The sequence below is a fragment of the Eptesicus fuscus genome, chromosome 5 (assembly GCF_027574615.1).
Source record: "Eptesicus fuscus isolate TK198812 chromosome 5, DD_ASM_mEF_20220401, whole genome shotgun sequence".
NCBI lineage: Eukaryota > Metazoa > Chordata > Mammalia > Chiroptera > Vespertilionidae > Eptesicus > Eptesicus fuscus.
Window position 1 is genome coordinate 368,446 of NC_072477.1, and position 117,142 is coordinate 485,587.

Genomic DNA, 117,142 nt, shown 5'->3' on the forward strand with positions numbered 1-117,142 from the left:
GCTCCAAGGGAGACCCCGCACCAGGCGGGACCCCGAAAGAGGCAGCGGGAGGTCAGGCTCCGAGCCTGGGGTCCCGGGCCGCTCTCTGTCCCTGTGGGGCTCCCCAGGGCAGGCCAGACGGGGACAGGACAGGCCGGCTCCGCCTCACGGGGCGGAAGGGGCTGGCTTGGCCGGACACGCAGAACCACAGGAGCCGGCCCTGCAGGCCCCACGCCTGGTCCTCCCAGGCCTCACACTCCTAAGACCACACCACACACTGCCCCTCGCGCTCTCCGGCCCTGCCGTCTCCCCAAGCGGCTCCCACTGACCCCACGGCCCCTCCCCGGCGCCCTGCACTCCCCAGTCCCCCTGCCGCGTGGCTGACTCCCAGGCTGGGGCACCCGCCTGCTCCCCACTTGGGCGCCCGCAGCCCACGCTGCTGCCGGGAGGGGTCGAAGGAAGGGCCAGGCCCAGGACGGGGTAGCCATGGCCTGGCCCCTGCACCAGAGGGCCGTGACCCCAGAGGCCGCTGGCTGCGGAGTAGGGGGTCCCCACGCCCGGCCGCGTGGCTCGGCGGTGGAGCAGCAACCTATGACCCAGGAGGTCACGGTTCGCGTCCCCCTCGGGACACATGCCCGGGCTGCAGGCTCCACCCCGGGCTGCAGGCGGCCGGTCGATGATTTTCTCTCTCCCCCTCTCCCTTCCTCTCTGAAATCAATAAAAACATAAAAATAAAAAAAGAGCAGGCGGCTCCCAGAGGTCAGACCCCGCTGGCAGTGAGTGTGGGGGTGCAGGGGGTGCAGGGGGTGCAGGGGGTGCAGGGGTGACGTTGCCACCTGCCCATGGGGGCCCTGTGACCTTCGGCCACACCCTGAACCGCTGCTGGAGGAAAGGCTCCAGGGGACCCCTCCGTGCCCCAGCTCCAGCCCTCTGAGTGGTTGGCACAGACCCTCAGGGGTCAGGGGTCAGGGGTCAGGGGTCAGGGGCCTGGGCCATGCCATGGGGAAGTGCCCCGCTCCGCCATGCTCCGCGCCACCTGAGATGCGTCACCCCTCCCAGGCACCATGCAGGCACCCAGCCAGGCGACAGCCCCCCAGAGGCTATCGGGCCCCCCTGGGTCTGACCGGCCTCCAGGTCACACCACAGCGCAGGGGCCCTGGCGGAGGCCAGGTGAGATCTCAAGTGGGCATCAGTGCCCTGTCCTCCCTGTCCCTCCGGGGTGCCTGGGCCCGGGCCGCTGTGGGCGCCAGGGCGTCTGCACCAGGGCCAGGCTCCGTGCTCCTGGCCTAAGGCTGCAGGGCCCAGTCTGGGGGCCCTCGGGCACCGCAGATGAAACGGGCTTGGAGACACTTCTGGGCCTGAGAGGCGGGGCAGGGACAAGGGCCCCGCATCCTGGGGGTGGGTCTGGGTCAGCCTTAGGGTGCCCCTGGGGATGGGGACAGTTGAGATTGGAGGGCTCTCTGGGATGGCGGCAATGGCCCCCCACCCCCGAGGAGCCTCCCCCCAGCCCCCCAGCATCACTCTCTCACACACACCCCCTCCCCCTCCCCAGGACGCAAACAGGCGGCACGTGAGACTTTGGGTACAAAACTGTAAACATGAGTCTTTAAAATGACAGAGGCCTCTTGGCCCCCAACTCTGAGCCAGAGGCCCCCAGGAGGGACCCCAGGGACCAGACCTCCCTCCCCTCTGTCTTCCCTCCCCTCCCAGGCCCGGCGGCAGGCAGGAGAGGGCCTTCCCCTCCGCACACCCGCTGCTCTGGGGCTGAGGTCCGGGGTCCGAGGGGTCCCTGAGATGAAAGAGCAGCTGCAGGCCAGGCACTCCCAGCACCCGGCCCCGTGGGGAGCCCGCCCCACCCCTTCCATGCAAACCGCACACCCCACCAGCCAATGTCTCCGCGCCACCCCCCCCCCCCCCGCGCGGGTGTCTGGGGGGGGGGGGGGGGCGGGCGGGCAGGCCCTGTCACGTGTCCAGAGCGTCGCGCGGGGGCGAGGGCGCGCGGGGGCGGCCCGGCGGGCCGTGCAGCGGCGGGGGGGGCGGCCCCGAGTTGCGCCGCTGCGAGGGCGGCGGCGGCTGCAGCTCCAGGGCGAGCGCGGGCGGCGGGAAGTCGCGCACCTGGCGGCGGTACTCGAGGAAGGTGCAGGCCTTGGTGGCGAGCGCCACCACGTTCTTGCCGACGAAGATGGCCGAGACGCGGCTGTCCCGGGAGAGCGCCAGGCTGGCGGCGCGCGCCAGCACGGCCACCACGTTGACGGTGGCGAGGCTGAGCACGGGGTAGAGCATCATCTTCTGCGGCGCGATGTGCTCGCCCTGCATGCTGACCTCGCTGAGCGCCACGCACGGCAGCACGAGCAGCAGCATGTAGCAGTAGAAGAAGGTGAGGCCCTCGGCCCACAGCGGCAGCCCGGTGCGCGGCGGCTCCCACAGGCCGGCCTGCATGTCCAGCAGGTCCAGCAGGTCCAGCGCCACCCAGAAGAGGCGGCCGCGCAGGTCCTCGCGCTTGCGGAAGGTGCGCACGTACTCCATGCGGTCGAGCGCCACGAGCAGCAGGAAGAGGCCGGGCACGCACACGGACAGCAGCAGCGTCAGCGCCTTGCGCGCCACCGGGTCCCCCGCGCCGCGCCGCGCCGCCTTGTAGTTCTGGAAGATGAAGTAGAGCTTGATCTCCAGCACGAAGATGTAGAGGAACCAGAGGATCATGGCGTAGCCGCGCTTGGCCGTGCGCACCTCGGCGCCCACCCACACGGCCACGTAGCGCAGCACCAGCAGGAAGCACACGTCGCCCACCAGCACGATGATGCACACGCCGATCTTGCGCGGGCCCTGGTTCTGCTGCACCAGGTAGGCGTCCATGACCGCCATGCTGCCCACGATCACCAGCGTGGTCAGGCACACGTGCCGCCGGTCCGGGGGCGGCAGCACCATGGTGGGCCGCGGGGACCCGGGCCTGGGGGCGCGCGGCGAGGCCCGGCGGCGGCGGCGGCGGCGCTCAGCCCGCGGGCATGGCGCCGCGGGGCCCGTCCAGCCGCCCCGAGGGCGCCACGGCTCCCGGCCCGCGAGCTCGGAACCTGGGGAGACCAGAGAGGAAAGGTCAGAGCGCGGCGCAGCGGCCTCCCGCCTCCCGCGCCCTCGGTGGCTCGCGCGCGCCCCTGCGCGTCCCGGGCCGGAGGCGGCCGCGGGGCCCCCAGGGGGCGCTGCAGCCCCAGCGGAGACCCGCGCTCTCCTTCCCGCCTCCGCCCGCAGAGAAACGGAACGGAAGTGGCTTCTCCACGCCGCGTGCGCGCGCGTCCCCCGGGCCCCGTGGTTCATCCCGGCTGAGCCCACGCCGCCCTCCCTCCCTCCCTCCGGCTCTGGCGGCCTAGGCCCCACGCCTGAGGCCGTTCCCGCGGGGACCCGGGCGCCCTCTCTGCCCGCGCCGGGCGGGCCTGCGCCCTTGGGGAGTGGGGAGGCGGGGAGGCCCAGGCCCCATCCTGAGAGCCGGGTTTCTGATCCAGGACAGAGGCGTCCAAGTACGGAGGGTTCCATCCCACAAGCCTCCCTGCCCGGCCGACTGGTCTCCCGGGCCCACCCTCCACGGCATGGGGACCGTTCTCTCCGCTGCTCCCACCGCGGCTCGCGCAGCCGGGGAGGCTGGCGCCCTGGCCGCGTCTGTCTCCTGCCCTGGCACCTGCCCTGCCCCCGGCCAGCACCCCCGCGGCCTGCGCACTGTGGAGCGGCCCCCTGCGCTCCCGCCCCTGCACCTTCACGCGAGACTCCGGCAGCCCCCCAGGCTGTGCCAACCTGGACCCGGTTGGGGTCCGCAGCCCGGGGCCTCCCACGCCCCGGGCACCAGTTGCTGTGGCTGCGCCGGTCAGAGTCCCACCCGGGCTGAGGGTCGCACCCCTGGGCCGGCTCAGTCCCGGGGGGCCCGGAGGCCCGCACGCCCTCACCCACCCGGCGTCACTCACTTCCCGCCAGGCCCCTCCCCCCTCCGCTCCACGGCCCGGCCCAGGGCGCTGTTTGCTGTCGTGTCTGGACCTGAAACGGAACGCCACCCTGTCCTGCCGGGAGCAAGTGCAGGGCCTGCTGCGATGACCACGCGGCCCTCACTGATGGGGGGCCGCCCCCCGGACCCCACCACTCAGCTCACCCCTGCAGTAGAGGGTGCCGCTGCCTCCCCGGTGCCATGCGCCCCCGCTCCCCACCCAGACACACCCCCTCCGCTCACCCCACTGGGCGGACGAGCTCGGCCAGGGAGCCCCCACAGGCACCCGGACCTCCTCTGGCTGCGGCGGCGGCCCGGGCATTTCCTCCCGCAGCTCCGCGGGGCCAACGAGCCAGAGCGGCACCCCCCCCCCCCCCGCTCCCGCACGGCTGACCCCGGCCCCGCATCCACTCCCCCGCGGTCACTCCAAACCCGAGCGGGACCCCATCCCCAGGCGAGCGCACGGAGCCGCCCGGTCCCTGCGCGCACAGCCCAGAAGGGCCTGCACCCCCTCGGCAGCTGGCCCGGCCCTCCCGCCCTCCCGCCCCGGCCGCCGGGCCGCCGGGTCCCACACGCCCTCCGCCCCGAACTCACAGGCGGCCTCGGCCCCGCGCTCTGCTCCCCAGAACCAGCCTCTGTGCCCACGACGGGGGAGGAGGGGGCACCAGGGCTGCCCCCGCGACAGCCCCCACCAGGCCGAGGTCCGAGGAGGGCCGGGCGGCTCCCGCAGGCTGCGCCTCGCTGCTGCGCCCAGGCCTCCCGCCCGCGCCGCCCCTGCAGCCGGCAGCGCGCGCCCGGCCCCCGCCCCGCTCCACGGACGCAGCCGCCCGCCGGCCCCGCACCTACCCGCCCCCGGCCAGATGCTGCGCCCTGCGGGCCCCGAGCCCCCGCCTGGCCCAGGCCGCCTCCTCCGCGGTCCGCTCCGCGGCGGCCCCCGACCCCGCCCGAGGCCCCGCCCCGCGCCCCACGAGCCCGGCCGCCCGCGGGGATGGGGTCCGGCGCCGTTGCCACGGCGACAGCACTGCGCGGCGGCGGCGCGGGCGGCACCGGGGAGCCGGACACCCCCAGGTCCTCCCACCCTCCTCACCCGCAGCCGAGAGACGGCCGGCGGGGGCGCCCTGAAATCCCGCAGCAGCCCCAGCCCAGACCGCCCGCGGTGACCCCCCCTCGCCCGCCCGCGTCAGCAGGCCTGTGGGACCCCGTCCGTGGGGGCCGGGCTGACCGCTGAGCAGGGGGCCCGCGGGGGCTCGGTGACCCATCCCATTGGGTTGTGCATTGAGGTCCGCGGTCCGTCCGGTCGGAGTGACACCTGCTGTGCGCTGCCAGGAAGGGCTCTGTCGTGGGGACATCGTGGCCCGGACAGACGTGCCCACGCCCTGCCCCCCACCTGTGCGCGGGCCTCTGTGGAGATACTGTTGACTCGAACAGCGCAGTTCCCCGTAAAGGAAGCATTTTTAAAATCCCTTTTTATTTATTTCAGAGAGGAAGGGAGAGGGAGAGAGAGAGAGACATCCATGATGAGAGAGAATCCCTGACCGGCTGCCTCCTGCCCGCCCCACACTGGGATCCAGCCGCAACCCCGGCCTGGGCCCTGACCACGCATGGAACCCTGACCTCCTGGCTCACAGGTCCGCGCTCCACCGCGGAGCCGCTCCGGCCGGGCGATGCCCGCTGTGCTTCAGTGTGTTCCTGTGTTTCGTTCCTTTCGATGCTGTGACACACGGAAGTTTTCCCCGCCTTTGGGTTGCTCGTGTGCAGCAATGCAGTGGTTTCTGCGTGGGCACCTGTGTCCTGCAGCTCCCTGAGCGCATTTCCTCGTCCTAATACCGAGCTGCGTGGGTCCTCACCGTGTCCTCCAAACACATGGAGGCCCTGTGGTCTGCAAACACATGTTCCATGTCTTCCTGGCGCCTAATCGCCCTGCGGGACCCTCCAGTTCCGGGTCCAACAGGAGTGGAGAGGGAGCCCTGCCTTGTGCTGGTCTCGGGGGGCGGCTCTGAGTGCGGCACCGCCCAGCCTGCAGGGAGCTGTGGAGAGGGGCAGAGACCTCTCAACGGGTGGGGGAGCGCCCCGTCCGGTCCTGGCTGGTGAGGGCCGGCAGTTAACTTTAGCTAAAGTAGCCGGGCCAGTGCGCCCACCCAGGAACCAGGAGGTCAGGGTTCGATTCCCCGTCAGGGGCACGTGCCCAGGTTGCAGGCTCGATCCCCAGTAGGGGGCGTGTAGGAGGCAGCCGATCCATGATTCTCTCTCATCATTGATGTTTCTCTCCCTTCCTCTCTGAAATCAATAGAAACATATTTTTATTTTTTTATATATATATATTTTTTTATAATATACTTTATTGATTTTTTACAGAGAGGAAGGGAGAGGGATAAAGAGCTAGAAACATCGATGAGAGAGAAACATCGACCAGCTGCCTCCTGCACGCCCCCCACTGGGGATGTGCCCTCAACCAAGGTACATGCCCTTGACCGGAATTGAACCTGGGACCTTTCAGTCCGCAGGCCGACGCTCTATCCACTGAGCCAAACCGGTTTCGGCTAGAAACATATTTTTAAAAATGAAGGTGAGCCCTGACCGGTGTGGCTCAGTGGATAGAGCGTCGGCCTGCGGACTGAAAGGTCCCAGGTTCGATTTCGGCCAAGGGCATGTACCTTGGTTGAGGGCACATCCCCAGTGGGGGGTGTGCAGGAGGCGGCTGATCGATGTTTCTTTCTCGTCGATGTTTCTGACTCTCTCTCCCTCTCCCTCTCTGTAAAAAAGCAATAAAATATATTTTAAAAAAATAAAGGTGATTCAACAGAGAAACAGCAGTATTTTCACCAATTAACATCTAAATGCAAAAAAAAAAAAAATAATAAATCTCCAACCTAAGGATTAACTGCGCCACTGGAGCATCATGGGAAATGTCTCTGTGCGAGGACGGCAGACCAGTCACAGAGTGGGAGGCGGCGTGTGCAGATCACACGCTGGACCAAAGACGCACGGAATACATTTAAAACTCTGGGAACGGACACTTCCCCGAAAGAGGATGGCAGGTCAGCGTGAGGAGATGGTCGACTTAGGGAAATGCAGCTCACTGATGCCACACCTCCACACACCCCTTACAACGCTGAGTCCGTGGCTGTCGGAGGTTCTGGGTACACGGGGTCCAGAGTGAGTGGTAGGTTTAAGCCCAAACGCGAGAGCGACTCCGCTACGTCCAAACCCATAGACGTGTCCGTCGGAAGACGAATGCAGCCTATTTCCACAAGACATTTAACACAAGGACACAGACTAATGTTTCTCCCCACCCCCCCCACCTTCCACCCTGACCTTCCACCCTCTCCAAAAAATCAAAGGGGAAATATCCCTGGGTGAAGATTAACAACAACAACAACAAAAAGGAAGAGCCCTAACTGGCGTGGCTCAGTGGACAGAGCGTCCGCCTGCGGCTGAAGGGTCCTGGGTTCGATTCCGGTCAAGGGCATGTACCTCCGTTGCAGGCTCCTCCCCGGCCCGGGCCCTGGTCAGGGCTCCTGCAGGAGGCAGCCCATCGATGTGTTTCTCTCACGTCCCTGTTTCTCTCTGTCTTCCCCTCTCTCTCCCACTCTCCCTAAAATTCAATGGAAAAACAGCCTCGGGTGAGGATTAACAACAACAAACAAAAAATAAATAAATAAATAAAGGTGATTAAATATTTTTTTAAAATCCTTGGGTGAGGATTAACCAAAACAAACACACAAACAAACAAACAAATAAATAAATAAATAAATGGAAGAGTCCCAACTGGCGTGGCTCAGTGGTTGAGCGTCCGCCTGTGGACTGAAGGGTCCTGGGTTCGATTCCGGTCAAGGGCACATGCCCGGGTTCCTGGCTCCATCCCCAGTGGGGGGCGTGCAGGAGGCAGCCGATCCATGATTCTCTCTCATCATGGATGTTTCTATCTCCCTTTCCCTTCCTCTGTGAAATCAATAAAAATGTTTAATTTAAAAAAAAAAGAAAAGAAAAGACTGCGGAACCTTCCAGAAGGAAGGGGACCAGGGGGAGGGGCACCAAGTGAGCACACGGCCGGGCTGGGCCGGGGAGCCCTGACCGTCCCCAGGGCGTGGGGCTGGGGCCTGTGGTCAGAGGGGCCACGGTGGTCATTGGCCGGCTCAGGCGGCCGAGCTGAGGTCACAGGAGAAACCCGTGACTTGGGGGCCCTCGGGGTGAGGGTGCCGCGGCCTGCCTGCAGCTTCTTCTCGGAGGGCGAGGGTCCGTGCAGATCCGCAGGAGCAGACGCCTGCTGCGTGTGTATCACACGGGTGAACATGTCACATACGTGTCACGAGTGGTGGGGAGGGGATGAAACGTGAATGTCCCCCGAGGACGCTGGACGCTGTGGGAACTTGTGCAACTTTATTTGCAATTATAATTATTTTTATTAATTTCTTTGCTAATCCTCACCCGAGATTTTTTCCATTGATTTTTTTTTTAAGAAAGAGCAGAGCCCTGGCTGGTTTGGCTCAGGGGATAGAACGTGGGACTGAAGGGTGTTGTGGGCTCGATCCCCAGTGAGGGGCGTGCAGGAGGCAGCCGACCCATGATTCTCTCTCATCGTTGATGTTTCTATCTCTCTCTCCCTCTCCCTTCCTCTCTGAATCAATAAAAATATAAATAAAAAAAAAGAGAGTGGAAGGGCGGGAGAGAGATACACACACCCTCCCACACACACCCTGACCGGGGCCAGGCATCACACCCCAACCCAGGTGTATGCCCTTCAGTGCTCGGGCCAGGGCTGCAGCTATTTTTGAAAGAACATTTTTAACCCATAAATACAATTCTTCACATTGAGATTAAAGGGAAAGCACGAATAGATGCGGAAGAGGCACTAAGGGAATCCAGTGGCTGCTCACGACGTATTACAAAAGGGCCCTCGGAGGAGGGGCAGTGTCTCGGTCGGGGGAAGAGGAGGTGGGCAGGTGCCCGCGGCCACGACAGGTCACCCGAGTGTGAGTGACAGGCCACCCAGGAAGGGCGGGTGTGCGTAGGCGGTGCTGGGACCCGGCTCCTTGTCCCGAGAAACACGACCCCCCGGAACCCCAGCTGCAGGGGAGCCCCCAGCGGACGGAGACCAGAGGGCAGAGGGAAGGCAGGAGCCTGTGACCGGGACAGGAGGGTGTCCTTAAGAAAACGGTACCCGCCTGGCCGGGTTGCCCGGTGGTTAGAGCATCGGCCCGTGAACCGAAGGGTCTTGGGTTCGATTCCCCTTCAAGGGCACGCAGGGCTGCAGGTCTGTCCTCCAGTCCTGGCGGGGGCGTGTGCAGGAGGCAACCCTCTCTCTCCTCCCCTCCCTCCCTTCTTCTCTCTAAAATCAATGGGGAAATATCCTCAGCTGAGGATTAACAAATCAAAAAAAAGAAGAAAAAGTTAATTGTGAAAAACGATGCAAAATAGCAGTGAGCTCGATTAAAACAAACCTCAATTTCTGTTCACCAGGGAAACCACAAGCACATTTTTAACCAGAGGACAGAGCGGGGGCTTTCGTAACGTGCAAACCGACGAGAGATTCGTATCTTGGCTTCTCCGCGTCCTGCAGAGCCACGTGAAGAGACCGCAGGCCGGGCTCGTGGGCACAGGATGTGGGGGGGCAGTTTGCAGAGAGGAAGCCCACAGAGCGAGGCGAGCTCCGGTGTGGGGACCGGAGACCCCCCGTAAACCGGGACGGCTCGGCACCACTCACCTGTGACAGGTGGGGAACACGGAGGGAGGGGTGCGGCCCAGACGCGGGGGCCGGCAGGTGCCCTCGGTCTGCTCCTGCGTGGACACCCCGCGCCCCGCACCCATGGGGCCTCGAGGGAGGAGCCGGCGGGGCAGGGACCGGCCGTGCACACAGCTTCATCGCGACCCTCAGGGGGAGGAAACAGAGAGGGAGACACCAACACCTCAGCAGTTAGGGCCCCCGTTCCCAAAGTGTGTGCCAAGGCACCCCAGGGTGCCACAGGGCCTGCTCAGGCACTTCGAGGCGTTTTGGATTTTCGAGGGAAACACCCCAGTACTGGCCGTGCTAGGTGCCTCCGAGTGATTGGACCGAGTGCCGAGGCTCGATCCCGGGTCGCCCTGCCACGCTGTTGCAGCAGCCGCGGTGGCCCAGACGGGCGAGGCTGGGTGGCCGGGCGGCAGCGTCCAGGCCGGCGCTCTGCTCGTCAGGAAGGGCGGCGTCGGGGGTTAGGGTTTTGCTGTTTTTCCCCAGTATGCGGCTGTTGTGGCTTTGTTTTTGGCTTTCTCTCTGAACTGCTACCAGGTCGTTAGGACCTAACACTCAGCTGTCTGGCTCTGTCAACAGCTGTTAGGTGTCCCCTTGGCCGAGGGCACTGGGGACATTGCCGAGCGGCCACGAGGCCGTGGAAGAGTGTGGGAGCCGCTGAGGTGGACAGTGCCAGCCCGAGACCTCAGACCACCGCCTGGCCCCGCCCCGCCCCGCCCCCCCACATACACACACACACCAGCATCTCTGGGCACCACCGTGGTCCCCATCGCATGCACACCCGGCTCTTGATCCAGGCATCTGTCCCCAAACGGGAAAGGGGAACCCGTGCACCCCACGGAGCGGCACCCCTCACAGCAGCGGAGACGCGGGCACGCCCCGTGGGCACGAGCCAGGGGCGAAGCGAACTGGCCCATCCACACGATGAATGTCCTCGGCCTTGTCAGTTCTTGCTAATCCTCATCCAAGGGTACTTTCCCGTGGATTTTGAGAGAGAGGGAGAGACAGAGAGAGAGAAACATCGACTGGCTGCCTCCAGGGGCGGGATGGAGACTACAACTGGGGCACGTGCCCTTGACTGGAATCGAACCTGCGCCCCTTCCGTCGGCAGGCCGGTGCTCTATCCACTGAGCCAAGCCGGCGAGGGCATTGCTCAGCCTGTAAAGGGGCAGCGAGGCCCGGCAGGCGTGGCTCAGTGGTGGTGCGTTGACCTATGAACCAGGAGGTCAGAGTTCGATTCCCGGTCAGGGCACTTGCCCGGGTAGCAGGCTCCATCACCAGCAAGAGGCGTGCAGGGGGCAGCCGATCCATGATTCTCCCTCCGAGATCAATAAAAATAAAAAATGTTTAAAAAGGGACAGACGTGTCATGCGGGTGGAATAAGCCAGACACAGGACGGGCACTGGCCAGCCCGCACAGGGCCCTGGAGGAGCCACGCCGTGGACAGACGGTAGGTGGTGGGGCCGAGCTGGGGGAGGGGGAGTAACGGGCAGAGGCTCAGTCTGGGGAGAAGGGAAAGCTCTGGATGTTGGGGTTCACTCCATCAGGGGCCCGGGCTCCGCACAAGCCCAGTGCGCCCACCCCTCGGTTCCGGCGCCATCAGGGCACCGTCCCTGACCCTGGTTGCCCCTGGTTACGGGAGGTAAACATTTTGACTCCGTTATCTCACTTCCTGTTTCTTCTCCAAGGTGCCCGCGCCGGGATTGTGCTCATTTTGTGTTTTGTTTGCTTGTTTTTCGCGGTGATTCAATTCCACATCCTCCCCACCAATTCCGTCAGCTACAGACGCCACGAACAAGCCCTCCGCTCCGGCGGGTCTGCGCTCTGTGGCCTTTGAAAAGCAGAGCCTCCTGGTGAGGGTCCCATTTCTCTGGCCTCAGGAAGCCACTCCTCACAGACTAGGCCTCTTCCTGCGGGTCCCAGGTGCAGCCCTCACATTCCCAGCAGACCAGTCCCCACCCGTGCTGGCCTCGGCTGGCTGGTGGGGCAGGGTGCGGGCCCTGGGGGAGGGGGTACAGCTGTCAGCTCTGGGGCGGTGGGCAGGGTGTCAGCTCTGGGGCGGTGGGCAGGGTGCAGGCCCTGGCGTCAGGCCTGTGAACTGTCAGGTCACAGCAGGGGGCGGAGGTTGCCGGGAGCAATGCGGTCACGTGAGCCCTTAGACGTGGGGGAGGCGGGAGTCAGAAACGGCAGCCTGTCCCCACACAGAAACGACCCTGCCACCTCCCACCGGGTGTCAGCGTGGGGAGACCTCAGAGCCGCAGGGCCCTGGGCTCCGGTCACTGAGCCCTCGGAGGAGCCGGTGCTGTGGGGACCGCGTCCCGGGGCCAGGTCTCTCGCGGGCCTCGCGACCGGTCAGCCACGAAAGCCACAGGACACAGGTGCGCTGACGGAGTGTATTAACCACAGACACAGGTGCGCTGACCGAGTGTATTAACCAGGTCGGCTGAGAGGTGAGGCCCGTCACAGTGACTTGGGTTTGGGTCCCTAGAAGCCAAGGTCGCGTGGGCCAGGCCGTCCTGGCCGATGGCCGAACCCACAAGGCAGGGTCTCCAGGTGAGAAGGGTCCTGCCCTGGGGTCAGGATGGCTCAGGGCACAGTGACCTCACACCGTCGGGTGCGGGCGGAGGGTCAGGGCGGTGTGCCAGGGCCACGGCTGAGCCAGCAGGGATGCCGAGACCTGAGAGGGGCTGGGGGGGGGGGGGGTGCTGAGGGATCAGAGGGAGGGATCCAGGCCAGGAGGGTGGGCACAGGCCCAGGCGCTCCCTGGGGTCCAGCCCCCAAAGGACAAGACCAGGGGGGGGGGCTCCTGAAAGGCCCTGCTGGCCACCCCTGGTCCGGGCAGCATCACCCCCACCCCACCCCCACTCCCCACCCCCAGCAGGCAGGAGAAGCTGATGAGAGACTGGCCGGGGGGGGGGGGGGCGCCCAGAGACCCAGGGGCTAGGAGTGGCCTTGGCCCTGAGCTGGCCAGTGGCTGCAGCAGGAGGTGGCCCACCCCCGGCCCGGCACCTGCCCAGCAGCAGGTGGGGATTTGGGATTCCTCTGCCGTGGGAAGTGGGGGGCCTGCTGAGGGGACAGGGCCGAGGCGCCTGCGTCTCCTGGGAGGGGGCACGTCCCCTGCACACAGATGGCTCTTTGTCAGGGCCCAGCCCCATCCGCCCAGCAGCCTCGGGCACAAAGCCCCCTCTGTCCAGGGTGGCCTTCCCCTCACCCGGGCCCTGCCCCGCCCCGGCTCCCACGCGCCCCCGCAGACACCAGGCGCAGGCCCGGCCCAGGATGAGGGACAGCGGACAGCCGGGGGGCGCCCAGGGCACTGCCCGCCCCCACGGCCCTGGCACCACCCGGGCCCCAGGCCACACCGGTCGCTCCAACGCCCGGCTCCGCTGGCCCCGCTGCCCAGGGTCCCTCCCACTCCTGTCCCCAGACAGGGACCTGGAGGGGGGCAGAGGGACGGCCGTTAGCTGGGCCCTGCAGGGAGGTCTCCGCACGCACTTCTGAGTCCTCGCTCGACCCACAAAGCCCACGGCCACCGCTCCGGACGTGCCTGACCCGAGGGGGTGCCCATGCCGCTCCCACTACCGGTGGCCGAGGGGCTGAGCTCTGTCTAAGCAGGGACGGGCCAGGGCCCGGAGCCCAGGGTGCTGCTTCTAGGGGACCCTACGGGCACCCCGCGTGGACTCTGCCCGCGAAGGCCAGGCCCAGCCACAGGAGCCCTCAGCGTCTGGGCGGCGGGATCCAGAGGAGGCCGGGCAGGGCTCCCGCCAGCCTGGCCAGCTGCTGCCGGCACTGCGCCTGGAGCCGGTGCAGCGTCGCCTCCAGGCAGGCCTCCCGGCTCCTCAGCGCCCCGATCGCCTCAGCAGCCCGCAGGCCCGGGCCCCCCGGCCCCCCAGCCTCAGTCCTCACCAGCCGGGGGGCTCCGTGGGGCTGGGCCCGGCCCCCGCCTCGCTCCCAGGCCCGCCGCAGGGCCGTCAGCTCCCGGCACACGGCCTCCCGCGCGGCCTGCCGAGCCGCGCTCCACTCCGGCCCCTGGCCTCCGACCTGCAACGGGAGAAGCCGGTGACACGGGAGCCACGAGCAGCCACAGGCCCCGGGACACTGGCTCCAGGGCCCCTCGCGCTCACTGGGCCTGGCACGCCCCCACGGCCTGACCCCACGGCTCCCAGGAAGCAAGGCCAACCCCCCACCGGCTCTGTGTCGCCTCCCAGTCCCGATTCCAGGCGGGGAGCGGGGCATGGGACTGGACCGAGGGGCACGGGACTGAGGGTACAGCCGCCTGAGGCCACCCATGTCCCCAGGGAACCCCCTGACCCCGACCCCCGGGGTTCCCAACAGGCAAGTATCAGGGGCCCTGAGCCGGGACAAGTGCCAGCCTTTCCTTGTACAAAACCCCCTGCAGCCCTGGCCATGTGGCTCCGTGGTTAGAGCGTCGGCCTGCGGACTGAAGGATCACAGTCAAGGGCACGTGCCTGGGTTGCAGGCTCCATCCCCAGTGGGGGGCGTGCAGGAGGCAGCCAATTGGTGATTCTCTCATCACTGATGTTTCTCTCTCTCTCTCTCCCTCTCCCTTGCTCTCTGAAATCAATAAAAATATGTTTAAAAAAAAGACAAAACCCTGCAGCCGTCAGCTGTCACCGCCTTGTGTGTGTGTGTGGGGGGGGGGGGGGGTTTGGGGACCTGAACAGCAGCAAGACGACCAGGCCCGCGAGCCGCGCCCTCCAGGCCCCGCTGAAGGCTTTGTGGGAAGCCACGCCCACAGTCCCCGGCGCTTCAGGTGCCGCCTCGCCCTGCCCAGCAGCAGGTAAACGGGCCCCGGGGGTGGGAGCTGGCAGGACAGAGACTGGGGAGCACCCTCCTTCTCCGCTGGAGTCTGACCCATGAGCACACCAGCCAACTCCGGGGAACCCCACGTGGTCGGTGACCGCGTGCCGGCAGCCCTGCGCCCTCGCCCTGCGCCCTCGCCCTGGCCGCCCTCGCCCTGCGCCCTGCGCCCGCGCCCTGCGCCCTGCGCCCGCGCCCTCGCCCTGCACCCTCGCCCTGCGCCCTCGCCCTGCGCCCTCGCCCTGCGCCCTCGCCCTGACCGCCCTCGCCCGGCCCCCTCGCCCTGCACCCTCGCCCTGCACCCTCGCCCTGCGCCCTCGCCCTGCGCCCTCACCCTGGCCGCCCTCGCCCTGGCCGCCCTCGCCCTGCGCCCTCGCCCTGGCCGCCCTCGCCCTGCGCCCTCGCCCTGCGCCCTCACCCTGGCCTCCCTCGCCCTGCGCCCTCACCCTGCGCCCTCGCCCTGCGCCCTCGTCCTGGCCGCCCTCACCCTGCGCCCTCACCCTGCGCCCTCGCCCTGCACCCTCGCCCTGCGCCCTCGCCCTGCCCCCTCACCCTGGCCGCCCAGGCCGCCCGCCGGGCGCCCACTGCGGCCTGGAGCTCCTCCTGCAGGGCCTGCAGCTCCCACGCCACCGGGTCCCACGCCTCGGTCCTGCGCCCGCGCCCTCCGAGACTGGGCGGAATCGCGGGCTGCGAGGCCTCCGGGGGGCAGGCCCCCAGGACCGTGTCCTGCAGAGGGAGACGCGAGTGAGGGCGGCACCGGCCTTGGCTTCACACGCACAGCCCAGCCCAGCCCAGCCCCCAGCCGGGGGGATGGAACCCAGTGGTCTGCCAAGTGGGCAGGTGGACGTCGGCCTCCCTCAGAGCTGGCAGTGAGGGGACCACGGGGCACGTGGAAGGAGCCCCGGACACAGCACCGCGGGCCTGGCTGGCGTGTGGCCTCCCACTCCCCACGCCCTGGGTGGCTGTGGTTCAGACCAGGGAGGGAGGGAGGGAAGGAGGGAGGGGGGAGGGAGGGGGAGGGAGGGGGGAGGGAGGAGGAGGGAAGGAGGGAGGGACGGAGGGAAGGAGAAAGGGAGGGAAGGAGGGAGGGAAGGAGAAAGGGACGGAGGGAAGGAAGGAGGGAAGGAGGGGAGGAAGGAGGGAAGGAGAAAGGGAGGGAAGAAGACAGGGAGGGAGGGAAGGGGGGAGGGAAGGAGGGAAGGAGGGAGGGAGGGAGGGAGGGAGGGAGGGGGAGGGGGGAGGCGGGGTCGCAGGGTCCTGACCATCCACTGCCAGAAGACCAGCTCCCGCCGCCGCCACTCCAGCGCAGCCTCTAGGCGGGCGTTCTCGCTCTCCAGCCTCCGCAGCAGCTGCAGCGCAAACCAGAGAGGCCGAGTCAGAGCCCCCAGGCGTCCCCCGCACCAGGCCGCGGTGCCACCACCACCAGCTGGGACACGGTGGTCTCCCTCGGCGCCAGCACCTCCTGGCCCCGCCCGTCGGCCACCTGCGCACACACAGCCGGCCGGCCGCAGTCCTGCCCCGCCTGCCCGCCCGCTGGATGGCCAGGGTGGGAGGGGCCAGAGGACCTGCCGTCCTCACACCAGCAGAGGCCGAGCTTGGAGGACCTGAACGGGTCCCTCCCACCGCACCCACCAGCCCCTACCTGCCGGCCGCCCTCCGGGTCCCTGAGCAGCTCCGTCTCGGCAGCAGACAGGTGGCCAAGGCTGCGGTCGCTGTGGCAGCCACGGGTGAACGTGTGGATCTGGAAGAGCAGCAGAGCCAGGCTGAGCGGGCCCTTCAGCGCTGGCAGATGAGGGGACGCAGGGCGCCGAGGGCTGTCCTCAGCCGCGGGGGACGGCACAGGCCCCGAGCCTGCAGAGGGAGGGCCCTGAGCAGCTCCCGCCACAGCCTCCTCATCCCACCCAGCTCCGGGGACAGTGGGGTGCAGAGGGCACCTCTGCTTCCTTCCCCCCTCCGTTCGCCAAGTGCCCGGACCGTGTGGTGAGAACGGCCTGTGGACAGGCTCAGCGGTCCCGTGGGGCCGATGGCGGGACACGGAGAGCCTGCCTGGGCCTGGGGGCAGAGAGGGCTCCGCAGCCAGGCGAGGCCTGAAGGTGGCACGCAGGTTAACAGGTGGCCGTGCCCCGAGCTGCAGGAGTGGCTGGAGCGAGGCCAGGCAAGAGGGAGTGAGGGGTCCCAGACCCCTCAGCCCAGACCCGGCACTGGACCTGCGGGGGGGGCACCTGTGCCCACTGGCTGAGCCCGATGAGCCTTCTAGAACCGACAGGAGCTGCCCACTGCCCAGCCGCCCACACCCAGGATGCAGCGAGAGGAGGAGGTGCCCAGGCCCAGAGCCCGTCCCATTGCTCGGTGACGCCGAACCTGAGGCTTCTGGGGACCTCTGTGGACAGAAAGGCCAAGCCCAATGGCTCCCGGCCCCACTGGCTCCCTGTCCCAGCCATGCCCGGCTCCACCCGCCCTCGGTCACCCTGGAGCACCTGGAGCCCTAGGCTCAGGCTCCCGGGCAGCGGCCAACCAGTGAGCCCCCAGCCAGGCCTGGGAGGTCCTCATGCAGCCAAAGGCCGAGCCCCCCACCCACGCAGCGCCTGGAGGGACAGGCCACGGGCAGGGGGAGGCGCCCACGTGGACAGTCCTCCGGGCCCTACCTTGCCCAGGAGCGCGCACTGCTCCTGCTGACTGGCCATCAGGTTTCGCCACCGAAATCGCAGCTTTCCCATCAGCCACTGCAGGTGGCGCGCGTCCACAGGGCCGTCCGCTTCCACCCGCGGGGCAGGCAGGCCAGGACTGGCCATGGCCCCACACTGGAGAGGGGGCAAAGGTCAGGGCCAGAGGGGAAAGAGAAAGGAGGCCCCGGAGACTGAGAGCCAGCCGTGGGGTCCCCAGGTGCCAGGGTCTGGGGGCACACACCCTGCCCTGGAGGAGCGGGGAGGGGCGGGCCCAGGGGCCAGGACAGGGAGCCAGTGCAGGTGCGGGCCGCACCCCAGGTCTGGGCCACGGGTGCGACGGGCTCACCCTCACCCCACTCTCACCTCAAACACAGGCATCTCGTCGCCCAGCCGCACGCGGGTCTGGGCCAGCAGCCGCTCGAGCAGGGGCTCGCGGGCCAGGAGCCAGGAGAGGGCCAGGAGCAGCTCGCGGCTGCCCTGGGAGCCGTCGTCGGGGAGCCGCGCCAGCCCGAGCCGGGGGTAGCCCTGGGCGAGCAGCGCCGCCTTCACCCAGCGGGCCTGGGCCTCTGCGGGCAGAAGGCCAGCTCCGGGGGCCGCCCACTGCAGGCGACAGCACCCGGCCCCTAAGGGACCCCCCCCTCCACGACTCCCAAAATCAGGCCCTGGAGGGGTGGGGGGCCCTGGAGGGGTGGGGCTTAACCTGGATGAAGTGGGAGGGGCGGGGCTTATGGGTGGGAGGGGCCAAGTCTAGGAGGCGGGACTAAGTGAGACTGATGGGGCGGGGCTTGCGAGGGTGGGCGGGGCCAGAGCCTAAGGGGCGGGAAAGCCCCCGAAAGCGGGTCCTACCTAGACGGGGCTTACACGGGAGGGGCGCGGGCAGATCCTCTGGGGGAGTGTCCTGGGGGCGTGGTTTACCGTAGTGGGCGGGGCCAGTGGTGCCGAGCCCACCGGGCGGGGCTGGGGGCGGGGCTTACCCAGGGCGCGCGGGGCCGGTGCGCCGTCAGCCCGCGGCAGCGAGAGCACGCGGAAGAGCAGCCGCCAGAGTGCGGGCGCCTGCGGGGACGGAGGGAGGCGGTCAGCAGGCCCGCCCGGGGCCCCACCGGGCCCGGCCGCCTGCCCGCGGGCCTCACCGCTTCCGGACGGTCGAACTTGGCGCGGCGGAAGATCTCGGGGCTGGGCCCGGCGGGCAGCGTGCGGCTCAGCGCGGCGATGGCCTCAGGCAGAGCCCCAGCCGCGTCCGCCAGGTCCCCCCGGCGCCGCCGCCGCCCCATGCAGCCGGCACGGGCCTCGAACGACCGCGCTCCGCCGCCGGCGGGGGCCCGCGTCCAATCCCCGCGCCGGTGCCGCCTCTGCCGCTCCCGCGCCCAATCCCCGCGCGGGCCTCGCCACGCCCCCGGCCCCGGCCAATGAGCGGTGCCGCCGGGGGTGAGCGCCGTCCGGCCGGCCCGCTGCGGAGGCCCTTCCGGCCCAGCCTGAGCCAATCGGCGTTCACAGCTCCCGGTCCGCTCGGTGCGGCCCAATAGCGGCCGCACCCGGCTGCGCTGGTCCAGACCCCGCCCCTCGCCCGGCCGCCGCCCGAGGGTCCGTGGCCGCGCTCGGCACCCCGGCCGCCGCGAGGGTCGCGCAAAGGGCAGCACCGACCTCCGCGACGCCCTCTCTGGCCTGACCGCCAGGGGCGCTCGGGCCCCGCAGCGCGCACCGGGACCGGGTTGCGGGGGACCAAGACCGGGCCCTGGGTCCGCCACCCCTCTCCCCCGACAGCCCAGCCCCGCCGCGCTCTCGGGGCCGGGGGGTAAGGGCTCCGCCGGGAGGCCAGAGACCCCCCCAAAACCCACATGTACAGACTTCCCGACCCGGGCCGTTGTGTCCGGCCAGCCCACCCCAGCGCCCCTCTGTCCCTCCCGCCGCCGGAGTCTATGAAGGAGCCTTGGAGAGCGGGCGGGCGGCTCTGCAGGTTTGCCCGCCGGTGCCAGTGCCGGAGCCTGGGAACTGTGCACAGACACGGAAGTCACGGTGGCTTTGTCCGCCGACAGCCCCACACGAAACAGGCCGGGCTGCCGGCTGGGGGGCCACCGGGAGGCAGTGGCGGCGTCTGTGCACGGTCAGCTGTCCAAAACGCGCGTGTGCAGAGGCAGAAAGCGGGTAGCTGAGGCCTGGAGGGCCCGCCCGGGGCTGGGCACGAGGGGACTTTTGTGGGTGATCTGACTGGTCTGGAATGGACGGTGGCTGCGGAAGTCTGTGAATGGTTACAAACCATCGAATGTGTCCAGGTGCCCTTTGTGGCATGTAAATCATCCCTCAAAGCTGTAAAGAAGACAGCGTGGGGAGGAGGGAGAGGGGGGGAGAGAGGAGAAGGAAGTCACTCTTGACCCCAGCCCTCCCCAGCCCCAGCCACACCCACAGAAAGTGCAGACACGCCTGACCTCATCTTCCTCCTCGTCCTCCCCTTTGCTCGCCTGCCTGTCAGGGCACTACCGGCTCTTCACCCCGTGACCCCATAACTGACCCCCTCCTCCCCCCAGCCTGCACCTCAGGTGCCCTGGGACCCCCACGCCCCGCTGCACACCACAGCCCCCTGTACCAGCTCAGGGCGTGCTGCCTGCTCTGGCCCCACCATCCGCCTCCTCCCAGGTCCAGCTTCAGCTCAGGCTGAGACCAGCACAGGCGTCCATCCTGGCCCTGCCTCCTCCTCCACAGCAGCCCAGGCCTGGCCGACCCGCTCTCCCTCAGGCCAGCTCCCTTCACACTCACCCCAAGCTGCCCCCAGAGTGGGGGGATCCCTGCTGCCACCCAGCGCTGCGTGTCCCGTCAGCTCGGGGCACTTCCCTGTGCACCTGCGCCCTCTGTCCCCAGCCCAGCCCTGTCCGCTGAGAACCTAGCCTCAAGCCGCCCCAGCCATCTGCTCGGTGCCAGCTCCCACCTCCTGGAATTCAGGGAATCACTCGCTCTTCCTTCTTTTTTTCCCTGAGGTCCTCACCCAAGAACATTTTTTGTTGTTAACCCTCATCCAAGGATATTTTTTCATTGGTTTTTAGAGAGAGTGGGAGAGAGAGGGAAAGACAGAAACACATCGATTGGTTGCCTCCTGCACACGCCCCGACCAGGGCCCAGGCTGGGGAGGAGCCTGCAACGGAGGTCCGTGCCCTTGACCAGAATCCAACTCCGGACCTTTGGGTCACAGGCCGATGCTCTAACCATTGAGCAACCCGGCTAGAACCCAAGGCTATATTTTTACGGATTTTCAGAGGGACGGGGAGAAAAACATCTATCAGTTGCCTCCCATACGTGCCCCGACAGGATGGAACCCACAACCTAGGCAGATGCCCTGGGTGGGAATCAAACCCGAAACCTCTGGATGTAGGGAACAACGCTCCGTCCAACCGAGCTGCTGGCCAGGGCAAATCTCGTCTGTCTCTGTCTCACCCACACTGCAAGCCGCCCCTCAGCCCCGCCCCACCCCGGCACCCCCAGCCTGCCCGGCCACCACCCTGTCCGGCCAGGCCTGCAGGAGCCCCACCAAGGCCTGGGGCGGTGCAGGGGCCGCTGCCGCTGAGGTCACCCCCCTGGCTCTTTCCTCAGCAGAGACCCGGGAGGGGTGGCGGCTACGGGCCGAAGGGGGAGTGGCGGGGGGTGGGGAGGGACATGGGGAGGGCTCTGGGGTTGGCCAAGTCCGCAGCTGCAGCGATCTGACATGGGAGTTTCCGGAAAGCCCCCATCATCACTGCACAGCCTGTCCTCAAGTGCCCCCTTCAGGCAGCGGGCCACGGGGGAGTCCCCTGGCACAAGGTGGGGGCCATGAGGGGCAGTGGTGTCCAGGGGCGTGAGATGGGGTGAGGATGGGAACAGGGTTGGGGCAGCAAGAAGTGGGGAGGGCGGGCGAGGACACCCCACCACAGCTCCCCAAAGCTCAAAACCGGAACCAGCATGAGCTCAGCTGACTCACCCTGCACAGCCCTCCCACCCCTGCCCCCGGGGCCTGCTGCTCCCCTGACCTGTGGGCTGACCAGCGCCTTCCCCTAGCCCAGCGGTCGGCAAGCTCATTTGTCAACAGAGCCAAATATCAACAGTACAACGATTGAAATTCCTTTGGAGAGCCGAAAACCGACTTCTGCGCATGGGCCACGAAGTTTCAATCGCACTGTACGTGGTATTTTGTGGAAGAGCCACACTCAAGGGGCCAAAGAGCCGCATGAGCCGCAGTTTGCCGACCACTGCCCTAGTCCAATGGGGCTGGGGCACTTTTGGCCTTAGAGCTGGAGAGCTGAGCCCCATGGGGTGTCCAGGGTGGCCAGCCCCTTCCCTGCAGAGGGGGCTGCAGCCGGCAGTGGCCCCCACAGGGCCCTAGGGCACAGGGTGCGGCGTCAGGACCCGCTCCCCTCGACCACTCCCAACAACAGGCACAGGAGGCGGGTCTTCCCAGCGCTGGGTTTATTGAGGGCGTGGGGTCTGCGGAGCGCCCCCCGGAGTTACGGCCGGGCATCAGCCTGGACGGCAGCAGTGCAGGTCCGGGGGTGGGGTCCCCACAACCTGCGGAGAGACAGGGACAGAGGTAGGTGCCGGCTTCCCTCCGGACGGGGCGGGCTGGGGGTGAGGGCCGTCCTGAGGGCTAGCTGGTCTGGGGATCAGGGTGGGGGTGTACCTGGGTCTACTTGAAGGTGTGACTCTCAGCGCCTCCTCGACCAAAGCCTGCAAAGAAAACAGCATGCACGTGAGAGGTGGCCAGAGGCCGGGGGCTGGGTTCTGCCCTGGGGGGCCGGGTCAGGCCTGGGGGGCCGGTCAGGCCTGGGGGACTGGGTCCTGCCCTGGGGGGCCGGGTCAGGCCTGGGGGGCCGGGTCAGGCCTTGGGGGCTGGGTCCTGCCCTGGGGGGCCGGGTCAGGCGTGGGGGGCTGGGTCAGGCCTGGGGGGCCGGGTCAGGCGTGGGGGGCCGGGTCAGGCGTGGGGGGCCGGGTCAGGCGTGGGGGGCCGGGTCAGGCCTGGGGGGCCGGGTGAGGCGTTGGGGGCCGGATCAGGTGTGGGGGGCTGGGTCCTGCCCTGGGGGGCCCGGTCAGGCCTGGGGGACTGGGTCAGGCCTGGGGGGCCGGGTCAGGCCTGGGGGGCCGGGTCAGGCCTGGGGGGCCGGGTCAGGCGTGGGGGGCTGGGTGAGGCGTGGGGGGCATACCTTTGGGTCCGAACATGGCGGCGTAGCAGGGATGGTTGCAGTAGGGCTTGCCTTCGTGCTGCAGAGAGAGGCCATGAGGGTCTGTACACCCCCACCCCACCCCACCCCACCCCTGCTGCCCCTCAGGCCCCGCCTACCTCGGCATGGCCCCCCGAGGTCAGAGTCTTCCCGCACTTCTCACACTTGAGGCAGGGCCGGTGCCAGTCCTTCCCCAGGGACGTCACCCGCTCCGCTGCAGAGAGGTACAGACAGGCCCCCCTGAGACGCGGCTCCGGGGACCCAGGGCACACCCCTTCTCTCGCTCCCCTCGGCCCAGGGGCCCACCCAAAGTCTCCCACGGCCTTTGTGTGTGTTGTTTGTTTTTAAATGCTTTTATTGATTTCAGAGAGGAAGGGAGAGGGGAGAGAGAGAGAGAAACATCAATGATCAGAATTATTGATCAGCTGCCTCCTGCACGCCCCCATTGGGGATTGAGCCCGAAGCCCGGGCGTGTGCCCCTGACCGGAACCGAACCGGGACCCTTCAGTCCGCAGGCCGATGCTCTATCCACTGAGCCACACCAGCCAGGGCTCCGATGGCCTTTGGCCCTCCGGTCCCGGGTCAGTCCAGCCGAGTGGATGGGAGGGCCTGGCCCTGGGCTGAGGGCGGCGGGGTCAGGAGGCCCCTGTCCGGCTGAGCCCTCAGACTCTGCACCCGCCCGGGGTGGGGCCCGCAGGGCGCCCTCTGCGCGGCCCGGCGCGGCCCGGGCGCCGCTTCCCACTTCCTCCTGCGCCTCTCGAGGGTGGGACCGGCGGGGGGCGGGCGGGCGGGACCGCAGCGCCTGGGACAGCGCCCGGGGCGCCGGTTTCCGGGTCTGTTTTCACTCAGCGCTGGGCGGGGAGGGGCGGCCGGACCCCGCGATCCTTCCGGCTCCCCGACCCGTTGGGGTCCCCGCCCAGGCTGCGCCCCGGAGGAGGAGGCGGGAGAAACCCAGACCTAAAGATGGGGAGACCCAGAGGCGGGGGGACGGAGGGTCCCCCCACGCGGGGGTCCCGATTGCACACCGGGCGGCCGCGGACGGGGCTGCAGCGTCTGCTCCCCGGGCGGTTTCCGGGGTCCCAGGCGCCCCCACCCCTGAGCGGCCTGACCAGGTCGCCCCCGTCCAGGCTTCCGCGGGCGGCTCGGGGCGCCTGGGCACGGGGGGGGGGGGCAGGGGGCCGGGGGCGGGGGGCTCACCGAAGTACACCTCCTTCGCGCACTTGGGGCACCTGGACTTGGGGGGCGGGGGGCGGGGGGCGGGGGGCTCACCGAAGTACACCTCCTTCGCGCACTTGGGGCACTTGGGCATGGCGGCGGCGGCGGCGGCGGCGGGAACGGAGAGGCGCGCTGGACTGGGTGGGACCCGCGGGGCGCTCGCCTTTCAGGGAACCCGGGACCCCGCCTCTTGGAGGTCCGCCCCTCGGGCCCCGCCCCCCCATCCTGGGACCGGACCCGAGGACCTCGGCTCCACATCGGGAGGTGGAGAAAGGTCAGCTGGGGTCCACCCCCGCCTCCGGGCAGGCGCCGGGCCCGGGGACCGCTAGGCCCGGGTGCGCGGAGGCCGCGGGGACTCACGGAGCGGGGGGGGGGCGACTCCGGGGCCCCAGCCCCGCCCCTTGCCCAGGGCTGTGGGGTCGCCGAGTCCAGGATGTGCCCACGGGGCTCCCCAGAGGCAGGAGGGCGCCCCCGCCCCGGAGCCCCAGGAGCGGGCGGGAGCGGGGAGGGGGGGCCCCCCCGCCTGTGAGATGCGAACAGGTGCGGCCCCGCCCGCACCCTTCCCGGCGCCCTGCGGGCTGGGAACCACCGGGGGAGTCCGCCGGGAGCCCCCCAAGACCCCCCGCCCAGGCCCTCACCACACCGGGCGGCCCCTCCGCGGGGCATCCCAGCGCTGTGCGCCCCGACACCCACCCCTGGGAGACCCAGCGGGCGCAGGGGACGTCCCATTAGGATTCCGAAAAGGGAACTGCAGAGGCCTGGCCCCTCCTTCAGGGAGACTGCACGGCTGGGGCCGGCGCTGGGGGTGCGCGGTGGGCGCCCCACCTAGGCTGTCTCCAGGGTCCAGCCCGCAGGGGGGGGGGGCCTCTTCTCTGGGGAAGTGCCTAGGGGCGGTGCCGTCCAAGTTCGCTGGCCCACGCCTCCCTCCCGGTGCCAGGCAGAGACAGAGACCTCGGGACCCACCCGCCCAGGGAATGGGGTGGGTCCAGGGGCTGGTGCTGGGAGGGGGCTGCCCCAGTGGGAGGGTGCAGGTGGAGACAGGGGGACCCTCCCTGAAAATCTTAACCCCCCTCCCTCCTGGGCGCTCGCTCAGGCCCTCCCTCTCTGCGCTGGGGAAGGGGCTGCCCCATCCCCGCGCCCAAGCGCCCCCGGCCCCGCCACACCCAGGTTCTGGCCTTCACCAGGCCCCTCCCGCCCGCCCGGCTTTTCCTGCCCCCGGGCCAGCTTGTGTGAGGGTGGGAGCTCCCAGGTTCATGGGTGATGGAGGCCACACCTCAGAGTCTTCTGTCTGTGAGGGCGCCGCACTAGACCCCATGCCCCCATGGCCTGCACCCCCACCTCTCTGCTGGCTCCCTCCTCCCCGGGACCCCCTCTCTGAGGCCACACTTCTGCCCCCACTGGGGCTCTGCCAGCCCCGGGTCCTGGAGCCCCTCAGTGGCTGGCTGTCCACTGCCCTCGGGAGTGGGGTGCATGCTCTGCACTGGGGGGACCCCCAGTCTCCCGCCCGCCCACCCGCCCTGGCCTGCTCCTGTCGCCGGCGCTGGGGCACCTCCCTGTGGCTCCTGAGCGAAGGCACCGGCCAGCCGCTCGAGCTCCCGCGACCCTCCGTGTGGCCCAGGCAGCGGCCGGGGGGCAGGGTGGGCCTGACTCCCTCACCTCCTGGCTCCAGACCCCAGAGCAGCAGGAGGAGGCGGCGGCCAGTGGTAATGGGGGGGGGGGGGCTTCGGTCCCAGGCCCCACACTGCACACACCACCTGCAGGTCCCAGGCAGCTGCCCCTCTGGGTGGGCCAGGGGGCTCCCTCCAGAGGCTCAGCCAGTGACGGGGCGCGGACTGGCACGGCCCTGTGTGTGTGTGTGTGTGTGTGTGTATATGTGTATGTGCGTGTGTATGTGTATGTGTGTGTGCGTGTGTGTCCTCACCTGTGGGCATACCTGTGTGGGGGGAGCATGGGCTCCTCTCAGACCACTCAGTTTCCCATATTTCTGCCCACACTCCCCACACCCCCACACCCCCACACCCCAGCTCAGGGCAGGGGGGCAGAGCACCAGCGTCCATCCTCCCTCCCCTCCTCCCACTGCAACTCCAACCTCGCCCTGTGTGGGAGCCCCCCCTGAAAACCTGGGTGATGAGTCCTGCTGTTATTGCCCGTTGCCATGGTCACAGGCGGGAAACAGGGAGAAGGGGGAGGGGAGGGGAGGAGGGCCATGGGCCTCGCCCTCTGGTTGGTAGCAGCGTGGTTTTTCCAACACTGGATTCTCACACACGTACACACACTCAGGGACACACACACACTCAGGGACACACACACACACACACACACTCATTCAGGGACACACACGAGCCCTCCCAAAGCTTCAGCCACAGGCTGGTGTGCCCCTCCAATTCCCCTGATCCCCCAACCTGTCCCGCCTGCCCATGGAGTGGGGACCCCATACCAGCTCCCGGGGACCAGGGGTGGACAGCCCCCGCCTCCCCCAAACTCCATGCCCGTCTGAGGCTTGGCCTCTCAGCACCCCTAAACCTGGGCCCCACCAGGGGCAAGGCCTCCTGCTTGCATCAGGGCAACCGCCCAGGATGCCGTGGGGCGCGGTGCTGACCCGGTCCTTCTGGCTCAGGACCAGGGGCCAGTTCAGGGCCTTGTCAGGCCCTCCACTCTTTTGTGGGTGCTGTTGGCACGTGCTTCAGGAACAAAGGGAAGAACTGAACCCCCTCACATACCCCAAGGTGCAGCCCTCAACCTCCCCGCCCCCCCCCCCCCCGTGCTCCCAGCACGGGCAGCCGGCCCCAGGGCCTCGTGTGCAGCATGAAGGACAGCGTGGCCAGGACAGGACACTGAGCGCCCGGCTGCATGCCCCAGGCGGCTCCTGTGCCCGGAACATCCCGCTGCGCCAGCACAGCAGGAGGGCGGGCACCTAGGGCCCGGAGACCTTGGGGGGGGGGGGGCGATGCAGGGTCCTGGGACAGAGCCAAGGCCGCCGCCACCTGCTCACCCTTCCCTCCGCACCCCTCCCCATCCTCACATGCCACTGAGGCCGGCAGGACCCTGCCTCCCGGAGGCCGCGGGCATGGTGGCAGGGCTGGGCCCAGTGACCTCTGAGGAATCCACCCAGCAGCCGCCCACCCCACGGGGAAAGTTCTGCTCCTCAGGGCCGGTGGCACGTGCTCTGGCCTCACCCCAAAGCCACCCCCAGCGCCCCGCCCTGGACTCCAGGTCTGCTGCTCGGCCCCCGCCTGGATGAGCCAGGGTGTGGACAGGTGTAAGAATGTGCCTGCTCCTGCACACACAGGTGCCCTGAGCAGTCAACACGTGTTGTGCCCAGGAGGATCGCAGAGCAGCCTCCGCTCCAGCCCTGCCGCCCCCCCCCCCCCCGCCCCCAGGCTCAGCCAGGAGAGGGACTCAGACATTCCCAGGGCCTATTTTCAGCAGCTTGTCTCCGGGGAACCCCTGTCTGCCCCAGGGTCTGGTCCCAGGGTAGGCCTGCTGGGCCGACCCCCTCTTGGCCCTGAGGCCTGGGGGAGGGACGACAGATGCCCTTTCCCAGAAAGGTTCTGCCGGGGCCGCGCAGGCCTCCCCCTGGCCCACATGGGAGGAAGGCCTGGCATGCAGAGGGCGGGGGCACTGCAGCTGTGAGCTCCCCCTGCCAGCCTGGGGTCCACAGAGAGGCCAGCGGGCACCTCGGCCCTCCCCAGGGCCCTCCCCACACCGCAGCTGAGCACGGTTCCAGGAATCTGCGTCCTGGAGCCAAAACCCATGCAAAACTGCCTCAAATTCCACCCTCACCAGACCAGCTGCTGGGCCTGCCCGGTTCCCTGAGCCCACCCCACAGCCAGGCCAGCTGCTGGGCCTGCCCCCCAGGGCCCTGAGCCCACCCCACAGCCAGTCCGCCCTGGGAAAATGCTGCCCACACCTGGCCCTGGAACCTTCAGCCCTGCCTGACCTCGCCCCCACCCCCAGGGGCACTGGCACTGAGCCCCCAGCCACAGCCAATGGGCAGCGAGCTGGTGCTCGGACCCGGGAGGGAGGTAGTCACGCTCCCCCCCACCCACCCACCCTCCTAAGAAGTTCAGGGAGTCCAGTCTGAGCTGCATGGGGTCCACAAGGAGCAGGGGAGGTCTGCCCAGAGAACTGGGGGGCCTCAGGGAACTGGGGCAGTGGGGGCGCCAGCCAGGGCCCCACGGGCCCAGGTCAGAGGTCCGGGGGTGCGGCAGGGACCTAGAGGGGCCTGGCCAGGCGTCATGGGAAAGCTGGACCAGTGGGAGGTGGGGGGCGGTTGGGGAGCAGGATGGTGAAGGTGAGGTGTTGTGCGCAGCCCTGGGGTTTTGGGGGTACAGCAAGGTGGTGGTCAGATGGCATTTCGGGGCCACCTCACCGGTTGAGCAGGGGTCAGGGGTCATGCATCTTTTATTTTTTAAAATATATTTTTGTTTATTTCGGGGAGGAAGGGAGGGGAGAGACAGCAACATCAATGATGAGGGAGAATCACTGGTCGGGATCAGCCCCCAGTCGGGACCTGTGCCCTAACCAGGAATGGAACCCGAGAGCCATCAGTCCGCAGCCTGCGCTCTACCCACTGCGCCAGACCGGCCAGGGCACGGCCCCTGCATCTCCCGGATGCGCCCAGGGCTTCGGGAGCCGAGGAGGAAGCACCTGTCTTGTTGGGGGGCTCCGCGTCCCCCACCCACGCGCCAGAGACGCCTCGCCAAGCCCCACGGTAGCGGCCCCGCCCCGGTTTCCATGACAACCCCTTGGAAACAAACACGGCAGCGCGTCACCCTCCGCCCGCAGGAAACGGGGCGCGCCCTCCCCGGCCAGACGGCGGGGGCGGGGTGCTCCGCGTCCAGGCGACCCTGCACCCCCACCCCCGCGGGGCCGGGCGGGGCCTTCCATGCAAGTAGGTCCCGCCCCCCCCCCCCCCCAGCTTGGGGCCCTGCGCGCCCGGCACCGCGTCTCCTCCCGCATAGTTTCCATTGCGGCCCCGAGGGAGGCCCCGGGCTGCGTCCTGGCGGCGCCCACCCCGCCCGCCAGTCCAGGAATTTCCCATCGGACCCCGGGCCGCGGCGGGGGCGCTCGGGGAAGGCAGTTCGCCCTGGGGAGGCTGGGACGGGAGGGGCGGTGCCAGCGCCTCCGGGGACGCGTCGGCGTCCCTACCTGTCCGGCCCCCTCCCTGGTGGGGCCGGGGTACCCGCCCCGCCCCGCCCCGCCCCGCAGGCCGGCCCGCCCTTCCACTCTGGCCAGGTGCGGGGAACGGGGGCGCCCGGGTCCGGGCCGGGAGGGGGCCTGGCCTTACCGGACACCGGAGCCGGTCGCTCCGCCCCCAGGGACGCGGATGGCTGCCCGTCGGACAAAGGGCCTGGCGTCAGGTTCAGCCCGGCCTGAGCCGCGAACTGGAGGGTGGGCGGGGGAGGGGCCGGGGTGCGGGGCACAGGAGGGGCCGCCGTCCGGGGCTCGGAGGTGGCCGGGCCCAGACGCCCAGGCCTCCGGGGAGGGAGAGGCACCCGGGGCCCGGGGAGGGGACCGGCCCGGGGCCGGGGCCGGCGCGCCGGGGAGGTCTGCGCGGTGTCTGCCCCGGGCCGCCCAGTGGCGGGGAAGGCGCGCCCCCTGGCGGGGTGCCCGGGCGCTGCAGACAAAGGGAAACCTGCCGCCAGCGGGGGGCTCCTCGGAGCTCCCCAGGGGTCAGGTTGAAAGGGGGAGCTCTGCAGCCACAGGCTCAGGGACGCTGGCTGCCACTGCCTTCCGGCCACCAACGCTGAGGCAGGCGGACCGCCATGGCAGCCGGGCTGCTGGCCCTGCAGATGTGCAGACCTGGCCTCCACCCGCATCCCAGCCCTGGGGATTCCAGGCTCAGTCCTGGGCTGAAGGCCCCCCCTCAGCCATCCACCCCTCACGTGGCATGCCCCCTGCCACTTTACCAAGGCTGACCCCTCCCGCATCTTGGGGTCTCTGGTGGACCCAGGCATCTCCTGACTAATGCCCAGTGCTGGCATTTCCAGGGGTCCAGGCTCAGCCCCATAGGCTCCAGGGAGGTGACCTCAGCATACACTTCTGGACCCCACTCCCAGGAGGCCCCCCCACACACACCCCACCACCTTGTGTTGGCACCACAGCCTCCCTCCCACCACCAACCTCGGGACTAGGACCTGCTGCCCCGAAGCCCGCAGGCTTGCTGGGAGCCCTTGGGGGGGGGGGGCGCGGAGACGTGGGGCCCTGTCCTGGGCTCAGGCCCCCCCCCCCCCACAGCCGGAAGCACTGCGCTGGGCCCAGCGATCCTCAAACATTTTATTGAGCAAAAGTCTGCGTTGCGTGTGAACCACGTGAGGGTGGTGGGCAGTGCTTGGGAGGCAGCGTGGGAGACAGCAGAGGCCTCGTCCTGGGGTGCGGCTGTGGCCCCCCGCAAAGGGAGATAAATAGTGGGAGGAGAGTGAGACTCGCCCAGGCCCATGGGGACACGCGGGGCCAGGAGACACAGACATGAGGACACGTGGGGTCACACAGGCAGGGAGGCCCAAGGGCACAGAGGGGCGCGGTGCGGGCACAGGCGGGCACGCCGAGGGCAATGGTGGGCGGTCTCTTCTGGAGAAGCCCACTGGCGTCCTCCTCCCCAACACGCAGGCCCTGGACTTGCGCCCGGACCAACGGAGGCAGGACTCCCCCGCGGAGCCGCCGCGGGCCCTGGGCAGGCAGGGGCCTAGGGCTGAACTTTGCCCTCGGGGTCCCTGTCGTAGATGTAGCTGCCCACAGCTCCGGTATTCACTCCTGTGGAGAACGGCCAAGAGGGGGTGGTGGGGGCGCGGAGGGGTGGGGAGGGGCCCCAGGCTCCCCACCCGCCGGCCACACTCACCCTTGGGTCCGAAGAGGATTCCGTAGCAGGGCTTGTGGCAGTAGGGCTGGCCGTCGTGCTGGGGGCAGGAGGGGGTGAGGCGGGGGTCCCCAGACTCCTCTGTCCCCACCCACTCCGGCGGCTTCCTCCCGGAGAGCCAGCACCAGTCCCCTGGCCTGGCGGTGGGGGCCGGGGCGGGCGGGCACAGCGCGATGCCACCGAGCCTCCACTCTGGCCACCAGGGGGCGGCCCCCACCGCCAGGCGCGGCCCTCGGGTCGGAGCCGCGGGTCCCCACCCGCTCGCTCCTTCTCGGCTCCTCCCCAAAGCCCGGACACCCCCCCCCCCCCCGCCACGTCCCCACCCGCGCGCCCCTCCCAGGCCCCTCCCGTCCAGCCCGGCCCCTGAGCGAGCCCACCCGCGCGCCCTCACCTCCGCGTGCCCGCCCGGGGTCAGCGTCTTCCCGCAGCGCTCGCAGCGCAGGCACGGCCGGTGCCAGTCCTTGCCCAGAGACGTCACCTTCTCGGCTGGGGAGGGAGAGAGGGTGACGCGAGGCCCCGGGCGGGCGGGCGGGCTGCCCAGGTCGGGGCGGGCGCTCACTCACCGAAGTAGACCCTCTTGTTGCAGCGAGGACACATGTTGGGCTCCCCCGTGAAGGTGGTGACGCTGGAGGCTGCGGGGGAGGGGAGTCAGGGCGGCCAAGGGGCTCCCGAGCCTCCCCCGCCCGCTCCACGCAGAGCCCAGCCCACCTTTGCTGGGCCCCTTCGGGGGGCCGCTCGCCTTCCGCTCCTCGGCTCGGGCCACGGGCACCTCGATGGGGCCGGTGACCTGCGGGCCCTCTGCGGCGGGCTTCTCGTAGATGTAGGAGCCGGCGCCGCCGATGTTCACACCTGCGGGGAGGCCGGCGCTGTGGGAGGGAGGTGGCCAGGGCCCTCGCCCACCACCCAGGCCTCACACTGCACCCAGCTTCTCAGAAAATGGCCCTCAGCCCGGCTGGTGTGGCTCAGTGGTCGAGCATCGACCTCTGAACCAGGAGGTCACAGTTCGATTCCCCGTCAGGGCACACGCCTGGGCTGCGGGCTCCATCCCTGGTGTGGGGCATGCAGGAGGCAGCTGATCAATGATTCTCTCCCATCATTGATGTTTCTATCTCTCTCTCCCCTTCCTCTCTGAAGTCAATAATAACCTTTTTTTAAAAAGAAAGGAAAGAAAATGGCTCTCCACGGCCCATTCTATGGAGCCAGGGCCCTCTCCAGGGGGCACCGTGAGCTGGGACAGTCCTGGGAAGGGCACGGAGACAGCCCCCCCCCCCCCGCCCTCTCCCCGCGGCCACAGCAGAGCCAGCTGGGCGGCCGCCTGAGCTCACCTTTGGGTCCGAACAGCGTGGCGTAGCAGGGCTTGTGGCAGAACGGCTTCCCGTCATGCTAGGTGGAGGGGCGAGGGGCACGGGGTGAGGGCCGGTGCCTGGGCCCGCTGACACCCCCCCCCCCACCTGAGCGTGGGGAGAGCCACGTGGCCCAGCCCAGCCCAGCCCAGAGGCAGGCTCACCTCGGCGTGGCCCCCTGGCGTCAGCGTCTTGCTGCAGCGCTCACACTTCAGGCAGAACTTGTGCCAGTCCTTGCCCAGCGAGCTCACCTTCTCAGCTGGCGGAGAGAGGAGGTCAGAGCCCGCCTGCACCCCTCTACTCCGCGGGGCCCGTGCTGTCCCCCCGGTCTGGGTGCCCTCACTGCCCCAGGGCTGTGAGCTGGAGTGTCATCCGTAACCCCAACATCACACCTGCCCCTCCTGCACACCCACCTCCTCACACACATCCCTGACCACCCCGAACCCCCAGTCAGGCTCGGATGGAGCTGGCAGAGGCCCCTGCCAAGGGGAGGGGCCCTGAGCCTCCAGACCCCCGAGGGGAGGCCAGTTCCCACCCCCCAGGAGGAACCCCGAGGGGCAGGACGCCTGCCTGTCTGCATTTGGCCCCGAGAGTCCCCACCCCACTGCCTCCAGCTGCTGCTCTGGAGCCCAGGGTCTGGGACCAGCTGCTGGGGGTCAGCCGGGCACTCTCCCCATCCCCCCACCATGGTGCTGGGGCTGCTTGGCCATCTCCTAATGGAGGGAAGTGGGGGGGCTCTCCAGGGCGCACGGCAGGAAAAGGGCCGGGGAGAGGCCAGGAAGAAAGGCCAGAGACCAGCCGGAATTCCGGGAAGGGCCTGACCCACAGAGGGGAGGGTGCGGGGCAGGCTGGGCCCTGCGCCCCGGGCGGAACCGGGCAGAGGACCAGAGCTCTGTCCGCCTCACACAGGGGTGACGTCTGGGCCAGGCCTCCCCCAGGGCCCAGCAGCCTGGGAGTGGGGCCCCTCCTGCCCCCCACCAGGGCAAGGCGGGAGCTCGGGAGCCCAGCGCTGTTCGGACCCGTGCCAGCCGAGTCCTCGCCCGGTGCCCCTGGCCAGGTCAGGGCCTCCACCGCCACCCTGCACCTGGGGTTCTGGGACGTGGCCACCCAGGGCAAGGTCAACAGCCGCACATCACCGGCCGGGCTGGGAAGACAGGATTCCCGGGCCCCGGGCTTGGAAAGGACCGGGCAGCCGCCCAGCCGCACCGTTGTTGGGGACACAAAGGCCCAGGACCCCCAGGTCACTCTGCATGTCTGGCCCTGACCCACTCGGCTCACGCTCAGGTGCTGGCTACTGAGGAGGGGGTGCTGGGGTGCAGCCTGCTGGGCGGTGGGCAGGACCCCGGCCCCCCGCGGCCCCCTCCCTCCGCGTCGACAGTGCCTCCCGGCCAGGACGGCCGCCGGCGGGTCTGAGCGCCTTTGTTTCCCGCTAGGAGCCCGCCGCCCAGGCTGGCCGCGCATTTTTCCGCCGCGTCCACAGGACTGTCCACCCAGCAGGAGGGCAGCGGGGTGGGCGGGAGGACCGGGGCCTGTCTCCCGCCGGCACCGCCCACGCAGCAGCCCGGCTGGGATGGGACGGAGGGCTGAGGCTCCTGCGAGGCGGGCGCCGGAAGCCCCTAGGCTCCGGGCCAGGCCAGAAGCTCTCCAGGCCAAATCCGGTCCCTCCCTCTGGGAACAGCAAACAACCGCCGGCCGCCTCCTCCGGCCCCGGGCCGTCAGCAGGGAGGCCAGGCAGCTTCCTTCACTCGGCCTGTCCCCACCCAGGCCCTGACCACTGCCCCGGAGACCAGGGAAGGGCCCTGGCCTGCCCCACCCTTCTGGCCCGGTCCCCCCTCTTTGCAGGCGGGTGGGAGGGGCGGCGGGCAGGGACTGGCCGTGGGGCGAAGGCAGAGCTGGGATGGGCGCGGGGTGGGCGCCCGGAGTCTGTCCGGGCTGTTCCGGCCTCGGCCCGTGCCCTCTCCTGCTCCTGGGACCCGCCGGCCACCCGCTCCGCCGCGGGGAAGTGCGGGGGGAACGCGCACCAAGGAAGCGAGGGAGCAGGTCGGGACACGCGGGAGGAAGAGGCCAAGGTCGCCCCCGCGTGGACCGAGTCCAGAGCGAGCCCGGATCTGTCCCGGCCCCGCGTGGGCTGAGGTCAGAGGGAGGGTTGGGGGCCCTGGGGGCCACGTCGGCCGGGCCATGTGTCCGCGGGGAGAGGTCCCAGAAAGTCAGGAGAGCGACGGGGAGGCGCTCCGAGCACCGGACCTGCCCGACCCGCGCGCGCTCCGCTCGGCGCCTCCCCGAGACCGCGACGCGCCCGGGGACCCCGGACGCTCCCCAACTCCGGCCTCATCCCGGGGGGCCGCGCCGCCCGCCCCACCCCCACCGGCCGCTTCTGGGCTCGGGCGTGGCCGCCCGCACCCCGGCTCAGCTCCACCCTCCGGCCGCACCCGAACCGGCCGCGCGGCGAATCCGACTGGGGCCGCGCATCCCGGGGCGGCGGCCGGGCGCACGGGGGCTCCGCGGGGTGCGCGTCTGCGGCCGAGGGCTGCGGGGCGGGCGCGGGGCGCGGGGCGGGCCGGGCACTCACCGAAGTACACGGTCTTGTCGCACTTGGGGCACTTGGAGGCCATGGTCGTCGGTGCACCCGGTCGGCTCGCGCCCTCGGCCCGCGCCCGTCTCCGCGTCGCCGCCGCCTTGGCCGCCCCGCCCGCCCCGCCCACCGGGCTGTCCGCGCGCCCATTGGCTCCGCGGCCGGGGCGGGGCGTCGGGATCCCGCCCCCCGGGCTCCGCAGCCGGGAGTGGGGGCGCTGCCGGGTCGGGGGTGCACCTGCCAGGCGACGGGTCGGGGGCGGCTGGACCTGCCTGGCGCCCCCCGGCCCCGCGCACCAGGCGGCCTCTGCCCTGCTCTGACCGCGCCATGCCTGTTTCCATGACAACGTCGGGGCTGCGGGGCGGGGCGGGGCGTGCGCGGCCCCCTCGGTTCGGGGGAGTCCTGGTCGGCGGGGCCTGGGTCCGGAAGGGCGTTCCCCTGGTCAAGCAGACGGACGCCCCGACGGCAGCCCCCCCGCCACGCCCGGCCCAGCCGCCCGGCTCCCCCAGAGGACCCCGCCCCCACCCTGTCGCGCGCCCCTCATCCCTTTGTTGCTCGGTTTCTATAGCAACGGCCGCGAGGCGGGATCCGAGCCGGATTCCTGGCGGGTCGGCCACCGCCTCCCGCCCCGCGCTGTCCGTGGTGCCGAGGGCGCAGCGTGGAGGGCCGGGCGCCCGCCACTTCCAAAAACAGCGTGAGAAGCTGCTGGGAGGGGCGGGAGGGGCGGCCGGCCGCCGGCTGGCGGGGCTGGCTGGGCCGGAAGGTGTCCTGTGCCCTCCAGGGGGTGGTGGGAACGAGAAGAGACGGGGTGGGGGTGGGTGGGGGATGGGGAGCGCGGGGTGGGGCGCCCTCCGTGCATTCGCCCCCGCTCCGCTGGAGCCCGGCCCGCGCACCCCTCTTCTGGACCCACCGGGGGGCCCAGAGCCTCCCACCTCCCGCCTCTTGGCCTCAAAGCGTCCTCGTGGAGGGCGGGGCGGGGGGGGCGGCTAGGGCCCTGCAGTCCTCCGCCTACAGGGGCTGCCTGGCCACGCGCACCCTCCCCGCCTCCACCGGAGCCTGCAGGATCTGGCTCTCACCCCACCGCGCACTCCCACCCCGGGGGGCACCTGGAGGACCCTCCGTCCTCCGCTCTGGGGCTCCCCTCACCATAGGCCCTTCTCTGGGCCTCCAGCCCCAGCTGCGCCTCAACCTATCAGATGGACAGACCCCCCCCCCCCCAGGCCCTCGGTGGTCACGGCTCTGTGCCCACCCTCTTTCCTCTGCCCTGGACTCGGGCGGGCCTGGCGCCGTCCCTCACCAGTGTTTGCCGAGTGGCGTGGACGAGCAGCCAGTGTCCCCAACCCCCGGAACCCAGGGTTCCTGGCGCCCTGCCCTGGCCCAGCTCCTCGGGGTGGCTGCCCCCGCCCCCACCCGCACTCACACCCTACGGCCCCTGAAACACAAGATTCCCCGAGCCTGACTGACCAGCCTGACCAGCCCCCCCCCCCCCCCCCCCGGTGCCCGGCTCTGGCCCCACGCCAGCCCAGGGGGAGGCAGACGGGAGGCCTCGGGCTCCCTCCCTGGACGGGGTGGCCGCCTTGGGGCTCCCCCAGGTCACTCATTCTCAGCCTGCTCCTCGCTCGGGCCGGCTCAGGTGTCGCTGAATAATTTAACTCATGGCCCGGTGCCTGCCCAGTGGCGCCATTACCGCGCCCTCTCCACGCGGGAGCCCCCGCCCGGCTTCCCTCCCTCCTTCCACTCCACCTCTGACGGGGGCAGGACTGACGGCGGGGGAGGCGGCCTGGCCCACGGCACAGGTGTCTTGGGGGAGGCCCCGGGCCCAGCCCTGCCTGGAGAGAGAGCGGGTGGGTCCAAGGAATGGCATCCGGCCCTGGCCAGATGCCCTGGAGCGAGGGACAGGCGCCCTGCCCCCCGCCACCGGCTCCCTCAGGCACCAGGGCTGTTCTGGACCTGGTGGGCAGGTCCCTGGTCCATGGACACAGAGCAACTGCGTGCACCTGAGGCCACGGCGGTGACGGTGGGACAGGGACAAGCGAGGTTCCAGGAGAGCAGGCAGGGCCCGAGGTGGTGCGGCCAGGCGGCCAGGCGGCCAGCGTGGGGGCAGATCCCTCCCCTGGGGCACAGTGGCATGGCGTCGCCCGGATCACCGGTCTTCCTGTGCCCCGTTGTCCTGGCAACGTCCGCAGACAACAGGATCCTGGTCTCAGCTCCGGCTGAGTGACCCAGGCTGGGCTCCCCAAGGGTGTGGGGGGCTCGGCAGGTCTCCAGGCAGGCAGGGCCCTAGTGGGACCACTCTAGCCCGCCTGAGATGGCCCTTGCTCTGGGGGGGGGGGGGGGGGGGACGGGGCAGCAGCCCCATGCCGGGCCTCCAGGGATGGCGCGCCCGGCCCTTGCTCCCCAGTGTGCCCCCACTCCCCATTCCTGGGCCGGGGGGGTGGTGAGGGGGCCTACTCCTCAGGGCCTGCCTGCCAGCAGGAAGGGGCCTGGACGGCAGCAGGCAGGGAGCACCCGGAGCCTCAGGGGGCAGGGGCTGGGGGGCAGGGGGGCAGGCCCTGGGCAGAGCCTCCCACGGCCCCGGGAAGCGCCCAAGGTCACCTCCTGGTCTCCGTGGGCAGCGGGGGCTGTGGGGGCAGGGCTGCAGGGCGGCTGGCGGGTGCGGAGCCATCCTGCGACACCCCGGGCTGTCACCCGGCTCCCCTCGCAGGTTGTCAGAGGGAGGCCTTATCGCCCCGCAGCGCGCAGCGGTTCTATTTCCAGCCCTGCCGAGGGGTGCATGCCGCACGGTGAGGCCGGGGAGCAGGAGGCGGGGCTCAGAGCCCCCCTGAGGTGTCCCTCCCTCGGCCCTCCGGGCGGGCCGGCCACGGCGTGTGGGTGGGTGCGGGGATGCCCGAGGTCGGGTTTCTGAGAATGCCCTTGCTGAAATCTGAGCAAATTCTCACGCGGAAACTCCACACCTGCTGGGGTTGCCCCGGCGCTGCCGCGCTGGACAGAAGCCTGGACAGCTGGGCAGGGCTCTGCCAGGAGCAGGACGTGGGGCCGGCCTCCCCAGCTGTGCTGGCTGCCCCACGGCCACGGTGGCTGGGGCCCTGGGCACCCACCCTGCCTCAGACAGCGTCCGCTCCACCATGAGGGCCCCGAGCCCCTCCGGAGGGTGGTGGCTGGGCCCGGCCCTGAAGGAGGCAGGTGTGGGCAGAGGGGAGGAGGGAGGGAGGCCAGGACGGCCAAGGCCGCACGCGGCTCCCCGGGCTCCCCGGGGGGTCCTCCCGCAGGGAGATGCCTGGGCCTGGAGCCACCCGGCCAGCAGATGCCCACCGGCCTGTGCCTCCTGGGCCGGCCCCCGAGGTGCGGGGGGCTGGGGCGCGGACAGGGAGCGGAATAGAGACAAAAGACATAAGAAGGTCTTGTTTTTTTCTTTTTTATGAGTTTTTTTTCCTTTGTTTTTTTTAATATGAAAATTACTTGAAAAGACAAGGGACGACCCGCCAGGCAGCTCGGCCGCCGGCTGCGCCGGCCCTGGCGTTCCGGGCGTAAGGTACAGAGCTTAAGTTCATCTACAAAAAAAGTAATAAAAATAAAATTTAAAATGGCACCTTCAACAGAACACAACACGACTCCGGCCGCCGTGAGCGCACGTGTGGTACGGCGCCGGCGGCTCCTCGCTCCTCTGGCCAGAAAAGGAACACAAAGCTAAGAACAGCTCCCGCTTCCGACGCCGGCCACGCCTGCCCGCGGGCCGGGCAGCTTCTCTGCGGGCGAGGGCGGGAGGGCACTACCAAAACCGGGCGGGCGGTGGGCGCAGGCGGGGCGGGCCGTGGTGGGCGCCGGGCGGGGCGGGCCGTGGTGGGCGCCGGGCAGGGCGGGCCGTGGCGGCTAGTCCTCAATGACGATGGGCTCGTCGTTAACGGGCGCGGGCGGGGGCGGCCGCAGCGGCAGGGCCTGGCTCTGGCGCAAGGCGATGGGCTTGTAGGGCCTGCGGGCGGCTCGCTTGGTCTCCGAGGACGAGAGCAGCTTGCGGATTTTCCTGTGAGAGCAGAGTGCCCGGTGAGGACGCACGCCCCCCCCCCCCGCCCCGTGCCCCCCGGGCGGCCGGGCCCCACCTGGTCTCCTCGGTGGCCATGTAGAACACGTCGTCAGGGGCGTCGATCCAGTTCATCCGCCGCCGCTTCACGGGGGGCAGGGAGCCCCCTCGGATGAGGCGCACTTTGGTGGGGTACGGCTTCCCATTGAGCAGGAGGTTCCGGCTTGGTCCCTGGGCGGAGGGCGGGTGAGGGGCGTCCCCGGGCCTCCACGCTGCACCCCAGTACTCCAAGGGGCAGGGGTACGTGCTGAGGGCCCAGGGTGCCCCCTGCCTGCCCTCCCTCCGCGGGTCCCACTGGACCTCCTCCCCAAAGCCCCAGGGCTGTGTGCACACGCGTGCCCTCCCTCTTACCATGTGCCTGGTCTGTCCGTGGTTCGTCAGGCCTGACAAGAGGGGGACAGAACGTGAGGCCCGTGGCCGCGCTCACTCCGAGCACCTCGGCCTGCCCGGGGCCCAGCCCACCCCCCACCCCACCCCCCGCGGGGCCTGGGACAGGCGCCTCAGCGGCCCCCCAGCTCCCGGGCTCCGAGGGCGTCAGCCTCGGAACCACAGCCGGGCCACACGCAGGCCGCGCCGCCGACTCAGCTGGCAGAGGAGGCCGGCTGCCGTGACCGGCCGCCCACACAGCTGCCGCCCCGGGCAGAGCCCCTCACAGATGGCCACTCCTCGGCCGCCACGCTCAGACCCCAGGTGGCCGCTGCCCTCACTGACCCCAGGCTGGGGGGCTGGAGCCGCCAGCTTCCCCAGGACTCAGGCAGGCGCCCTCCCGGGTCACACCTGCCGGCCCGGCTGCGCCCGAGGCCCCAGGCTCCAAACGCATGCTGGGTGAGAACCTGAGCCAAGTCAGGGCCAACACTGCCTCTCTGCCCATGTGTTGAGCGTGTTTGTGTGTGTGAGCGTGTCCATGTATGTGAGTGTGCCCATGTGTGAGTGTGCCTGTGTGTAAGCGTGCCCATGTGTGAGTGTCCATGTGTGAGCATGTCCATGTATATGAGTACATCCATGTGTATGAGTACCCAAGTGTGAGCATGCCCATGTGTATGAGTGTCCGTGTGTGCATGTACCCGTGTGTAAGCATGTCCATGTGTATGAGTGCCCGTGTGCCCGTGTGTGAGCATGCCCATGTGTATGAGTGTCCGTGTGTATGAATGTCTGTGTGTGTGTGCCCATGTGTGTGTCAGTGTGTATGAATGTCTGTGTGAGTGTGCCCGTGTGAGAGCGTGTCCGTGTGTATGAATGTCTGTGTGTGAGTGCCCGTGTGAGAGCGTGTTAGTGTATATGAATGTGAGTGTGTGTGTGTGAGAGCGTGTCAGTGTGTATGAATGTGTGTGAGTGTGCCTGTGTGAGAGCGTGTCCGTGTGTATGAATGTCTGTGTGTGAGTGTCCGTGTGAGAGCGTGTCAGTGTGTATGAATGTCTGTGAGAGTGTCCGTGTGAGAGCGTGTCCGTGTGTATGAATGTGTGTGTGTGTGTGTGCCCGTGTGAGAGCCGGGCCCCGGCACTACTTACCCAGGTAAGTGCCTACCAAAAGGGACGGGTTGCGGAGAGAAGAAGACACACTGAGCGTTAGCGTGGGCGCGTGCCCCGGGGGAGGCGGGCGCAGAGTGAGGGGCATGAGTCAGGGAGTTAGGTCCCAGGTGGGGCGGCCCTGCCCAGCACTCAGGACCACACGCGTGACGTACAACACAGAAGCACCCAATTTTGGAAAAACCCACAAGTGCACACGGACTCCAAGCGCCTGCTTGTGCATCGCTTTCACACAACAGCCCGAAGCCCCAGGCGCCTGCTGACGGCCCCTGCGTCCACGCTGCAGGCTGCACGGGGGTTCCCGGTGTCCGTCGGGCCACAGGGGCACCGGGGGCCAGGGCGTGAGCCGACAGGGCGTGCCCGCTGGGGCTCCCCGGTGCGGCGGGAGAGGTGTGTCCAGGGGACGGCTGGCTGGCGGTCCCCACGCCCCGAGGTGCTGAGCCGGGTGCCCCCAGGGCACCAGCCGCCCTCCAGACAAGCCTGCCCAAGGTGCCAGGGTGCCACCGACCGCCCACCAAGGGGCTGGCAGGAGCTCAGGGCACGTTCCCCGAATCCTCCCTTTCTCGTGACTCCGTCCGCCCCGTGTGGCTGCTGCTGCGGGCCGACCCGGCCTGGGCTGGCCCACTCCCCAGTGCGGGGTCCCCAGCCCAGGCTGACGGCCCCACAGCCCTCGACGCCCTCCCCCAACGACGGGCAAAGGCAGGGCCTGGAGCCGGTGGGCAGGACCTGGCCCTCCAAGAGCCCCTCCTGAGGCCACTGCCAACCGCACGCGCGGTGAGAGGACCCCACGGCGGCCTTGTCCCCGTCCCCAAGCTCGGCCCCTTTCCCCGAGGGCGCGAGCCCGGTGCCCACCTGGGCCCGGCAGCCCTCCCCGGCCACGCCGACCACACCCGTAGCTCCGTCCATCACCCCCCCAGGCAGGGCGCACGCGAGCTGCAGGCACAACACGGCGACCACGAGAGCGGAGGCTGAGGGCATGCGGCAGTCACAGCGCGATGCAGACAGCGCAGCGGGCAGCGGGGCGCAGGGCGACGGCGCGAGGCAGTCCCGGACCAGGCGCAGGCCGGGAGGAGGGACGGCCTGAGGGCAGAGGCCTGGCCCGGAGTGGGCCCCTGGGGCCGCGGGAGCCCCGGAAGCACTGAGCGCTTTGCCAAACGGCAGGTGGAGCGGGGAGGCCGCGGCCTGGCCCCCAGGGACTGCCCCGCGGACGTGCCCTGAGCCCCCGGCCGCGCCACCACGCGAGCAGACACACAGCTCCGCGCAGCGGCCGCCCGGGCCTTACCCCTACTGGGCATCAAGAGGCGCTTCTTCATGTTGCCTGGCAGCGCCCGACGGCAGGGGAGAGAGGAGAGAGAACACGGTCAGCGGCGGGCGGGGCGCGGGCGGGGCACGGGGGGGGGGGGGGGGGTCGGGCTGCAGGCTGCGCTGGCCGCGCCCCAGGCCCGCCGGCCGCCCGCGGGACTCACCGTCCACGCCGTTGTGCTGCTCGTAGCTCCTCTTGCCCAGGATGGTGGGCGAGCCGTTGTTGATGACGGGGGCCGACTTGGCGGGGGTGAGGCCGCCGAGCACCCCGGACACGCTCTTCCCAGGGTCGGGCTTGGGGGGGCGGGGGTGGGTCTCTGTGGGAGCGACACAGGGAAGCGCTTTAAGGTGCGGGTCGGCCGGGCAGCCCCAGGCCCCATCGCGACCTCGGACGACCTCGGCCATGCCCACAGGAGGACGCCACCGCACCAGCGTCCAGGCCGGCCCCGCCCCCCAGCCCGCCGACCGACCGGGAGCACCGGCTGCAGACGGAGCACGAAGCCGGCAGACCTGTCAGAGCCTCCACGTCCAGGCCCCCGGGGCTGCTGGCCGCGGGCCAGGGGAGGATTGACGGCCCCAAGGCCGGGCCCAGGATGTCACCCCGCCCCCCCCCCCCCACTGCCGCCTCTCAGGAGCCGCCTCCTCCCACAGGATGGGCGCGGCCGGGCGCAGGGCCACGACCCCAGAGCGCCGACGGTGCCAAGCCACTTGGTCTGAGTGGGCACACTGAGCTCACCGCTCCGGAATGTCCTTCAGGCGGAAAGTCACCTCCACGGGCTCAGGGGCCGCCCGAGCCGGCCAGGCGCGAGCCCCGCCTCCCCGAGGCCCCTGGCCCGGCCCCGTGGGCAGGAAGCTGACGGAGGCGCCAGCTGAGGTGCCGGGGTCCCCAGGCCACCAAGGCCCTCCCTGTGCAGCTGCACAGGCCCTGCCCAGCACGCCTGCCCTCGGGGACCCCCCTCCCCTGGGCGGCCCCGGAAGAGCCATCCTGGCTCGGGTACCACAGGAGCAGCTGGGGGGAGGGGGGGCGAGGGGGGGAGGGGGGCAGGCTCACCGAGATACCGAAGCACGGCTTCCAGGGGCTTCCGCGCAGCCTGCTTCAGCACCAGCGGGCTCTGCGAGGCTTCAGGCAGCCGGGCCGTGCCTGCGGGGCCACGAGTGTGGGCGCCGTGCGGGGGGTGTGTGTGTGAGAACCAGGGACAGCACGCCCGGCCCACACCCCTCCTGCACACCCCCCTCCTGCACACACCCCCCTCCTGCACACACCTCCTCCTGCACACACCCCCCTCCTGCACACACACCCCTCCTGCACACCCCCCTCCTGCACACACCCCCTCCTGCACACACCTCCTCCTGCACACACCTCCTCCTGCACACACCCCCCTCCTGCACACCCCCCTCCTGCACACCTCCTCCTGCACACCTCCTCCTGCACACACCCCCCTCCTGCACACACCTCCTCCTGCACACACCCCCTCCTGCACACCCCCCTCCTGCACACCCCCTCCTGCACACACCCCCCTCCTGCACACCTCCTCCTGCACACACCTCCTCCTGCACACACCCCCTCCTGCACACACCCCCCTCCTGCACACACCTCCTCCTGCACACCCCCCTCCCTCCTGCACACACCCCCCTCCTGCACACACCCCCCTCCTGCACACACCCCCTCCTGCACACACCCCCCCTGCACACACCCCTCCTGCACACACCCCTCCTGTGCACACCCCCTCCCACAGGGTGAGCTGGAGCTGGGCGGGGAGCGCACTCACACTCGGCCTTGATGGCTGCGCTGTTGATGGGCAGGCAGGGGTGCCGGGCGGCGTGCCAGGGGCGCAGGATCTCTCGGCACAGGCGCCGGGCGATGCGTGTGAGCTTGGTGGTGTGCAGGTAGAAGGCCTGCCGCGTCTTCATGGCGAACTTGGGGCTCCCGCTGCTCCGGGCTGGGATGCCGTGGGGGCTCTGCGGAAGGGGGCGCGCCGCCCCGACACAGCGCCATGACCGCGGGCCGGCCGCCGGGCCAGGCGCGGGGCGGGGAGGGGCCCACTTACCATGTTACTGCGGTTTGGTCCTGGCCTCTCTCCATCTAGGCGGGTTGGCATTTTCAAGCCACCATATTTCTTCCAATACGTCCAGCAAGACGCGCAGAGGCGACACTGCATGTTAGGGGGACCCCAAGAATACCACTGGTAAGACTGGGTGGCTACGGACAACAAAGTTGGAAATAGACGGATTCTTAAGCAGAACCAGTGACGGCAGAGGGCATCACACAGCGGCCGCCCGCCCGCCGCGCCGCGCCTGCGTGTCCCCCGCGTGTCCCGGGAGGAGGGCTCCCCGCCGGCTGCAGCCCCCGCCCCCAGGCCGGCTCGGGCTCCGACGGGCGGGGCGGGGCGGGCGTCCTGCTGAGGCGGGCGAGCCGGGCCGGGACTTACTGTAACAGCTCTCGCAGGCCCGGCCGGCCCCGGGGGTCTGGCCTGGAGCCCCCGCGCCGTTCACCACGCCCGCCTTGACGCTGCTCACGCTGATCTGGTTCGGGTTTGGCTTGTTACTTGGGGGGGGAGAGAGGGGCACGGGCACGCCGTCAGGCACGGCTCCTCGGGCGCAGGGCTCCCAGGCCCCGCCCGTCCTCCGGTCCGGGTGCGAGCTTCTCGCCCGCGTCCTGAGGCGGCTCCCGTGGAGGCTCAGGCCCTGTCTACACTCCAGCTCTGTCTGCCGGCCGGGCACTCGGCTGGGCCCGGGAGGCCGAGGGAGAGCCAGGGCCAGGGCCACCCCACCAGGGGCCTGGGCCTCGACCGGCCCCACCTGTGCCCACCCGGCCGGGGCGGCCACTTACTAGTTGGGGATATAGACTTGCTTTAACTTGCTCTCTGCTTCAGCGGCTTTCAAGCGTTTCTTAAAACAAAACAGAGGGTCAGTGAGGCCAGCGGGCGGCCAGGGCGGTGCTGCCCCAGAGGGAGGGGAGCTCCGGTGTCGCCCCGACTGCCCGCCGTGGAGGTCACCCTCAAGCCCACCGGGTCTGCCACACAGAACCACGGAGCCCTGGGATGCTTACGTCCGTGGTCCCCCGCCCACCTGTGCACGTGTCTGTCCGTGGTCCCCCGCCCACCTGTGCACGTGTCTGTCCGTGGTCCCCCGCCCACCTGTGCACGTGTCTGTCCGTGGTCCCCCGCCCACCTGTGCACGTGTCTGTCCGTGGTCCCCCGCCCACCTGCGCACGTGTCTGTCCGTGGTCCCCCGCCCACCTGTGCACGTGTCCGTGGTCCCCCGCCCACCTGCGCACGTGTCTGTCCGTGGTCCCCCGCCCACCTGCGCACGTGTCTGTCCGTGGTCCCCCGCCCACCTGTGCACGTGTCTGTCCGTGGTCCCCCGCCCACCTGTGCACGTGTCTGTCCGTGGTCCCCGCCCACCTGTGCACGTGTCTGTCCGTGGTCCCCGCCCACCTGTGCACGTGTCTGTCCGTGGTCCCCCGCCCACCTGTGCACGTGTCTGTCCGTGGTCCCCCGCCCACCTGTGCACGTGTCTGTCCGTGGTCCCCCGCCCACCTGTGCACGTGTCTGTCCGTGGTCCCCCGCCCACCTGTGCACGTGTCCGTGGTCCCCCGCCCACCTGCTGCACGTGTCTGTCCGTGGTCCCCCGCCCACCTGTGCACGTGTCTGTCCGTGGTCCCCCGCCCACCTGTGCACGTGTCTGTCCGTGGTCCCCCGCCCACCTGCTGCACGTATCTGTCGGTGGTCTTCCACATGTAGTAATACTCGATGATGCTGGTAAGTGACTTCCAGGGCAGCTGGGGAGAGAAGGGCACTTGAGGAGGCCCCCTGCGCCCAGGAGCAGCCCCCGTTTCTAAACACACTTCTCCTCTCGGTCAAAGGCTCTGCCTGAGCCCCTCCCGGGCCAGCTCCTGCCGGGTACGTCAGGCCCACGTCCCGCTGGTAAGCGTGCGGCTGCGCCAACACAACTTCCGAAGCGCCGCTGCCCGCGCTCAGCTCACGCACGCGGGGCTGCCTCCGGGGGCCCGAGGTCCTCCCCCGAACGCCTGGTGCCCGGGCCGTTGCGCCACCACAGGGCCAGGCCTGGGCCCCGACTCGGCTCCGACCCGCCTGCAGGGCGCCACCTGGCCTGTCACAGGAGATCGCGGGTCTCCAGGACGGGGTGCGACGGCCCGGCCCCCGAGGCTGCCCCTCGCCCCGCACACCCTGCTCTGGTCCAGGCCTCTGCCCCGTGCGAGCCGGCCGCCCCCTCGCTCTGCTCGTGGTCTGGTGGGCCGCGCACTTGGCTCAGCGTTCTAGACACGTCTGCCTCGCGGCCGCCTGAGACCCGGACGCCAGCAACGCGCCCGCCATGCCCTCCGCGCCCCTGGCCCGCCCGTGTGGCCCTCTCCGGCCCGCGACCCCGGCTGCACCCTGGGTGGTTCCCCGGCCTCTGGGCCCTCGGGATGGGCGCCTGGTCGCCGCCCCCTCTGCACGCACACGCCACGAGTGACCCGGGCCCCCGTTTTCCTCTCTGAGGAGGGCAGTGTTCCAGGGGATGGCAGGGAGGGGCCGAGCGTGCTCCCCGTGCACACTTCCAAGGGACACACGTGGAGGACACGGCAAGGAGAGGCCCACTGGGTAACAACACGCAGCCCGGCCGCGGGGCTCAGGGGCGCAGCGCGGACCTAGGAACCAGGGGGTCAGGGTTCGATTCCCGGTCAGGGCACAGGCCCGGGTTGTGGGCTCCATCCCCAGTAGGGGGCGTGCAGGAGGCAGCCGGCCCATGATTCTCTCTCATCACTGATGTTTCTCTCTCTCCCTCTCCCTTCCGCTCTGAAATCAATAAAAATAGATTAAAAAAAAAAAAAAAAAAGATGGTGAGGACCCGTGACGCCCAGCCCTGACCCTGGCCCGGACGGCGTGGGGGCGGAGCTCACAAAGTCCTGCTGGATGTCCGTGAAGTCCTTGCCGTACTTCTCCAGGGCCTCCTCGAACAGGCTGGCCTCCGAGGCCGACCACTCCTCCATCTCGTCCCGGCACAGCACGGGCCCGCCCTGCGGCACCAGCGCCGAGATCGCCTTGGCGACGTCGTACACGCTCCTGTGCAGCGTGTCCATGGCGTGGAACTGCGGCGAGACGCGGGGTCACCACCCTCCCGCACCCCTGTGCCCACCCAGGGACACGGGGGAACCCCCCCCAGGAGACAAGGAGAGCCCTGGGGGAACGGGGAGTGAGGGGCGGGGGGAGGGAGGGGGGCAGTGATGTGGGCGGGGGGAGTGAGGGGCCCTGGGGGAGCTGATAGGCGGGCGGGCTCGCTCTGGGGGAGCCTGGGTGGGGATGGGCTTGGCAGGGCCTGGGCCTGGGGGTCACACCCAGCATGGGGAGCCCCAGTGGGCCATGGACCTATTTCTTGCTGCCACACCCCTCCCCCAGCTGGTGCAGTGACCCCAGGGAGAGAGCGCCTGGCAGGGCAGGTGCTACAGCCACGGGGGGCAGAGAGCTGCCGTGTGTACTGGAGGGAGGGTGTGTGTGTGTGTGTGCGCGTGTATGGGTGTGTGTGCATGTGGGAGTGTGTATCTAAGTGTGTGTGTGTGCGAGTGCACACGTGAGTGTATATGTGAGTGCGTCTGTGTGAGTGCATGTGTGTGCGTGCGAGTGTGTGTGTGTGTGTGTGTGTGTGTGTGTGTGAGGGAAGGTGCAGGTGTGAGTACGCGCGGGCCCCAGGCAGGGGCCCCACCCCGGCGGGTGCTGGACCTGCCAGGCGCCCCGGGCGGCGGTGCCTGCCTCAGCTGCCCCGCCAGAGCCCACGCACCAGGGTGATGTCCCGAGAGGCGGCCGCGGCGCTCATGTGCAGGCTGGGCTGCCGGACGGAGCTGCTGCAGTCGAGGGCCCGGGCGAAGGTGCCCACGGAGCTGGGGGGAGGAGAGAGCTGACCCGGCCGGCTGGCAGGATGGCGCCAGGACCACCTGGCACCAAGGCCGGCACGGGAGCGGCCCGGGGACAGGAAGGAGCGGCATCCACGAGACGCCCTCACGCGGGGCCCCCGCGGACAGACCCAGCCCACCCGCCCCGGCCGGGCGGTGCGCTCACCGGGCCACCACCAGGAACTGGTCGATCTGCTTGTCCACGAGCGGGTTGTGGGCCTCCCACACCTTGGTCTCCAGCTGGGACTGGTCGCGGCCGTCCTCCTCACCTGCGGGAAGAAGCGCCCGCGGCCGCCGTGAGACCGGGCCGAGGTCTGCCTGCCCCCGAGGTGCCGGGGGCCACGTGCCGGGAGGTGGCACAGCCTGGCCTCACACAGGACACAGACACGTGTGTGAGCGCAGAAGGGACGGGGCCGCCACCACACGGCCTGCCGTCAACCTGGCTGAGCCACTCCTACGTCCGACCCCACGGCAGGACAGACGGCAAACCGCCCCAGGAAGGGTGTGTGCGTACATGCGCGAATGTGCACGCAATTATGTGCGTGTATAGGCGTAGAGCACGTATGTGCGCATGACCGTGTGCATGCGTGTGAACATGTGTGCACATGTGGGGGAGTGCCGGTCTGTATAGGTGTGTGCGTGCCTGAGCACATGCGTGTGTGGCATATGTGCACATGTAACTGTAGGTGTGCGTGTGAGGCACATGCACGTGTGCAGGAGGCAGGACCACACAGAAACAAGACAGCAGGGCCACGAGGCGGCGAGCGGCCGCGGCATTCAGTCGCCGGAGGAAGCGGTGACCCGGCAGCGGGGAGGGGCTGGGCGGCTCCCGTGGACGCCAGGGGCACCCTCGCTGGGACGTCCGTCGGGAGGAGCCGGCCGAGGGCAGGCAGTGACCCCGGGGTCACGCAGCGCAAGCCCGTCCTGAGAACCCCGGGTGGGGGACGGGAGGCAGGACCTGGCCAGCGGCCTGTGCACCCGGCCCTCGGGGCGCCAGCCCAGGGGGGGGAGACGCCAGGTATGAGCAGGTGTCCCCGCAGCGTAGCCCGGGGTTCAGCCCACAGTCCCGTGCCACCGCTGACAAGGAGTGTCCCTCTGGCAGAAACAACAGCCAGGTGGGGGTGCCAGGAGGGGGTGACAGGTGGGGGTGACAGGAGGGGGTGCCAGGAGGGGGTGGCAGGGGGTGCCAGGAGGGTGTGACAGGAGGGGTTGGTGGGGGGGGGGTGCCAGGAGGGGATGACGGCGGCCACAGCAGCAGCCGTTTTCAGAGACGGGGAAACGGGGCCAGTCCCCGGCGAGGGCGGCGGGGGAGGCGGCCTTCCCAGAGCTCGGCCGGTCCCGGCTCCAAAGGGGCCCCAGCTGGGCAGGACCCCGACGGCCGGGCACTGCCTGGCGCCTGCAGGACGGGACGCAGGCTGCCCGCGGGCGGCCACCACTTTCCTTTCATGTTTTTATTGATGTTTTTAGAGAGGAAGGGAGAGGGAGGGAGAACCACTGACCGGCTGCCTCCTGCACGCCCTCTACTGGGGTTCGAGCCCACGACCGGGCCTGTGCCCTGACCGGGAATCGAACCCGGACCTCCCGGCTCACAGGCCGCCGCCCCCCAGCCCCGGGCGCCCACCTTCCCTCAGCAGGTCCGTGACGTCCGCCTGGTACCGGCTGCCCACGCGGATCTCCCCCCGGTCCGCCAGCAGGGTCTTCTGCTGCGGGTCGTAGACGAGTGAGTAGAAGAAGAAGTCCTGGAAGACAGCGCGGCAGGTGAGCGTCGGCCCCGGCCTCCCGTCCTCCCGGCCCCGCGGCCGCGAGGAGCCGACCCACGCGGGCCACGGAGCGGCGCCCTCCCCCGCCGCACAGCAGGCGCGGAGCGTTCCCGGAGTGTCAACAGCAGCCCAAACGCCAGGCGGAGCGGGCAGGGGTCTACGGGTTCTGGGCACGGCGACGGGAAGATGCCGGTCTTCCTGCGGTCGCCACGGGAGACGCACACGCCAAGTCACAGGGTGTTCTGGACGCGGCGCCGAGCTGTGGGTGCAGCCGCCGCCCGCCCGCCCGCCCCTCCGGCCCCTCCGGCTGCCCCGCGCACACGCAGCCCCTGCCGCCCACACGGCCGTGCCCACGCCCCGTGCCGGACTGCTCTGAGCCACAGGCGGTGGCCCAGGCCCGGCCCTCGCCCACTGCCCACCCTGCAGCCCCCCCTCCCCGAGGGCTTTCCCAGTCCCTGCCGTCCCCCTAAACCAGTGATGGCGAACCTATGACACGCGTGTCAGCACTGACACGCGTAGCCATTTCTGATGACACGCGGCCGCTGAGGCAGCCGCATGCTGAGGATGAAACATTTGCGAAATAATGTTTTTTCCTCAAAGTGACACACTACCCGAGTTATGCTCAGTTTTTTGGCAAAAGTTTGACACACCAAGCTCAAAAGGTTGCCCATCACTGCCCTAAACTAACCAGCCCCGCGGCCTCACGCCTCCCCGAGGCCGGAGCACCCACGCCGAGCTTCCCTCTGGGCAGAGTCCTGTTCGCTGCAGGCCCCGCCCCCCAAGGCCCTCCGCCACCCCAGGACCCCCGCCCCCCAGGACCCCCCGCCGCCCAGGACCCCCGCCCCCCAGGACCCCCGCCCCCCAGGACCCCCGCCCCCCAGGACCCCCGCCCCCCAGGACCCCCCGCCGCCCAGGACCCCCGCCCCCCAGGACCCCCGGCCCCCAGGATCCCCCTCCGCCCAGGACCCCCGCCCCCCAGGAACCCCGCCCCCCAAGACCCCCGCCCCCCAGGACCCCCCTCCGCCCAGGACCCCCGCCCCCCAGGACCCCCGCCCCCCAGGACCCCCCTCCGCCCAGGACCCCCGCCCCCCAGGACCCCCGCCCCCCAGGACCCCCCTCCGCCCAGGACCCCCGCCCCCCAGGAACCCCGCCCCCCCCCCCCTCCGCCCAGGACCCCCGCCCCCCAGGACCCCCCTCCGCCCAGGACCCCCGCCCCCCAGCCCAGGCCGAGAGCGGACACGTGAGAGTGACCCTCGCTTGGGGGGCCCGGCCGTGGGCAGGGAAGGCTGTCGGCCCCAGGGCCTCGGGGCACCCGACTTCTCCTGGATCCCAGCCCCCCCCCCCCCCACACACACACATCGGGGCACCGCGAGCGGCAGGGGCGCAGGTGCACAGCGCATTTTGCTCACGAGGCCTCGCGCCCTCTGCCTGTGGCTGCACGAAGGGGTCTCCCCAAACCACAGTGGGCGCCCCACACCCACGGCCTTGCCCGGGCTCCTGGCTCTGCCGGGGGCTGCTCCGGCCTCGGCTCCCCAGGCTCCGCCTGCGACCCGTGAGGCCCCAGCACGGCCTCTGCGGCCGCCCCCCATCACCGTAGCCGGGTCCCCACCCCCCGCGTCCGGGGAGCCCACGGACAGCTCTGTGGGGTGGGCGTGCCCGGAGAGAGGGGCCCTGCACGTGACCCGCCCTCTGCTCCCACCTGCCCCCCGGGCCTCGGCACCCGCGCGGCCAGGGCAGCTCCCACAGGACGCTCGGGTGTGTCCCCGCTGGGGGAGGGGGCAGCCTCCATCACAAGCGCCCGGCTCTTGTCCGAGGGACGGGGCCCAGCCCGCAGCCCCCAGCCGCGCTGCGTGTTGGGTTTGATAAATCAGAGGCCCTCCCGCCGGCGCCCTGTGGCGGTGGCTCGCACGGTCCGGTCCGGGGACAGACACAGGCCCTCAGGGGGCAGGTGCAGCAGGGGTGGGGGGGGGTGGGGTGGGGGGACCCGGGCCAGGGCGGCTGCAGGGCCGGGCCGGGCCGGGGAGAAGCGGCCCCGCCCCCGTCGCCCCTCACCTCCCGCTCCAGGTAGGACTTGAGCGACTCGGTCTCGTTGAGCAGAGTGACGCTGCACTTCCCCCTGCGGAGGCGGGACCGGGCGTCAGGGGGGCCGTCCGCCCGCCCCGCCCACCCACAGGCCCCGCCCACCCACAGGCCCCGCCTCCCGACCCGCCCACAATGCGGCCCCGCCCACCAGTGGCCCCGCCCCGGAGGCCCCGCCCTCTCGTCTCGCGGCCCCGCCCCTGATGCCCCGCCCCCCGCGGCCCCGCCCCGCTACCTGATGTGGGTGGCGGGCAGCGACTCCAGCTGCCGCGAGAGGAACAGCTCCCGGTGCCGCAGCTGGTGCCGGAGCTTCTCGGGCAGGTCCACCATCTCGGGGTTCTCCATCTCCTCCTCCATCTCCCCTGCAGGCCGGGCGTCAGCGGGTCCCCGCCTGGTCCCACCCCGGCAGGGCCGCAGCCCCCGCCCGCCCCGCCCCGCCCCGCCCCGCGAGGGCCCTACCTTCCTCGCCGTCGGCCCCGGACCCGGGTTTGTAGCAGACAGACAGGGCTGCGGGGCAGACGGGGCCGGGTTAGCGCTGCCCGGGCTGGGGCACAGGGCGGCCTCCGCGTGGGCACCCAGCTGGGGGTGGGGTGCCCCGAGGGCACATGCGGGGGGGCCTGTGGGACGCCAAGGCGGGGGCACGCGGAACCCCAGGGCTGCCCGCCGGCCCCTCCCACCCTGCTCCGGGCGGCTCGGGTCCGAGGGAGGGGTGTGGGGCGGAGTTTCCGGCTGGGGCCCCGCCCCCAGGGCTGGCGGTGATCCTGGCTTCGACCTGGGTCCCTGCCCTTCAGCCAGGAGTCACCACCAGCCTGGCCTCTGCCGCCCCCCAGTGGTGGCCGCAGGGAAGCCCAGAGCCTCCTCGGTGGGTGGCCGGCAGGGGCAGTGCCCACGCTCAGGCCTCCGCACCGCCCTGCCCATCCTGGGCCCCACCAGCACCCACTGGGTACGGCTCCTGCGTCACGGGGACGCCGCCTGGGCACCCGACGGCCTGGACAATGAAGGCGACAAGCCACACCGAGGCCCAGGCACGGCCGCTCCAGACGAGGCGGGTGCCGCCCGCCCAGCTCAGGGCCTCCTCCCACCCAGGCTGCGGGCAGGGTCCCGGCCGTAACCACGTGCAGCCCGGGACACGATGGACTGGAGACACGCGTGCAGGCCGCATGGCCAGGTGGCCCCGCCCCAAGTGTCAGGGACCAGGGACAGTCACGTCCGGTCCCGGGAGACGGTGGCCCAGGCACCAAGGACAGGCCCCGGGAAACCCGCCCAGCAGCACATCTGGGCCGAGACACGGAGGCCACGGGGCAGCCCACCCTCCGAGGTCGTGGCCGGGCCCTGAGCGGGGGGAGTCCCGGAGTCAGAGCTCCTCAGTGGGGTGAGTGTAAACAGGCCTGCTTTCTATGGCGGGCGAGCTCCCAGGAGCATAAACAGGAGCACCCCCACCCCGCCTGCACCCGGGACCCACCCCCACCCCCACCCCCACCCGGGACCCACCCCCACCCCCGCCCGCACCCGGGACCCACCCCCACCCCCACCCCCACCCGGGACCCACCCCCACCCCCGCCTGCACCCGGGACCCACCCCCACCCCCGCCCGCACCCAGGACCCACCCCCACCCCCACCCCCACCCAGGCCCCACCCCCGCCTGCACACCGCAGGCAGCGACACGCCCCCTCCTGGGTGACCAGCACAGACGAGGACCCGCCTCCAGAGGGCAGGGGAAGGGCCCGCACAGAGACCCACAGCACTGCGGGGAGGGGGGGAGACAGCGGCTCCGCACCCCAGGCTGTGGCTGCCGAAGGAGGGGCCGTCCCGGGCGGGAGGGGAGGGCACTCACTGGCATGCTTGTCCGCCAGCGCGATGAGGGTGCTGGAGATGTCCCGCCGCCGGTAGAAGCACACCACCTTGGCCTCCACGTTCCCGTTGGCCGTCTGCAACAGAGGGCCGCGTCACCGCCGCTCAGGAAGCCCCAGGTCCGCCCCCTCCTCCCTCCACGGACCCTGCCCCTCCCCCCTGCCTCCCAGCCTCCCCCTCCCTCCCTCAGGCCTGACCGACCCCTGGCCACCAGAAAGGTCAGCCACGACCGGAGATCAGCCCAAGCTGCTCGGCCTTCTGGCTGCGGGACCCCCGCCCAGCGCCGGGCAGCGGGGACCTCACACAGGGCCCACGGAGGACGGGCAGTGCCCGGCAGAGCTTCTCCCACCCACAGGAGCGGACGTTCATCACGACGCAGGCCCTCCACAGCCCACCTCCGCGGGGTCCCCGTGACCTTCTCACCGAACACATCCCGGAGGCACGGGCCCTCTCCGCAGGGCGGGGGGAACCCCACCCAGGCTCCCTCCATGTGACGCACTCGGCTCCATGTGCCCCGTGCCCCCCTCCCCTGTCTCTGTCCCCAGCCGCCCGGACAGCCAGCCTGCCCCGCGGGGCGAGGAGGCCCAGATCGGGAAGCTGCCCTGCAGGTCCCCGCGCCTCGGCCCCGACGGCTCCCACCTGACCCTCCGTCTGCTCGGCCCCCGGAGCGGGGCTCCCACGAGGCGCCTGGAGAGCGGGACGGCGGGGGCCCTCCCCTGCGCCCTGAGCCCCGGGAGCAGGCGGCGGCAGCGCTCATGGGGCCGGTCTGAGGCCGCCCCCCGCTGCCCGGGGAGACTGGGGAGCAGGGTGAGTGGGTGTCCCCAGGCCCCATGGGGTCGGCCTCCTGTCTCTTCTGCTTTGGCCTCTGCTGCCCTTTCCTGAGACCCACACCCACCTTCCCGCCTGCAGCTCCCTGCGCTCGGCTTCTGCTCAGGACGGCCCGCTGCTGCTGCAGGGCCGCCGGGACACAGGCCTCCTGGGAGGTCGCCCGCCCGTGGCACCTCGCCTCCCCTCTCCTCCCCTCTCCTCCTCCCCTCGCCTCCCCTCTCCTCCCCTCGCCTCCCTGGGCCTCCTCCCCTCTCCTCCCCTCTCCTCCTCCCCTCGCCTCCCCTCTCCTCCCCTCTCCTCCTCCCCTCGCCTCCCCTCTCCTCCCCTCGCCTCCCTGGGCCTCCTCCCCTCTCCTCCCCTCTCCTCCCTGGGCCCTCTCTCAGGGCCTCTCCTGGCGCGTCCGTCCGGAGGGGTCTGTGAGCTGCTGGGCGCCAGCCTGGCCCCTCCCCATCCCCTCGGCCTGGCCCTGCCCCATCCTGGTCTCTCCGCTCCCATGCGCACCCCTCCTTTCCGTTTCTGTCCAAACCGCCGGCTTCTCGTTGTGAAGATCTGATTCTCAGGACAATGTAAACGCAACGCGTGTCCAACCGGAGTTCCGGGAGAAAACGCGACGGCTCTTTTCAAAGTTCCCGAGAGCCCAGCCTCCTGGGGGCCCCGCGGCCGCCCGTTCCCGCAGGAGCCCTCCGGGAGGAGCTCGCAGTGCTGCTCGGCCCCCGGGCCCCTCATCGCGGGGCCCCGTCCGTCCGTGTGTCCCAGACCAGACCCCGCTGTGGTGCTGTCCCTGACCGGGCGCCTGTGCCCCTCGGGACGTGGTTTGGGGGGACGGAGACCCCACAACTTCTGAGCAGAGTGGCCAGGCCACCGCCCGACAGTCCCCGCCAACGCGGCTCAGGCTGGGGCGGCTGCTGTCGCCTGTGAGTCGCCCCAGGGGAGCCCCAGGAAGGTGCACACCGCCCCCCACAGGGCCGGGCCACGCACACTCATTCCCACACACAGCACACACGTGTGCGCACGCACCGCACACACAGCACACACGTGTGCGCGCACACAGCACACACGTGTGTACACACACAGCATACACGTGTGCGCACACACTACCTTGTTGAGCTCCTCAATCCTCCGGATCAGGTAGGGGTTGCTGGAGGAGTTCTCGAAGTAGACGTAGTCTGCAAAAGGCACAGAGGTCACCGCCACACGCCCACGTCACCCCCACACCACGGCCCCCACCCCCACGTCACCCCCCACCCCACGGCCCCCACCCCCACGTCACCCCCCACGTCACCCCCCCACATCACAGCCCCCACCCCGCATCACCCCCCACATCACGGCCCCCACCCCCATGTCACCCCCACATCACGGCCCCCACCCCCATGTCACCCCCACATCACGGCCCCCACCCCCACGTCACCCCCCACACCACGGCCCCCACCCCCACGTCACCCCCCACGTCACCCCCCCACATCACAGCCCCCATCCCACATCACCCCCCCACACCACGGCCCCCACCCCGCATCACCCCCCACATCACGGCCCCCACCCCCATGTCACCCCCACATCACGGCCCCCACATCACCCCCCACATGACCCCCCCCACATCACGGCCCCCACCACATCACGGCCCCCTCCTCAGGACCCGGAGGAGTGCTAACCCCCCCACGTCATGGCCCCCCCACATCACAGCCCCCCCATGTCACAGACCCCACCCCCACGTCTCGCGCCCTCAGATCTGGAACAGGAGGGAAGGGAGGAGGTGAGGGCCCCCAGCCCCGCAGCAGGCGAGGCCCCGCCGAGGGGAAGGCCGGGCCCGCGGACAGCTCACAGCTCACAGCCAGCGGCCGCGTGAGGCCCACCTCCGCTGGGACGGGCTGCGGCCTCAAAGGGCCCGACTCAGCAAACCGCTCCCCACCAAGGACCAGCCCCCCCCACCCCCCGCCCACAGGGATGGCCCCGCGGGCTGCCCGACCCCGTGGAGGGCCCAGCCGTGACCGTGAGCCTGCGTGCGACGGGCACCGTGAGCACAGCCCTCGGGCCCAGCCGCCGGCACACTGTGCGCCCGAGGACGCCCGGGCCGGATCCAGAGCAGCTGCGAGCCCGCCGGCCGCCGCCCACGGGGCAGCTCAGATCCCAATCCCGTGGTTTTACAAAAAGGCCTCAGCCCGATCGATGGCCAGCTCTCACTCTGAGGAGCTAGTCAGGTAACCCTAAAACCACGACCCACACGCGCCCCAAACCGGAACGGGCCGCGTTCCCCACAGCGGGGACCCCGACCCGCCGCTGGGTCCATCGAGGCCCTGGCTCCGGACCCCGCGCCCTCCGCAGGCGGCGAGGGCACGAGAAAGGGTTCGAGCCAACAAACCTGACGGCTCGGACAATGGAACCGGGCCATCGCCTCCGAGACGCTCGGCCCGGCCCCCGCAGGAAGACGAGGGACCCGCACGCCGAAACCTCCCGGCGCCCCCGGCGCGCGCCCTCGGCCAGGCCAGAGGGTGTCCCCCCAACTCCAGCTCAGCATTCCGGAAAGTGGAGGGGACAGACCCCAGCAGGCGGCTCACAGGCCCGCCCAGCCCCCAGCGGGCCCGGCTGCTCCAACACGGAGGGAGCACCACGTGAACAGAGCACAGAAGCCAGGAGGCGGACAGCGCCCACCTACATCCTATGGAACAATCCTATAGGACAGAACAATCCTACAGGATAGAACAATCCTATAGGACAGAACAATCCTGTAGGACAGAACAATCCTATAGGATAGAAGCCGGGCGCTGCGACACGCTCTGCCCACCAGGGGGCAGACGCTCCAACCAGTAGGCTAGCTTGCTGCTGGGCCCACTGGGACAGAGAAGTGCGGACACACCCTGGAGCTGTGCAATCTGGGACCCCTCCGGGGATGTCAGAGAGCCGGTTTCCGCCCGATCCCCGCAGGCCAGGCCGAGGGACCCCACGGGTGCACGAATCCGTGCACCGGGCCTCTAGTTCCTGATAAAAACTTTTATTTTTTGGCCCTAGCCCCGTGGATGGCAAACTGCGGCTGGTGAGCCACATGCGGCTCTTTGGCCCCTTGAGTGTGGCTCTTCCACAAAAGACCACGGCCTGGGCGAGTCTATGTTGAAGAAGTGGCGTTAGAAGAAGTTTAAGTTTAAAAAGTTTGGCTCTCCAAAGAAATTTCAATCGTTGTCCTGTTGATATTTGGCTCTGTGGACTGATGAGTTTGCCGACCACGGTCCTAGCCGGTTTGGTTCAGCGGGCAGAGCATCAGCCCGTGGACTGAAGGGAGGGCCCTGGGTCCAATTCTGGGCATGGACCTCGGTTGGCAACTCTCATCGATGGCTCTCCCCACACCTACTCCCTCTAAAAGTCAATGGAACGCATCCTCAGGGGAGGATTAACAACAAAAATTAAAAAAGGTTTTTTTGGTTAATCCTTGCCCAAGGATATTCCGTCCACGGGTTTTCAGAGAGTGGAAGGAAGGGAGGAGAGAGAGAAACATCGATGTGAGAGAGACACATCGACTGGTTGCCTCTATACTCGCCCCGACCGGGGCCTGGGTTCGACCTGCAGCCCCGGTGCGTCCCCTCGATCGGGAATCAAACCCGGGACCTTCAGCACGCGGCCAGGGCTCCTGACACAAACTCTTAAGCAAATGGGATTACGGGAAATGGAACCGGGCGAGGGGCACCGGGACACACCCACAGCGAGCCCCTCGGCGGGAAGGCCACGCTCCCAGGCCCACGCGGGGCCGGCACCTCCTGAACAGGGTTCACGCGTGTGCGTGCGCTCAGCGGGCTCGCGAGACCGCACGTCTGCAGTGCCGGCTGCTCCGGGAGCACGGACACCCCATCACCTTCACCGAGGCCCACGGACCATCCCACACCCAGGGTCCGCCCTGGCCGGCGCACGCCCGAGGGTTGCCGGTTCGATTCCCGGGGAGAGGGGCGAGCAGGAGGCGGTCTCTCCCTCTTTCTAAAAGTCAAGCTTTTTTGTGCGTGCCACGTAGAATTCTATTCAGACAAAAGGCTCTGAGGATAATTCTTTTATTTCTTTACATTAATTTATTGTTGAGGGCATTACAGACGCCCCCACTCCCCCCTTTGGCCCCTTCCACCCGGCTCCGCCCCACAATAAACTCTTTATTTTTTATTTTATTAATCCTCACCTGAGGCTATTTTTCCCATTGATTTTTTAAAATGTTTTTATTGCCCTGGCTGGTCTGGCTCTGTGGATAGAGGGTCGACCTGCGGGCTGAAGGGCCCGGGTTGCAGGTTCGGTTCCCGGTGGAAGGCGTGCAGGAGGCAGCCGATCGATTCTTCTCTCGTCACTGATGTTTCTATTTCTCCCTACCACTCCCTTCCTCTCTGAGGTCAATAAAAACACTTAAAAAAAAAGAAAAATGGGACTCCGTGGTCGCTCCGCGCGGTCCCGGCCACAGAGGGACCCCCCCCTCCCCCCGGGGCGGGCCTCGCTCCCGGTGCCGGTGCCGGTGCCGGGGCGAAGGGGCTGCGGACACGTGCTCGGTGTCGGGGTCCCGCCCCCGCCTGCCCTCTGCTCTGCGGGCATCATCGCCTCGTCCCCCTCGGCGGAGGCCCCCGAAACAGGGCCGGGAAGGCGCTGCGCCGTGTGCACGTGTGTGTGTGCACGTGTGTGTGTGTGCACGTGTGTGTGTGCGTGTGTGTGCACGTGTGTGTGCACGTGTGTGTGCACGTGTGTGTGTGTGTGTGTGCGCGCGCGCGTGGACGGGGCGTGAATGCACGCGGAGCGTGAAGGCCGCGGGGTGGGTCCCGGGGTGCGAGGCGGCCGCCAGCTCACAGGGCCCCGCCCTCCGCCTCGCGATGCCGCCCCCCGAGGTCCGGTCCCGAGGCCCCGCAGCGCCGGCTCCCCGCGCCCCGCGGGCACTGATCGGTGTCCCGCTCCCGGCTCTGGTCGGTCGGTCGGTCGGTGCAGACGGCCCACGGCTCCCTCCGCAGGAGCTGCCGCCTGGGGGCCCACCGGGCCACGGAGCCGGGACCCCGACGCCCTGCAGCCGCAGCGCCCCCCAACCTCTCGGGGCGCAGGGGGTCCCCGCACAGAGGCGCCGCCGCCTCACACACGGCATCCCAGCCCGCCCTCTGCTTTTCTTTCTTTTTAAGCTTTTTAAAAATACATATTTTTATTGATTTCAGAGAGGGAGCCATGGATCGCCCCCCGCTGGGGACGGAGCCGCAACCCGGGCTGCGCCCTGACCGGAACCGAACCCTGACCTCCTGGGTCGTGGGCCTGTGCTCAGCCCTGAGCCACCCCAGCCGGCCCTGCTTCTTTTTAAAACACAAACTTTTCATTAATTTCAGAGCAGCGACCTATGAACCAGGAGGTCGTGGTGGAATTCCCGTCAGGGCGCATGCGGGTTCTGGGCTGGATCCCCAGTGGGGGGCGTGCAGGAGGCAGCCGATGGATGGGTCTCTCCCATCATTGATGTTTCTTTCTTTGAAATCTATAAAACAATATATTTTTTCTTTAAATCTACATTCCTTAAAAAAAAAAAAAAAAAAAGCAAAACCCCAAACCATAAAAATTCTCCAAGAAAATAGGGTAAGACCTCTGTGACCTTAGCTCAGGAACCTTTTGTAGACTCGCAAACTGCACGTTATTAAAAAGCTGGCAAAACTGGGCCCCTCACAACTCAACCGCACAAAACACCACAAACCAGCGCTGGGGAGATGCGGGGAGGGGGGGCCCCGGGCACTGCCGGGGAGATGCGGGGAGAGGGGACCCCGGGCACTGCTGGGGAGATGTGGGGAGGGGACCCCCATGCACTGCCGGGGAGATGCGGGGAGGGGACCCCGGGCACTGCTGGGGAGATGCGGGGAGAGGGGACCCCGCGCACTGCTGGGGAGATGCGGGGAGGGGACCCCGCGCACTGCTGGGGAGATGCGGGGAGAGGGGACCCCGCGCACTGCTGGGGAGATGCGGGGAGGGGACCCCGCGCACTGCTGGGGAGATGTGGGGAGAGGGGACCCCGCGCACTGCTGGGGAGATGCGGGGAGAGGGGACCCCGCGCACTGCTGGGGAGATGCGGGGAGGGGGGGCCCCGCGCACTGCCGGGGAGATGCGGGGAGGGGACCCCGCGCACTGCTGGGGAGATGTGGGGAGAGGGGACCCCGCGCACTGCTGGGGAGATGTGGGGAGAGGGGACCCCGCGCACTGCTGGGGAGATGCGGGGAGGGGGGACCCCGCGCACTGCCGGGAGATGTGAGGAGGGGGGCCCCGGGCACTGCTGGGGAGATGTGGGGAGGGGGGGCCCGGGCACTGCTGGGGAGATGCGGGGAGGGGGGGCCCCGGGCACTGCTGGGAAGATGTGGGGAGAGGGGACCCCGGGCACTGCTGGGAGATGCGGGGAGGGGGCCCCGGGCACTGCTGGGGGGGATGCGGGGAGAGGGGACCCCGGGCACTGCGGGGAGATGCGGGGAGGGGGCCCCGGGCACTGCTGGGGGGATGCGGGGAGAGGGGACCCCGCGCACTGCCGGGGAGATGTGGGGAGAGGGGACCCCGGGCACTGCCGGGGAGATGTGGGGAGAGGGGACCCCGGGCACTGCTGGGGAGATGCGGGGAGAGGGGACCCCGGGCACTGCCGGGAGATGTGGGGAGAGGGGACCCCGGGCACTGCTGGGGAGATGCGGGGAGGGGGGACCCCGGGCACTGCCGGGGAGATGTGGGGAGGGGGGGCCCCAGGCACTGCCGGGAGATGTGGGGAGAGGGGGCCCCGGGCACTGCCGGGGAGATGCGGGGAGAGGGGACCCCGGGCACTGCCGGGAGATGCGGGGAGGGGGGGCCCCGGGCACTGCTGGGAAGATGTGGGGAGAGGGGACCCCGGGCACTGCTGGGGAGATGCGGGGAGGGGGCCCCGGGCACTGCTGGGGGGGATGCGGGGAGAGGGGACCCCGGGCACTGCGGGGAGATGCGGGGAGGGGGCCCCGGGCACTGCTGGGGAGATGTGGGGAGAGGGGACCCCGCGCACTGCTGGGGAGATGCGGGGAGAGGGGACCCCGGGCACTGCCGGGGGGGATGCGGGGAGAGGGGACCCCGCGCACTGCCGGGGGGGATGCGGGGAGAGGGGACCCCGCGCACTGCCGGGGAGATGCGGGGAGAGGGGACCCCGGGCACTGCCGGGGGGGATGCGGGGAGAGGGGACCCCGCGCACTGCGGGGAGATGCGGGGAGGGGACCCCGCGCACTGCCGGGAGATGCGGGGAGGGGACCCCGCGCACTGCCGGGAGATGCGGGGAGGGGGGACCCCGGGCACTGCCGGGAGATGCGGGGAGAGGGGACCCCGGGCACTGCCGGGAGATGCGGGGAGAGGGGACCCCGGGCACTGCCGGGGAGATGTGGGGAGAGGGGACCCCGGGCACTGCCGGGGAGATGCGGGGAGGGGGGACCCCGCGCACTGCTGGGGAGATGCGGGGAGGGGGGGCCCCGGGCACTGCCGGGGAGAGGGGACCCCGGGCACTGCTGGGGAGATGCGGGGAGGGGACCCCGGGCACTGCCGGGGAGATGCGGGGAGAGGGGACCCCGGGCACTGCCGGGGAGATGCGGGGAGAGGGGACCCCGCGCACTGCTGGGGAGATGCGGGGAGAGGGGACCCCGGGCACTGCCGGGGAGATGTGGGGAGAGGGGACCCCGGGCACTGCTGGGGAGATGCGGGGAGGGGGGGCCCCGGGCACTGCTGGGAAGATGTGGGGAGAGGGGACCCCGGGCACTGCTGGGGAGATGTGGGGAGAGGGGACCCCGGGCACTGCCGGGGAGATGTGGGGAGGGGGGACCCCGGGCACTGCCGGGAGGGGGGGCCCCGGGCACTGCTGGGGAGATGCGGGGAGGGGACCCCGGGCACTGCTGGGGAGATGCGGGGAGGGGACCCCGGGCACTGCTGGGGAGATGCGGGGAGAGGGGACCCCGGGCACTGCTGGGGAGATGCGGGGAGGGGGGACCCCGGGCACTGCCGGGAGATGTGGGGAGAGGGGACCCCGGGCACTGCTGGGGAGATGTGGGGAGGGGGGGCCCCGGGCACTGCTGGGGAGATGCGGGGAGGGGACCCCGGGCACTGCCGGGAGATGCGGGGAGAGGGGACCCCGGGCACTGCCGGGGAGATGTGGGGAGGGGACCCCCATGCACTGCCGGGGAGATGCGGGGAGAGGGGACCCCGCGCACTGCCGGGGAGATGCGGGGAGGGGACCCCGCGCACTGCTGGGGAGATGCGGGGAGAGGGGACCCCGGGCACTGCCGGGGGGGATGCGGGGAGGGGGGACCCCGGGCACTGTTGGGGAGATGCGGGGAGAGGGGACCCCGGGCACTGCTGGGGAGATGTGGGGAGAGGGGACCCCGGGCACTGCTGGGGAGATGCGGGGAGGGGACCCCGCGCACTGCTGGGGAGATGTGGGGAGAGGGGACCCCGGGCACTGCCGGGGAGATGTGGGGAGAGGGGGCCCCGGGCACTGCTGGGGAGATGTGGGGAGAGGGGGCCCCGGGCACTGCCGGGGAGATGCGGGGAGGGGGGGCCCCGGGCACTGCCGGGGAGAGGGGGCCCCGGGCACTGCTGGGGAGATGCGGGGAGAGGGGACCCCGGGCACTGCCGGGGAGATGCGGGGAGAGGGGACCCCGGGCACTGCTGGGGAGATGCGGGGAGGGGGGACCCCGCGCACTGCTGGGGAGATGTGGGGAGGGGACCCCGGGCACTGCTGGGGAGATGTGGGGAGAGGGGACCCCGGGCACTGCTGGGGAGATGTGGGGAGAGGGGACCCCGGGCACTGCTGGGGAGATGCGGGGAGGGGACCCCGCGCACTGCCGGGGAGATGCGGGGAGGGGGGACCCCGCGCACTGCCGGGGAGATGTGGGGAGAGGGGACCCCGGGCACTGCTGACGGAATGCAGATGGTGCTGCTGTTACTCAGGAAATTAAAAAAATGAAACTGCTTCATGACCCAGCAATTCCCCGTCTGGGAATTTATCCAAAGAAACCCAAACACTGACTGGGAGGAACACATGCACCCCCAAGTCCACTGCAGTGCTGTTTACCGCAGCCCACGCGCCCACCAGCGCCCCGTGGGTAAGGAAGATGCCGTACGGCCCGCAGTGGAATACTACTCGGCCGTGAAAAAGACGGGCCCGGCAGTGTGGCCGGCGGCTGAGCATCAGCCGGTGAGCCCGGAGGTCACGGTCCAGTTCCTGGTCAGGCCCAGGCCGGGCTGCGGGCTCGATCCCGTGTGGGGCGTGTGGGACGCAGCCGATCAGCGATGTTTCTCTCTCATCCGTGTTTCTACTTCTCTATCCCTCGCCCTTCCCCTCCCCTCTAAAAAAATCACTAAGAAGATATTTTAAAAAGTAAACAATTCCATCTTTAAAAAAAAGAGAGAGAAGGAAATCTTATCGTTTGCGACATGAATGACCTAGAGCAGTGGGTCCCAGCGGGGCACACCCCCCCGAGGGGGGCCCTGATTTCTGGGGGGGCCATTCGAGAACGAGTCATTAACAGTGAACCTTCTGCGTTTCTCCTGGGCCTAGGGCCTCACCTGCAGGATGTAAACATACTGTGACGTATTTATGCACGGGAGTTCCCTAGTCTATGTTTTGAAACTTTATTGGCTATTTTTTCACATCGCTTCATTTTTTTCTTTTTAACAGTTTCTTAGTGATTTCTTCCTCAGTTCTTAACTGTCCTTTCGTCCTTTCACTTTTCTCTCTCATGGATGCCGTGCTCCGTGGAAGCTGGTTTAGGCCAAGTTCATGGCCTTTGAGGCTTCCTCCACGTGAACAGGAGTTCCCTCTGAATAATAAGAATTCTATGTCACAGGGGCACCAGGATTTTAGAGATCTTAGGTGGGGTGTGGGGACCACTGCCCTAGAGGGTATTATGCTAAGTGAAATAAATTAGAGAAAGAAAAATACTGTATGATCTTAGTCACATGTGGAATCTAATGAGCAAAATTCACAAACAAAAAATCAGAGTTATAAACAGAACAGACTGATGGACTGGGTGGGAAAGGGATGGAGAGTGCACGCTGGGTGGCGGGGGTGACGCCCGGCACAGGGACGCAGTCAGTGACACGTAATAGCCGCGCGCATGCCGGGTGGGCACTGGGAATTTCGGGGGTCACCTTATAAACTGTACCAGTGATCCGATGCACGGATCCGTACACATTGGAAGGAGATTAATTAGAAGGTGGCCAGCGGGGTGGGACCGGGCAGGACAGGCCGGCCACGCCCCGGGCCCAACCTCCCGCGGTCCCTCCCTGGCGTCTGCTGGGGTCCCTCGGCCTGGCCTGCGGGGATCAGGCCGAAACCGGCTCTCCGACACCCTCAGAGGGGTCCCGGGGTGCAAGAAGGCACTCTACGAAGCTGCTGTCGCACAGGGTGTGGAACGCACACACAAGTGAGCAGTAACCAGATTCGGGCCGACAGGGCCCCAGCAACAACACAGCACACGGCCGAAGGTGGAATCGCGCAGCCCCACGAGGAATCGGGCTCCCTCCTCTCTGGTTCTGGGGTGCCTCACCCGAGAACGGCCGCTGCCAAGTCACTGCAGCTCGGCAGCTCCTGCATTGAGCGCCTGCACCCTGGTGGTCAGTGCGCGTCACAGCGACCACAGGACGTAGGAGGGACACTTAGCATATTAGCCTTTTATATAGACAGACTAGAGGCCTGGTGCACGAAATCCGTGCACAGGCAGGGTCCCTAGGCCTGGCCGGCGATCAGGACCGATCGGGGCCTTCCAGCTGCTGGCCAGGGCCTTCCTTAGTCCCGCGCCGACCCCTGGTGGTCAGCACACGTCATAGCGAGCGATCGAACTCCCGGTCGAACTCCCATGGGGACAATTTGCATATTCGGCTTTTATATATAGAGATATATAGATGGCTGTCTAACCACTATGCTGTACACCTGGAACTAATACAAAATAACATCCACTGCAAACTGTAAAAAGGAAGGAAGGAAGGAAAGAAGGAAAGAAAGAAAATTACCCAATTTTAAAAAACAGGCCCGAGATTTGTGCAGACACTTGACCAAGGACACATGGCCGGCAAATAAAAACACATGAGCCCTGCCGGCCGGCGTGGCTCAGTGGTTGAGCATCGACCTACGAACCAGGAGGTCCCAGTTCGATTCCCGGTCAGGGCACAGGCCCAGTTGTGAGCTCGATCCCCAGTGTGGGGCGTGCAGGAGGCGGCTGATCCATGGTTCTCTCTTATCATCGATGTTTCTAGCTCTCTCTGAAATCAACAAAAAAAATTTTCTTCAAAAAACAACCACACACGAGCCCTGGCTGGGGGCTCAGTCTGTTGGAGCATCGCACGTCCGTCCGCCCAAAGGCTGCGGCCGGGCTCCCGGTCAGGGCACCGCCTGAGCTGTGGGCTCGGTCCCCGTGGGGGCACGGACGAGAGGCAACCAGGCAACGTTTCTCTATCACATGATGCTCCTCTCCCCCACTTCCTCTCTGAACACAGCATATCCTCAGTGAGGATTTAAAAAATAATGAAAGTAAAAACACGGGCGAACACCCCTTATCACCAGGGCGACGGGAGTGGCCCGTGGTGATGTCCGCGCACCGGGCAGAACGCTGCGCGGACAGGAACTGACCCGGCCCGGACGTGACGGGGCTGGCATCCCCGCTCTGCCCGAGGCCAGCCTGGGAGGGAACCGCTCAGCTCCTCAAACACACCACCCCGCCGCACGGGAGCGAGATCCCGCGTCCGCGCGGGAACTGAGCACGGCGTTCCTCGGATCACCCAGAGCCGCACCGGCGCCGGGTCAGGCCAGGAGGTGGCGCCCACGCGGGGTCACCGTCCCTCACGTCCAAGCGCTCCCTGCACCTGGCCCCGCGGCGGGGCTCAGTGGGGGAGCGCCGGCCTAGGAACCAGGAGGTCAGGGTTTGGTCCCCAGTGGGGGGCGGGCAGGAGGCAGCCGACCAGAGACCCTCTCTTCATTGGTGTTTCTCTCCCTCCTCCCTTCCTCTCTGAATCAATAAAAAAGTAGATAAATAGAAAGCGCTCCCTGACCCGGGAGCCGGATCCCCACCGGACAGGAGTCGGCGCGGCCGGGATGCTCAGACTCCAGAACGTGACACGTTCCCCCGATGCTCCCACGAGGCCACGGCACAGCCACCCAGCCCGAGCGCCGGCGGCACCCAAACGTCCCTCTGCTGCTGAACAGACCGCGGTCCACGCCGCACGGACTCCGTCCGCGGGAAGGAACGGGCCGCGGGGCAGGGCCGAGCCGAGTGCGCGGCGCTCCACGGAGCCGGGTCCCGAAGGCACCTCGGCGTGCCGTCCCCACGGGGCAGGCCCGGCGGTGGCCGCGGAGCTGGGCAGCCGTGTCACAGGCCCTCTAAGGCCGCGGACGGCACCTCCCCGCTCCGAGCCGCGATGCAGTTTTAAGCAGGGGAGCCGGGCCCCTCAGAAGGCCCTGAGGCAGGCGGGCCCACACACGGGGGGGCGGACACGCGCCCGTCCGTGAGGGGGATCGAGGCCCCACTGGCCCGAAACCGGGGAGTGCAGGGGCCCCGGCGAGCATGGGAGAACGGGCGGCACCCTGCGGGCATCTGAGGAGCCCAGCCCAGGACCCAGCCCCGGCAGCCACCCACCAGGCCCTCCCCAAAGGCCACACCCCAACATGGGCAGCTGCCCCCAGCCAGTCCCCCCAACCCCAGCCCCAACCCAGCCACTGTGAAACCGCGGCAGCATCCGAGCCCAGGAAGGCTGTGCCGTCCGCACCCGACGCGGGCCCACCCCACACCCCGTCCCGTCAGGGCACCGAGGCAGGCCCTGCAGGCGTGCGGGGTGCAGGGGCGCCCGGACCCTCAGGGTCTGCCCAGGGACACACTCCCCACCCCGACGGCAGCTTCTTTTTTAAATCCAGGAGCTGAATGGCCACTCCTCCCGTCCAGGCCCAGGCGGCTCGGTGGGGGCCTCCCCTGCAGCCCGTTCTAAGCTGGGGACTCGGGCGCACAAGTACCTGGTCCAAAGTTTAAACAAGTGACAAAGCGAAAGCGGCGTCTGCGAGGTGGGCAGGGACGGTGACGAAAGGAGAGCAACGGGCACAGTCCACCGTGGGGCGCCCAGCACCCCGCTGCCCGTGGCGGGTCTTCCTGGCCCCTTCTCCAAGTGTGTTTTTAAAAGAGCAAATTACCCGAAAGAACGGGCGTCCGTCCCACTGGACACGAGAGGAAGGCAACACGCGACGGCGACAGGAACGTGGCGGCGAGACGCGCGGGCCCCGGGAGCCAGCGGAGGCCCTCGGCCCTCGGGAGGCCCTGCCCTGCCAGCCCTGTCCGGGCCCACCGCCCCGCACACGGGCAGCTGCCCCGGCCGGGCCTGTCGGCGGCCGGGTCCCTTCCCTGGAGGGGCCGGGCCGTCCCCTCGCAGGCGGACCCACGGCACCCAGCTGGGCAGCGGGCACACAGCTGCGGCCACGCCTTCGCCCACCCAGGCCTCGTCCCGGGTCCCCGGTTTCCGCTGGGGGTGCTGGGCGCTCATGGCCGCCCGTGCAGTATGTAGGAGGTTATGCCAAGAAGCTGTTTATCTGAAACTCCAATTTGGCTGGTGCTTTCCTTGTAGGACCCGGCTCCTTCGGAGAAGGTTCTGTTCTTGGGGTCCCAAGTGGAGACAGTAGTGGGGTCCCTGCGGGGCTCCCCCAGGACAGGCCAGAGGGCCAAACCCCAGGCCAGGATCCACTCGGGGACAGAGGGCCCGGCTTCCAGACGCCCTCCCCTCGCCAGATGCACTGCCCACAGGACTTTCACCTGCCGCGCGGCCCGCCGTGACCTCCAGCCCTGCCAGGACCCGGGACCAGCCCAGGCGCCCCGGCTCCCGCTCAGAAACCCGGCGACACGCAGTCTCCCACGGGGAGCGGCAGGGAGCTCCGAGGGGCCGGCGTCACACCTGCAGAGCGCCACTCGGGAGGGAAGGAGGGGACCCCAGGACACCTCAGAGGGGGGACACGCAGACCTGGGACTGGACGGGCCTCCCCTGAAGGAGCTGTCCACACCACGGGAAACCGAGGCACAGGAAGGCTGGGGTGGTCAGGCCCCCACCGAGTTCTCAGCCGGATAGGAGACTACAGGCCAGGGCTGTAGCCCAGGCGGAGGGGAGACCCTGAGTCCCCCCCCCCCCCCCCAGGCAGGCACAGGGCAGCGTAGGCCCCAGCTCCCTGCCCTCCCTGCCCTCAGCTTCTCCCCGGGGACTGGCATTGTCCTGCATTTCCTCACCACCCAGGGCCAGGCTTGGGGGGGAGGGGGGCACTGCAGGAGGGGGTTCTGGCTGGGACCCCAGGGGGTGGCAGGTGGGCTGCAGGGTGTGGGCTGGGGCCCCAGGGCCTTGTCACATCAGCAGGAGCCACAGGCCAGGCTGGAGGGGTCCCCGGGAGGTGCACGGGGGTGGCATGGAGAGGGGGGCTGCAGGACGGGGAGGAGCCCTGAGGCCGAGGGGCCGGTCTGGGCACCAGGGTCTGGGCACCAGGGTCATCGGTGGCTGTGATGGGGTTCCCTGGGGTGTGGTGAGGAGCACCCTTGGGGATGACACTCCTGCCTCCCCCCAAAGTGGGGGGAACAGGCCCCTGCTCCCAAGAGGGGTGCGGGCACCCACTGCCCGGAGGGGGCCCGGGAGAGCGTGACCCCACACCCAGGGGTCGGCGGCCAGTGAGGGGCGGCCTGGGGACGGGGGACGCGGAGAAGCGGCGGGGCTGGTGCTGTTCCCCGCCGACACCCCACCAGCCGTGGGCACCGAGGGCGCGGGGGGCACCGGGTACCCCACCTCCGCGAGGCCGATGGGGACCCGCTCAGAACCCGTGGGCACAGGGCGGGCCAGACCCAGAGCCGGTCCTGGGGCCCCCGCAGCGGGGAGCGGCCCCTCGGCACCCCGCCCGGCCGCGGCCGCTCCCGGGCTCTGCAAGGCGCCCCCTGCGGGGCCGGGGCGCCGGAAGGAAGCAGGGAAAGTTCGGGGTGCCTCGGGGGCCTGTGGCCGGGGACCCCGCGGGGCTGCGGGGGGAGCCCCCGGCCTGGCGGCGGCCCCGGGGACACGGGCCCAGGCGGGGCCCATCGCGAGGCCGCTGCCCGCACCCGCACCCGCCGGCCGGGGGACCCCAGACTCGCGGGCCGGGAGCGGCGGGCGCCGGGGCCACGTGCTCCCGCGGGGGGCGCTCGGCCATCGGGGCCCAGGCCCGGCCCGCGCCCCGAGGATGCTCGGCCGCCGCCCCCGCCGCTCCGGGCCCGCCACGCAGGCGCCCCAACAGGTGGGCCGCGCGCCCCGCCGGCCCGCACCCCGCGGCGGGTGGAGGCGACGCGGCGGCGGGTGCGGGGCCGGCGGTGGGGGAGGGGCGGCCGGGCGCGGCGGACGGCGGCCTTACCTCCGACCCTGTACATGTTGGCGGCCATGTCCGGCGGCGGGGCCGCGGGCAGCGCGGGCGGCGGGGCCGGGAAAATGGAGGCGCGGGCGGCGGGCGGCGGGCGGGGGCGCGGGGCGGGCGGTTTAAAGGGGCCGCTGCCGCCGCCGCCGCCGCGGAGGCCGCGCAGGGACCGAGGCCGCGGGCGGGAGAGGAAGAGGCGGGGCGCGCGCGGGGGAGGGGCCTCGTTCCCGCCGCCTCCGGGCTCCGGGCGCCCCCACCTCTCGCGGGTCCAGGCCGCTCCCTGGCCCGGCCCCCCCCCCCGTGTGCCCTCCCCCCGTGTGCCCCCCCCCCGTGTGCCCTCCCCCCGTGTGCCCTCCCCCCGTGTGCCCTCCCCCCCGTGCCCAGGTCCCCCCGTGCCCAGGTCCCCCCCGTGTGCCCTCCCCCCGTGCCCGCCGCCCCCCTGTGCCCTCCCCCCCCGTGCCCAGGTCCCCCCGGTCCCCCCCCGTGCCCGCCGCCCCGCTGTGCCCTCCCCCCGTGCCCAGGTCCCCCCGTGTGCCCCGTCCCCCGCCCCCCGTGCCGGGCTCTGAGGCTCCGGGGAAAGCTGGAGACGGGGGTGGCAGCGGGGGACGGGGTGCAGGGCTGGGGCTGCTCGGAGCGAGACCCCGGTTCCTGCCCCGGTTCCTCAGATGGCGGGAGGGAGGGTCCAGTTTGAGGAACACGGAGTGGAGCTCGGGGACCCCAGCTGAGTGCAGGGCGCCCGGGGAGGCCCCAGCACAGGTCCCTGGAGGCCCTGGCGAGTGGTGGGGGGTCCCAGGAGGGCGCGGCCGCAGCCCAGGGTCAGGGGAGGGGTGCCAGGGGCGGGACCACAGTTGTGATTGATGGGGGGGACCACGGTTGTGATTGATGGGGGGGACCACGGTTGTGATTGATGGGGGGGGACCACAGTTGTGATTGATGGGGGGGCTTAGGTAGAAGCACAGGGGGATATTGAGGGGTGAGGGGTGAGGGGGTGGGGGGATGCTCCCCTCCGTCCCACTGTGTGGCCTGCGTCTCCGTCTCCTACCAGCACCCACACCCTGACCCACAAGTGCCAGCAGCTGTGGGCACCAGCGCCCCGGCCTCCCCAGACAGGAGGCCGCGCCGGGCACCGGCACCCACCCGCCGGGGAGGGAGCCCCGGTTTCCCTCCGCCCAGGGAGGTGGCCACGGCTGCGGGAAGCCCCCCGAGTTCCAAGTCCCCCCGGAGGGGGAAGGTGGGCCCCCAGGGAGCAGCGCGATGCTGGTCAACCCCAGGGGACCGCGCAGGGCCGACGCCCGCCTGGTCACCCTCCCCGCCACCAGGCCCGCCAGCTCCTGGGCCCAGAGCCGCTGCGGGGCAGCCCGGTCCGGTCCGGTCCGGATGACTGAAGGCCTGGCCGCAGGTCAACAGAGCGGGCAGGGCAGCGGGCGTGAGGGCTGGACGACCTCGCAGCACCCGGGGCAGCAGGAGCGGGGGGGGGGGGGGGGGCGGCGCTGCCTGCAGGTCAGGAGTGGAGGAGGGCCCGGGGCCTGTCTCCTGGGGGCGAGCAGGCCAGGCCCACACCGCCGGGACCCCAGGCCCGAGACACGGGCTTTGCCACTGGAGGCTGAGGGCCGGAGGGCCGGAGGGCCTTTGCTCAGAAGGATGGGCCCGTTCGGAGGGTGGAGGACAGAGGTGGGGCCCGAGGAGAGGCTGGGGGGGGGGGGGGCGCAGACGCCCTGCGGGGCAGGTCCAGGGCTCCCAGGCCCCGAAGAGCCTGCAGGTATCTCCCCACAGGTACCGGCCCCCCTTGGAGCCTGAGCGGGAGCCTGGGAACCTTCCCGGCCAAGCCCCCTGGGGGCGGGAAGGCCTCCAGAAAACACCGTTAACCTGGACCCCCCCCCCCATGAAGGTCTTTAAAAACATACAAGTCATTAGCATAACCAAGGGACAGACACTGGGGCCCTGGGGGCCCGCCCTGGGGGTGGGAGGGGCGGGGTGGTCAGTCGGGAGAAAGGAGACATACGTAATACTTTGAACAATAAAAAAAAGGTAACTCTATTTGTATATATGCCGGCCTCAAATCCAGCCACTGAGGCTGCAGCCGCCACCCTGAGGGGCAGGGGCGCTGTGAGCGGGCACGGGGCCTCCAGGGCGCGGGGACCCAGGGGCTCAGGCGGGAGGCACACGGGGCAGGACGCCCAGCTCCTCGCTGCTCAAACCAAGGAGACGTGTCCTTCCTGCCCCTTCATGGTTTTGTGATTTCTAAACAGTCTCGGAGGATCTTTTAAAGTTGGGGTACAGCAGCATTCCCCTCGTCCCAGCAGTCCTGCCCCCTCAGAACTGTCATTTGGAAGCAGTATCTCCGGGAGGCCCCCGGCCCTGCCCCGGCCTCTAGAAATAGCCAATGGCCCTCCCAACCGCGGCGGCGGTTACCTGGTGGTGAAACCGCGGGCAACATCTTACAAAGTCCTGTTGGCCGGCCGGCCTGGCTCAGGGGTTGAGCATCGACCTATGAACCAGGAGGCCACAGGTTTGATTCCTGGTGGGGGCCCAGGCCCGGGTGGTGGGCTCGATCCCCAATGCGGGGCGTGCAGGAGGCAGCCGGTCCATGATCCTCTCTCATCACCGATGCTTCTCCCCCCTCCGTCCTCTGACATCGATAAAAAGGCACTTTAAAGGCATTGTTGGTGACTGTTCTATAGCGAGTGCTCTTGCAAAGCCAAAGGCGTCGTTTTCTCGGGGGGGGGGGCAGCGGCTGCTGGCTGGGCCCGGGCCGAGGGGCGCCCCTTTCTGCTTGGGTGTCTCGAGGGGCCTTGCTCCACTCAGGCCGGACCCACGGCACAGACGGTGCCAGAGCACCAGGGGCCGCCGGGAGGCCGTCCTCCCTGCCCCGGGGTGTCCGGGCGGCCTGAGCGCCTGCTCCGAGGGGGAGGCCACCAGTGGGAACAGCAGGGCGGCGGCGGTTTGGAGGGACCAGTGCAGGCCCCGAGGCAGCGTCTGCGTCATCGGTGACGGCGACGGCCTCACCAGGCCGATGCTGTCCCCCGTCTGCCGCGGAGCCCTCGGGCCTCCCCTGGGCACGGTGGGCATCTGGGTCCGGTCACGCTTGGCTGTGGGCGCCTGTGGGTGAGCAGCACACTCCCTCCCCCCCGGGCGCCGGAGCCTGTGGGAGACAGTCCCCCCACAGACGCGCACGACCCCCCAAGCCGGAACCGCTCGCTCTCAGGGCAGCGGGTGGAGGCTGCTCCCCGGAGCCCAGCAGCCAGGTAAGCCAGGGCCCCAGCAGGCAGAGGAGGCAGGAGAGGAGGGAGGCGGAGGGGTCGACGCCACCTGCTGACCTGGGAGACGGCGAAGGGCCGAGCCCAGGGGTGCGGCAGCTCCAGAAGCTGGGAGGCCGGGTGGACTGTGCCCTGGCACCTCCGGGAAGGAAGGCAGCCCTGCCCACTGCCCGGCCCGGCCCGGCCCGGGGCCTGCGTGGGTCTGGGAGCCGCTCTCTGCGGAGGACGGAGAGGATGTGGCTCCCCACGCGCTGCGGCCTCGGGAGGCAGCGGGAGCTCCCAGCTCAGCCTCACCCCTGAACCCCCGGCTTTGCCACTGCGGGCGTGGGGGGTGCCGGGGCCACCTCAGAGCCAGCTCCCGGGGAGGCCTCATGCAGAGGCCCGAGACCACGTGGAGGGCGGAGGGCGGTGTGAGCCCGTGGACCCCGGGTCCCCAGTGACCCCCACGGAGCCTTAGAGCCACTCGGCCACCGAACAGCGCTGTCACCGCTCAGACCTGCTGGCGTGGATGCGGGCACAGGGCATCATCCCGCCCCGCACAGCCTGGCCCCCGACACCCACCCCCTTCATCATGGGGTCTCTGAGCAGGAGGGCCATCATGCCCTCCAAAGCCCTGCCCAAACCTCTGCCCCCCCCCCCCCCCGTGGCCTCCCCAGGGGCTGAGGAATGCAGTCCTGGAACACATTTAATGTCAGGGGCACCGGAGGGAACCAGGGAGCCCAGCAGTAGGCCGGGCGGAGGGGGCAGAGGCGGGCCCGGGCCCCTGGGGGGTGGAGGCCCCCAAAGGCCTGGTGGGCTCAGGAGGGCGGGCACCCGGAGGTCCAGGCCGAGGTCATGTTGTGCCAGAAAGGCGAGCTGCGGGCCAGGAAGGCGTGGAAGGCGTGGGTGGACTCGGCCGACCGGGGCGGGTGGAAGATGAGCACGTCCCTGTCCACGTCCTCAGACACCAGTCGTGCCACGATCTGCAGGATGTCCTGCGGGGCCGCAGGGTCAGGGCGCAGGGTCAGGGCGCAGGGTCAGGGCACAGGGTCAGGGCTCAGGGTCAGGGCGCAGGGTCAGGGCTCAGGGTCAGGGCGCAGGGTCAGGGCGCAGGGTCAGGGCTCAGGGTCAGGGCTCAGGGCTCAGGGGCGCAGGGTCAGGGCTCAGGGTCAGGGCTCAGGGTCAGGGCTCAGGGTCAGGGGCGCAGGGTCAGGGCTCAGGGCTCAGGGGCGCAGGGTCAGGGCTCAGGGTCAGGGCTCAGGGTCAGGGCTCAGGGTCAGGGGCGCAGGGTCAGGGCTCAGGGTCAGGGCTCAGGGCTCAGGGTCAGGGCTCAGGGTCAGGGGCCGCAGGGTCAGGGCCGCAGGGTCAGGGCGCAGGGTCAGGGTCAGGGCAGGGTCAGGGCACAGGGTCAGGGCGCAGGATCAGGTGCACAGGGTCAGGGGCTCAGGGTCAGGGCACAGGGTCAGGGTCAGGGCACAGGGTCAGGGCGCAGGGTCGGGGTGTCCATGACCACGCTCCCCCCCGCCCCCCCGCACCTGGCCGCTGTGGGAGCCGGGGCGGCTCTGCATGGCGTCCTGCAGGGCCCGCTGCCTGCGCTCCTCGATGCTGAGGCTCCAGTGGCGGGTGGGGCGCCTGCTCTCGGGCGGTTCGCACACCTGAGGGGACAGAGGAGAGGTCCCTGGGCCCGCAGACCCTCTGTGCCCTCCGCGGGGGGGGGAGGGGGCTCCCAAGACCGAGGCCAGGGCCTCGCAGCTCTGCCTAGCGCCCGGGGCGGGACCCCCAACCCTGCGGCTGGGCGGTGCACGGGGCCCAGGCGGGAAGCCTCACCCGGAGGCGGCCCTGGGCCCCAGCACGCGGGGCCTGAGAGCAGCCGCCAAACTGCTGTGGCCTCAAGAAAGGCGGGCCCAGCCCTGGCCCGTGTGGCTCAGTGGATAGAGCACCAGACTGCGGACTGAAGGGTCCCGGGTTCGATTCCAGTCAAGGGCACATGCGGGTTGTGGGCTCAGTCCCCAGTGGGGCGTGCAGGAGGCAGCTGGTCCATGGTTCTCTCTCAGCACTGATGTTTCTCTCTCTCTCTCCCCCTCCCTCTCCCTTCCTCTCTGACATCCATAAAAGTATACTTAAATGCAAACAAGTATAACAAGACTGGGACTGCACTGGTTAGTTATGGGGGACCTGGCGGGTTTCAAACATTGACCCCCGGGCAGGGCCTCTGCTGTCACACGGGGGGGGGGGGGGGGGGGGGGGGGGGAGCCTGCACCGCGTCGCACCAGGACGGTCCTCTCTCCCCGCACTCCCGCCCGTGCTCTCACTGCGTGGGAACGACGCAGCTCGCATGGCGATCACACACCCACCCTTCCCCTGTCCTGCGTGGTTGTGGGAACTGGCCCGTGGGTTCCTCGTAGACAACGTCTGAGCGCAAACGCTGACCACGTGGTCTCTTCTCCTCAGGTGTCGCTCCTTCCCTTCCCCCGTTCCCGCAGGCTCTCCCATCGTCATGGCGACGCTCGCATCCCTGCCTGTGCGAGTCTGCGAGGACCACTCCAATGAGGTCCCCTCAGAAACGCCGGCCCTGCCTACCGTTAAGCTTGGGGGGGGGGGGGGGACGATGACGACGAATGGGTGGAGGGGGCAGAGGGAAATGGGGACACTATTGTCAACAACAAATTAATGTTTAAAAAGACAACAGGTTTTCAGCTTTTTAAAAAATATATATTTTATTGATTTTTTACAGAGAGGAAGAGAGAGGGATAGAGAGTCAGAAACATCGATGGGAGAGAAACATCAATCAGCTGCCTCCTGCACGCCCCCTACTGGGGATCAAACCTGGGACCCTTCAGTCCGCAGGCCGACGCTCTATCCACTGAGCCACACCGGTTAGGGCTTCAGCTTTGTTCTGTTTTAAGGAAATACACTGGGATTTACTAACGTTCTTCCTCCTCCACTGAGGCAGATGGTGTGCCTTCCTCCTTCGGTCGATCTGAGCATTTTATAAATTCCCAAAGTCCTCCTCCTCGGACACAGCTTCCTGTGACACATGCACCTTCATTTGTTCCGCAGGTTCTCTGAGCTCGTCCGTGCTGGGCACCCCCGCCCCCCGGGTCCTGGGGACGCGCTGCGCTGACAGAGCCCTGCTTCCGGAGAGCCACGGGGACTGGAGGACGGGCAGTGTCCGGGCGGCTGGCGGCGTCCGCAGGGCGGTCTGTGCCCGCGTGGGCTGGGCCCATGGCTGCCCTCCTTCACCTCTGCCCTCCCATCCTCACGTCTGACTCCTCTCGTAACTGCCCAGAGCGCCCCCCGCCCTTCACTCCGGGGAGCTCTGCGGCTGCCACAGAACTTCCTGGGGCCCTGGAGGTGGCTCAGTGGTCAGAGCACCGTCCAATACGCACAGGTTGCGGGTTCGATCTCTGGTCAGGGCACATACAGGAGCAACCGAAGATGCATAAATAGAGGAGCCACATACGAAGCCCCTCCCTCCCCCTCTCCCCTTTCCCTCCCTAAAGTCCTGGTGAGGATTAACAAAACACATGAACAAACAAAAACCCAGCCCAGCTCCCCTCCCCGGCCGGCCGCCGGCCGCCCTCTCTCACCCGAGCTCACGCTTCTAGAGACCACAGCACGTGGCTCACAGCGTCTGTCCTGTGTGCTCTCCACTCAGCTTGGCGGCCCCAGGCCCATCCAGGAGGGAGCCGGGCAGGACGTCTGCCCGTGGGCGGAGGGCACGTCGCACCGGTGGACGCTGGCACCTCTGGGTGCCGTGCAGAGGCTGCTGTGAACATGGGTTTGCAAACGTCCGCTGCGTCTCCCTTCCTGGCCTTCCCCACGGACGCCCGGGAGGGGGCTGCTGGGCCACACATCCGCCCCGGAGCCGCCCCGCCTGGCCGTGTTCGCTCCCGCCGACGGCGCCGGGGCTCCGTCTCCACATCCCCCAGCTCTCACTCGCTGGTCTCGTTAACCATTAAAGCCGCCAGCAGGTCTGAGCGTGTCTCGCTGTGGCCGGCCGCGTGCTGCCCTGTGACTGACGACGACCGTTCACGTGTCTTTGGGGACTGCCTCTCCCGTCCTTGGCCTGTTGTGTGTTTGGCTTTGTGCCTGCTCTCCGCGTTGGATTCCTTTTACTGTGGTTGAGTTTTGGGAATGCTCACGCATCCCGGATACCAGCCCTTCTCAGACACGTGACGTGGAATATCTCCTCCCGCCAGGAGCCGGCTCCCCTCCGGGACAAGGCCCTCTGAGGCCCACGCCTGCGTGTCCGTGACGTCCGTCCAGTTCACTGTCTGCTGCCGGTGCGGCTGGTGCGGTCGGTGTGACGGCCGAGAAGCCGTTGCCAACTCCAAGGTCGCGACGCTTCTCCCAGGACTTGACACTCTGCGCTCGTCCACTCGCCTTCCTGCGTCCGAGCTCCCTCCCGCCCGGCGGCCCTCCTTCTGTGCGGGAGGCGCCAGGGCTCCCGGCACCACCGGCTGAGAAGTCTGGCCTTTCACCGACGAGGGGCTGCGTCTTCTCCCTCAGCCGATCTGCCGCCCTTCACGCCGCTCAACGTGTCCCTTTCTCCCGTGGTTTCCGGACTCTGAGGCTCGGCTAGAGGGCCGCCCCACTCCAGGGTTTCTTCTAGTCCTCTCGGGGCATCGGCCTTGACTGGAGGCTGTCCTGGTTCTCCGTGAGAGGCAGGGCTACAACGTGCCCAACACAGTTTAGGGCCGTGGTTGGCAAACCGTGGCTCGCGAGCCACATGCGGCTCTTTGGCCCCTTGAGTGTGGCTCTTCCACAAAATGCCACGGCCTGGGCGAGTCTATTTTGAAGAAGTGGTATTAGAAGAAGTTTAAGTTTAGCCCTAACCGGTTTGGCTCAGTGGATAGAGCGTCGGCCTGCGGACTGAAAGGGTCCCGGGTTCGATTCCGGTCAAGGGCATGCATCTTGGTTGCAGGCACATCCCCAGTAGGGGGTGTGCAGGAGGCAGCTGATCGATGTTTCTCTCTCATTGATGTTTCTAACTCTCTCTCCCTCTCTCTTCTCTCTGTAAAAAATCAATAAAATGTATATTTTAAAAAAAATGGGGAGGGTTTGATGACAAATATGTGATACCTTAATCAATAAAGTAAAAAAAAAAGAAGTTTAAGTTTAAAAAATTTGGCTCTCAAAAGAAATTTCAGTCGTTGTACTGTTGACATTTGGCTCTGTTGACTCATGAGTTTGTCGACCACTGGTTTAGGGAAAAGTCTCCTCTCGTCTGTAGGTATTTTGGTCAATGTCTTGATTTTCTTTTTTTTTAAGGATTTTTAAAACATTCATTATTGAAAGTATTACCTAGTCTCATTCCCCCCCCATTGACCTCTCCCCCGCCGCATCCCACCTCCCAGCACGCCCTTGCCCCCACTGTCTGCGTCCACGGGCTATGCTCATACGCATGCGTACAGTCCTCTGGTTGATCTTTCACCTCCCCCCCCCCCCCCGCCTTCCCTCTGAGGTTTGACGGTCTGTTCGATGCGTCTCCGTCTCTGTGTCTATTTTTGCTCATCAGTTTCTGTTGTTCACTATATTCCACAAATGAGTGAGATCATGTGATACTTATCTTTCCCGACTGGCTTATTTCGCTCAGCATAATGCTCTCCAGTTCCATCCATGCTGTTGCAAATGTAAAAGTTCTTTCTTTTTTACAGCAGCGTGATATTCCATTGTGTAGATGTACCACAGTTTTTTTTTAATCTTTATTGTTCAGATTATTACAGTTGTTCCTCTTTTTTCCCCCCATTGCTCCCCTCCACCCGGTTCCCACTCCACTCCAGGCCTTCCCCCCCTCCCCACTGACCTCGTCCATAGGTGTAAGTCTTTGTCCAATCTCTTCCCGCACCCCCACACCCCTTCCCCCCGAGAATTGTCAGTCTGCTCCCTTTCCACACCCCCGATTCTATTACATTCACCGTCTGTTCTGTTCATCAGGTTTTTTATTCATTTGGTTTTCAGGCTCACTTGTTGATAGATATGTATTTCTTGTCACTTTGTTGTTCATAATTCTTTTTCTTCTTCCTCTTCTTAAAGAGTACCTTTCAGCATTTCATATACTACTGGTTTGGCAGTGATGAACTTCAGCTTTTTCTTCTCTGTGAAGCTCTTTATCTGCCCTTCAATTCTGAATGATAGCTTTGCTGGGTAGAGTAATCTTGGTTGTAGGTTCTTACTCTTCATCACTTTGAATATTTCTTGCCACTCCCTTCTGGCCTGCATAGTTTCTGTTGAGAAATCAGCTGACAATTCGTATGGGTGCTCCCTTGTAGGTAACTAACTGTTTTTCTCTTGCTGCTTGTAAGATTCTCTGTCTTTTGCTCTTGGCATTTTAATTATGATGTGTCTTGGTGTGGTCCTCATTGGATTCCTGTTGTTTGGGGTTCTCTGTGCTTCCTGGACTTGTAAGTCTATTTCTTTCACCAGGTGGGGGAAGTTTTCGGTCATTATTTCTTCAAATAGGTTTTCAATATCTTGCTCTCTCTCTTCTTCTGGCACCCCCATAATTCAGATGTTGGTACACTTGAAGTTGTCCCAGAGGCTCCTTACACTATCTTCATATTTTTAGATTCTTTTTTTTTTTTTTTTTTTTGCTTTGGCGGTTGGGTGTTTTTTGCTTCTTTGTATTTCAAATCTTTGATTTGATTCTTGAGATCCTCTAGTCTGCTGTTGAATCTCTCTATATTATTATTTATCTCAGTCAGTGTATGCTTAATTTCTGATTGGTCCTTTTTCATATCCTTGAGGGTCTCACTAAATTTCTTGGAGGTTTCTAGAAGATTCTTGAGTAACCTTATAACCGTGGTTTTGAACTCTATATCCAGTAGTTTGCTTTCATCCATTTCTTTCATTTGTGACTTCTTTGTCTCTGCCTTTTGGCTGCTTCCCTGTGTTTGTTTCTATGTACTGGGTAGCTGCTAAGTCTCCTTGAGTTGATAGAGTGGCCTTGTGTAGTTGGTGTCCTATAGGGCCCAGTGGCTCAGTCTCCCCAGTCACCTGAGGTGGATGCTCTTGGTGCACCCCTTTGTGGGCTGTGTGCACAGTCTTGTTGTAGTTAAGCCTTGATTGCTGTTGGTGTCACTGGGAGGAATTGACCTCCAGGCCAATTGGTTGTGAGGACCAGCTGTGTCTACAATGGGAGAAGTGTTGTGCTGGAGACACCCTTATGGGGCAGGACTTGCTTCAGTGGGGCTTTGGTGCTCACTGAGTCTGCCCCTTGAGTGTGTTGCTTATGGATGTGAGGAGTTGTAATCTGGTATGTTCTGACACTGACCACTGGGTACACTGGCTCTTGGGTCTCCAAGGAGGTGCAAAGTCAGCCACTGCCTGATGCCACCCAGCAGGAGCTACAGAGCGATCTGCAGATTCCTCCTCTTTGTTTGGGGTATGGAGGTGCCCAGACAAGGCCCAGCTGTGAAGCAAGGCAGGCTGCTGCTTGCCGGGCCTTGGGCCTTCTTTTGGAAGCTCTGGGGCTCTCTGACCCAGCTGCAGTTTGACAGGTTTTAGGCTGAGAAAGGACAGGCCATTCACATGCAAAAACCGCTATGCGGTGGGGTTGTGACTTGGGTGGGGCGGGGTCTCTAGGAATCACCAGGGCAGAACAAACAGCAATGGCTGCCAGTCAGTCCTGCACCAGAGAGGTCCCCGGGTCTCCGCATCCCACGCCCCCGTGCAGGAACAATGATCAATGCGAGCGCCTCTGAGAGAAAGCCGCCCTCGCATTCCTGTCACGATGTCAGACAGTCCAGTTTCTCCATTTGTGCCTGGGTCCCCCAGAGTCTCGCCCGGAACTGGAGTTCAGAGCAATTGGGAGCTTGTATCTCCCTCCTGATTAAAAGAGCTGCACATCCAGATGCCAGCCTGTTCCGTGCCTCCGCACCTCTTACCAGTCTCACAGCGCTTTCTTCACCTCTCTAGTTGTGGAACTTCCACTCAGCCAGCTTTCCTGCGGTTGTGGGTGGGAGTTTTTCTGCCTTTTATCTGTAATATTGATGTGGTTTTGAAAGGCCGCAAGTATAGGTGTTTACCTATGCCGCCATCTTGGTTCTCTCCCCCTGTACCACCGTTTTTTAATCCACTCATCTACTGATGGGCATTTGGGCTGTTTCCAAATCTCTGCTATGGTGAATTGTGCTGCTATGAACATAGGGGTGCATATATGTCCTTTCTGATTGGTGTTTCTGATTTCTTGGGATATATTCCTAGAAGTGGGATTACTGGGTCAAACGGCAGTTCCATTTTCAGTTTTTTGAGGAAACTCCATACTGTTCTCCACAGTGGCTGCACCACTCTGCATTCCCACCAGCAGTGCACGAGGGTTCCCTTTTCTCCACATCCTCACAAGCACTTGTCGTTTGTTGATGATAGCTCTTCTGACAGGTGTGAGGTGATAGGAATTATTATTATTATTATTATTTTTATATGGCACTTTCATTTTTTTAAATTAATTTTTTATTTTTTGGAATTATTTTTTTTTAATAATTTTTTTATTGATTTCAGAGAGGGAGAGGTAGAGAGAGATAAAAACGTCAATGATGAGAGAGAATTATTAATCAGCTGCCTCCTGCACGCCCCCACTGGGGACTGAGCCCGCAACCTGGGCATGTGCCCTGACCGGAATCAAACCTGAAACCATTCAGTCCACAGACCGGTGCTCTATCCACTGAACCAAACCGGCCAGGGCAATGTCTCGATTTTCTGTTCTGTTCTACTGTTCATGCATCAGAGGCCAGGACCCCTGCTTTCCAAACGGGAGCTCTGAGCTCTGACTTCCTATCTGCTAGGGCTGAGCCCATTCTTACTTTTCCGTTTGAGCAGTTTGCCGTATTGGAAAAGAAAAGTTTATCATTTTCACCACTGATGGCACCGCACTTGGCGGGCCGGGGAGAACCCTCCGTGCTGGGCAGCCCCCTCCCGGGAAACCAGTCTCCTCCTGCTCAGGCTCCGGGCAGTGCTGTGGAGTGGTTTCCAGCTCGGCTCCACAGATGAGCCACTTCCTGTGAGGGTGACTCCCGCTGTCCCAGGGCCTTGTCCGTTCATGTTCTCCTAGCGTCTGCTGCTAGGCCTGGGAAGGCTGCTGATTCCCGAGTCGCCGCCTGCACCCGCTTCCGGCCTTGTCTGTGGACGGACCCCAGCCCTGCTCTGACCAGCAGCCACAGGTCTCCCAGGGTGCTGTGCGGCCACCTCCCCGGGGCTCACAATCCTCCCCCACCTCCCTGGCCAGCCGCATGGGCCCACTGTTCCGAGAGGGCGAGGTTACCGGGGGTGGTGCCACCTTCAGCATGCCCCGCCCGGCCTGGCACAGCCGCGGTTCCGGTTCTTCCTTCCTAGGGGTCAGTACCCCTCACGTAGAAGCTTTCGCCCAGGGCCGGCTAAGTCCCATTCAGAGGGACCGAGGTCAGCAGGGCAGGGAGCTGGGGGCCTGCTGGCCGGGACAGCACCCCTTCCTGCCAAGTGCTGACCCGCCCACTGTGCCCAGCTGCGCCCCCATCAGAAAGCGGCCCTCTGGCCAGCTCAGCAGGCTCCTCAGAAGCAGAGAGTCAGCTGCCCAACCTCCGCGGGGGCCTGGGGCCTGCGGACCTCCGCGGGAGGCCTCCACCCGAGGGTGCTGCCCGTCTGTGAGCACGTGTCCTCACGCTGGGCACTGGGCACCCACGGTGAACCTTGCAGATCAGGGCGGCTCCCTTGGGACCTGGGCTGGAAAGGGACAGGGACAAAGGGAAAAGGTGGGGTTGACTTATATTAGTCAGCGCGGCTCCCTGGGAGGGGACGCCTGACAAGGGGCCAGCGTGGGGCGGTCTGGAGGAACGGGGCACGCTGAGGGGGCCAGGGGGAGGGACACCACGCAGGACGGCAGGGAGCGTGGCCGGTGCGTCCCTCACAGCACAGCAAGCGTGGACGTCCCTCAAGGGCTGGGAGCAGTGGGAGGAAGAGGTCAGATGAGAGGGGAGAGAGGAACAGCATGTGGGAGACATTGCGGGGACTCCGCACCCCCAAACCACATTCTGGGAGCCTGCAAACAGGGGTCTGCACCCCCTTCTGGGGCTCTGTCCAAACCCCTCTCCTCGGAGCCACCTCCCCCTGGGCCTTTCTATCCTGCTCTCCTCTCCTGCCTCCCGGCCTCGGCCCCACCTGCCCGTGCCCACAGCCCCCTGCCTTCCTCTGAGAACTGCGAACACCGGTGTGGGAGGGGTCACCCTGCCCAAGAGCTGCCAGGCTCCTCCTGGCTACAGAGAACCCCGTCTGCCCACAGGGGGCACGTTGTGCACTGACATCCGGGCTTGCCAGGCCTGAGAAGTCGGCCGAGGGGTCCCCCCACCACCCCCGCCGGTGGAGGACCTGGCCAGGAGGGCACTCAGCGACCTCAGCGGGCAGCCGGGGGGCCCGCTCTCTCTTTCCCTCCGCCTGTTTAATTACATTTCTGTTTTGTGTGGGCTTTTTAAATCCTCACCCCAGGATGTTTTTCCATTGCTTTTGAGAGAGTGGAAGGGAAGGGGAGAGACAGAGAGAAACATGGATGGGAGACAGACACATTGATTGGTTGCCTCCTGCAGGCACCCCAACCAGAGCTGGGATGGAGCCTGAAACTCAGGTACATGCCCTTGAAGGGAATCAAACCCGGGACCCTTTAGTCCACAAGCCCACACTCTGTCCACTGAACCACGCTGGCCAGGCCGCCCGCCTCGACCACGCCAACATCTGAGCTGACTTGTCTGGGAACTCAGCTCTTCGGGGCCCCCACTCTGACCCCCACGCACTGTGTGCACCTGGCTTGTCCAGGCTTTGACCCTGACACAGGGGGACCCTACGGAATTCCGGGGCGTCTGGCTTCCTCTGCTCACGCCCACTCTGGCGGCAGCTGCTGTGTGGGAACTGAGCTGGGGGCGGGGGGTGGGGGGCACAGGTGGCCCCAGGGTGGGGCGCTGTGAGGAGTGAAGCAGGCCTCTCCTGGTCTCAGGGGCCCCCTCCCAGGTGCCCAGCAGAGGCAGGCGGACGGCCTGCAGCTATGGAGGCAGGAGGGCTGCGAGCCCACCCTGGTGCCCAACCAGGGCTGTGGGAAGAGAGCCAGTACCCTGTGTCCCAGCCCCCCTGCTGGGCGGGGCCCTCAGCCCTGTCCACCCAGCCGCCCCGAGTTCCCGTCCTGCGGGGAGCCCCGGCGCAGGCTGCCCCCTTACCCAGTCCTGCGTCTCCAGCGCCTGCTGGTTGCGGCTCTGCGCGCTGGGCTGGGCCTGGACGTTGGGCCGGCTGGGCAGGGGCGCGGGCAGCCCGTGCTCCTGGGAGAGCGTGGGTCCCGGCTTCTTCCCGGGGGCGCCTCCCAGCACGTGCTTCCCGCCGCTCATGTTCGGCCGGCAGCCGGCTGGTCCGCACCGGGGCGCCCTGCCCCCGGCAGATGGAGGCCGTCAGGCTCTGCGGGGCTCACTGTCCCCAGTGGCCGGGCCTCAGGCCGCTGACCCTCCACAGTGGACCCCACGGGGTACCCTGGTCCTCAGCTCCTGCGGCCACTGGCTCCTCATGGTCCCCCAGGAAGGAGCCGCCACCACCCCGTCCTGCTGCCTCCCGCGGGCTCCCCGGTCCGGCTCCTGGCCCGGGCCCCCCACCTGACTCTGCTCCGGCACAGGCCCCCCGCAGGCGACACTGAGGGGCGCAGCTCCCCCCACCGCCGCCTCCGAACCCCTGTGACCTCACCTCCACGTGGCAGAACCACACCCCCAGCCCAGAGGAATCTGCTGACTGGGGGGGGCAGAGGGAGGGGGTCAGGACACACAGAGACTGGGAGGGGCCCACGGGGGGGCGGTCAGGGGAGAGCAGATGGGTTACAGCGGTCAGCAGGAGAGGGGGTACACTGGGGTACGAAGGTGGGGAGGGCGGGGCATACTGGGGTACGAAGGTGGGGAGGGCGGGGCACACTGGGGTACGGATGGGGGGGCGGGGCACACTGGGGTACGGGTGGGGGCGGGGCACACTGGGGTACGGGTGGGGAGGGGCGGGGCACACTGAGGTACATAGGGGGCGGGGCACACTGGGGTACAGAGGTGGGGAGGGCGGGGCACACTCGGCTATGGAAGGAGGTGGGGGAGGGGCACACTGGGTGAGGTACGGGGGTGGGGGAGGGGCGGGGCACTGGGGTACGGAGGGAGGGGCGGGGCACACTGGGGTACGGGTGGGGGGGCGGGGCACACTGGGGTACGGGTGGGGGGCGGGGCACACTGGCTTACGGAGGGAGGGGCGGGGCGGGGCGCACGGTGGTGGGAAGGTCGAAGGGCAGGGGTGGGACCCACGGAATTCTGGAAGCTCGAAGGGACCCAGCCGAGCGACTTCCGCTGCAGGTCCCGCCCCGCCGCTTCCGCTTCCGGCCCGTGCGCGCCTGCGCCCTGGACTCCGCCCGCCAGCGGCCGCGCCACGCGGCTCGCCTCCTGCCGGCCCGGAGCCCGCCCTCCCTGCCCGCGGCCCCGGGACGGAGGAGGCGCGCGGCCGGCGGGGCCTGGGCGGCTGCAGGGCACTAGTGCCGCATCAGCACCCCGAACGGCCCGTTGGTCCGGGCGGGACCGCTGAGCGTCTGTTCCCCGAAAGGCGATTTACAGGAGCCGTTTCCCTTTCAACGGCCCCCCGGCCCCCCGGCCCCGTCTCCCTCCCGCCCCAAGGAGGCCGGGCGGGGGGGGCCCGACCCCCGCGGAGTCAGGTCCGCGTCTGGGGTGACTGCAGCGAGGCCGCCTCGGCCCCTGGGATGCCATGGCCTCTGCACGGAGCCCCCCTCGCTCAGCGGCCTCCTCCCCAGCCGTGGCCCTGACCCCGGGGGCCGAGGGACAGGCAGGAGGCGTGGGTGAGGGGGAGCTGCCCACAGCACCCGGGAGCCGGAGCCGGCCTGGCCCCTGCAGAGGGGGCGGCCCGCTGGATGGAGCCCACATTGCTCCCCCCACTGCCCGCCCCTGCTCATGTCGTGAGGGGCAGAGGCTTGTACAGGGAAGACCCTCAGAACAGCTCTGAGGCCGGCAAGGGGAGCGCCATCGCTGAGAGCAACGGGCAATGGGCGTGCAGCCCAGGTCTCAGCGGATCATGGTGGCCGAGGCGTCTGCACCACCTCCCAGGCCCAGGGATGGCGTGGCAGGCGGGCAGCTCTGCAGGTCCCGGGGCACAGGGTAGAGGTGCCAGGTGCCCTCCCCGCAAGGGTACAGGGCACAGCTGTGGTGGACAAGGAGGCACAGGGGCAGGATGCTCCAGGGAAGGGGCCACCCACGGCCAGGATGGACAGGACAGCCCTGCCTGGCCGCCTCCCCCAACACCAGCTCTGAGGCTAGAACGCAAGTCAAGGGCGTGTCGCCCACACCTGCTTCCTTCCGCTGAGCGGTGACCAGGCGCTGGCTCGTGGTGGGCAGGAGCGGGAGGCTCAGGCCTCCAGGCTGGCTGCTGGGGTGTGGCCCAGGCAGGTACTGCCAGAGGGGCTGTGGGCTCCGTGGCCTGCACCCTCACCCAGGTTCTCCCAGGGGAGGCAGGGCCCCCAGCCCGGGGCTGCCTCAGGCAGGGTCCCAGCCCCGTCGGAAGGTGTATTTCAGCAAGGAGGTCCTCCCTGGGAGGGGCCCTCTGCCCAGCATTCGGCCCACAGGCTCCCCGAGGCCGGGGCTGCACCCACGGCCGCGCCCGAGTCCTCTCTGCCAACCTGCCCCAAAGCCCTTGGCATGAACACTCAGTCCTGGACAGCCTCCGGGGGGGAGGTGAGGGAGGCTGTCTTCCACCCGGAGGAGGAGACCCGTCCAGGAGGGATGGGCCGGCCCTGCACTTGGCATCTGAGCACAGCGGCGTGGCTCAGCCGTAGGAAACGGGGCCCACAGCCCCCGGGGCTGCCAGGGCCCTCCCTGCGGAGACCTGGGATGTGGGATTTTGGGGGTGCAGCAGGACTGGGGAGGATGCTGGCTGCGTGGGAAGGTGTAGGGTAGGGCTGCCGACTAGGACCCAAACCCAAATTCTGAGGAGCTTGGCCTAGAGGCCACCCGGCCCCTGCGGGGGGCCTCTGGCTGTCCCCACAGCTCCAACAGCGCCCAGCCACCTTCCTGAGTGTCCACTGGCCACCCCAATGCTGCTGTACCCCCAGCCAGCAGGTGGGGCTGGCGGTGGGGCGAGGAGGCGGCCACGTGCTTGCCAAGTCTGGGGCGGGGACAACTCACAGAGGCAGAGGGTGTGTCAAGAGCCACCCGCGGGAGCGGGTCATGGAGGCGTGTGGCTGGGCCGGGGCGGGGGGCTGGCTGGGACAAGGGACTGAGGAGCGATGAACCTGTTTGGCAGCCACATTGTAACGTGTATTTAAAAGCATTAAAAATAGCTGCTGCTGTCACAGCTCCGCGCCCGGGGGATGGAGCTCATGGGAACCACGAGCGGGCGGCCGGGCCCCTTGGCAGCTGGGCCCGGGCCGGCCGGCTGCTTCCGGGTTCTGCTCAGGACGCCCCAACGGGGGGCCAGCCCTGGGCCTCTGGCCGCCCGGCTGAGTCTGTGGGGCCAGGAAGCAGAGTCCTGGGCGCAGGCCGAGCCGGCTCCACGGGGAAGCAGAGTCCTGGCCGCCAGGAAGGGCAGGTGGAGAAGGCGAGAACCCTTCTCGCCGGAGTGTTAGGGGTCCTGAGGCCGAAACACACCTTCCTGGAGTCCCCAGCTCCACAGCGCCCGCCCGCCCGCCCGCCGGGGCGGCTGGTTAGTAAGCAGAGCGCTGGGGCTCCCCGCGGGCCGCCCGTTAGTTTCCAGGTTGTAGCAGTCGCACTTAAGACGGTTTCTGTTGTGCCCCGGTCTGTCTGTCGTAAACGGAAACGTTAACAGAACAGCCGCGGCCGGGCGGGGCCGTGAGGGCGAGGCGGCTAGAAGGGGGACTTGGAGTGTCCGAAGATGCAGATGGGGAAGTGCTTGACGTGGGAGGACCACTGGGCCGCCAGCTGGAAGAACTTCACGTCGTTCCACTCCACGCCGTCGATGAGGACTGCGGGGACAAGACCGCCTGACCCGCCTGCCTTGGGCCCACGGCGCACCCACCCCTCCGGCCGGGCCCGGGACACGCTGTGGGGCCTGACTCCCCCAGCGACCCCCAGGCTCTGCCGCCTGCCCTCTGAGCCCCCGTGGCCACCTCTCCCTGGCGTGGGGGCCGCTGCCCTCTGAGCCCCCGTGGCCACCTCTCCCTGGCGTGGGGGCCGCTGCCCTCTGAGCCCCCGTGGCCACCTCTCCCTGGCGTGGGGGCCGCTGCCCTCTGAGCCCCCGTGGCCACCTCTCCCTGGTGTGGGGGCCGCTGCCCTCTGAGCCCCCGTGGCCACCTCTCCCTGGCGTGGGGGCCGCTGCCCTCTGAGCCCCCGTGGCCACCTCTCCCTGGCGTGGGGGCCGCTGGTCTCACACCTGCTGCCCCAGCAGGGTCTGCAGACGGGTGGGAACACCCTCTGATGGAACCAGTCAGGGCAGGAAGGCAGAGTTCTCAACCCCCAGGGTCGCCAGCATGAGCCGAGCCCGCGAACAGAGGACCCGCCTCCCCGCAGCCCCCCCGTCTCGGGCAGAGCCTCCAGAGGCTCAGACGCACGCCTCCTCCGGAGGAGCAGAGGGGTCGAGAACTCACTGCTCCGAGTGGGAAGGCGGTTACACACTCAGTGCCTCAGAGAAGCGTGACCGAAGCCCGGCTCGAGCAGCAGGCGCTTCACAGCAAAACGAAGGCACGCTGAGCTGGCTTAGAAAGCTGCCAGCGGCGTGCGGCTGCCTGCCTGCTCCAGACAGCACCGGGGCCTGGGGTCAGGGGTCAGGGGTCAGGGGCCAGGGGCCAGGCCCGGGAGGAGGAGGCCGCGCTCACCCCGCAGCATGTTCTGCTGGTGCTTGGCCGTGCAGATGAGCCGGCTGATGCCCTCGATGCACTGGCTTTTGGACTCCACGTCCTTGTCCTTGGTCTTCTTGGGCAGAAACATCACTAGGAGGAAAGGGGCCGTGCTGGCCGGCTGCCTCCTTGGGGCCTGGGACCCCTGCCCACGGGGACACCCCGCCCGGTGGCATGTGGAAGGGCCTACGGGTGCCCTGCTCCTGCGACAGCCCCCACTCACCCTTCTTGTTCTTCTCCTTGGTGACCACGGTCATGGACATGGTGGGCGTGGCTGCGGCCCCTCCACCGCTGGGCAGCCTGCTGACCTGGAGAGACCGGAAGGTGCACTTGAGCGTGCTTTTGGCCGAAGGCAGGTCCTTCTTCTCCGCGTCTCTCTTCCTGTCCGCGGGCGGGGCCGCCGTCCAGTAATCCACCTGCAGCCCCATCAGCTCGGCGCCGACGCCCTGGCTGGGGAAGCAGAGGGAGGCTCACCGTCGGCCGCGGCGGGCAGTGCGCCCGTGGCTGACGCAGGCCGTCAGAATGCTGGCCCACAGCCTCGTCACAGCTGTGGGCCGGGAAGCCGGGCAGCCGTGACCTCAGGGCCCGCACACGTTTTGTCAGCGTGAGTTCTGCTCACAAGAGACCCGAGAGGGGCTGCTAACCCCACCGAACCCGCTCCGTGTCGTGGTCCCCAGAACCCCGTCCGTGGACGGCATCCTGTCTTCTTACTCTGCGTGGTTCTGTCCCCGATGGAGCTGTCGTCTCCTGAGTGAGCCCGGGACCTGCGCCCACCCCCACGGCCAGGCATCCTTGTCCACGCCAGCCCACGCCCTCCCAGCAGACCCTCCGTTCCTGCACCGGGCAGCAGTGACCGCACGCTGCCAGCGCTCTCGGACCCGAGCCGCACGGTGTCGGGAGGGAGGGGAGTGGACGGGAGCCAGGGGACAGCAGGTCCAGGGACGGGGTGGGGTGGCCGCCTTTACCTGGGGGAGGACAGGCCCCCACTCACTGACGGGGAGGAGGGGGGGGTGGGCGAGGCCTCCTTGGCAGCGGGAGACGTGGACGGCGGGGTAGACGAAAGCACGCTGGAGCCCGTGGGGGCCGCGTCATCCGAGTCTCCTTTGGGGAGGAGTTAGGGGGACAGCGCTGAGCCCGGAGCAGCCTGGTGGGCGGTGCCAGGACGCGGCGGGGGGCTGGGCGCCCCGTGGGCTGGGGTGCATGGAGGCAGGGGACGGTGCCGGGAGCGGCCAGGCCTCCCCGGCATGTCGGGTGGAGGGGCCACCCAAGGTGCGCATCGGCAGTGCAGGGACCACGAGGGGCCTCCCCCCACCCCCCGACGTGGCTGTGCCCTCAGGCCTCGAGCTGGTGGGGGTACCTGACGTGGCCGAGGAGGGTTCCACGATTCCCACCTTCACCACCTGCAAAGCAACAGGCACACTGGCAGCGCGTGGGGTGTGGGGCCCGGCTCCCATGCCCCCGCGGGAGCCACGGCGGTAGAGCGGGGTCCCAGCTCCTCCTGTCCGTGGGCAGAGCCCCGCACAGGGCGGCACGGCACGGCGCGGCCCGGGGCCCTCCCGCACGGAGGCGCTGGGGAGGCCGTGGCGGCACGCAGCTGGCACCCTGCCCTCCCGGGGCCACGGCTGCAGCCTGAGCTCGGGACACAGGCCTCTGTGGGAGCCTCTGGGCCACCAGGAGCCCGTGAGCGGCCAGGCCACGCAGTGAGGTCAGGACGGTGCGAGGGAGCCCCACCCGCTCAGGCACAGAGCCCGGGGCTGCCCCGGGCACCGGCTCCGGAGGCGCTGCTTCAAAGCCCCGTGGGGCCAACGGGCGCCAACGCCGGAGCGGACCGTGCGCGGGCCGCTTACAGCGACCGCGGTGACAAGTGGTGCCCGGTCCCACGTGCCGTCGGGTCGAGGGGCTTGTGGCTGCGCTGACGGCGGGCTGGCCGTTCCCGCAGCAGGCCCCCGCACGTGCCCGGACTGATGCCCCGAGGGAGCCCGTCGGCCGGGCTGCCTCCGGCCCTGGGGGGGGGGGCGGGGGGGGCACGCAGTGGACGCCAGGCTGAGACCTCAGGGCAGCGGAGGGAGAGCAGCTGGCTGGCCTGGAGCCACCCTTCCTCCCAGCGCGGGGGGTGGGGTGGGGGGGGCACCTCCAGGCTCACAGGCCACAGGCCGAGCCCCACGCGCCTGCACCAGGACGGTGCGAGCCTGCCAGTCACCTCTCCGCCCACTAGACATAAGGTCGTGAGCTTTGAGACAGGAGTGATTTGAAGGCTCAGACTGGCGGAGATGGTTCTGGAAAAATCCACTTAATGCAAAACCAGACGATACAATCTGACCGCTGGCAGGTCAGTGCCCCAGCAACAGAGCCGGCAGAACGCAGGAACCCTTGGGCAAGGCCGCCACCCACAGCACTACTCACCCCCACGAAGGGAATGAACTTCTGCGAGGACTCCTCGTCGGGGCTGCCAGGAGGAAAAGCCACTGTTCAGGGGCCTGCCACGGAGGCACGTGCCCTTGACTGGCATCAACCCCGGGACCCTTCAGTCGGCAGACCGACGCTCTAGCCACTGAGCCACACCGCCAGGGCCAGCCGGGCCTCCGCGGCCGTGGGGCAGAGGCTTCCTCCCGGATGAGCGGGGAAAGGTGTGCCCAGGCCTGGCCTGGCGAGGGGGCCACACCACGTCCCAACACACGACGCCCAAGAGCAGCCACGGCCAGACCAAGCTCTCGGCCGAGCTGCAGTGTGAGCCGCGGGCACGTGGGCCGCGGTGGCTTCGTGTGGGCCGGGCTCTGCACAAGTTCCGGGCGCTGCGGTCCCCCCCCATCCCCCCCCCCCCCCCCAGGCCGGGGAGGCCGGCGGGGAGCCTCTGGCAGCGGCTGCCTGGTCCCCCGCCGGGGCTGGCCAAGGGCTCTCGGGCGCCAGGCGTGAGGCCCCGCAGTGGCTGGAGGAGGGTCTCCGCCCTGGCCTCTGGGAAGGTCACAGGCAAGGTCGGCCAGGCCTCCTGTCTCCCAGAGCCTCAGGGACGGCGGTGCCTCCTGCCTCCTCCTATGGGTGGCGTCCCTCTGGCTGAGGTCGAGCTCTGGCCACTGTCCCAGCTGATCCTCTGTCCCTTCCCCCAACCCGGGAGCCTGAGGGCAGGTACAGGGTTGGCCGTTGTGCCCACATGGCCTGGGGTGTCACCAGGTACAGGGCCTCCGCCCCAGGCACCAGGCCACCCCACACGACACCCAGCACACGCTGGGTTAAGGAGGCGACAGGCGGTCCGTCCCGTCGCTGCTCTGAAGGCCCACGGGTGAGGGAAGCGGCCCCACTGCGCCACGTTGGACAGCAAAGCCCCGCCGGGGCCCAGGCGGCTTCTGCACGGGGGGGGGGGGGGGGGGGGGGGGGGGGCGCGGCCTCAGGCTCCGGCCAGTCCCACCAAGCCGCTCCCCCAGCCCCGCCCCCGGAGCGGCACTCGGAGGCGAGGGCTGGGGACCCACAACACGGACGCTGCCGACCGACTCTCCAAGCCAAGCCACGCCCTGGCCATGCAGACATCAGCCCCGACACGGCGGCGGGACAGGGGTGACACGGGCTGCCGCAGAGACCCCTCAATCTGTCCCCGGGCGGCCACAGCTCTGGCTCAGCGATGGGCGCACACAGCACGCATCGCCTCGGCCTTCCCGGCAGGTGCTCTGGGGCTGGGCTGGGAGGGCCAGGCGGGCTGTGCCCACCGCCCACCGTCTCCTGGTGGACAGGAGGGTGTGCTCCGTCCCAGCAGAGGCTGACCTGCTGACCCCCAAGCCCTGTGCGCAGGCGGCCGGCAGGCGGGGCCCTCCTGGGCTCACCCAGGGCTGTCGGAGACCCCTCCCCGGGCACCAGTGTCACCCCTGTCACACAGAGGCAGGGTGCAGGCACGGGGGGAGGGCCAGGGTCCCCCAAAACCCTGGTTTGCTGCTCAGACCAGCCGACTTGGGGAGACGAGAAGCTGGGCCCAGGCTGCGGGCATGCTGCAGGGTCGTCGCGCCGCGGCGAGCAGGGAGCAGCGGCCACGGCCCTGCACGGGGCGGGAGGGGCGGGGGGGGGGGTCGGCGGGCACCACGCTGGTCTTTCTCGAGCCCCTAAGGCGTGTTTAGCAGGATGGTCCTGGGGCTGAGATCCTCCTCCTGGGGGCACCAGGACCCGATGACCCTGTGACCCTGCATGGGGCTCTCCCAGGAGGGCGCCTACCCGGCGGGGGAGGGCACCAAGGGGCGGCCGGAGGAGGAGGTGAGCCGGGACGCACCCCCTTGCTGACAGGCTCAGCACCCCTAAAGACCAGCCTGGGCAGAGCGGGCCAGACCCAGAGACGTGGTACCTGAGCGTAAAGTCAAAATGAAAGTTCTTTTTCCTTTTCAGAAAGCCGCCAGGAGAGAAGACACGGACACGTTATTACGCGCACGGAGCCCGGGCCCAGCCAGCAGGTTCCCGCAAAGGCACAGCATGCCGCCCGCCCGCCCGCCCTCCACCGCGCAGAGCGGCTTTACTGTGACGGGCTGACAGCTGGCAGCTAGCTCACCTCCCGATGAGCCCCGGACCCGGCTCCCCAGGACCCGTGCCCAGCAGGGGCCGCTCAGTCCCCGGGCCCCCAGGCTCTGGCCTGTGCACTCGGCTCCCCGCACCCAGGCCCGGCCCCCACTGCGGACCGCCTGCTCTGGGGGAGCACTGCCCCCGGCCGGGGCGCCGGCTGCTGGCGGGGCCGTGACGGCTGCTCTTCTAGCTCTTCCTGAGGAACTACGGCTCACGGCACAGACACTCGGCCAGCCTGCCTAGCTTTCCCGGGCCAGCGAGGGTCCTGCTGTGGAGGCCAGGACGGCCTCGCCCGGCCCAGCCCAGCCCAGTCCCCAGCCCAGCCGTGGATCCGCGGGTTTGTTCCCGAGGAGCCGGGATGCAGGGTCTGCAGTGTGTGTGTGGGGTGCCCTCGCGCCTGCCCTCACCCCCCGGGCGGGCCCTCCAGGCACCTCTTCTGCTTGTACGTGAGCATGGCCTCCGCGATGGGCAGCTGGTGGGCACAGTTGGCGCCCGCGATGTACTGCGTGATCCTCGACACGATGTCCAGCGTGTCCTGCACTGCACGAGGCCACGGGGGCGTGAGGGGCGGTGAGGCCTGTGCTGGCCCCCCTGAACGCCTGTTCCCCGAGGTCCCAGCACCCCGCACCCTGCACCCTCGCGGGTCCTCGCTGCCCTTGCCAGGCCCCCAGGGTCCCGGGCCTGCCTCTCCCAGCCCAGCGCCCCATCACCAAGCTCGGGGCTCGCAGGGGGCAGAGCAAGTGTGCTGGCTGGGCCCTGTCTGCTCACACCCTCCCGTCCCGGCACCCAGGAAGGTGGGTGCAGTGGGGTCTCGTCCCGGGAGACGCCAGCCCTGCTGGCGGGGGCGTGCACCCCGCTCACCGGCGCTCTGGGCCTCCAGCCTGTTGAACAGGCCGCGCCAGGCCAGGTCCTGGAAGAAGTTGCTGTAGCGCGAGTCCACGGAGCCCAGGTACCTGGCCACGGGGTGGGAGCCTGCGGGGAAGCATCGGCATCTGGCCCGGCCCACAGCGCCGCGCACCCCGAGGCAGGGCTGCTCCCGGGCGCCCGGAGGGTCTCCCCAGGACTCGTCACTTCGGTGACTGACAGGGCCAGGGGGTTCACAAGTGGGCGGGGCTCGGCGCCGGGCGGGCCGCTTTAAGGGATTGACGCCGAGCCCCGCGCTGCGTTCTGACGAGAGCCCAAGCCCAGCGCCCAGCTTCCCGGGAGGGCGCCGCTCACCCAGCGGGATGACCAGGAAGCGCATGTAGCCCAGCCAGTCGGGCGTCTTGTGGGACAGCTGCTCCACGAAGAGCCGCAGCACGGCGCTGAGGTAGTGCTGCGCCCCCGCCACCGCGATCTTCACGGGCGTCGGGGGCTGGGAGTTGCAGTTGCAGCTGGCGGCCGGCAGGACAGAGGGACAGACGCTCAGGGCCCGAGCCCCAGGCCCCCCGAGGCCACTTCTCGGCCCGGCACCCCACCCAGAGCCGCCCGCAGCCCCCGGGACCCCAGGCCAGGCCGGTGAAGGGACCCCAAGGCGGCGAAGGGGGGACTCACTATCTCTGTATCCGCGAGACGATGGTGCTGAAGGCGGCCTGCACGTCGGCCGCGGAGCAGGTGCACACCACGGGCAGCGTGTGCTGCTGCAGGACGTCCGACAGGAACTGGGGACAAGGGTGACGGTGGGCCTCGGGCCGCCCCCACCCCCACCCCCACCCCCAGGGCGGCCGCGGCCCACCTGCCCCTGCCAGTCGGAGGTGTTGATGAGGATGATGTTCTCGGGCAGCTGGTCGTCCGAGACGAGGATGTGGTTGAGCTGGTCGTACACGGTCTTCCTGGGGATCTGGAGACACAGCCGTCCACACCGGGCGGGAGCGGCGGCCCCCACAGCAACCCCCTCCCCCCACAGCGACACCCCCTCCCTCCCACACAGTGGGCTCCCCCCCTCCTCCCCCTGCCAGCAGCACCCAGAAGTGGGCAGCACTCAACTCTGGGCAGAGGCCGCCGGGCACAGGGGCGGGCATAGGAGTGGGTGGGCACAGGGGCGGGGGGCACAGGGGCGGGGGGCACAGGGGCGGGCAGGAGGGCACAGGGGCGGGCACAGGGGCGGGGGCACAGGGGCGGGCACAGGGGCGGGCACAGGGGTGGGGGGCACAGGGGCGGGCACAGGGGCAGGTGGGCACAGGGGCGGGCAGGCGGGCACAGGGGCGGGCAGGCGGGCACAGGGGCGGGGGGCACAGGGGCGGGCACAGGGGCAGGTGGGCACTGGGGCGGGCAGGCGGGCACAGGGGCAGGCAGGCGGGCACAGGGGCGGGCACAGGGGCGGGGGGCACAGGGGCGGGCAGGAGGGCACAGGGGCGGGCACAGGGGTGGGGGGGGCACAGGGGCGGGGCCGGGGGCAGGGGGCGGGGGGCGGGCACAGGGGCGGGCGGGCACAGGGGCGGGCACAGGGGCGGGGGGCACAGGGGCGGGCACAGGGGCAGGCAGGCGGGCACAGGGGCGGGCACAGGGGCGGGCGGGCGGGCACAGGGGCGGGGGGCACAGGGCCAGGCACAGGGGCAGGCAGGCGGGCACAGGGGCGGGCACAGGGGCGGGCAGGCGGGCACAGGGGCAGCAGAGGGGACAATGGGGCCGCTGAGCCCAGGCTGAGGCTGCCCTGAGGCTGCGGGCGCCACCCACCTGCAGGTGGCTCCGCGTGTCCGGGCAGCGCTCGCTGTCCAGGCTGTTGGCCCGCTCGCTCTGCGGCCGCGCCGGCTGCCGCTCCTTCAGGGACGTGCTCCGGCCCCGGCGGCCGGCCTGCTTGGCCTCAGACCTGGGAAGGCGGGCCAGGTTGGCGTTCCTAGAGCCTCGCGTGGGCTCAGAGGTGCGCTCCTCCCACGCGCGCCCAGCGGAGCCGACAGCGCCTCGCACGGGGCTGGCCGGCGGGCGATGGGCCACCAAGACCTCCCGCCTGGAGCAGCAGCCGCACTGCGACCCGCGGGCCTGGCGCGGCTGGAGCGGGGGTGTCGGCGCCGGTGTGCGCCTCCCGAGCGTCTCATCGCAGCTGGTGGCTGCGGGTGTCCGCCCCCCGCCCCCCTCCCCCCGCAGGGCCCCTCCCACCGGCCCCCCAGCCACGGCCTCCCGCGGTCCGTCACCTGGTGGAGGGGATGACGAGGGACTCGGTCTTGGTGATGCGCCCGCTGGGCGGCAGCCTCTCGGTGAACACGTCCAGGGCGGAGGTCTCAGGCTCCGGGCTGTCCGGGGGCGGTGCCGGCGGCTCCCCGGGGGTGGGCGTGCTCTGCCGGGAGGAAGGACGCTGCTGGGAGGCGCGCACAGGGGTCCCTGGCGTGGGGGGCGTGTTCAGGCCTCCTGCAGGCTGGAGGCTCCTGCCTGGGGCACGGCCACACGCACTCCTGGGCGCTGAGCCGAGCCGACCGACCTCCCACCATGGATGGGCTCCTGGTCCTGGCACCACAGGGAGGCCAGCACCACAGCTGCCCACCTGCCCCGGGCCGGGCCCCCTGAGAGCCGAGGGCAGCAGGAGCCTCACAGGGCACACCCTGTCCCCAGAGACGCCCGCACAGCGGCCCTGGCGGCCTGCGCGGAGGGCTGTGGTCTGAACTCCAGCAACGGGCGACCTGCGTCTGCTTACGTGGGCCACTGGCTCCGAGACGCTGTCGCTGAGCGGCTTGCTACCCGGGGCCCACGTCTTCTCGGGCGCGTCGGCCTGTGAGCGAGACGGGAGTCGGGTGGTGCCGGGCTCCGAGGTGCCCGGAGACGGGCTGGGATTTCGTGGGCGTGGGCTCAGGGCAGTCACCGGCCCGGCGGGGAGTCGGCCACACGAGCCAGCACATAAGCGCTGGGTTCCGGCTTCGGTGTGTACGTGACCCAGTGGTGACAACGGGGTCGGAGCGGCCCCTGCCGCCGGCCCGGCCCGTGGGGAGCGCGGCCGCCGCCCAGCACTCACCGGACTGGGAGGCTCCTTCTGGCTGCGGGCGCTGTGGACGCTACCGACCTCCGTCTGCGAGCTGGAGTGCGACAGGCCTTCGAAGTAGGGCCTGGGGAGGGGAGGGGGTTACTGTCCAGGACCCTCCGCACCTGAGGGCACAGCCACCGCCCCTGCAGGGACCCCCCGGCAGAGCCGCTCCCCAGAAGGCCCCGTCCTGAACCACCGCACGAGGGAGGACACAGGCGGCCGGCGGCCCGAGCCCCTCTCCGCTGAGACGGCCCGTGTCCCTGAAAGCCCGCGCACAGGCCGACGCGGCACCCACCACCCGCCGGCTCGCAGGGACAGGACGGCACAGGGGCCATCAGGAGGCCCGGCAGACACGGCCGTGCAGGCCACAGGCCGGTCCGGCAGGCAGAGGCGTGCGGAGGGGGAGGGCCTTACAGACTCTCGGGCTCAGGGGGCAGCTCAAACTTGAATGATGGGCGGGACTTCTAGGTCTGGTGACAGCCACGTGGGGACGTGGACAAGCGAGGGCGGGACCGCTCGCTGCGTGGCAGGCAGGGAGGGGCCTGGGACGGCCACACCTCACCCAGGAGTGTGCCCTCTCCTCCCGGCTCCCCGTGATGGGGCCTTGCCCGGCCGCTATCACCCTGCGGGCACCCACAGCCAGCCTCTGCCCCCACCGCCTCCTGCAGGCAACACCCCGGGACCCAGCTTTCCGAGTGTGACCCAACCGGCTGTTCCCCGGGAACCTGTGGGCTCTAGGCGCCCTGTCCCCCCACGCTGGCCCGCGCCCGAGCGCCCACCCCCACCCCCACGCCCTCGCGCACCGGAGCTTGGGCTTAGGGGTGCTCAGGACGCTGTCGTCGTCCTCCAAGTCGGGGCCGCTGTCGCTGGGGTTCTCCATGTCCAAGGTGTCGTACAGCAGGTCCAGGTCCTCCTCCGCCTCGGGGACGCGCTCCGCGGGGTCCTGCTCCGAGTCCAGGACCTGCAGCGGGGACGGGGCGTGGGGTGGCACAGGCTTGGGAGGGAGGTCGCAGGGCCAAAGGGCAGAGGGCACAGAGCCACAGGCGCCCCTCCCTCCAGCCGCTCCACCGCCCAGTCACCCAGGCACCGGGCGATCCGGGAGCCGGGCGGAGGGGGAGGGAGGGGCGCGCTCACCTCCTCGGACACCTTGAACCTGCGCAGCAGAGCCACCACCTTCTGCTTGAAGTTCTGTTGCTGTGAGGGGACAGCAGAGACTCAGACCGGGGCCGGGACAGGGCGCCCGAGGGTGGCCTCCCACGTGCCCCCCAAGCTCAACAACAGGGGCTTCCACAAGCACTTGAACTGCGGCTGCGGGCAGACTCAGCACCCCCCCCCCCGGCACCTCCATGGCTCTCCCGGCAGGTGAGGCTGCGGCCACTGCCCGCCCCGAGGCCCCCGCTGGGCTGGCGGTGCGTGCGCAGCTCCGGCTGCTCTCAGCCCCCCGGTGGGGGGCAGCCCTACACCAGGAGGCCCACCCCGCTGCTCCCCATGCACAGCTGTGGGGCGCACTGGGACCAGTGGGACCTTCTGTGACACGCGGGGCCAGGAGGCTGACAGCCCTGCCAGGCCCCTCTGGGCAGCGGGGGGCCGCCTGGGGCCCCACGTGACGCGCCTGCCGGGGGAGCTGGCTAACCGAGCACCACGCAGACCCCCCAGGCCACGGCCACGGCCACGGCCACGCGTGGCGACGCCCACCTCCACACCGTCGCTAGGAGACGTGCCCTGAGGCCCGGCACGGCCGCCTCGCTGCCTGACCCTGAGGCGCCCCCCGCCGCCCCCCTTCCCCAACGTCAGTAAAGCGGATCCACCGACCCTGGTCATGGACGCCGCTCTTACTATCGAGCGCCGCTGCTGCTTGGGCTTCCCCACGTCGAAGTCGTCCTCGTCCAGGTCCTGCAGGGACAGGGCTGAGGCCAGGCGGCCGCGGGGCGGGGCCCCCCTCCCGGCAAACGGGAGCCGCCTCTCGGGTGCCCCAGCGCCTGGCCCCCCCCCCCCGTGCCGCCGCCCGTGTGGCCGCCTACCTGCCCGTGCGCCGCGTCGTCGCTGGCCTCCTGCTCGGAGGAGAAGCTCTCGTACTCCTCCTCGGAGTAATTGTCTGCGGAACGGGCGCACGGAAGGTCAGCGCCGCGGGATTCCGCCGTGTGCTGGCCCGGGGGGGGGGGGGGCGCTTCTCCACCACCACGAGCCCCGCCGCCCCTGGGAACCCCCGCGGCCCTTCCTGCCCCCTCACCCCACGGGGGACCATGACCCCAACAGGGCGGCGTGACAGGCCCAGACCCCGCAGGCACCGCGATCCACCCGTGACTTCGCTGACAGACGACGCCACGGCCTCCGAGGGCAGGGCTGGGACCCGCAGCCAGACGGGGGCAACCACAAGCCCCAGGAGGACGGCCGGGGGCGGGGAGGGGCCACGGGCCGCACTCACCCGTGGACTTGGCCTTGGGGCCGGCCTGCATGGCGCTGTCCTCGTGGTCGATGGGCTGGCTGGACAGGGAGAAGATCCAGATCTCGGCCACCTTGGCCGAGGTCTCCTTGACGCTGCTGCACAGGCTCAGCACCTGGCCGCCCTCCGGCGGGCGCTGCATCACCTGCGCGGCACCGTTCCCGCGGGAGGAGACGAGCCGTGGGCAAGAGGAGGAGAGAGGACAGGACGCTGGGGGAGGGGCCCGGAGGGAGGACAGGGAGCCGGGGAGGGGCCCGGAGGGAGGACAGGGAGCCGGGAGGGGCCCGGAGGGAGGACAGGGAGCCGGGGAGGGGCCCGGAGGGAGGACAGGGAGCCGGGGAGGGGCCCGGAGGGAGGACAGGGCGCCGGGGGGGGGCCCGGAGGGAGGACAGGGAGCCGGGAGGGGCCTGGAGGGAGGACAGGGAGCCGGGGAGGGGCCTGGAGGGAGGACAGGGAGCCGGGGAGGGGCCCGGAGGGGGGACAGGCAGCCGGGAGGGCCGGGCGTGGACGCCTCACCTCGGCCATGTGGATGGCGCCGGCGGCCAGCGTCTTGTAGCCCAGGATGGTCCGGTTCTTGTAGCGCTTCCTCCGCTGCAGCATCACCTGCAGCCTGTTGCCGTCCCGCTTCAGGAAGTGGGGGTACTGTGGGGAGGGGCCACGCTGCGGTCCAGATCCCCCCAGGTCAGGGGTCACCGGAGGTCCCTCCGGCCCACCGCGACGCTAGAAACAACTACCAGCGGGCGGGTGTGCGTCTGCTGAGGGCGTGGGGGCCACACCCCAGCACGTGCTCCCCATGCAGGCAGCCGGCCGCCCGCCCCGCCGTGGCTGCAGCGGGGGGCTCAGGACCCCAGGGCGCGTGAAGAGGAAATGCTCACAGGGCTCCTTCAAGCTCACAAAGAAAACCGACCTCCCAAGTTGGGGATGGGCCTGGGGGGGGCGCGGGGGGCGCGGGGGGGGGGGCTCAGGTGGTAGGAGTGTCTCATTGCAAAGAAGGGTCTCGGGTTCGATTCTGGTCAGGACACATCCCAGGTTCAGGCTCCGTCCCAGGTCAGGGCACGTGCGGGAGGCAACTCATCGATGATTCCCCCTCACATCAACGTTTCTCGGGTTCTCTCTCCCTCTCCCTTCCTCTCTCTAAAAATCAATTCAAAAAAGCACGTCCTCAGTAACGATTAAAGAACAACAGTGGGTGGCTGGGTGGATAGAGCGCGTCCCAGATTCAATCCCGGCACATGCCCAGGGGGTGGGCTCGATCCCCAGTGGGGGGCGTGCAGGAGGCAGCCGATCCATGATTCTCATCACTGATATTTCTCTCTCTCCCTCTTCCTTCCTCTCTCAGATCAATAAAAACATATTTAATAAAAAACAAAAGCACATTGCCCTAACCAGTGTTGCTCAGTGGACGGAGCATCGGCCTGCGGACTGAAGGGTCCCGGGTTCGATTCCGGTCAAGGGCATGTGCCTGGGTTGCGGGCACATCCCCGGTGGGGAGTGTGCAGGAGGCAGCTGATCCATGTTTCTCTCTCATTGATGTTTCTCACTCTCTGTCCCTCTCCCTTCCTCTCTGTAAAAATCAATGAAATATATTTTTTAAAAACCCCAAAAGGACAAAAGCACAGGGGCAGGGACTCACACTGCGCACCTGTAATTCGTTGTTGTTAGTCCTCACCCAACGGGTTTCCCGCTGCTTTTTACTTTTATTTCTGTAAATACGTTTTATTGATTTCAGAGAGGAAGGAAGAGGGGGAGAGAGAGAGAAACATCCATGATGAGAAAGAATCATGGATCGGCTGCCTCCTGGAAGTCCCCCACTGGGGATCGAGCCCACAACCCGGGCATGTGCCCCCGACCGGAAATCGAACCCTGGACCCTTCGGTCCCCAGGCTGATGCTCTACCCACTGAGCCAAACCGGCTAGGGCTCCACTGCTTTTTAGAGCGAGTGGAAAGGAGGGAGGGCGAGGGAGAGACATGGATGTAAGAGACACAGTGATTGGTTGCCTCCGGCAGGAGCCCCGTCCGGGGCGGGGAGAGACCCACGACACAGGCACAAGCCCCTGACCAGGAACCGAACCTGCGACCCTTGGCGTGTGGGCTGGCGCTTTAACCACTGGGCAACACCGGCGAGGGCTGTGCGTGTTTTAAAAGAGGATGAACTGCTCTTCCAGGAAACAGACTGGGACTTATACAGATTTGTAACTTATACTCCGTAAACCTGCCCCTCCCCCAAAGATAACCCACACGGAACCCAGATGTGCGTGGGGGCACCAGAGCCCGGCCCGGGTGGGCGGTGGCTTTGGGGGGGTGTGGGGGGAGCTGGCAGGGCTCTCGGGGTTCCCCGCGACCACAGCCCTGTCTCACGCACGCTCCGCGAGAGGAGCCGCAGTGGACGGAGGTGGACCGCCCGCTGGAGCGGAAGGACCGGCGCCTGCCGAGCCGCGCTGGGCCCACTCGGCCAGAGGCGCGCAGGCGGGACCCCGCCCCCTGGCCAGGTCGGGGCGTCGGTTTCATCCTGGGGTGTCCCGGTGTAAGCGAGCCACGCGCACGGCGAGCTCCGAGGGCCTGAGCTCACACCACAAGTTCCCAGGCGCCCTCTCCTCCAAACGGGGACGACCCGCCTCACTCGCTCTCCCCGGAGGGGGAGTCACGGGGAGAGGCCCACCTGCAGGGAGAAGGTCAGCGCCAGGTCCGTCTCCACTTGTCCACTGGGGGGCAGCACAATCTCGTGGGACCGCAGGACGCGCTTGGAGCCCTGGGAGGGAGACGGCCCTCACTCAGCGCCGCGGCCACGCCCCTTCTCTCCGCTCCGACAGGAGCCCAGGCTGGGAGCAGGGTCCCAGCGCCCAAGGGCCGGGCCGCAACATTGGTCTTCGGCCCCCGAGGCCCCTGGGAATCTGCCTCAGGACCGAGAAGTGGGGACGGGGCATCCACAGCTACTGAGACCGAGGCAGGCCGGGCTGAGGGCTGTGTGAGCATCAGGGCTCCAGAGGAGAGGGGAGAGCAGCTGGGCCAGGCCCGGGGTTGGGGCTGGGGTGTGGGCACGGGTGTCGGCCGCACTCTGGGAGGCCCGTCTGCCCTCTCGGGGGACAGGACTGCGCCCCAGGAGGATCCCAGCCCCGCCGGAGCATCAGGACTGCCCTCCAGGCAGCCGCCCAGCCGAGGCTCCCTGCTCCCCGCACACTCGCCCCTGCTGCCTGCGGAGCCGCCCTCTCGGGCCGGGCAGCGGGCGTCCTGCAGGGCCCAGGACGGGAGGGGGCACTCGCCTGCATCTTCACAGCGATCACCACCGAGATGAGCTCCTTCTCCAGCTCCTTGAAGACCACCAGCTTCTTCAAGGTCAGGCTGCACAACCTGCAAGGTCACGGGTGCGCTCAGCAGTGCCCGCGCCTCCCACCCGTCTCCCACCCGTCTCCCACCCGCCTGGGCAGTGCCCGCGCCTCCCACCCGCCTCCCACCCGCCTCCCACCCGCCTCCCACCCGCCTGGGCAGTGCCCGCGCCTCCCACCCGCCTCCCACCCGCCTCCCACCCGCCTGGGCAGTGCCCGCGCCTCCCACCCGCCTCCCACCCGTCTCCCACCCGCCGGGGCAGTGCCCGCGCCTCCCACCCGCCTCCCACCCGCCTGGGCAGTGCCCGCGCCTCCCACCCGCCTCGAGCCCAGAGAGGCCCCAGCCACAGCTGGACCACCACCCTCCGGCCTTGGCCTCCAGCTCACAGTCACCGCGGTAGACGGCCATCAAGTCTCTCGGGAGCCCCGGCCCCGGCCCACCCAGGCCGGGAGCCCCCTCACAAGTGGTGAGCACCCCAGGCAGTCAGCCAGGCGCCCCTCTCTGAAGGGTCCTGGAGGTGCCAAAGGGTCCGTGGGCAGGCAGGCAGGCCAGAATGCCAGTGCCCCCAGCTGTGAGGGCACCAGCCTCCCACCCCAAGGCCCCGCCCATCTATCACGGCCCCGCCCACCTGCCCCACTGGCTGGGAGCCTGCCTTGACCCACCAACTTCACCTCCACCCTCTGTTCTGGGCAACGCAGTCAGAAGGATGGGTGTCCGCCCTGAGGGAGGGCCCGGGGGACACGTCCACCTGCCTCGCTCAGGGTCTGCACGGAGACCAGTGGGTGCTGTCCCGGGAGGCCCACCTCCCAGGAAGCCCGCACACGCTGGGTCCCCGGTGCACCCACCAGGACAGAGAGAGGGCGTGTGCAGCCCACACCCACTGCCAGGGCCAGGCTGCAGGCTCTCGCGCTCTGACCAAGTCCCGACGTCTGCGTCCCAGTCAGGAAATCCAGACTTTCTGTGCCCCGCCCCGAGCTGTCACTCAGTCCCCAAGGTAGGCGTCTGAACCCCAGGAGCAGGACAGATGCCTGGCGTGCCAGGCCACAGGCACCGCGCCTGCTGGCACCACAGCGGCACGAGGCTCCTGTCGGGCCGTGAGGGGAAGAGGACCGAGGAGCCGACTAGAGGGCCGGCGCGCACCAGGACAGGCCCGCTGGCCACCCCCCAGCGAGCGCGCTGAGCGCACTGGCACCAGCGGGCACGTCCCCGGACAACTGGAGTGCACCATCGACACGGGCAAGGCGGCCGGGAGCTCCCGGGACCCGCGGCGACCCACAGGCCACAGTGACGGAGGCGGGCGCGGTGGCGTGCCAGGAGAGCTCGGAGGGCACCGCCAGGCAGCGCCGAGGGCGTCGCGCCTGAGCCACCGGACAAAGGCCTCAACCGGCCACGAAGACACGAGGAAAGGGCCGTCAGACCGAGGGAGGGCGGCCAGGAGAGGAAATCCCACCGAAAGCTGGCTCTCTGGGAAGGTAACAGAATGACAAACCCCGCAGACAGAGAGACAAACTGACCGGTGCTGGGCATGGGGAGTGGCCGTCCGCACCGCGCGGACACGCGTGAGTCTGCACAGCCTCGTCCACTGAGCGGGGAGCTGACGGCGAGAAGCCTTCCGCAGGAGAAGACCCGGCAGCTGACCCAGAGACGCTGCGTCCGCTCTTCCAGGAAACAGACCGGGAGAGCCGGCGTCCCGGCTGAGGGAGCCGCTGCCCGCTCAGCACACACCCCGCGCCCAGGACGGGCCCCACGGACCCTCCTGAGCAGAGGCGGGGCGAGGCCGGGACCACGCGGGCGTGTCCAGGGACGCAGGGCTGGCTCCACGTCAGAATCAATCGTCACCAGTCGCCGGGCCGGGTCAGGAAGACCTCAACCTCCTCGACGGAGCCAGAAACCCCTCCGACAAAACGCCACATCACGCGATGGAGGGACCCGCTGAGCCTGTCCCCAGGCCGCCAGCGCGCAGGCAGGGCCCGGGTGGGGGGGGGGGGGGCGGCCCTTCTTGCTGGTGGACCTGGCCCCCGAGCACCTCCTGGACCGCGAGCTCCGCAAACCCTCCAAGTGCAGCACGTGAGCAGCAACAAACAGCTGGAAGCCAAGTTTTAAAAGGCATTTTAGAAAATGTTGTGGCACATTAGGGAAGCTCCGTATATGTTTTTTATTTCAGAGAGGAAGGGAGAGAGAGAGAGACATCATTGATGAGAGAGAATCATCGATCGGCTGCCTCCTGCACACCCCCCACTGGGGAGGGAGCCCGCAACCCGGGCCTGTGCCCTGACCAGAATTGAACCCTGACCTCCTGGTTCACAGGTCGACGCTGAGCCACTGACCATGCCAGCCGGGCTGGAAGTTAGTTTTTAAAATTCCATTTACAGTGGCTCCACAGCCAAAACGGAAAAACCTAAATCTAACAGGAACCAGCGCAGGATCTGAGCCGAAAGCTCCGAGGAGGTGGCCTCCGCGCACGGAGGTGGGCCCGCACAAGCCTTCTCCTAGTCTCCATCCGCTGCCTTAAAATTCCTGGAAAGGCAACGGAGCCGAACGCGGGGAACACTGGGAACAGGAGAGAGGCCAGGTGGGCCCTCCCGCTCCCCGCTCTCCGCTCCCCGCTACCCGCACCCCGAACCCCGCCTCCCGCCTCCGTGCTGTGAGCCGCGGCCAGGACAGCTACGACGCTGGTGAGGGCAGGTGCACAGGGCAACGGAAATGGAAAGCTGGGTAAGTTTGACTTCACTGAAGTGTAAAGCTGTGCTCTGTGAAAACACTGCTGAGGGGGAGGAAACGCACATCGCAGGTTGGACGGGCTGTATCCAGAATGAAGAACGGTCGAAACGCAACAAGGAAAACCAACGGCCACGGCTGCAGGGGCGGGCGAGGGCCGCGTGAGAACGGCGAGGGCTGGGCTACAGGAGGGCGGGTACAGAGCAGTCCGGGGTCGGCCGGAGGAGAGGAAATGGGTGAGACAGTAAGAGCCCGCCCGCCCGGCTCGCTGGTTGATCGTCGCCCCGGGAACCGAGAGGTCGCCAGTTCGACTGCTGGTGGCGGCTCGATCCCCATGGGGGGCCTGCAGGAGGCAGCCCGCGGAGGCTGGTCCTCTCTCATCAGTGTTTCTTTTGTTATTAATCCTCACGGGGGGGTATTTTCCCGTTGACTTTTAGAGAGGGCGGAGGAGAGAGGGAGAGGCAGTGAGACATCGACGTGAGAGACACATCGATTGGCTGCCTCCTGCACGAGTCCCAACCAGGGCCCAGGCCAGAGAGAAGCTGCAACCGAGGTCCGTGCCCCTGACCAGAATCGAACCCGGGACCCTTCCGTCCACAGGCCCACGCTCTATCCATTGAGCCACACCGGCCAGGGCTCTCAGCCATGTTCTATCTCTCCCTTCCTCTCTCTAAAAATCAATGAAAATACTGACTTAAAATCAATAAAAAAACTGCCATGACTACGTACATGCCAGGTGGGCACTTTGCAAGGTACATGGGGTCTAACCACCAGGCCGTGCACCTGGAGCGCACACGCCGTGATGCCGAACGTGGACTGCGACTGGAAAACGACTTAGAAGAGAAATGGGCAGGTTTGGACGCTTGATAAAGACCCGTGATGGCGCGCGGCCACGAGCACGCTCACCGGCGTCGTCAACCAGGAAGCGCAGGCCCCCCCAGGAGGGACCGCACCGCTCCTGCCGCGGCCGAACGGAACCCCGACCCCAACGCCTCGGACGGAGGTGGGAGGCGGGTGCTCGAGGGCCAGGGGGCGCCAGCGTCCCGCCTCTTAGTCCTTTTCCAGAAGCCGGAGAAGCCGCGACCTAGGCGTGCCTCAACCCAGCGCCCACGCGCGGCAGCGGGCCCGGCGAGTGGCGTCCCGTGGCCCTCGCTCGTGTGGCTCAGGGGACGGAGCGTCGGCCTGCGGACTGAAGGGTCCCGGGTTCGATTCCGGTCGAGGGCACAAGCCTGGACTGTGGGCTCAGTCCCCAGTGGGGGGCGTGCGGAGGCAGGCGGTCCATGATTCTCTCAGCGTTGATGTTTCTGTCCCTCTCTCCCTCTCCCTTCCTCTCTGGAATCAATATGTTAAAAACAGCACTTGTTCACATATTTTAACAAAACAACTTCCTAAGAGGGGTTCTCCCCACACAGGCTCCACCGCTCAGCACAGGCAGGGCGTCCCGCCTAACTGCACCCTCGGCCCTCTGTGCGCCCGGGACAGTGTGCCTTCACCCCCTCCCTCATTCATTCATTCCCTCCTTCATTCATTCCCTCCCTCCTTCATTCATTCCTTCATTCACTCCCTCCTTCATTCATTCCTTCATTCACTCCCTCATTCCTTCATTCCTTCATTCACTCCCTCACTCCTTCATTCACTCCCTCCTTCATTCATTCCTTCATTCACTCCCTCATTCCTTCATTCCTTCATTCACTCCCTCACTCCTTCATTCACTCCCTCCTTCATTCATTCCTTCATTCACTCCCTCATTCCTTCATTCACTCCCTCGTTCATTCATTCCCTCCCTCCCTCATTCATTCATTCACTCCCTCCCTCATTCATTCATTCACTCACTCACTCGCTCATTCATTCACTCATTCACTCGCTCACTCACTCGTTGACTCGCTCGCTCACTTGCTCGCTCACAAGCTGGGCCGACTTTGGGCAGACAGAGCCACGAACTCCTGCAGGACTGAAGTGGGGACATCACCACGAGCAAAGTCAGACACAGCGCAGGGCACAGACGCGTGGCCGCAGGGCCGTGCAGGCCAAGGCTTTGTCCCGAGCACAAAGGCTCTCAGAGAAGCACAGACACGCACTCGGAAGGCCACAGAGTGGCTTCCCCACCAGCCCAGCCCCAGCCCCAGCCCCAGGCCCAGGCCCAGGCCCAGCCCCAGCCCCAGGCCCAGCCCCAGGCCCAGGCCCCCAGCCGCGGCCGGGCCCTCCTGCCGTCGGCCACACAGGCCCGCAGGGACACAGCAGCCCGCTGGCCTGCCGGCTGGTGTCCTGGTCCAGAACCATCCCTGTCCCCTTTTCTTAAAACGTGTCATTGTTGTGGCAAATACACGTGACGGCGTGGACAGCTGGACGTGTACGGGGCGAGTCAGTGGCAGTAGGACCTCCGCGTGTGGGCAGCCATCGCCTCCACTCTGAACGCCTCCTCACCCGCCAGGACCCCTGGCCTTGGCCTCCGCCCTCGCGGTCCTGCCCCGGCAGGCGCCCATGGCACTGCCCTCGTCCCGGGACCCCTCAGCCCGGGACCTCTGCTCCGGCCTCCTCCCCAGGAGCGGCTTCCAGATTCAGCCGTGCTGGGGTGTCAGCTCTCCTCCCGTGAAGGGCGAGCCGGCAGAGCCCTGTGCTTAGCGCTGGCCCCCCGACGGCGCGGGTGAGGGGGACATCTTCAGGCCGTGCGCGGGGCCGCTGTGCGTGGGGCTGTGGCCGGCCGAGACCAGGTCTTGTTCTGAGTGATTTGGGGGCCCCATGGTGACCCTCTGCAGCCCACCGAGAGGTCCCCGCATCGCCCGCTGGAGGCTCTGGGCCCCCGGCAGCGCTGGGCACGGAGCAGAGCGGGGATGGGTTTCTGGAAAATGCAGCCGCTGCGAGAACGCTGACCCGCTGCTCCCCTGCAGGCCCACGGGACACGGGACACGGCCAGGCCTCTGTGGTCCCCGACGTGCCGACCGTGTCCGTAGGCGGGAGGACTGAGGGGCCTTTGTTTCCGGCTGACCCGTCCGTGCCGTCGCGTGTCTGTCTCAGTGGGCGCCGGGCTCTGCGGTGGCAGCTGGCCAGGGGGCCCCAACCCCGTCCGCCTCCAGGAAGGGGACTGGGGGGCAGAGGAGCACCCCGGCCCTGCGGGCTCCGGGTGGGCACGCGGTGCCTCCTTCAGCAGCGCCCGCGTCGGCCCCGCAGGCGGCCCCGCGGGGGAGGCTCCGTCCGCCCGCACGCTGCTGGCCTCTCCGGCCTGGGCAGCTGCCAGCGCTCCCGGCCCCGCAGCGTCTCAGGTGTCTGCGCCTTATCTGGACACGGCTGCGTCCTGCTAATCAGGCGAAGGTCAGAGGTGCCCGCGCAGGCGGGGCCTCGTCCGGGAAGGCTGGGACTCCGCGGAGGGGGCGGCGGGGAGGGGGCCGGGGCTCTGTGCCCACCTCCCGCCCAGCAGAGGCCACGACAGGGCACAGGGGGAGGCGGAGCCAGGCCGGGGGGGCGGGGGGGCAGCATGGGCTGCGCGTCTGTGGGGACGGCTCCCAGGGGCTGAGCGGACAACGTGGGACACGCCCCCTCAGCTCTGGGCCGCCACGGGGGCCGTCGCCACTCTGGTCCCAGCCATCAGGAGGCCGCCCGCAGGCCTGCACCCCGCACCTGGGTGACCCAGAGGCCCGGGGTCACCCCGCCCCTCCGCCTCCAGCCCAAAGCCCGCTGCGGACGCACCTCACCATCGCCGCAGGGCACCCCACAGTGTCCCGGCCGGGAGGGCCCTGCCCAGGGCTTTCCTGTGAGTGAGGACCCCCAGGCCCCGCGAGGGGCTTTAACAGCAGAGAGCAGGCCGGCTGGGAAGCGGGGCGTCAGGCTGGGGCCCCGGAAGCACCCAGGTGGGGCCACGTGGTCCCGGTCCCCCTCCCGGCCTGTGGCCCGGACCTGCTCCCAAAGCCTCAGGGGCTGAGCCACGGCCCCAGGGCGTGGGGTGAGGATGCCGGCGCCCCCATCACGCCTGAGACGCTGGACACAGCCCACGGGGCCCTGTCCCTCCTGGCCCCTCCCCTCCACTCGCTGGGCCGCCCTCACCCCGCCACTCCTGCTCCGCTCACTCTGCTGAGAAACAGGCGATGGGGGGCAGCAGCTCTGGCTGCACCCCGACAACACGTGCCCCAGCCTCGCTCCGCCCTGCTCCCCCCTCCCTCAGCCACCGGCCCCCCCCCCCTGCCTCCTCACGACCCCTCCCCGGCCACCGCCCCCCCCCCCCCGCCCTCCTCACGACCCCTCCCCACCCCCCACCCCCGGCCCTTCTCACGGCCCCTCCTTGGCCACAGCACCCCCCCCCCGCCCTCCTCACGGCCCCTCCCCGGCCACCGCCCCCCAGCCCCACGCAGCACCAATGAGGCTCCGGGGTCCCGGCAGGGTCCTCGCCACCACAGCCTCGGCAGAGCAGGCGCTCTGGAAGCCTGGGCCTCTGACCGAGGGCCTCTCCACCCCGCTCCCCGGCCCGCGGCCGCCCCGCAGGCCCCGTGTGCCAGGCTTCCCGGGAGCAGGGCCACGCCGAGGGGCGCCAGCGCCACTTCCCGCCCCGTGGGCACAGGGTCACCTCCTGGGCGGCTCTCTCATCCTGAAGCCAGGACTGGGCCGGTGGCTGGTGCGGGTGGGACCTGCCTCGGCCTGTCCTCCTGGGAAGGACGCCTGTGGGGCTGGCGCCTCCTGTCCCGGTGCCGAGCGCCGTGCCACACGGGGGCACTCGCCTCCCTCGGGCCCCCGCCCCCCGCCCTGCAGGCTCACTTCCAGGGAGGGGCACCGGCCCCCCGGGCACCGGGGTTGCGGCTGGGAAGGACAGAGGCTGCGCCCCAGGGGCCGTAAGCGGGGAGAGCTCAGGCCGGGGACAGAGGCTGCGGTCACTGCTCTAGCACCGCCGGCCCGAGGAGCCAGGCCCCCCGACGCCCCTCGAGCTGCCGGCCCGTCCCCCCGACCAGGGCAGGCCAATCCTCTGGCGGGTGCTGGCCGGGGGAGCAAGGCCTGATTCCGGGGCTTCTTCCAGGCGAGGAGGGCGACAGCAGCCAGGGAGCAAGTCATTGTTAATCCTCAGCGAGGCCACTTTCCTTCCCATCGATGTTCCGAGACCACGGGAGGGAGGGGGAGGGGAAGGGGGGAAGGAGGGAGGGAGGGGAGGGAGGAAAGGGGGAAAGAGAGAGCCATCCATGTGAGAGAGGGGCCTCGATTGGTTGCCTCCCGCAGGCGCCCAGCCGGGACTGGGGATCACACCTGCAACCCAGGTCATGCCCTTGACCCGGAATGAAACCCAAAGCCGTTGGTGGGCGGGCGACAGTCTAACAGGGTCAGGGCCCCAGGGAGCAAATCCTGATGACAAGCAGGTGCCGGGCCGGGCACGGGCACGAGAGGCCAGAGGGGGTCTGCACAGGCCGTGCCGGGAGGGGCCACCAGAGCCCCCGCAAACCACAAGCGCACCTCCCGGCCGCCCGCCGCGCCCGCTCTGCCCTCCTCCTGTGCAGGCCCAGCCTGGAGCCTGGGGCGAGGCCTGCCCGCCCGGGCCACAGGGGAGGAACAGCCCTCCGCGTCCCCCCAGGGCGAGGTGACGGGGCCCTGAACGAGTCACCTCCACAGCAGCTAGAGCACCTGCCGCTGAAGAGCCTGCCACCCTCGGGCGGCTGGGTCAGTGCCGAGCGGAGCAGGGGCGGGAGGTGGGGGTGGGGGGTGGACACGACCCCACCTCGCCGCTCGGACAGCCAGCAGGGACGGAGCGCGGCCAGGCCCGTGGGCCCCGCCTAGGCCGGCCCGGCCACGCGTCTTTCCGGGCCTCTCCCAGGTGCGGTGGGACGTCCCACACCATGGCTGCCCCTGCCCTCACTCCAGGGTCTGCGCTCTGCCTGCCTGCCCGCCGGCCCGCCCGCCCGGCTTCTCCGCGGAGAGCAGCGCCGGCACAGGACGGCGGACGCCGGCTTGCAGGGGACCGTGAGCCCAGCGCAGGCCGTGTCAGGAGGCAGCTGAGTGGCAGCTGGCCCACCCGTGGCCTCTGCGGCGGTGACACAGGGATGGAGTGTCAGCCAGCCGGGGCCAAAGTGCTGAGTGTGCCCCAGGCAGGGCGGGGGGGGGGGGGCATTGCCAGCAGCTGGTCACCGCCCTGCCAGGACCGCTCTCCAGGAGGCGGCAGGAGAGAGGGAACGGTGAGGGCATCTCTCCCCGCGGACCCAGGACAGGCCCAGGAAGGCGCGGGGTCCCGCCAGACGCACAGACCACGGAGAGCGACCTTCACGGCGCCTGGAGCTGCCGCAGGGCTGACCCCAGCAGAACCTGCTCCGACCGGGTTCCAACCGAACCCGACCCTCGAGGACGGGCCTGGCAGGTCCCCCGCCCCCCCCCCCCGCCTCCCCTGCGAGCGACGGGGGTGGGGGGGCAGACACAGAAGACGCCCCAGCCCTGCGCCTGCCCAGACCCCCGAGGCCACAGCCTCACATCCCCGCGGGGACCTCCCTCCTGGGTCGCAGCCGCCACCCGCGTGCCAGGGGAAGAAAGACGCCCGCTCCCGCGCCTCCCACCCGCGCTCTGCCTGTTTACCACGCTCCCCGGGGCCCGTCCTGCCCTCCGTCCAGGACCGGCGGCTGCAGCCGGGGCTCCACGGGCAAGAACCTCGGGCAGCGGCACCATGTGGGCACCGGCTGCCTCCCCAGAGTGGGCGAGGGCCCGTGTTCGCTGCAGATGCCTAGACACACGCAGCGCAGCCTCCAGGAACTCGGCGGCGACGGGGACGCTCTGTGTCACACCTCCCAAGCCCACCCGATGGGGCCCCACGCCCCTCCAGGCAGGAGGAACCGACTCTAAACCCTGCACGCACGTTCGGGCCTCCCCGCAGGGCCCGACGGCACGCACTGAGCACACGCTCCTCCCGCACGGGGCCGTGGACAGGACCGGGGAAGCCAGCCCGGGGGGCGGGGGGGCGCTGCCACGGCCTGGGTCCCAGCGTGAGTCCCGCTTCGTGCACCGGAGGGCAGGCCCGGCCAGGCACGTGCACAGCGGGGGCCAGAGGGTGGCGCTATGGCCAGGCACCCCCAGAGGCCCAGTCCACAGGCCGTGCACCCCCAAGTCAGCTTCCCCAGTCTCTCCTGGATGCAGCGCCCCCTCCCCGGGGCTGCCAAGGTGCACCCAGCTCAAACCCTGCAACCCCCACCCATCCACCCGCTCCTGCACCCTTCTCCCAAACACACACCCTCAAAATAGATCACGACTTCCCCAAACCCAGCGAACCCACATCCTGAGCACGTCGGCTCCAGCCCCTCCCACAGGCTCTGGGCAGGACTGGGGACCCGCCGCCCTCCACGGAGCCGCCGCCCTCCACGGAGCCGCTGCCCGCGGCGCCCCTCGCACGGGACCGGACAGTGCAGAGAGCGGGCTGGGAGCGGGCCGCTGCTTCGGGGCAGACAAAGCCGGCCGGGGGAAGGGCTACACACGTCCGGGCGGTGTTCTGGAAGCCGGGAGACGGAGGACGGGGCAGACACAACCAAAGAGAGGCCGAGAACTTTCCAGAATAACGGAGGGCAGAGAAGCCACAAATTCAACCACGGAAAAGTAGCTAGAAAAAACCCATACATTTGGAAACTAAGAAACTTTGAAATATCCCATCAGGTTAAATAAAGGATAACGGGGAGATGTACAAATAACGTGAGTGGAATGATTCTACACATAAAAGCACGCGCGTGACGAAAGCTTCCCACGGCACTCCCCCCCGCCCCCCCCCCCGCCGGGTGGTGAACGTGGCAGGGCTAGTGGGTGAGCGTCGACCTGTGAACCAGGAGGTCACGGTTTGATTCCGTCAGGGCACAGGCCCGGGTCGTGGCTCGATCCCCAGTGTGGGGCGTGCAGGAGGCAGCTGGTCCATAATTCCTCCTTGTCATTGGTGTTTCTCCCTCTCCCTTCCTCTCTGAAATCCATAAAAGACACGTATTTTCTAAAGCGTGTTTGGTGCATTCCACACCCCCCACAGTGAGCACAGAGGAGGCCTGAGCAGCAGCATCGGGCCACGGAAACGCTGGGCCGAGAGGACGAGGACCCGGGAGGCAGCCGCTGGCCTGGGCGGTGGTGCCCCCACTCCGGAAGCCGCCCCTTCGCACGGAGCCGACACCCACCCGCCTGCCCGCGGCCGCCGTGACGGGAGAAGAGGGAAGACGCAGTCCCGCAGCCGGCACCCCAGGGGTCACAGCAGCTTTGACACAAAAGCCCGACCTGGAAGCAGCCCACACGCCCACCCCCTGCGCAGGTTTCACAGCACGGCGGCTCCTCCAACGGCCGCAGTGGCCGCAGGACGAGGCCAGCCCGCGAGCTGTCCGCCAGCCCAGGCCCCTGAAGTCCTGGACCTGGGGGCGGGGAGACACACGTCTGCCGGGGTGCTGAGCCAAGACGCAGACCTGCCGGCTGCTGGGGGGCCGCTGGGCACCCAGCTGTCACATGCACGTCCAGCTGAGCCCCCTGAGTGCACACCGGACCCCGTGACCGCCCTCCCACAGGCCAAGACGGACAAGGAGGCACCGGGAACGCGCGGGGACACCTGGCCGGCGTGGCTGTTAGCGAGCGTCGTCCGTGCACCCGAACGGGGCGGGTTTGACTGCTGGGCAGGGTACATCCTACGTGGCGGGTTCGATCCCTGTCGGGGCACAAGCGGGAGGCAACTGATGGGTATTTCTCTCTCAAATCAATGTTTCTTACTTTCCCCCTTACTCTCAAAAAGTCAGTAAAATCATATATGTTTTTAAATGTAGCTCTGGCCCAGCTGGTGTGGCTCAGTGGACAGCGTGTCGGCCTGCGGACTGAAGGGTCCCGGATTCAACCGGTCAGGGCACGTGCCCGGGCTGTGGGCTCGATCCCCACTGGAGGGTGTGCAGGAGGCCGCTGATCGATTCTCACCATTGATGTTCCTCTCTCTCCCCTCCTCTCTGAAATCAATAAAATACATATCTTTTAAAATGGGGACAGTAGCACCTGCACAGATGTCCCAGCCCAGAAACTAACAGTTAACGCGTGAACCTCGGCGGGAGCGCAACGGTCCGTCCCAAGTGACCCGACTCGGCGGGGCCGCGGACAGGAGGCGGGGAGGGCGGGCTCCGCTACTGAGGCCCGGGGCTCAGGGTGAGCGGGGAGGACGCTGTCACCGCGAGGAAATCCACGAACCTGCCGCCGCCGCCGCCACGTGAGAGGGAAGAGCAGGAAGGAGCCGAGGCCGACACCGCAGCATCGGCTGCGCACAGGAGGGCGCTGGTCGGAAGAGGGGGTCCCCACAAACCCAGGCAACACCCTCGCTGGCCCCAAGGAAGCTGCTGAGACTGGGCCGAGAGGAGGAAGAAAACGGGCAGAAGAAGGGGGAGGAGTTCCCTGACGAGGACGGACAAGCGGCCTGTACGGCCATCAGAGACGCAAAGGACGACCGCGACACCATCCCACACCGACCAGTTGGCCAAAACGCGGTCGGGCAGAGCTGGCAAGAAGGCCCGAGGCGGCCGGCGCTGGCACAGCGCCCCGGGGAGCTGCCTGGAGTAACGCTGGGCACCCCCCGAGCCCCACCGCCAGCACGTGCTCACGCAGCCTGCCACCCACGGCGATGCACCGGGGACGGGGACGGGCAGGACGGAAGGCCGACAGCGGCACGGTCGTAACGGCCCAAACCGGAAACAAGCCCAAGGTCCCCGCGGGGGGAAGCACCCGGTGTCTGGCGGGGCCCCTGCCGAGCGACAGACATCAGGTGGACGCCACTCAGAACCGTGGAGATCGGCCGAACCGGGAGCAGGAAACAGGACCCCTTCCCATAGGCCCACAGGGCACGAGGCCGCCTGGCGAGGACGCACCGGCAGGAGGGACGGCAGGGCCGCGCGCGGGACAGGAGCGGCCGCAGCAGAGCGGCCACCAGCGCTGACCACCAGCTGCCGACACCCGTGCCACCCGCCCAGACCCCACATCCCCCCACGCAGCGCCGGCCTCTCCTGCACTCCCCCCTCCGCCCCCCGCCCCCAGGCCGTTAAAACTGGTCTTTCATGGAGCCCGGGAAGCTGCGGAGACGGCCCAGGCAGGCTGCACTGGGCACCGAGTCTGGGGCCACGTGGCCAGGAGGAGGCAAGCATGGACGAGGGGAGCGCCAAGGCCCAGGGGTGCTGGGACAATGCAGAGGGACCCACAGGAGAAGCTGGGGGGGGGGGGTCCAGAAGGAGCCCTGGCTGTGGGCAACTTCCAGACAGGGAGAGGAGAGGAGTCCGGGCCTGAGCTTGGCTGCGAGGCCCACCCTGTCCACCAGCACAGCCGGGCCCTGCACCCTAGGGTGTGGGGGAACCTCTGCGCCCCGACGCCCCACTCCGCAAGACCTGTTGAGGAGCCTGGCAGAGGGCCTGCCCCTCGGTGCGCACCAGCCGCGTCCGGGGCCTGGGGCCTGGATGGCACTCCCGAGCTCCCCCCAGTAGACCCCCCCACACACACAAAGTGCTCCTCCCTGCAGCCCCTGCAGCCCGCGTCTATTCCAGAGCCACTTGTCTCTCCCCCCCACGGCCTGGAGCTCCGTCAGCAGGGACCACCATCGGAGGAAACAGCAGAGCTTGAAGCTGAACGGGGGGAGCTGGGAGTGGAGTGGAGTGGGACTGGCCACGGCGCTGGGCGAGGGGCTTCCCCAAGTGGGACGCGAGTGTCTTTGCGATGGCGGAACTACCAGCAGGATGCAAAGAGCAGGGGACATGTCCAAGCAGAGGCTCCAGGTTACCAGGCACAGGGCAAAGGGGGGGGGGGGGGGACCCGACCCCAGGACGGCGGGTGAGGATGTGCTGGTGAAGGCACACAATCGAGGTTCCCAGATCCGGGTGTCCTCTGGACAGGGTGCCCTGAGGTCACCCCCAGGCCACTCAGACCTCCGTGTGGCTGGATGTAGAAGGAATCTGTGGTACCCCGCGGGGAGGAGGCACCCCATCACGAGGCTGCTGCCAGGACCCCGCTGGGCGCCAACCAGGTGAGCGCCCCGGACGGCCTGGGAGACGCGGACCCGGGGCACCCTCCGCGCTCAGGGGCACCTCGCCGGGAACGCGTGTGTCCACAAAGGGGCGCAGACGCCGCAGCCCGCGCGCCAGGTCCCGGGTGGAATCCTGGGGGGCCGGTCCCGGGTGGAGTTCCCAGACGGAGATCCCGGGGGGGGGGGGAGCCCGGGTGGGGGCCCCGGCGCGAGGTCCTGGGTGGCCGGTCCCGGGTGGGGGCCCCGGTGGCCGGCAGGTGCGCGCGGGAACAAAGCGCCCGGAAGGGCGGCCGAGTACCTGGGCACGCAGCTGGGGCTGGAGCCGTCCACCTCCCAGGTGGCGAACAGGTTCATGGGCACCGGCGTGTTGAGTGCGGCGGGCGCGCCGGCCAGGCCCAGGCGGCCCCGCTCGGCCATGGCGCCGGCCCCCCGCTCCTCGGCGGTCTGGGGCTGCGGCCGGGCCGCGGACGCGCGGCGGCGGCGGGCGGCGGGCGGGCCTGGCGCGCGGAGGGCGGTGGCGCGGTCACATGGCGGCCGGGCGGCTGGAACGGCCGGGCGGGCGGCGGACGGGCCCGCGGGCGGCGACGAAGTGCAGCCGCCCCGCCCCGCTTCGCGCGCCCCCGCTGGCGGGACCGCGCCGCGCGCCCCCGGGCCACGACCGCGCGCCGCCGGCGCCGCCGATTGGCCGGGCGGGCGCGCGCTCACCCCCTCAGGCCCAATCACGGCCCGCGAGCGCCCTCCGGAAGTGAGGTGAGCGCACACCCTCCCCGCCGGCGCCGCGCGAGGACCCCGCCCGCCCCCGCGGGAGCGCGCGCCCGCGCCTGCGCACAGGCCCCGCCCCCGCCCCGCCCCGCCCCGCCCCCCGGGAGCGGCGGCGGGGCCGAGGGGCACTGGGTCCGCCCGCGGGGCGCCCACCGAGCGCGCTTCCCCGACCTAGGGCCCCGCAGCCCCCCGCAGCCCCCCACTCCCCCTGGAGCAGTCGCTGTCCCCAGGCACCAACCCGGGCTTCGGCGCGTCCCCGGAGTCCTCCCGTGCCCTCCTGTCCCGTCTCTCTCCCACGAACCCCCGGACCGCTGGGCCCCGCGCCCCTCCGGTCCCCCACGAGGCCTGGGGACGCGGTGCAGCAGGAGGACCTGGGTCGCCACCGGAGGGGTTTCCGCCTGCCGGAGCCCTGGGGCACCCCCCGCTC

The 117,142-nt window shown here is 68.8% G+C and overlaps 7 protein-coding genes across 18 annotated transcripts; all 7 read right to left on the reverse strand.

Moving 5' to 3' along the window:
- Positions 1 to 1,582: 1,582 nt before the first annotated feature.
- TMEM121 (transmembrane protein 121) lies at positions 1,583 to 4,846 on the reverse strand. Of its 3 annotated transcripts, none has more exons than XM_054715412.1 (2): positions 4,790 to 4,846; positions 1,583 to 3,047 (listed from the first exon to the last, which is right to left on the reverse strand). In XM_054715412.1, the coding sequence occupies exon 2, from the start codon at positions 2,902 to 2,904 to the stop codon at positions 1,942 to 1,944; it is 963 nt and encodes a 320-aa protein (XP_054571387.1). In that variant the 5' UTR covers positions 2,905 to 3,047; positions 4,790 to 4,846; the 3' UTR covers positions 1,583 to 1,941. The 3 variants fall into 3 exon arrangements, with proteins under 3 accessions (XP_054571387.1, XP_054571388.1, XP_054571389.1); XM_054715413.1 differs by lacking the exon at positions 4,790 to 4,846 and adding an exon at positions 4,538 to 4,592; XM_054715414.1 differs by lacking the exon at positions 4,790 to 4,846 and adding an exon at positions 3,760 to 3,823.
- Positions 4,847 to 12,364: 7,518 nt separating this feature from the next.
- Positions 12,365 to 18,473, reverse strand: TEDC1 (tubulin epsilon and delta complex 1). Its single transcript, XM_054715416.1, has 8 exons — positions 18,286 to 18,473; positions 18,130 to 18,208; positions 17,515 to 17,721; positions 17,135 to 17,310; positions 16,132 to 16,230; positions 15,752 to 15,838; positions 15,042 to 15,215; positions 12,365 to 13,709 (listed from the first exon to the last, which is right to left on the reverse strand). Exons 1-8 carry the CDS (start codon positions 18,424 to 18,426, stop codon positions 13,386 to 13,388), a joined length of 1,287 nt encoding a protein of 428 aa, XP_054571391.1. The 5' UTR covers positions 18,427 to 18,473; the 3' UTR covers positions 12,365 to 13,385.
- A 3,095-nt stretch (positions 18,474 to 21,568) lies between these two features.
- Positions 21,569 to 23,716, reverse strand: CRIP1 (cysteine rich protein 1). The gene is made up of 5 exons (XM_008158796.3): positions 23,602 to 23,716; positions 22,452 to 22,546; positions 22,315 to 22,372; positions 21,795 to 21,841; positions 21,569 to 21,682 (listed from the first exon to the last, which is right to left on the reverse strand). The coding sequence occupies exons 1-4, from the start codon at positions 23,639 to 23,641 to the stop codon at positions 21,801 to 21,803; spliced, it is 234 nt and encodes a 77-aa protein (XP_008157018.1). The 5' UTR covers positions 23,642 to 23,716; the 3' UTR covers positions 21,569 to 21,682; positions 21,795 to 21,800.
- A 6,096-nt stretch (positions 23,717 to 29,812) lies between these two features.
- Positions 29,813 to 34,442, reverse strand: LOC103301788 (cysteine-rich protein 2). Its single transcript, XM_008158797.3, has 8 exons — positions 34,319 to 34,442; positions 31,914 to 32,008; positions 31,732 to 31,789; positions 31,115 to 31,255; positions 30,970 to 31,038; positions 30,798 to 30,892; positions 30,389 to 30,446; positions 29,813 to 30,303 (listed from the first exon to the last, which is right to left on the reverse strand). The coding sequence occupies exons 1-8, from the start codon at positions 34,359 to 34,361 to the stop codon at positions 30,236 to 30,238; spliced, it is 627 nt and encodes a 208-aa protein (XP_008157019.1). The 5' UTR covers positions 34,362 to 34,442; the 3' UTR covers positions 29,813 to 30,235.
- Positions 34,443 to 37,722: 3,280 nt separating this feature from the next.
- Positions 37,723 to 69,156, reverse strand: MTA1 (metastasis associated 1). 2 transcript variants are annotated; one of them, XM_054715670.1, is made up of 21 exons: positions 68,988 to 69,156; positions 54,734 to 54,801; positions 52,791 to 52,884; positions 51,416 to 51,463; positions 51,192 to 51,318; positions 50,930 to 50,993; positions 48,739 to 48,856; positions 47,284 to 47,386; positions 47,006 to 47,105; positions 46,131 to 46,319; positions 44,934 to 45,008; positions 44,058 to 44,116; positions 43,657 to 43,772; positions 43,276 to 43,427; positions 42,997 to 43,186; positions 42,279 to 42,368; positions 41,392 to 41,544; positions 41,208 to 41,243; positions 38,751 to 38,782; positions 38,419 to 38,570; positions 37,723 to 38,342 (listed from the first exon to the last, which is right to left on the reverse strand). In XM_054715670.1, the coding sequence occupies exons 1-21, from the start codon at positions 69,013 to 69,015 to the stop codon at positions 38,192 to 38,194; spliced, it is 2,145 nt and encodes a 714-aa protein (XP_054571645.1). In that variant the 5' UTR covers positions 69,016 to 69,156; the 3' UTR covers positions 37,723 to 38,191. The 2 variants fall into 2 exon arrangements, with proteins under 2 accessions (XP_054571645.1, XP_054571646.1); XM_054715671.1 differs by lacking the exons at positions 37,723 to 38,342; positions 38,419 to 38,570; positions 38,751 to 38,782; ... (1 more) ...; positions 41,392 to 41,544; positions 42,279 to 42,368 and having other exon boundaries at positions 43,114 to 43,186; positions 43,276 to 43,380.
- Positions 69,157 to 72,911: 3,755 nt separating this feature from the next.
- TEX22 (testis expressed 22) lies at positions 72,912 to 84,517 on the reverse strand. Of its 3 annotated transcripts, none has more exons than XM_054715417.1 (4): positions 84,442 to 84,517; positions 83,401 to 83,602; positions 73,759 to 73,878; positions 72,912 to 73,218 (listed from the first exon to the last, which is right to left on the reverse strand). In XM_054715417.1, the coding sequence occupies exons 2-4, from the start codon at positions 83,563 to 83,565 to the stop codon at positions 73,042 to 73,044; spliced, it is 462 nt and encodes a 153-aa protein (XP_054571392.1). In that variant the 5' UTR covers positions 83,566 to 83,602; positions 84,442 to 84,517; the 3' UTR covers positions 72,912 to 73,041. The 3 variants fall into 3 exon arrangements, with proteins under 3 accessions (XP_054571392.1, XP_054571393.1, XP_054571394.1); XM_054715418.1 differs by lacking the exon at positions 84,442 to 84,517 and adding an exon at positions 83,912 to 84,050; XM_054715419.1 differs by lacking the exon at positions 84,442 to 84,517 and adding an exon at positions 83,824 to 83,872.
- Positions 84,518 to 86,502: 1,985 nt separating this feature from the next.
- PACS2 (phosphofurin acidic cluster sorting protein 2) lies at positions 86,503 to 116,440 on the reverse strand. Of its 7 annotated transcripts, none has more exons than XM_054715673.1 (25): positions 116,252 to 116,440; positions 102,221 to 102,308; positions 101,620 to 101,709; positions 99,476 to 99,601; positions 98,942 to 99,104; positions 98,538 to 98,611; positions 98,329 to 98,409; positions 97,651 to 97,710; positions 97,320 to 97,477; positions 96,508 to 96,598; positions 96,193 to 96,267; positions 95,696 to 95,838; positions 95,241 to 95,373; positions 94,300 to 94,404; positions 94,119 to 94,225; positions 93,804 to 93,958; positions 93,447 to 93,557; positions 93,017 to 93,125; positions 92,374 to 92,406; positions 90,456 to 90,498; positions 89,410 to 89,452; positions 89,018 to 89,153; positions 88,276 to 88,502; positions 88,032 to 88,145; positions 86,503 to 87,182 (listed from the first exon to the last, which is right to left on the reverse strand). In XM_054715673.1, exons 1-25 carry the CDS (start codon positions 116,368 to 116,370, stop codon positions 87,064 to 87,066), a joined length of 2,703 nt encoding a protein of 900 aa, XP_054571648.1. In that variant the 5' UTR covers positions 116,371 to 116,440; the 3' UTR covers positions 86,503 to 87,063. The 7 variants fall into 7 exon arrangements, with proteins under 7 accessions (XP_054571648.1, XP_054571649.1, XP_054571647.1 ...); XM_054715674.1 differs by having other exon boundaries at positions 98,353 to 98,409; positions 99,476 to 99,619; XM_054715672.1 differs by having other exon boundaries at positions 99,476 to 99,619.
- Positions 116,441 to 117,142: the final 702 nt, after the last annotated feature.

What these genes read in the sequence shown, in the direction of transcription:
- TEX22 (XM_054715417.1), bottom strand. Translation starts at nt 83,565, where the DNA reads ATGAGCGGCGGGAAGCACGTGCTGGGAGGCGCCCCCGGGAAGAAGCCG. An exon ending in CGCTGGAGACGCAGGACTGG is followed by an intron (nt 73,879 to 83,400) that starts GTAAGGGGGCAG and finishes CTGTCCCCTCAG; the next exon opens with GTGTGCGAACCGCCCGAGAG. An exon ending in CCGGCTCCCACAGCGGCCAG is followed by an intron (nt 73,219 to 73,758) that starts GTGCGGGGGGGC and finishes GCGGCCCCGCAG; the next exon opens with GACATCCTGCAGATCGTGGC.
- MTA1 (XM_054715670.1), bottom strand. Translation starts at nt 69,015, where the DNA reads ATGGCCGCCAACATGTACAGGGTCGGAG. An exon ending in CGCAGCCATCAAGGCCGAGT is followed by an intron (nt 42,369 to 42,996) that starts GTGAGTGCGCTC and finishes GTGGCCCCGCAG; the next exon opens with GCACGGCCCGGCTGCCTGAA. An exon ending in ATGGCCACCGAGGAGACCAG is followed by an intron (nt 38,343 to 38,418) that starts GTGGGGCCCGGC and finishes CTGCTCTCACAG; the next exon opens with GAAAATCCGCAAGCTGCTCT.
- TEDC1 (XM_054715416.1), bottom strand. Translation starts at nt 18,426, where the DNA reads ATGGGGCGGCGGCGGCGCCGGGGGGACCTGGCGGACGCGGCTGGGGCT. An exon ending in ACCGGCCCCGCGCGCCCTGG is followed by an intron (nt 17,722 to 18,129) that starts GTAAGCCCCGCC and finishes TTCTGCCCGCAG; the next exon opens with AGGCCCAGGCCCGCTGGGTG. An exon ending in GATGCCTGTGTTTGAGGTGA is followed by an intron (nt 17,311 to 17,514) that starts GAGTGGGGTGAG and finishes CCCTCTGGCCCT; the next exon opens with GACCTTTGCCCCCTCTCCAG.
- LOC103301788 (XM_008158797.3), bottom strand. Translation starts at nt 34,361, where the DNA reads ATGGCCTCCAAGTGCCCCAAGTGCGACAAGACCGTGTACTTCG. An exon ending in CGACAAGACCGTGTACTTCG is followed by an intron (nt 32,009 to 34,318) that starts GTGAGTGCCCGG and finishes TCTCTCCGCCAG; the next exon opens with CTGAGAAGGTGAGCTCGCTG. An exon ending in CCCGAAGGGGCCCAGCAAAG is followed by an intron (nt 31,039 to 31,114) that starts GTGGGCTGGGCT and finishes CCTCCCCCGCAG; the next exon opens with CCTCCAGCGTCACCACCTTC.
- TMEM121 (XM_054715412.1), bottom strand. Translation starts at nt 2,904, where the DNA reads ATGGTGCTGCCGCCCCCGGACCGGCGGCACGTGTGCCTGACCACGCTG.
- CRIP1 (XM_008158796.3), bottom strand. Translation starts at nt 23,641, where the DNA reads ATGCCCAAGTGCCCCAAGTGCGCGAAGGAGGTGTACTTCG. An exon ending in CCTCGGGGGGCCATGCCGAG is followed by an intron (nt 22,373 to 22,451) that starts GTAGGCGGGGCC and finishes CTCTCTCTGCAG; the next exon opens with CACGAAGGCAAGCCCTACTG. An exon ending in CGCCATGTTCGGACCCAAAG is followed by an intron (nt 21,842 to 22,314) that starts GTATGCCCCCCA and finishes TTTTCTTTGCAG; the next exon opens with GCTTTGGTCGAGGAGGCGCT.
- PACS2 (XM_054715672.1), bottom strand. Translation starts at nt 116,370, where the DNA reads ATGGCCGAGCGGGGCCGCCTGGGCCTGGCCGGCGCGCCCGCCGCACTC. An exon ending in CCCCAAGGCCAAGTCCACGG is followed by an intron (nt 98,612 to 98,941) that starts GTGAGTGCGGCC and finishes CCCGTTCCGCAG; the next exon opens with ACAATTACTCCGAGGAGGAG. An exon ending in CTCACGTACAAGCAGAAGAG is followed by an intron (nt 92,407 to 93,016) that starts GTGCCTGGAGGG and finishes CTTTCTGAAAAG; the next exon opens with GAAAAAGAACTTTCATTTTG.